At 39.8% G+C, this 101791-nt stretch overlaps 9 protein-coding genes across 33 annotated transcripts; 2 read left to right on the plus strand and 7 right to left on the minus strand.

Moving 5' to 3' along the window:
- Window positions 1-231: 231 nt before the first annotated feature.
- LOC114876543 lies at window positions 232-12418 on the minus strand. 2 transcript variants are annotated; one of them, XM_029188143.2, is made up of 6 exons: window positions 10523-12418; window positions 6197-6305; window positions 2975-3307; window positions 2531-2763; window positions 2104-2418; window positions 232-2004 (listed from the first exon to the last, which is right to left on the minus strand). In XM_029188143.2, exons 1-6 carry the CDS (start codon window positions 10816-10818, stop codon window positions 1764-1766), a joined length of 1527 nt encoding a protein of 508 aa, XP_029043976.1. In that variant the 5' UTR covers window positions 10819-12418; the 3' UTR covers window positions 232-1763. The 2 variants fall into 2 exon arrangements, with proteins under 2 accessions (XP_029043976.1, XP_029043977.1); XM_029188144.2 differs by lacking the exon at window positions 10523-12418 and adding an exon at window positions 6858-7216.
- A 159-nt stretch (window positions 12419-12577) lies between these two features.
- Window positions 12578-13284, plus strand: LOC114876549 (U6 snRNA-associated Sm-like protein LSm5). The gene is made up of 3 exons (XM_029188153.2): window positions 12578-12755; window positions 12836-13032; window positions 13132-13284. The coding sequence occupies exons 1-3, from the start codon at window positions 12710-12712 to the stop codon at window positions 13162-13164; spliced, it is 276 nt and encodes a 91-aa protein (XP_029043986.1). The 5' UTR covers window positions 12578-12709; the 3' UTR covers window positions 13165-13284.
- On the minus strand, window positions 12656-14578 carry LOC114876555 (serine/threonine-protein kinase mos). Of its 10 annotated transcripts, none has more exons than XM_046285695.1 (6): window positions 14359-14578; window positions 14093-14283; window positions 13633-14015; window positions 13501-13576; window positions 13300-13412; window positions 12656-12816 (listed from the first exon to the last, which is right to left on the minus strand). In XM_046285695.1, the coding sequence occupies exons 1-5, from the start codon at window positions 14463-14465 to the stop codon at window positions 13303-13305; spliced, it is 867 nt and encodes a 288-aa protein (XP_046141651.1). In that variant the 5' UTR covers window positions 14466-14578; the 3' UTR covers window positions 12656-12816; window positions 13300-13302. The 10 variants fall into 10 exon arrangements, with proteins under 10 accessions (XP_046141651.1, XP_029044012.1, XP_046141652.1 ...); XM_046285696.1 differs by having other exon boundaries at window positions 12751-12816; window positions 13375-13412; XM_046285697.1 differs by lacking the exon at window positions 12656-12816 and adding an exon at window positions 13103-13138 and having other exon boundaries at window positions 13375-13412.
- An 871-nt stretch (window positions 14579-15449) lies between these two features.
- Window positions 15450-25904, minus strand: LOC114876553 (anion exchange protein 2). 5 transcript variants are annotated; one of them, XM_029188166.2, is made up of 9 exons: window positions 25779-25904; window positions 24050-24230; window positions 23668-23749; window positions 23195-23557; window positions 21358-22042; window positions 20640-20702; window positions 19044-19638; window positions 17853-18960; window positions 15450-17766 (listed from the first exon to the last, which is right to left on the minus strand). In XM_029188166.2, the coding sequence occupies exons 1-9, from the start codon at window positions 25878-25880 to the stop codon at window positions 17094-17096; spliced, it is 3852 nt and encodes a 1283-aa protein (XP_029043999.1). In that variant the 5' UTR covers window positions 25881-25904; the 3' UTR covers window positions 15450-17093. The 5 variants fall into 5 exon arrangements, with proteins under 5 accessions (XP_029043999.1, XP_029043998.1, XP_029044003.1 ...); XM_029188165.2 differs by having other exon boundaries at window positions 21358-22045; XM_029188170.2 differs by lacking the exon at window positions 20640-20702 and having other exon boundaries at window positions 21358-22045; window positions 25779-25903.
- A 5395-nt stretch (window positions 25905-31299) lies between these two features.
- LOC123987778 lies at window positions 31300-37364 on the minus strand. Its single transcript, XM_046285698.1, has 2 exons — window positions 36973-37364; window positions 31300-31445 (listed from the first exon to the last, which is right to left on the minus strand). The coding sequence occupies exons 1-2, from the start codon at window positions 37222-37224 to the stop codon at window positions 31305-31307; spliced, it is 393 nt and encodes a 130-aa protein (XP_046141654.1). The 5' UTR covers window positions 37225-37364; the 3' UTR covers window positions 31300-31304.
- Window positions 37365-44573: 7209 nt separating this feature from the next.
- Window positions 44574-68274, minus strand: LOC114876551 (disco-interacting protein 2 homolog A). 10 transcript variants are annotated; one of them, XM_046285684.1, is made up of 18 exons: window positions 68157-68274; window positions 64768-66934; window positions 63662-64527; window positions 61852-61923; window positions 60214-60435; window positions 57629-57766; window positions 55514-55708; window positions 54864-55356; window positions 54410-54746; window positions 53508-54321; window positions 52990-53420; window positions 52675-52906; window positions 51495-51607; window positions 50953-51333; window positions 50544-50879; window positions 50174-50470; window positions 49555-50108; window positions 44574-49476 (listed from the first exon to the last, which is right to left on the minus strand). In XM_046285684.1, exons 2-18 carry the CDS (start codon window positions 65583-65585, stop codon window positions 49224-49226), a joined length of 6552 nt encoding a protein of 2183 aa, XP_046141640.1. In that variant the 5' UTR covers window positions 65586-66934; window positions 68157-68274; the 3' UTR covers window positions 44574-49223. The 10 variants fall into 10 exon arrangements, with proteins under 10 accessions (XP_046141640.1, XP_029043988.1, XP_046141639.1 ...); XM_029188155.2 differs by having other exon boundaries at window positions 50953-51339; window positions 68157-68273; XM_046285683.1 differs by having other exon boundaries at window positions 51495-51625; window positions 68157-68273.
- A 7292-nt stretch (window positions 68275-75566) lies between these two features.
- Window positions 75567-81898, plus strand: LOC114876541 (ATP-dependent DNA helicase Q4). Of its 2 annotated transcripts, XM_029188131.2 has the most exons (9): window positions 75567-76360; window positions 76552-78783; window positions 78852-78963; window positions 79032-79831; window positions 79904-80191; window positions 80267-80602; window positions 80678-80837; window positions 80907-81226; window positions 81306-81898. In XM_029188131.2, exons 1-9 carry the CDS (start codon window positions 76250-76252, stop codon window positions 81534-81536), a joined length of 4590 nt encoding a protein of 1529 aa, XP_029043964.2. In that variant the 5' UTR covers window positions 75567-76249; the 3' UTR covers window positions 81537-81898. The 2 variants fall into 2 exon arrangements, with proteins under 2 accessions (XP_029043964.2, XP_029043963.2); XM_029188130.2 differs by having other exon boundaries at window positions 80678-81226.
- On the minus strand, window positions 81692-85324 carry LOC114876545. Its single transcript, XM_029188148.2, has 3 exons — window positions 85065-85324; window positions 82713-83070; window positions 81692-82630 (listed from the first exon to the last, which is right to left on the minus strand). The coding sequence occupies exons 2-3, from the start codon at window positions 82878-82880 to the stop codon at window positions 82241-82243; spliced, it is 558 nt and encodes a 185-aa protein (XP_029043981.1). The 5' UTR covers window positions 82881-83070; window positions 85065-85324; the 3' UTR covers window positions 81692-82240.
- A 10662-nt stretch (window positions 85325-95986) lies between these two features.
- Window positions 95987-100130, minus strand: LOC114876888 (tryptophan 5-hydroxylase 1). Its single transcript, XM_029188790.2, has 12 exons — window positions 99867-100130; window positions 99532-99636; window positions 99156-99369; window positions 98698-98801; window positions 98556-98623; window positions 98428-98478; window positions 97752-97850; window positions 97631-97677; window positions 97429-97564; window positions 96955-97081; window positions 96603-96832; window positions 95987-96496 (listed from the first exon to the last, which is right to left on the minus strand). Exons 1-12 carry the CDS (start codon window positions 99963-99965, stop codon window positions 96148-96150), a joined length of 1629 nt encoding a protein of 542 aa, XP_029044623.1. The 5' UTR covers window positions 99966-100130; the 3' UTR covers window positions 95987-96147.
- Window positions 100131-101791: the final 1661 nt, after the last annotated feature.

The following is a 101791-nucleotide window of genomic DNA, read 5'->3' on the forward strand; positions in this document are numbered from 1 at the left end:
AAGTTCACTTTGTAATTAACGTTTTTGTTATCGTTTCAGTATATGTGGAACAATTTTATTTTGATAAAAAGAAATCCGAAAGAAAAGAAGCTCTCTCATTTTTAAATGTAAAAACAGGAAATTAACGTATTACGTAGATAAAAACGCATTGAAGAAATACATTTTTCTGACTTATATGTTAGTGTGTGCTAAAAAATAAAAATTCTAAGTAAACAATACCAATATGTAGAATTTTTTTTCAAATTTGCTTCCGTTTATTTAGTGTATGGCCGTTTTTTTATTTTTGGTTAACAAATTTGATTAATAACGTTTGTTGCTTATAAAAATTAAAACACCATCCAAATCATTTAATTTGTCGATTAATGCAAAAATATTAGGAACTTCTATGGTAAATGATGAATTTCAAAACTGAATGAGATACAAATACCGATTCATTCAACATTTTTATATTCGATGCTGTATTTATCATGAAGCTCCATAATTTGTGCATTAAACTTAACAAATATTCAGGTAATTATCCTTAAAATTTGTTTCATAAATTTATAAAGACTGTTAATCGTAAATCATAAATATAATATAAAAAAATATATACAAAATACGTAATAACTTTTCCGATGGTAATTTATAAAAGGAACCCAGCAAAAATAGCTATCGAAAAAGATATCCGTCGAATTATTAAAACGATCTTGAAGTGGGATTTCTAGGAATAAGGTAATATTAAGTTACGATTACCCTGAACGCAATGTTTTCACATGTTTGATAATCAATTATCAATGATCTCATCTTTGTAAATAGATTTGCAATCAAGAATAGATTAAAAGTAAAATACAATCAATGTCTTCTTTTACATATTTCACTTCCGATCTAATTAAATTAAACTTATTTTGTTTTCTTCATTTAATTACGTATACATTATAGAATAAGTTTTAAGAGAAACTCGTTATCCGAGTTAACGTTGTCTATTTAATTTCGACGTACGCGTATACCGTCGTATACGAGAGAAAAAAAAAAGAAATACATTGGACACTAAAGTGGATTGTAGTTTTCAACACTTGTAATTCTACGATCTATCTAATGAGTCAAAGAGAGCGATCGATCGATCGAAGTGTTCGCTTCTACATAGAGTACTACGTTCTTTGGCTAATAAGACAACAATCACCCTAACAACAACAGTATAAATGACAACAGAAACACGTCGCAAACGATAACGGTTGTTCTACTTATCCAATTGGAAACAAGTCGTTTAAAAAATTTACTATTCAACTCCCAATATTCATTAACACGCTTTCTTTTTTTTTTTTCAAAACTTATATTAACTCGATCGATCGTTTATATTTGTAATAAATGTTTAAACTTCAATTTCTATATAATGTTACGAGTTTGGACGATCGAAAAATCAGGGGTCAATAACTACGAAACACGGGTAAAGTGAACTACAAATATTGATTTTTCGAGGAAAAATTTTTCATGTTTTAGCTCCGAAACTTGTGGTCCTCAACGCGTTCTTTAAATTCGATGTTACCTCATAGAAGAGAATTCTTCATAATTATAATATAATATCAACGTGTTGGCAGTTATAATGTATGATCGAATTGATTTCTATCTCTGAAGGAGTTCCTTTGGAATGTTTTACCGACCGAGCAAAGGATTTCGATAGATCAACGACGCAGCCGAAAAAGGGCGGGAGCACTAAATTTCACGGTGATTTCGCACTACGTGTTTCGTGCACGATGCCTTTCCTTGATATTATGCTCATTCATTTCTCAGTCTTCGTTTCTTCGCGAGGTACGGTCGGGCGTTGATTTGGTTTTCGGTTTTCGCCCTAACAACTTGCGAAACGAGGAGGTCCATCTTGACCGAGTGAATCCTCCTGTACTCTGTTCGTCCGGCTCGCTGCAGCTAAGCGACTCGCTGATCTTTCTGCTCTTACCGCTGCTGCTACTCGTGCTACTACCCCCATTTTCATAGCATCGTGATCTTCGATCTCCAATCTCCGACGAAAAGCTGAAAGAACATATAACATTTTTGTGTCATTTATTGTTGACCGATTCCACTCAATTTTCGCAATGAATTATTTCGAGGTAGCAAAATCTTCAAACGAACCCTGAATCGGAAGAAAATGCTCTAGCTGTTGGCGGAGCGCTTGAATTGGCTGACGAAAGCGAGATTTCAGCCACTGGGGTACTTGGATACGCCTCATCGTCTGAAGCACTATTGCTACTAGTGCTACTGTTGCTCACATTGCTTCCACCAGCGCTACTGTCGACGCTGGAATCGTCGATAAAACTTATTTCTCGATCGGCCAACGGTGAGTTGGTTCTTTGTCCCCGTGATGTTGGTGTTGTCGACGTTGCGTTTGGACGTAACCAGGTGCGTAGGTCCTGTAGCGGCACTTGAAGGCACTTGAAAAGATTGCCGCTGAAAATTTCAAAAACAGATGATACATTAAAGATATCTTGAGAATATGAAGGTTCACGGTTATCAGAAGATAAGAAAATCTGATGGAGAAGGAACGAATGAATTTTCTTACTCGTCGCGATAATCATCGATCTCTGCAAAAGTACGTCTTGCGTACAGACACACGGAACATCGTCGACGACGGCGGCAAGCTGTTGCGTGAAGAGTAGCCGCACGAAGGTGTCTTGCAGCGTGTCTCAACGTGATCGTTTCTCGAGTCAGTGCTGCTACGCCTTCTTCTCGTCTTCGTCTTTCCTCCCCTAATTCTCCTTGTTCTACGCGAAGTTTCTCCTTTAAAACTTCATTCTACAAACAGAGAACATATTCCATGTCGATATCATCATAATACATTACAGCCGCATGCAGTAATGAAAGGAAACGTAGGGGACGACGGTCCCCCATTATTTATCCGACATAAAAGATCACCCCCTTCCCATTTATATTATTATTTTTATGTAGAACTATACTACACGTATTTCATACGCTATTCGTTGAATATTTGCCAATGGATTTTCACCTCTCTCTCAAGAGCATCTCGCTCGGCGCGTATAACAGTAGCCTGTCTGACGACATCCTGCCGTGCTCGTTCAAGCGTTTGCCTTGTAATCTCGTTTTGCGCTAGTTGCATTTGCAGACGTCGCAAAGCTACCTCGCGTTGCCTGTCCAGACGATCACGGGCAGCTAGGCAGCTATCCCGTTCGTTCTTTGCTCTTTCCACTTCTTCCTCCAAACGAAGGCTTCGCTCTAGCTGAAGAAACAATTCGTCTTCCTTGCCACGGAGCTCTGCCTCGCATCCTTCTAATCGTTTCTCCAAGTTTCGCCGGGCCTCCTCCAATTTATCTCTCTCGGCCTTAAACAAACAAAAGAATTTTTATTAGTTAAATTATTTGAAGATAACAAAAGAAAAGAAAAGAAAAGAAATTATGAACCGTACGATAATTACACTAATAATAAATTTAATTGAGCATATAGCACTCTGATAACTGCATTGCGCTCTTTCTTTATAGAAGCTGCCTCAGAAAATGTGTACACAGTTTGCATTTATAATGTTTTCATTTTTCTTTGGAAAGTGTCGGAGTACACTTATCAGTGAAACGGATATTAATCCACAGGCTATCAGCCAGTAGCAGAAACAATAGGTGGCAGAGTTACATTCATGGAGATAATAAACCTAATTAAAAAAGAGGATGGAACAGAATGCCTTCCAGAGTTGCATCTAATTTCATGGCCACTGCATTGGGACGCATCTATTACGTTCGTTCTCTGCGAACGATTCGCCAACTTACTTATAGATTTACAAGCCTTACTTATGCATTTTTATGCACAAAAAAAGAACCGCAAGCGTTATTACTTACAGAATCGGTTTCATGAATTTCTAATTTATTCAACGCGATCTTTTTAATGCTCCTGGCAAGGTGCAAGTATTTAAACACTTGCCATATTTGCATGACTTGAATAACAGTAGTGTTCAGTGAAGATTTCGATTCCTTATCCTCTATTCTACTATCGTCTTCGCGAAGAACTTGTTCAACTGATTGCGTAACCGATTAATCATAAATCATTGTTCGATTCGACGAGTCGAATACTAACGAGTATCGTGTCATTGAGCATTTTAATTCCGCTCGACGAATAGGTGATGGTCATCGACGACCTACGTGTAAAGCCCGATTTATTCAGGGTATAATTCATTCAGACCACATGTTTAACCGTTATACGAACAAGTACAGTTGTAAGTATTATAGTGAAAATTCCGAATCGTTCTAAAGTAGACTCCGAGTGCATCGTCGACACTTTTCGAGAGTAACACGACTCCGCTACGTGCCACACGAACTGTTAATATTCAATCGAAACGTAAGTTAAATACTTGTAAAAGCTATCTATCGTTTGACAAGAAAGCTCATCCATTGTTCCCGTGTTTAGACTCGAGTAGCTATTAAAAAGAACTAGACTTAATGGATTCTAACGCGGTCTAATCGCGATCGTGTGACGTAGTTTGTCGTTGCTCGCCCAACATGCCAGATTGTAGGTCAACTTAGCCATCTAAGCCAGACTCGAGAGGTTGATGAACGCCATTATAGACCAAGCTGAAGCATGTCGAGGCTTCTGTCGCGAAGGAAGAGGTGGAAAGAAACCGAAGAAAGCTGAGAAGAGAAAAAAAAAAGAAGATAAATAACAATGACAGGCAGAGAAAACGAGCAGGAAGATAAGATGCAAAACCGCAGAAGAAAAAGCCGGTGTAACGAAACGTAACCATTTCTGTTGCTCTGCTTTTCGAAGGGATCTCGAGACACGGTTCTGTTTCTGCGGTTTCCTTTCGGTACACGATCACGATCGATCCTGCGGCGAGAAACGGACAAGCAGCAGACATACAAGTGGTCGGGCAGCCAGTGGAAGGCCAAGGGGAAAAGCTGTGTCTATGGCCTATGGGACATGGGAGAAACCAAAGAACGTGGCCTTCCTTCCTAGCCAGCCCCCTCGAAGACCGTCGTTTCCTTTCTTCTCTTTGCTACACCTGCTTTCTTCACAACGCTTCAATCATCCACTCTTCCAGTATTCTCCCTTGCTTTTACTTTCTTCCAAGATTCCAAACAGTTTTACAGGGGTACGTCGACTAATACGGTATAAGGTCTAAGTACAATATTGCTGCTGTCCCTTCTTTTAATTCTTCAACGTGGTTTATGGGGGTGCGTACTAAACTTGGACTAGCGCAGCCTAGGGTATTCTTCTTTCTTTGGTATTACATCCTAATCCGCCCAGCATAGGGCCCAATTGCAATATTTCCACTCTCTTATAATAGAGACGGTTGTTTCTACTGACAGTCAACAGGAAACATTGTCCTTAGCTTTTACACGTTTCTACCAATGGGAAATTATTCACAATGGGAAGTCGCTATAAAATTACCTCCTAAAGAGTGTGTGAAAGCACTAGAAACGGTACGAACACTCGACATGGGAAATCCTAGTTATTAATGTCTACCTTGTCCTGAATTAATGTACCATTCAAGCTGAGTAAGAACGAAACTAGTAGACATACGTAAATATTTTTAAAAAAGAAAGAAATAAAAAAGAGACATGGAATACGAAATGATTTATAAGAGGAATTGGAAGCATCTTTTCTCTCACTGGCAAATTTTCTCTTCGAGTCGACAATGGGAGTGGCATCTTATCGGTATAGGTACATATTTCTTTCTTCTTTTTCAAGCAGTCTCTCGTGGTAGAAGCCTGTTTTCTCTTCCACATTTTTGCGGATAATATTGCGAGACTTGATTTCACTCCGGGAGAAGTAAACTCTTACAAGGCAGATAGCATCAATGAGACTAACAAAATCGCGGAAGGACTTCTCGTATCTCTCTGTTGCGATCGTCTCGAGAATTAATCACGCTGATACATAGTACTTGTATAAGTTAATATTAATTATTTATGACAGTGGTTCTCAACACGGACTTTGCTGATCGTATAAGATTAACGAAGATAATTTCAGCGAATATAAATCCAATTAGAGTCACGTTAAATCTTATTCGAGTTTACGAAATACCGAAGCAAATTACATCACACGCTTTCTTTACGTGATAGTATGCGGGGATATACAGTTCGTCGATTCTTTTACGGCTTCGTCGCGTTTCACCGTTTACAACAGCCCCGTGTTCAACAGTTTACGCTGTCTTACGTATTATTGATTGCTGAAAAGGTAGACGGATACGAGTGGATGTAATTATATCTTATCATACAATTCTACGTACCTTAACCTCGTGATAACGTTCTTCCAAGTAATATGCGACACCCTTAGCTTCCTCGTACTTGGCGGCCAGGGCGACGTACTTGTCGTAGTGGCGTTTGAACAACACGAACCTGAAAATATTTCAAATCAATTAGTTTGAAATCTGGCTTTTATTGTTTTATTACACAAAGTGAATTTCAAAAGTATTCCATGCTTGTTTCATAAAGTGATGGTATAATAAAGTTTCCAAATTTAAGCACAGTGATTAATACTAATAGCAGGCAATAAAATCCCGTAATTTGTGTCCATAAAGTCACCCTATTGTAACCTGCAATTTGAAAATTTTCAATCCAATTAACAGTTTTCTACGAACTTTACAATTTACATTCCAAACATTTTCAACTAATTTCTCTTCGGGCACGTAACAAGGGAGATTAATTAGACGATTCGCACCCTGGCTGTAACAATTCCTGAAACAACGCTCGGCATCTTATCTCATCTAATTCTCACTGTAATCCCATTTGCCTATCAACCTCAACTTTCCCAATCTTTCGTTAGAGATGTATCGCGTTGGAAACCGGAAACCAACTCAACTCCCACGCGGGTCTAACGAACGCGACGAGGACCGGGGACGAGCGAATACGCGCGAGTACATATCGAAATAATGTAACTAGGAAGACGACCTCTCGGTCATGGTGTTGCACCCTAGAGTGGTACTCGTTCCACGTTTCAATCGATTTCTCTTCGGCTCTCTTCTGGATCTTCTTGATTATAATACCGACTCTCCGAAACTTCCTCTGTCTGCCTCTTTTTCTCTTCGACCGAGACTCAATGTTTCACTGATACTCGCACACCACAACCAGATAAACAGACAGCAACTCGTCCATTCTCTTTCGAATACTTTCGCTTTCACGATTCCTCGATACCAGCGTGTTCTCTCCTCGAGATCCAACAATGATCTTCTGTTCGGCTGCACCTTCCGGGTCAGTTTTACCGACTACTCTCCGCCACGATCGTCACACCTTCCTGGACCGAGTCTCCTTTAGGTGACACTAGCGAAACCTGATTAATATTAACTCGATTGGTAATTCTAGATCGCTCGCGAAGGCGACGCGATTGCGACTTGCAATCGATAGCAATGCAACGATGGATCACGTAAATTGATCGAATTCGAAAAAAAAAGAAAAGAAAAAAAAGAATACTTGTTATTTTCATTATTATTACTATTTTAAAAATTGAAGTGTACCGGGGTGCATCGTAAAATCCTCTCGGTTAAGGGTAAGTAAGTGCAAGGGGAGCCTTTTCCCTGTGACCTCCGGAGAATTTCGGGAGAGTCTAAGTTAGGACCCCCATAAAAGATCTGGACAAAGCGGTATAGAAATAATTTTCCTTTCTTACAGAGTCTACTATTACAACGCGTTTCAGATTTGTATCCCGACAATAGTTTTGTGGAGCACATCTGCCTTTAATCGCATGCATCTGATTATTTAACCATACAGATCTATAGGTTATTATACAAATAACTTCCTTCTAATCGTAAACAGAGATCTCGAATAAATCAGGCAGCTAACATTGCATGATTCGAAGGAAGGAACGCGCAATAGCAATTATTTTCCGTCGTTATTCAAGAAGATTTCGAGGCCGTCTCCGTTCCTTTAAACGGGACAATGCATTTTCATGAATGAACCAAACGATAATGGACAATGCTAGCACACATATTATTACACGTGCATCTATAAATAAATCCAATCCTAAATCTGGAGTCTGGGAAATATGGAACAAAGGCTTGCAACAAGAAAAGTGCTTTTTATGGACGAAACTGAATTTGTTGAACATACATAGGGATCACTTTAGACCAGTGGTTTTCAATCATTTAGATTACAAATTTCGGATGACCTATAAGAATTTCTCTTTTCCAGCCAAGACTAAAAATAGGCACCCATATTCTATCGATCTCTGTCGTCTATACCAGGGGTGGGCAATTGTTTTGGCTCGGGGGCCACCTTGTGGAGGCAGAAGTTAGCGGAGGGCCGCACCTTTTAAAATGATTGCATTCATTAGTTAACTTTGCAATTCAGAAAGGTATAAATTGTACCATAAAAATCAATATATTTAAATATGAGACGAATCTTCAAGGAAATCTCGGTTCAAGGCGGATTTTTCTGTCTTGGCGGGCTACAAAAAAACTTTTAGAGGGCCGCTAATTTGCCCACCCCTGGATCTATATAGTAGTCGACAATCAAGGAGGTTCCTGATGCGTGACCACTGTACTTTACTATCGAACCATGCCAGTCCCAGCTAAACTGGTCGGCTATTGTGAAGCAAAGAACATAGCTAAAGATAGCCTCACCCCGATGACCAACCCTTCTTCCTTTTTTCACCCATTCCACCGCCACCGGTTTGACCTCAACCGAAATACAGCGATGGACAAACCGGCCCGATTTTCAGCACCGCTTCCCTTAACCTTTCAGCTCGAAACGAGGAAGCCTCACGGTCGTGTCGCGTGTCTTTATTTAGAACAGCGTGTTTCTCAAATACGCCGACCGCTGTCACATATACGCGAATGATTTTCACCCGAAAGCCTTTCAGACGTCCTTCTCAACAGCGCGAAACAATTTTGTAAAATTAGACTCGACACGCAACAAAAATATCAATTATTCAACATTGTTCGAATGACGTCCAACAAACAAAACCGCCAGCTATCGAGTAGCAATTTGTAAAAAATGAAAGCTTATTTATAGATTATTCGCAACTTGTATTTTTACCAGTTCTACGTGCATTATTCTTAGCGTGTTCGCCTCGCAGAATCTTAACCATCAGACGGGAATAAAATATGAAAATTTTCCAACCGTGGTATCGATTCGTTTTACAAATAACAACGATAACCGTCTCTAATTATAAAAAGAATTACCGGCAGGTTGATTAATTGCATCGATCATATCGCGTTTCGAGTGGCCACGAAGCTGCTGGTAATTTCCTACGAAACCATTTTCATTGAGAACACGGTTCGCGATCCTACGGAAGCCGCTCCTTCTTCATTAAAAAAGAAATGCTCCTCGCTTTCCGTTTTTAAATACACGCGCGCGCTCGCTCGGTTGCATTCGTCAGCCAACTCGAATAGTTTGTCAATGATTCAACGTCACCGACTAAATCGAACTTGTCGCAACAGAGCCAACCCGGAAACGGATTTTCCAATACTCTTTGAATAATCGAGAAACTATAGGCATTTACTTCTAGCTTACGGTTCGAAAGAAGAAGTTTAATAAGAAAACAGGCATGCAAATTTACAGCAATCGGAATAATCGGATTGAAAACATCGAATCATCCTACTGCAATTCGCTTGCCACGTCGAACTACCTTGACGCGTGTCCAATCGTTTATGAAATAATCAAGCATGCATCGTTCGAACCGTGCATACCTGCATGCTCGTCTGCGTTCCAGCTGCAATCGTAAAAACGCGGGAAATCTAGCGAGGCTGTGTTAAACTGAACCTTCCTCTCCTTCGTCTGCCTTTACGATCTCAACATACATATTAGAGTACCGGATCTCCGTAGCACGACTTGCAAATCTATAATATCAGCTTCGAAAGGAGCTCTCGATGTTATAAATTACCGAGAAATGGTACATCTGCGTTTTATTCGTTTCCCTCTACATTACCGTTCATTTCAGCCGCTTTTATTGCGACGTTTACGCTTCAGAGGATTACTTGTACACTGAATATACAGGGTGAGGCGTCTGAAAGGCCTCCAGCCTAAATAGGTATGTAGATTCTTTAGAAAGGTTACATGGTTTTCTTATTAGCGGAGGTGTAAAGGTCAAACGAAAATAAACTTCTTTTTCTCTGAACACCTTGTACATAACTTTTACCTAATACCAATAAGCCTTATCTTGGAGCTGTTTGGACAGCATAAGCGGTCCGATTGCGGAAAAGATAAAAGAGTTGCAAAATGTGGGTCTAATTTCGACTCGAAGCGACTTACCCGAGGAAGGTGCGTTTGCCGTGATAAATATCGATAAGAATCGGTGATCTCATTGGCCGGACGCGTAAATAAAAAGCGCTACGTCAATCGGTAAGGTCGAAAGATCGTTTACGGAAAAACGAGATACTTATTCTAACGCGTGGATGAAGAAAAATCGAGCGATACGAGAAGAATGGCTACCGATGACAAAGGAAATAATCGTTAAATAGAAACTAGAAAACTTTTTGATCGTCTTTGAGAAAGGAAGTAATCTTTCTGTTGATAAAACTTGACACGCACGAAAGCGATTAACTTGTGAGCGTTAAAAATTACGCAAGCGAGTGTAAATACGTGGAAGAAAGAGAAAACTGATAGAATTTCGTACGAACCTGTACAGATCGTTCTCCGTGACGATATCACGGATAGAATCCTCGGGATCGATGCGATCTGCCGGGATACCGGCTGCTCCTGCGACCCTCGAGGATAACAAGGGACAGGCAGGTTTCACGGTGGTGTCAGTGGCCTCGTGAAGGGCGCTGGCCGCGATAAGGTCGTCCTCGGAGGCCGTGCTCGGCAAAGCCACGCTAGGACTCGGAGATCGCGAACCACCGATCACACCGAGGAGATCCTCGCTTTTTGAATGTCTCATCTCCATAGCACCGTATCTACCGGTTGTTGTCGCCATCGTTCGACCGACCACTGCACGCTCGATTTTTCCACGGCCTGGATAGACGGCCGTCCTCTTTTTCCTCCTTCGTTCTCGTTGCCACGACCTCGACAGCCCGAAGGAATCGACAAAGATGATCTACCGCTTCTCGCTACTCCCATGCGGACAAATCTCTTACTACCTCTTCTCATTCGACACTTTGAATTCTTCCGATCCACCGATTCTCATATCGAGATTCACCTCCCTCGAACGTCTACGAAGATTCCTTCTTCTTCTCCGCTTGTCCGCGGCAAACCAGAATTTCTACTCGCCTTCTACGTTCTAGTTCATCGCTCGATGTCTCTGCCTCGATTTCTCTTCTTACGATCGACGATCTTTAGGACAACCGTAATCGCCGCGACGCGTTCGATTAATCGATATCTTTGTTAAGTCGACGCTGCACACTCTCTTGATTTCAAGCGGCAACACGAGCACGTTGACGTCTCACGAAACACCGAAGGTAACGGACCTCTCAACGAACCACCCGTTACGTTCATTCGCGCGTTGATATGCATTCCTAAGCGTATCGCGGATCATGCCAGCCTTTCGGTTTCTCCTCTTTCTTTGATCAGCTTCGACTCGGAATCTTTATTTTTTAACAAAATATCGTAGCGCGATCCGCGAGTAATCGTGCCGGCTTCCACCATTCAACAGAATCAACAGAACGTATCCTTGCCATGGACGAAGCCACGTTTACGCGAGAAGCTAAAGAATCCGTTCAATCTACCGCCACGAAAACGATCGACGAGTTCAATCACCGATCAGATTTAGGCCGCCATTTTCATTCGATTCTTATACGCGAACAATATCTACCTTAAACACTGCACCTCTTCGGAAACACCGGATACAGACTGTGCACGTCGAATAGGCTCGTCTTTGTAATTAAAGTAATTAGGAAAAGCAGGGTGGTTCTTCTCGACGGACCATGCGCGGTGAACACGATTGTACACCACTACCTGGAATCGTCCACTTCGTACGAGAACAGCACACGAGACACTGATCGCCAAAGATGATTTTAATTTAACCGAGATCCTTCCGCGCACGCTTCCACCAGATTTTTCCGCCGTTCCGCCTTTCTTTTGCGAGCCACAACCGAAGTCTGCCGTAACGGGAACCAACGAAGACGCTTTGTCCTGTTGCAAGGAAGGGGCATGCGAGAAAGGATATACCTATACCTGCGCTACTGCGCGTTCGCCGCAGGTATACACATCGACGTTGACCAATGAATGTCCCTTGGATGGAAACAGGTCACAGGTAGATCCTTTAGCCTTCTCCCTTTGATCTTCTTCCGGGAAAATAGTTGCCGTTTTTGAAACCACTGCTTCGAGGAATGACGAGCTGTTCTTCTACCGCCATTGGAATAAACACCGCATCACATCCGACACTTTCAATCCATTCTTTGTTTGAGAAATAACGATATTTTTAACAAAAGAGAGGTTAGTTCTCGTTCAACGAGAGCAAATTACTTTACACCTTTCGATGATACACTGCGACAAACGAATAATTGTAACGAGAATACACTTTTTTTTAAAAAGAATACTCTAGATACACTGTAATGTTACAAATATCTGTAACATCAATTAGAATCATCGAACCGGTACCAAGTTTTGACAAGGTGCAAAATTTTAATCCTGATTTCCCTATATTTCCTAGAACACTGATCATATTGTTGGAATGCCTACCTATTGTATTGCATAGATGGCATAGCAGTCGTGTTTTCAAGCATTATTTGAACTGTAATGATGGTCGTTCCCGCTATTTCTCATTGAAATAGAAATCAATTTAAAATTGTATAAAAGAATAAGTAAATCGCAAAACTGTATTATTATTTTTATTTTTAATTATCTCGTATCTGGCTAGTACCTCCATTATGACGAGTTCTGTCAGTACAAATCCATCGACGCTATTGCCCTTAGGTAAGATCGATTTTATTTACGGCATATTTCTAACCTCACTTCTTTTGAATCCTACATCGTTCTGCAATATTAATTTACAGAATTAGTTGACAAATGTATTGGTTCTCGTATACACATTATTATGAAAAATGATAAAGAAATTGTCGGCACATTGTTGGGTTTTGACGACTTTGTAAATATGCTTCTGGAAGATGTGACAGAAAGCGAAGCAACTCCTGAAGGCCGAAGAGTAACTAAACTTGATCAAATTTTACTCAACGGAAGTAATATTACAATGGTAAGTAGCCGTTTGAGTCGCTTAAACATTTTATTGTTCCAACAAGTTTAATATAACTTGAAAATGTGTATTTCTATCATCAATCGTTTTTTATTGCAGCTTGTACCTGGTGGAGAAATGCCTGATACATAAAATAAAACATTTGCTATGTTTTGTACAATAAAAATATAAGCATTAATTTAAACGTACATACTAAAGATAAGAAACATGGGAGAAAAAGATATTATTTAAATAAACAGTGCTAAGCAATCATTGTATTGATCTTACTTATTATTTCATTAGTTGTGGGTCTGTCACTAGCATTCTGTGACCACATTTTCCTGTATAGTGTTTTATACACACCATTAAATTCATCATCACTGTCATCATCTTTGGGTCGGCTTCCCTTTGCAGAAATATATATAATTGTGTGACTATGTAATCCAGCAAATGGTAGTTTTCTAGATATCATTTGCCAAGCTACAATACCTAAAGAATAAATATCTGCTGCAGGAGTTGGTGTATTTCCTTTTAATACTTCTGGAGCACTATACCCTGGTGTACCCTAGGGTAAAATTTTATGTAATAAGCAATAAATATGTTTAAATCATAGACACATACATGAAATTCTGTAATTTCACTTGGTTCTCCTACTGATACAGAACTACCAAAGTCAGTAAGTTTTGATAAACCATCTGCAGACATTAAGATGTTCTTGGGCTTAACATCTGCATGAACAATGCCAGCATTGTGACAAAATTGTAGTGCACTAGTCACATCTCTTAATATGGAAACTCTTTCAAATTTAGTTAATGCCGTTTCGTCTAAACGATCTTGTAAAGTAGGACCACATAATTCCATTGCAATTAAAGATAAAGAAACACCTTGTTCGACCATCAATACTTTTACTATATTAGAATGTTTTAAAAAAGAGGCATGTTTTTCAGAGCTCAGGGCACTGGAACACTTTTCTGTCTGCATCATTTTAGCTGCTACTTGATCACCTATTAATTCGATATTAAAAATTACTTTAAATAAAATGCTCAGCAGTAATTTACTCGAAAAATTGAATATGTTCTACCTTTGTAAAACGCCTTATACACAGTACCAAACCCACCGCTTCCGAGTACTGTACCACGTTTAGCGGGAAGACCATCTTGTAATATCTTTCTCCTATTAGGGGTATCAAGATTAAAAGGAGATAATTGATCCTTGTTTTCGATATTTCGTTTATAAGTATTTCTAACTGGAGTTGTTGGACTTAAGAATTGTCTATAATGGAAAAATACATAAGACATTTCTGATTTATTGAAATTAAGTTTTATATTTCTTCAAAATTTTCATTACCTTTTTTCCACATTCTTTAGCAAACGGGGTGATATATTATACAATTTAGCTGCTAGCCTTTGTGGTGAAGCCATTTTGCAACTGTATTTGTAACAAGAACAATACATATTTGTCTCATTTCTAGTGGATTAATAGACACCATAATGAAAACAAACATTTTTTGTATGGTGAATGGTATTAAGTAAGAGCCACAATTGTACACAGTTACTAAGCAATAGCAAATAATATACCAATAGCATGAAATTACTGTAGATTATTATATCTTAATGATAATTAAATGTTTTAATTGTAAGGATATAATTTCAGAAGGTTACAAAAATAGAGGGGGAATTAATAAGTTTTATTTCTCTGTTTTCTAATATAAGGCATAAAGTTCGTCTACTAAGTTCCTACTACTAATTATTACTCTGTAATACTGTATGATAACTAGATTATGTACAACTCTTTAATGAACTCATAACAATTGATACTTATTTAGATAATCTCTCAGTAATAAGTAATATCAGTGGTATGTATATAATAACACGTTAATATACTAGATATAATTGTTGTATCTAATAAAATCCTGTGTTAAAAACTTCATGCTAATAGTACATGCACATAAGTACTGCCGATATTTTTTGTAGCAGCCATGAATTTCTATCACAATTATGCAGCAGAATGTTAATTTGTAACTAGTATTGGTATATAAATAAGTAGTAATAAGTAATGTGATTATATATTTTGTTCTTTTGTTTACAATAATAGTAAGATTAAAATTGATAATTATTTGATAAAGTACCTAGCAGATTAGCAAAATATGTTAACCAATTAAAAATAGAATGTCTTTTTTCTTTGTAACAGCATCTAAAATATTCATTCCCTTATTTCTTCTTTTTTTTTTTATTGCACGGATTTAACATACAATGATGTATTATTATTATTACAGCTTGGTCTCATTTAAAGTGTAGAAACTTTACATTTGAAATACCACACTACTATTGTAAAACTAATATAGTTACCGAGGCAAAATACCTACCAATACTGATCACTTCTTACATTGAAAATAAAGTATAAGGTAAGTATTTAAAGGAGTTTTATCACCTGCACAGTTTAGTTTCATTAACTTTAATTTCGCTTATATACTATGTTTAAATAAGTACACGACTGAGTTAAATAAAAACTGCATATAGTAAACGTGACTTAAAGGCGACCCAAGCTTTTTCGGAAGTAGTTCTTTAAATGCTTCAACCTCGAAGCTGTTTTCCTCTGGGTTTAATAATGTTGTCAGGTACTTTTCTAAATGTTTTTGATAGTACCTTTTCTACAAATTGCTGCGGTTGTGCAACAAAACGCGTATTTTTTAAATTAAAAATCAAAAAAGAATATTCATTTCCTGAATATCGTTTGAAATTTTCATTTTCAAAGTTACCGAACCAATAAATGTTCATGTAATATAAACGAACAAATAAAACGTACGTTATTGCATGATGATGAACTGCTTTTCTTATATAATATAGAAAATATATCTATAGCAATTGAATGTTGTAAAAGTATTGCCAAGAAGTTTGTAAAAGAACCATTAATAGAAGATTTTATTTATGAAAATAAATTTCAGCGACAGATGAATTGGTTTGTAATTGGCAGGACAATAAATCTGACCTATCAACTATTTATAGTTGAAACACGGTACAAACTATATCTTTGTTTTTTTCTGTTTTCTTTACATTCTCCTAACATTTAGGTTCATTTCTTAAGTTGTTTATAAAATACCATCTTCATCTAGATATAGTAATTTTAGAGCACATACTCAACGGATATTGCTAAATGATTGTAATCTTTTGCACGCAGTGCTAATGAGTTACGGTCCCAAAGAAATTACAGATATATAATATTCATCGACGAGAACAGTTAATGAGAACTATTCGGATATTTCTTTATAAAAGACTTAGTTTCATTCGCCTATGTTACCTCCGTGTAGACGGACCAGCACCATTTAAGTAATTTACCATCTTTTGATTTGGCACTCTTGTGTTCCGTGTGCCTATGCGCGATAAATTTTCCTGAGCAACGTGTCGTTCATCACCATTCTATTTTTTTATTTTAGAGGCACTCTGAGGCACCTTTTTCCCACCGAATTAAAGAAAGATGAAACGAATCTCAAGCATTCATTACGAATATATTAGATAACGTGTAGGCATTTAATAATTTTTCTGTCTTTTATTATCTGCAAGTGAGCCTTTTATTGATTTTAAGATATTTTTTTATAATCATGTACGATCAACAAGATTTGATAAAGTTTAATGTCAAGTGCCAACACATATCTAAGATACACGTAACAAGAAAGGCATTTGCAACCGTTTCATCTCGCGATATCGTTATCGATTATTTACAAATTTTGTAGTAAAAAATAAATTTTTCGAATTTAACGAGTTAACCCAGCTCTGGGAATTAAAATTCCCCCGCTTATCTATTCCCTTATCTACGTCCCCTTTCTTAATCCTCATCGGTATAGATATTTGCTCTTTCACGAAAATAGACTTTCCGAGAAAATTCTTCACGCTATAGTAATTCAAGTGTCGTTCTACGATACATGATAGGAGTGTGTGTGCACGTGACAGAAAGCACGAACAGACCTGAAAACAATGGAGAATAAAGGATGTGGAAAGGGGAGAAGGAAAACCAATAGAGGTAGAAGGAGGAGGAAGGAGAGGACAGGTGGTGTATAATAAAGGAAAGGTTGAATAAGGCACTATCTAACCAGGTAACGGAGCTTCCTCGTAAAAATCTGGCTCGTCCTCTGTGCTCTCGTGTTCCGATCCCTTGCTGTCGAGTGCCCGTAGCTCGGCCGCGGTAAAAAAGTAGCTCATCTGAGCCCTTAGAGGTATCATAAGAATGAGGAAGAACGGAAACGCCAAGGCCGCCCTGGTGCTCTTCACGATCCACAGTATAGCCAGGCACAGAATCTGTACGAGGGTGAAGATGTGCATCTTATAAGTTTGCACGCGTCGAACGTAATTGGCGGTGCCATGGTGTTTAACCGGCATGAAGAACAGCTTAACGCGGTCGAACAGTTGTACGCCGGTTGTCGAGGATATACCCATGTAGAGAAACACTCCCAATAGGACGGACATTGGTACACGGCGCAACAGTGGCGCCATCAACACGCTCACGCCGACCAATATAGCGACCAATAAAGCGCTCACTCTTTGCTCCTTTACCTCAACAATGTGCGGTTTGTCACCAGGAGCGTGAGTGCGAGACATCACCGTCACCGCCGACACGTGTGTCAGTGATCTGACAGAGGCGGCGCAACACCACGGGGCGCCCATTAAACCACAGCCAACGTTCATCAAGCACACTACCACTATATCCATGTGGTAGCCATTACCCTTACGAAGTTTTCGCTCTTTCTTGTCGATGATTAGCCTGTAAAAGAAAGAAAAATATTACTTTGAATTTCGTAACAACTATGACCTAGACGACATAACAACGAAAAAGTATTTAAATCTTACTCGGAGATCTGAGTTTCCATGAAAACGAGAATGTAAACCAATAATGCTGGCACGATGCAAGCCATGGCCATCCACAGAGGAATGGGTTTCTCCATTCCAACGGGTGAAACGATCCAATCTCTACCAGGTACAGTCGGTGACAGGCCTTCTGGAACCAACAGCTTTTCCGTCTTCACCTTGGCTAAGTAATCTATCAGCACAAATACGATGATGCTGATCGGCACACCAAAGTCACCGAAAGCTCTCCTGGCGCTTCGTCCAAGATAATGACTATTACGGAAAATACGCAGATAGTAAGCACCGAGAAATGTGCCGAGACATAGGATAGTGCACATAAGCGCGGTGTTCGGTTGATTGATCATCAATCCAGCGGCATTATAAGCCGGTATCAGAGTATCAGGTTTTTCTAGTGGAATGACTATCGTGTCACCGGTTTCGGGAGAAACGACCTTCATCTCAGCTACGTTCAGTGGTTCTTGATACGATGTCAGGTTATTTTCAGGAATGAAACTGTACTCGTCGAGAAGTGGATTTTTCACAAAATAATTGTAAAGCTTGATAAAAGTCTCGACGATGTAGAGGATAGAAATTAAACCGGTGAAGATTTCCTCGGTGAAACGGGTGAATAGTCTAACCAAGACGGACCCCTCGACGCAAGCAATGGCCAGGGCTATGATCCCCATCCACGCACCCACGTACACCCTTACGGTTAAGAACTCCAGCTCATTGGCCAGACAGAAGTTGTACAAACTTTCGTCGAACAGTAACAGAGGACCGGTTGTACCGATGATGACCAGAGGTTGAGTCGAGAATAGAGCCATTACTATGCCGGTCCAAGATCCAGAAATCAGGGTCTCCGATATACCGATGATGTTGTGCGTCTTGTCGCTCATCAGACCACCGAAAGTGATGGCTGTACAAAGAGCAGCAAAATACATGAAGATGGCTGCTGCCAGGCAAGACGAGTTCAAGCCGTCGGTAAGGTCGGACAAATAATGGGGGTAACGTCTTTTGATGTCGTTGATCAGGCCACCGAACGGACGTTTGGTTCTGCGTAAGGGATCAAGATCGTCGGGAGGTTTCTTCTCTTCTTCGCCGGCAAGAAGAGCTGTGAAAAAAGAATATTTATTACGTTTCGAAATCGGAGACTTCGATGGGCATCAATCTAACATTTATGACAACGAAACTTACCCTTCTTAACAGCGGCCTCGCTTTGAATTGGTTTGCTCTTTTCCTCGAGCGCTTTAGCTTTTCGTTGCCTGATCGCTTCGCTTTTCGCCTTCAACTCGTTGAACGGCAGCAACGCTTGTCGTTCCCAATCCCCGGGAGGCAAAACGATCGAGTCGTCCAAGAACTCGTTGATCGCGGACAGAAGTTCACGCCTCTCGTTAGCTTTGTAAGCGACTTTATGGAACGACGTATTGGCCATCAGCGTGGCGATCGATCTACCGATTTCGTGATAATCTAGATCAGCGTTCCTTGGCCCCAGCAACGTGAACATGAATCTTACTGGTATCGTGACTTCCGTGATCGATGGCATGAATGCACCCTCGGCCAGTCTCACGAAAGCGATCGTCGGCTGGTCCAGAAAATCAACAGCACCGACCAACACGACAGTCGCCTCGGCACCAGCTGGGATCCTCTTCAGGATGTAATCGTTATGGCTCCTCTTCAAGTCTTCGTTGCTGCTCGTAAACGTCAGCTCTTCCTTCATGTCGACCACCGTGTGATTGGTGTCCAGGGCTAAATTCGACGACAAGATCTTCGGTTTTGTGTCGTTCAAGTTCTAGAGGGGAGCAATATTCAGATGTTAGACGATTTTTTTTTTTTAAACATTCATCGATTTACGCACGTACGCGATACGTATGGATCGCAGGCAAAGAGGTTTTAAAAGATTTACATGTCCCTACGTGGACAAGCGTGAGACCGTTTTTTATAATCAGAGGCGGATGACAAAGCGTTTCTCGGATAATGTTTGATGTTAATTCTAGAGGTAATCGGCTATTCGTTTAATTTATTCAAGAGGGTTACAGAGTTAATCAAACATGATCTCTCTACGAAAAAATCCGCCTCTGCTTTGCGGTTAGCAAAAGTTAAATACCCGTAGCTGAAATACATATATGTACACTGTATGAAATAAAAGTTCAACAAGTGGGGTGCACATAAAGCAGAAATAAAAACGATCAAACGGATCGTTAAACGGGTCTACGTAATACAGTAACGATACAAAAATACGTACACGAATGAATGGCAAGACAGAATATAGAAAAAAATGTAGAAGGGTAAAAAAATAAAATATATCGATTTAAACGGCATAAAATTTCAATGAACGAAAGTGCATTTCTAATTAGGACATAACGATCAAGCTTACACCCTATTTTGGATGCTTAAAACGGCTACTAAATAAAATTTATAAGTGCTGAATATAAAAAAATAAAAATTGCAAGCTATGGACTTACAGGTGTTGTGCTACAATGCAAGTCATAGGGTGTCTATTTTGATAAAAATGATGAAAATATTTAAATTTAGCACACGTGTTCAATGAAAAAATGACCACATAAAATAAAGGTACGATAGTGAACGTGTTAATGTAATGTCTCGATAATGTGTTTGAATTAAAAGGAATAGAAAGAAGGAAGTAATCAAAAATTGGGTAAACACATTCATTCCCCTGTAAGTTCATGCCGAATGATGATCGTTATGATATCGATGATGAGGGAAAAAGCCGTAAACTAGCGATAAGATTGAAAATTCTGCAATTTTTTAGTCGGGAAACGAGAGATTTACATGTTGGGTTACATGGTTCTCAGAGGCTTCCCGCGCAGCTTCTTCTTCCTCCAGACCGACGGACTGTGGAAACAACATTAGGACACACCGTCAGTCACAGGCCTCCCGTCTCTACGGATTTCTATTGATTATTTCACACGATAAACTTTCTCTATAGGATGATACTCGATCAATCAACAACTTTCATACGCAAATTTTCAAGCTGCTACAGTTTTATCAAAGCACACTCATTCAAACGATTCTTTTTTAAATGTCGTTTCTAATCATCTCGTTTCGGTAAGGTTGCGTTTACTTTGATCAGGGAACCAGTGCATCACAGAAATAGAAAACTGTACGATACTCCAGTACCGAACGAGACAACAGCACATTCATTTAGCATACTTCTCTGTTAACAACGATTGTGATCGAGCAGCTCGCACAAATACGGTAAGATCTGTTTTATACTCTGACAAATCGGGATCGAGCGTGGATCTGTAAAGGTTGACAAAATGATAACTAACCGGGATAAGGAATCTTCACCAGTTGTGCAAACTAATTGTGCAAATCTATCGTAAACTTCGTTCCAAAACTAAGGATCAGGTGAATGATCACCGCTACACCTAACGTTCATTCTCGATTCCAGAATCCAGAAACCCGAATCCCGATTCCACGATTAAAAAACAGATCTTACAGCATCGCGTTGAAGAAGCCAGTTTCTTCGCAGACATCGAACATTTACCTGAAGACTGGTGTAACTGGAGTAATTCCGTTTCCCGCCAAACCGGAATCCACGATCGTGATCATGGACGTGTCTGTGCCTAAGAAGAAGAGCCCTCATCACCACCGGTCTGTCCTCCGGTAGTATCAGCTCCTCGATCACCATCTGCTCGACCACTCTGTACGCCAAACCAGGCACATCCTTCTCCTCCAGATCCAGAAGAACCACACCGGTCTCCAAACATCGACGAAGATTCAACAAAGAATGGAAGCTCAAGGAGGCGACGTGGGGCCTGCCCCATCTGTCCGCACCCTCCTCGACATCCTCCTCGTACTTGATCCATCTAGCCGTTTCTCTCCACTCCCGTTCCTCGCCTAAACCGTGCAACTCGTCCAGCTGGACGAACACCTCGTGAGGCGAGTGATCGTACATCTTCTTGAAGGTGTCATGGGGTATGCCACCCTCCTTTTTTCGACCGATCTGCACGGTCAAATGAGCCGCCTTGTGACGCCTCATTCCCCGAGGATCGTCGCTTCTGTGCGACTCTAGATCGTCGATGTCCAGCTCCTGCAAAGTGCTCGCTTCTTCCGGTTGCACGCTGACTCTCCTGGTCAACATGCCCGCGCCATCCGGGAGACCCGCTCCCGATCGCTTTCTCCATTGCGGATCCTCCTGCAACGAATACTTCCTCGACTTGTGGTGATGTCTTCTGTGAACAAAACAAATGCAATATTCTATTATATTATCAATCTGAATATTTCTTGACACGTGGCGGTACTGTTGGCAACAGGCTGTGTTAGGAGTACATTTGTCGTAATCGTTCCGAAGGTTAGCGATTTTGACAGTGGCCCAGACAGACACGGTAGCGAGTCGATTTGACGCGAGGTATTCGACCACGTGCCAGGGAACTGTTTCTGCAATTTCAGTCGAGCTATTTTGTCTGTTCTGTCGTGCAATAAAGTCGGCCGAGCCGTGCTCGTATGAAATTAACGCGTCACGTGTGCTCGCGCTAAGTCGATCGATGAGCATTTCGCGGTGAGCCCAAGAAGTCACGATATTCGTAATGATCGTAAAGATCTTTTGTGATAATAAGAGTCGAAGAGAGAAATTTGTTGAAACGAAAGCAGCAACAGCTATCGTTTGGATACGCACAAGTGACAAAATGTTTCACGTGTCGACACTTGATTTAACACGTTGAATACTGCCGAGGGTGATCGAAAACCGGTATCCCGAGCTCGATAACCGAGAGAAAGAGCAATTTAAAATTATTATTCCATTACTTACGCCAGGTGGAAAGAATAAATTGAGAAATCAAACGATTGTATCCTGAACAATTGCGATTCACAATGTCATTCAACGTATTAACAGAAATAGAAAAGGGAAACACCTTTCGAACCGCCTGAGCCGACCAACGTCCATGGTGTACCGATCCTGACGATAATCACGACCCAGTGGCATGATTGATAAATAATAATGGAAACAATCGTCGCGTTTGTCACACCGGGATCAAACTAATTAGAAGAGCGCGAAGACAGCGGCCTCGTATAACACAGACTGTTTGATGGGCTCCGCAAAGGCAGCGTGAATCTCTGGCCGAAGGCCATGACATTAGACAGCACTTGCGAACTGCTTCGCAATCTCTTCCGCTAAACAATGTGCAATTATTTAATCCATCTCAAACCACCGCACATCAATTATTTTTATTTTATTAATACATTTTTTAACAAATTGCATTAAATGAAACGTGGATCATGAAGAATAGAAGGGGAAGGATATTTAACGCAAAATTGGGAAATTAATGCGATAGAAAAATGTTAAAAAACATATTGTAGAAAAATAAATAAACAGAAGGAATTACTTGTGCTCGTGTTTCTGATGCCTTCGACACTTGCGATCTTCTTCGTGGGTGGTTCCGGGTGCAGCATCGCTCGTTACATCGTCTTTTTGAAAGGGGGGCAGTTCTTCTTCCTTGATGTTCTCGAATTGTACGCGTGGAGTGCCAACAGTGGGACTTTCGTTGAAACCGGAAGCAGCCCTTTCTGAGATCGGTGCCTCGCCCTCGCTGCCGACCACGTTTTCCGTTTCCTCGGCAGTTTCTTCGTCCACGTCGTGTGCCGTACTAGCGGCATCCATAGCGTCTCCTTCCTGTCCACCGCCATTTCCCGTTTGAACTTGACCGTTCTCTTCTTCCTGTCCGATTTCTGCTGTCGTGGACCCTTCCCTGTAAAACGTCACGAAACATCCGCTTTCTTTTACAACTGTTCCGTTCGCGTTCGTCACTCGAACCTGGTGAATTTCAATTGATTTAGGAATTTGTGAAGGCACACTTACGAGGATAGGTGTCGTCGCATAGATCTGGAACGAATGCTTTTCAGGGGCATATGCGGATGAGGGTAACTTCTTTTTCGGTGCTCTGAAATACACAAAGCATAGAGCAATGACAGACTATTAAAACTGTTAAATCGTATTTTGTGGTCGGGGTTAATACTGCAGTATTATATAAAAGAAATAAATAATCTCGTAATAATGTAGAAGGAAAACTGATTTACGTTGATTTACAATTTTCTATGTTCGGAGCAATGAATTATTATCGTCGTAAATTATCCAGAAATGATGTAGCCTGTTAGCAAAGTCTTAGCACGAAACGAAATGCAAATGAGTCTCTGACAGAGGAAACGCGAAACGAGGCAAAAAAATGATTTGTTGGACGTACGATTGAAGTCGCGATCTCCATAACGTGGTGGTGGTCCTCGATCTCGATCTCGATCGGATCCAGCCGATTCGGAAGGCGAGCCAAGTCGGGCTACGTCGAATTTTTCTCCGGTGTCCATCGCGAATACCTTCTCCATCTCCTCGTCGAGTTCCGGTCCCGTTTCCGCGCCATGACCGTCGACCTAATTACAACACACAAGTAACACATTTTAACTACATTTCAATCTTCTCAATTTTTTACTTCTTTTTAATCAATCATCCCCTTTATCCGGGGGTTGGATAGCAATTCGAAACGGAAATTGAATAAAAATGAAGATTAAAATCCTCCCACGCTTTCGTAAAATCGTTTCTTCGTAACATACGTATATTCTGAGAAAGGAGAGCGAAGTTATTGAAATGCCAGCAAGTAAATTCCCTTTCATTAACTAGTGCACTTCATTTACATTTCACTTCGCGTCCCGTCTTCTATTCGTTTGCTATATGCTCGAACCCTTTTACGATAATGGAAGTTAAAACGCGCGTGAAGGTGCATTAACGAGTAACTAATTCCGTCAACGTGGTCACAAATGGATTGTAAAGTAATCATTAATGTTTCATATTTTTTTCCTATTTATAATAAAGTTATCATTACATGACTTTCATTTTTGATCCGGTATCTTTTAGTTTTTCCTGTTAGAAACTAATTACAATGATATTTGAAATTTCCTGAACTTATCGCCTGTCTGTTCGCTATCAAGGGTAAAAATAGAAATTTCTGAGGTAAATACAAGCTTGAATGCTTCTTCGAAGATACTGAATCACGTGTATGCCATAAGTACAATCATCGTACGTTCCAATAGGGAGTGATAGATTTCTAATTACTTCCAAGTGTTTTGAATATAGTTTCTAGTATACATTGATCCAAGATAAACTGTTTCACTTTCGGTATTACTTTCCTTGATCATTTCGTTGGAAACGTATATGTACGACATGATATTGAATTAGTGTGAAGCCACAATAGGAGACAGACTTTCCAAGAGAAGTTCCAAATAAATAGCAAATAAATTCTTACCCAAGCTTTAACAATCGATTTATAATTATTACACAACACACGAGCAAAGGAATTAATGCCATTAAGCTTTTCAGAGTTTTCGAAGAATTTCAAAAATTTTCAACTTTAATTCAAAATGCTCGTCAATTGTTTAATTGTATTAAATTTGAGACGTTAAACGTCGATCACACAATCAAAGCAAATAGAAGCTCAAACAATCAAATCACGGTATCAAGAAACACACACACACCAATTTATCGAACACCCTCTTTGATTGCTTCAGAAGAATAAACGCGCAAATTCCAACAGCTCGAAAGAATCAATTACACCAATATAGAACCTGTCTATTTTATTCTATAAATTCCACGAATTCGAAAGAACCAGTGTACCAACATAGAATCTCTATTTATTCAATAAATCTTAAGAATCCAAATAATCAGCACACCAGCACAGGATTTCTCAAGGAAGAACCATGTACCTAATGCGCGAACTTCAAAGGTTCCAAAAGGATCACCTGTACCAAGGCATAATCTATATTTATCATATAAAATTTGCCAAATTCAAAAGAAGCAATTACACCAATTTAGAGCTTATAAAATTCATGTATCCAAACAGCATAGAATACCGAATTAAACTAAGGATGATTAACACCAGTGGAGAACTAGTTTATAGCAACAAAGTAGAAGAGACACTGTGTCACCTGGTGATTCGTTCGTAAGGAACGACGTAACCAGCGTAGAACCTTGCCCGACGCCCGTTGAAGGAACGACTTCCCGGAGGAATTTGCGGCGGCCTCGGGCATGGCATCCCGGGCCGAAGTGACAACCCGGACCGGTCGGTTGGCTCGTGCTAGCTGCTCGAAAACCCAAACTGATGGAGAGGGTTGCGCTGCCACCGCTCGACGGACAGAGAGGTAGAGATCCCTAGTGGAAGGGGTGGCTCTGACGTAGGGGTTGGAGGGTGAAGCGAAGCTTCAACCGGTCGATATCAACCCCATACGTCGCCAACAGACGGATCCTTCGAAAGGTTACCCTCTTTCAACTAGCTGATCTTCTGATTCAACCGGGATAATCAGTTCCTGCTGGAATTTTTCTAACCCATTAACCTGACAACATCGACGCATTGGAAATCTCGGAATATTTTACAGTTACACGCGGAGTTTAATAAAAAGTTTATAAATAGGTCAATAGGGAACCGACGAGTATTTCTCATTGTCAGCCGCATAACGGTACAACTACATACAATTTTACCCATTGCTGTAAAGTAGATCATGTTATGCGTACGATGAGGTAGGAAAGGGAGTATATATCGAGAACTCTGTTCATCCAATCAAATCATCTTAATGGAGGTTGCGTTACGGAAGAGGTATGGAGAAAAAGAAGGGAGGAAGGAAGAGTATTACGTGTTGGTCTGTCTGGCGCACTCATCGACAAGGGTAACTAAAAATGGTCCATGTCCTATAGTTAGACACAGGGTACACCCTGCGTATAGAAATGGGTTACTGGGTGAGGACTTGCGAGAAAATAAATATAGGTACTGCGGATGTCCATCTGGTGGTGGTCACAGGTAATATCTTCATTCGAATCAACCGGACCATACAAACCCTCGCGAGTCTGGGAACATAAGCGAAGCTACGTTCGATCGATTAACAATACACATTGTGTTACGCGTACTTGGATTTCCAAGCCAATAAACTAATCTTAGATCTTTTTATACGGTCACTGTTCCATCGACCCAACCTTACATCGCAAAATAGAAGCGAGAATGAGTACGTCAGTATGATAAATAACGTCACGGGAATGTATACACTTGACAGAGCGTAGAAATCCTACCATTTTTTATTCTCTTACACGTGCAAAGTATTTCAAATTTCTCTTTTTATAAATGATATTATGACAATGCAAATGAACGAAGATCAATTCACGCCACAATCTGACGTTTCGCAGTGGGGTAAAAAAAATATATATATAGTTAACTCCCGGCAGTTCCCGAAATAACAAATTCTGTATCAAAGAATAGCTGTCCGTTGGTCGATGATGTGGATGCAACAAGTGTCAGTCGGCCGTGAAATCTTGGTTCGTGGTAGGGGCTCTCTAGGGCGCTCTACGGATGGAAGTAGACGAGAAGGCGAAAGTCGCGAGGGGGATGAAGAGATAAAAAAAGAAGGTGTCGCGGGGCTTTCACCGAGGAGGCTAAGAAATAGCTATTCTCAATCGACCACCAATGACGAAACTGGTAACAAGTATTCGGAATGGTTTAATCAAAATCACCGGATGCATTATTAATCGATCGCATCGAGCGCGTACAGCTGTTGGCTGATGAATTATGAAATCGATAGGCATCACGATATGAATTATAACTTATCGAAGCTCCGCCCAAAAGGTTAACTTTATTTTCGGACGTTATCGAATGACAATAATATCGACGATCACGGAAACGATTGAATAATAAATCAAAAGGTATTTGAATTTAAATCGCGTAGCGTATCTCGCGTCCTTGATGCTGAGAATTAACTTACGGAAATATTTATTTCATAAATAAATCATTCTTTCATTTCCATCCATAAATTATATTTATTTCTTTCGTGTCTGTAAAGCATAATTTCATTAATTTCTTCTTCGGTAAGCTATCGATGCACTTGAACATGAACACCTCTTGTTATCCCTTTTTAATGTAGTAGCTTAAGGTGCGACGAAGCCGTAGCAAAATTCAAAGTACATACTATAACAAGCGGGATTTTAACCACTTACACGATATTGAAACAAGTATTGGCTGTCTTGGAAAAAAATATATAAAGGACAACGAGAATTAAAATCCCTTATCAACCCTTATCAAACGCATATTAAATTCTTTTGAAAATTCATACTTAATGTGACAAATTGTTAAAGAGGAAACTGAAATCTCTTTTCATCCCTTGATCCTAGAATAAGCAACGGAGGGAGAGAGAGAGAAAGAGAGGAGAGTAGGTGCCGCGAAAGGGGTGGTAAGCAATCGAGGTGGCGCTGCACCATCATCGTTGTAGAACGGAAGAGGAAGACCAATAAGAGGGATGAAGAGAGAGCTTTTGCACCATCGACCGGGTTTGTAGAACGGCAATGTATACGTTTACACGTATATGTGCCTCGCTTCCTGCTGCCACGACCTTGAACCTGAACCACAGAGAACCCCTCTGCTAACCCTGCCACCCCCTTCCCCCGTCTCGTCCATCCCCGCAATGAAAAGCTGGATGAAAATCGATGCTGTGTTTTGTTATTTCTTGCCCGAAGAAAGGCACGGGCGTTCTTCTATTTTTAAGCAGATGAACCGGATCAAAGGGGTATATTAAGATTCATCCCTCTTTTGCGGTGGTATTTGAAAATTACATAAATCACTGACACGACGTCTACTCAAAAATAAAATACTACCAAATTTTTCAAAATTTATACATTGTAACTAATAGAAAAAAAAAGAATTGCTCACTTCTATGGTCGTTTTATGACATTACTTTCGCATCGAACGAGTTAAACATGGAGGTTCGGTAAATCGCTTAGCCGTTCAGAACCGAGAAGTATGGAGGAGGAAAGAAGAAAGGGATAAAATAAACTAGGAAGACAAGCGAAGAGAAAAGAATAATCACCTTCGCGGATGCAGGCTTTGTTATCATGGAATGAATCCTCCTCCGGCACACTGATACACAGCAGCATACTCCCATAAAGTGGCTAGCCCCACCTTCTTTTTCGAGGAATGTTGTCGCGTAATCAACTTTTATGATACTGCTGGCCACGATTGACACCGGTCTCTTGTAATCGAATTTAAGGCTTCCGGCCTTGCGTAAGTGTTCCACGGCATCGATGCATTGTCCAGCAATGTGCGAGCGGCTCGATTTAACACGTTACAAACCACCGATGCACCCGGTGCATCCCATCGTTCTTTTTTGAAACGAAAAAATCCAGATGACCTAACACGATCCAGGTAATGAAAGTTCTCTGCGAGGCTATAATCAACTCTCGATCCAATTCTGAGCTTCCATCGAAAACGACTTCCGAAGTTATTACGGCGATTCGAGGGAATCGTAAAAAAAAAAAGAGATAGGCATCGTTTCATTCTCTTTCACGTTAATCCCTTTCGATGGCATATCTATTTTCAATCATTGCCAATCCAATAGAGAGCTGCTTTCGTTAACAAATCATTCTGAACAATTGAAATTTTCATCAGTCACTGAAAACTTACTGTTAATTCGATTGTTAATAATTGAAGGAACGATCGATACGGTTCGAATCGGTGTTATCGAGTGTCAAACGCCTGCTGGCACGAGTCTCACAGGTTCGCAAGTATCGATTGTCGTTCGATGGAATTCTGCCAGAAATTCCAAAGTCAACGCGTCGTGTGTCAACACGTAAACAGAGGCGACAATGGATCATCTTTTAGCGGCTCGCTTTACAACAAGGCGAATGCAAAGCACCTTCCTCGAATATTCAAACAGAAACAGCCCCGATACTTTGAAACAGAAAGGTAGTACATCGCGTAAAATTATAGCTAACGTTTCAAATCTCACGGCCAGTGTCAAAGCTCCGCTCATTACCTGGGTGATGCTACAAGTTTGAAAAACCAAAGCCAACATTTTATTTATACTCAAAATATTCGACAGATGGCGCCATTATATCCAATAACTATTACACGCCGCGTATCTCAAAACTTTCAGCGTGACTTTCTTTCTTCGAAAGAAAAGCACGATATCAGGTCAAAGATTAATAACGAATATCATTTACGACCCATGAGAACACGAAGAAATGTTAATAAGAGAAATTGAGAAATATGGAAGTATTTTGCAAGCAATTTGACATAAAAGAGCAAGGACGGTAAGTTCGTTCGCCAGTAATTCAAGCAATTCTCTTCCAATTTCCTGCAATTTCAAACACTTATCGACACGAAACGACGCTTATTCCCTACCGAATTGTATCGTTGATTTTTGTAAAAGCAAAACACGCGAGGGTAGCAGGGATTATCATTCCAACCAGGGTGCGGTACGCTTAACTCTAACATGGATTCGAAAAGCGGGACAAGCTTAGGATTGGTTTGATTGCCGACGGTCGTAGGTCAATAAACCATTTAACATGAAACGTAGAGCAACGAGCAACACCTAACAAGATACACAGACTGATAACTCTAGTGTAGCATAATATGTTAACTCGAAAGACTTTTCTTCCTTGAAAATAAGGCGATCATTCTACCGTTAAGCATCGTTACAGTTAAAGTTACATTACTGGTGAAAGAAGGTAATATTCGTCCTTATTCGAGTAAATACATAGTAGAAACGTCCGAGTCAACAAACGATTGTGGTGAACAAACAAAATCCAAATGAAATGTGAGAAAACATTTGCCAGTTGTAATCGCTTTGTGGTTTCACATTACCAACAGCACAGCTCGCAATCAGCTTCTCGCGATCCTACGCGGTCATTGTGCGTGGGGAATTAATTAAACGAGTCACACGTGAATGCTCGATCATTGTCGCTCAGACATCTTTCAGCCGATTGTCCTTCCTAACCACGTGCTTTTAATCATCGTATTCGAGTTTATCAGCTGCTTTCAATATGACACTGAAATTTCTAAAATTAGACCTCTTTGTATACAGCGATTTGAAGCAATGTCATCAAATAAAATATCGCAACGAACCTAACAGGTTTGACAAACGATCGGCATCCACCGAATTCTACGATAAATAGCGCGATAAATGGTAACACGAAAAGCAAGCGAATATTACGTAAAAAAGAAGCTAATCGGGCGTGACACTTTGACGTCATCGAATTTCAGTTTATTTCAATGAAATCGAAGGAACCAAACGATGTTAAGTGATGAAATCGTGAGGTAGGAGGTTTTTTCTAGAACTCTAAACTTGTCCTCGTAATTAAATCCCGCTCGATCAACCGGCCGTGTATTTTAATTCATTGATGTCAACGATCAACACGGCCACCAATCGATTAATTTAACTTCCAATAAACACTTGCCATAAGAACGTTCGTGCATCGACGATGTCTGAGAAACTCGAAGAAAGAAAATGCGTGTATTCGTTGAATAAATTTTCCTATCCCATACACGATTTCGATATAAAAAATGTAGCAATTTGTAATAAAATCTACTTTACAGATTTTGTAAATCTGCATGCTTAAAAAAAAATATCGAGCAGACTTACCGATACCCTTTTACCAAAGCCAAGGAAGGACAGCTTCCTCCTGGTGTTCTCCATTGTTCACCAGTCGCGGTAGCTGCAGGAGGAGCAGCTATCTGCTTTAAGGTGTCGTCTTTTTCCTGGGTGCCCGGCCGATCCTGAGTCGGGACGGCGATGTCCACATGTGGAGGAGTCGCTGAGATGGCAGCTCCGTTCTGCTAGCTGTACAACAATCATTTTTCTCATTTACCTTCATGCTAATTTCTCTTCCTTTTTTTGTTTTTTAATTTATAGACTATAAATCTAAGTTGACAACTCGATGGCCCTAGGGCAGTTATTTTATTGCCCACGGGCAGCTAAACCACGCCTTAGATAATAACAGTCGCATAGTAGAGCAAGGCAACAATTATCTAACGTCTTACGTTAGAAAAAAAAAGGAACATTTAAAGGGTTAAAGGAATAAGCAGAAGAAATGCAGACTTTTAAATGAAACGACGGAGGTTAACGTCACGGCCACCAAGATAAGGATCGCGAACTATTCTTGGGAACACTTGTTCGCAAACTAAGGAAGATCTTTCGAAGAACGATACGTCGAGAAAGAGAGGCGACTCGACGACAGTGACCGACCGACTGACTTCATTCGTAGCTACCAATGTTACTAACAACGCGACTTCCATCCAACTGGGACTCATTCTAATAGAAGTTGATAAAAAGCCATGCCATAACGTTCCGGGCATAAATAACGAAATAAACTGACACACGACTACCGTCGATTGTTCGCAGTCACGTATTTCTCGACGTTTTCGATGCTTCTTTTTCAAATTATTACTTCCGCGAAAAAGAATATCTATTAATTTTCTGTAGTAATTACTTTGCGATTAGATAAATACAATTTCCTTTTTCCTACTGATAGATTCGTGTCTGACTATAGGTGGTCCTTTCTCCTTAGAAAGTGCAAGCACAGTTACGAAGAATAATTAAACAGGTAAAGAATTTTAATCGAATACTTCTACGAACACTTGAGGTATCGTATAGTTGAAACACGAGGATTATCATGGCTGGTCTTCTCACTCATCTCTAATTACCTGTTCGGATCAAATAGAATGACGTAATGAAATACCTTGCGATTTTCTGTCGTCTATTCGATTCTTTGCACCACCCTTGGACTCAAGACATTTATTAAAGTATGTATCCACCGAAGAATCAAAGAGCAACATTTTTCTTCCTGTTTGTTCTCTAAATCAATTTAAATTTATTTCGAACACGGGGACGATAAAATACTGGCTTACCTACAAACACTCCCTAATGAAGATTCGATTCTACTATTCTTCTTCTACGGGTATTCTAATTTGTACAATTTATTACTCTAGAACAGATAAATCTCGCCACAGGGCAATAAAGGCTTGGAAATGTAGTGAATGGGAAACAGCAGCTTTAGAGAGCATTTTTTCTTGTCGATTGTCTAATTTGAAGTTACACCGATCGAACGCCAGTCGCCTTTAAATCAAAGTAATAAATCGAGGGTTTGATTTTACAATGAAATTCGTAGTGTGAACGAAGCCTAATAGCACAGCCTTTCGAGAGAAAGGGTTACGATAACGTAATCGACCGTAGAATCGTAAAATTTTCGCTTGCCAACGATCGTGTAGCCTGGAAAATGAATCATTCGAGTCCATTCACGATATCTGACCGAGGCATTCAGAGAGAAGCCAATGAAAAGTAAAATTATATTCGAGTAATTCAACTGTGCGAAGAACCTGCACGGAGAAGTGTATTTAGAAATGACAGTAATTACATGAAATATTATAATAATCTCGCAGCGTACCTCAAATGAAACTCTCAAACATAGTCCTATCAGAAAGGTGCTATTGGATGTACGATTTCCAGGAAATATGTAGCCATCGGAGTGTTAACACGCGAGTTAAAACTGGTTCCGAAAAACAAACTACCCAGGCTCATTTCACAAGGAACGCGAGTTTAGGAATGACTGTCACCTGAGAAATAGGTATTCGGTAGGTGACGTAACGACAACACCTTTTGTCATTATACCATCTGTTTAAGTTACGTCAAATTGCCTTCGTTTTGTTTCTTTTCCCTACTCACTCCATTGTCACGATATCAATAGTTCGAATATAGCTCCTTGTGCGTTACGGTTTGATAAGGTTCTCATTGGAGGTTCCTCCGACTGTTTCTCATCGATCATTGTTATCACACTTCCAACTCGATACCCTTGAAACAACTAAGAAACGTTTTTTGAATTGTTCTCTTTTGCATTGTCTTCTGCTATTTTTCTTTTTAATTCTAAGTTGAGATGAGTATGTAATAGTAAACATGTTGTCACTAAAATCGATGTTTCAAGGCAATTACCTTCAATTTATTCCATATTCAATAATCCATTGTTGGTACAAGGTGTTTTGTACATTTCGAACTATTAGCTCAAGATTTCTAAAAATTATTCACTTCAAACGAGGATAGAAACGATTCACTATTCTACCACGATTAAACTGCTCGAAAATTTGCAAAAGAAAGAGTATCGAAGCATTCGAAGAGTTTGTTCTGAGACGTTTGCATATTTCAAAGGGAGGTTGAACCATAAAACCTGTCAGTCGCTACTTGATACGCACTTATTTATTCATTAGCCTTTTACTGGGTCATATTCGTACTGTATTATACATGCCGTGAATCATTTAGGAATACTACGTTACTATTCCACGCGTGTGTATATTCAGCTATCGGTACATTTCATAGGGTGCCATTTGTAAAACCACTTGCAAACCTTCTTTGATTCAGTTCACTCGTTAGTAGGTACGGTAAAACATATAAAAATGCTAAGAAATATAAAAATTAAAAAAAAAAAAACATTAAAATTGTTCAGAACACGTAAGATATGCGAATCAAACGAATGTATTTCGCGGTTAGCGCCACCCTATATAATAGCACCCTTCTGTACTCGAATGGAAATTAAGCTCCTCGTCATGTTTAGCATATACACGACATCATTTCACCTGGCATTACCATCACGAATGCCTTTCCTTTCGTGCATTATTTCGAAGGATTACTTTTTTGCTCCCTATAATCGTTACACTGGTTACACGCAAATCTATCTTTATAATGAATTAACCCTTCCGTTGCCATTGGTTTCGCAAACAAATTCGTGATGGATACCTAATCAGCGATCAAAGATAATCGTGTATCGTTCATCTTGCATGTAACTCTATTATAAGAAAAATGAAAGAGAACACATTTTGACAGGACCGACCCTAAGATTTCGGGGGTCCGAGGCGAGCTCCGAAAAAGGGCCCCTTCGCATAAAAGTACCTCAAATAAAATTTATAAAATTAACATTAAAGCTTGTACATCGATTAATATTCAAGTAAACGTTACCGGTCTTATGGGGGGGCCCTATCTCGCGATGGTACTTTCTATGGAAAATTTCAGCGTGACTGGAACCGAGTGTCCAGAAATTCGTTTCTCTTTTTACGTGGATCTACATACATACAGGGAAGAGAAGGAGAATAAGAAAGAATGAAAATATCGTCCGAAGCGTCGAAGAGCACGTGTGGCGAAGAAGAAAGGACGTAGGCAGAGATATCGAAGATTTATAAAATCAGGACGAAAACCTCGGGGTCTCCCTGCTTGCATAACCTTGTGCTACAAAAGACACACGCTAGAGGAGAAACCGGAGTGTGCTCCTTTCTCTCCAGTCAGCTTGGAAATCGTTTTGTTTCGACGATTTATTCGCTCGAATCCTCTTGCGAAATCCAATCAGAAATTGGATATGTATTAGCTAAATCGAAGAACCAATCATTTGGAATATAAAAATTTTTACGTTCGGTAACTAAACCCTTAGACACGATAGAATTAAAATGAAATATTTAATTGGTATAATTTGTTGTTATTGAAATATATTCTTATGGCTGATCTCCGCCACAACGAAAGGGTTAATTGGTCCAATTAGCTCTGCCCGACATGGGCGTGATCAGCACCGTTATTAAACCGAATGAACGCGTATATTAACGTCCGCGTGAAACATCCACCACGTGATGCGTCTTTCCCGCTTTTTCCACCCTCAATTACCGTGACCAAGCTATCTCCGTCGTTAATCCTTTGTCGCCAATGCCGTTTAATTCGTGTCATGTGACGCGTTCTCGTGATCCACGATCGAGGACAAGCGCGATTCATCCGGTAAACATTTTCTTAGACATTGTAACAAGTTGTTTCTCGAAATTTCTGGTTCTTCCGACAAGCGAGATCTTAACAGCTGACTCAGGGGGGCCTTGAGAGGCCGTCAAACATAATTACTTACGTGGAAATGAGCGAGAAAAGTATAATTTTGCTGTTAATTTAAACTTTAAATTATACGTTAGCTCGGCAAAGATTTACCTTCGTCTGAGGGTGAATGCATAAACGTTTGAAATCGATACTTCATGCGTGCATATTCCACCGTTACTCTGTTACTTCTTACTTTTGCTTTTTTTTTTCACTCGCAATTAAATCACGACATATCTTGAAAGAATAATTTCGAGTTATACTCGTAGTAGAAGTTGGCGTAAAAAGATAAGATAGCGATAAAAATGTCAAGAAACGTGGGCGATACAAAAATAATGAAATAAGGGATACATATGGTGACAAAAATATAACGACGAGCTGGCTGGGTCAGGGTTAATCGGTTGATCGTGCACGCTTCCGCTGCGAACTAAACAAATGGCTAAGGCTATCATCGATCGAACGATGTGCGAACACCCTTATTCCCACCTGTCGCTGTTCAACAACCCCTATTTCTTTCCTTCCATATCTATCTCTGAATTTTACGTATGATAAATGTTTCTTTCTCTGAAAGAGCAACTTCAACATCGTCTTGATAAAGCAGCGATACTGATCTTCTCACCTGGTGCTTGCCATATATTTAAACTACCCGTGAACTCCTATCATGGATCACTGATTATCAGACTTTTTTTCTCGATTCTTTTACAAATATCTTTTTCCAGGTAAACCCGGCCAGTTTCGATACAAAAGAGAAGGTAAACCGTGAAAGGTTACTCTTTTTTTGCAACGCTTCAAGATAGTAATAATATTACATCAACGTGCAAGCTCGCGAAATTTTCAACGTGGCAAGAATGTATTTCCAATCATCGACCAGTCTGACGCAACCGATTTAACTGATTAAACCAAACGAATGAGAAAGCCTGTTACTTTTTTATAAAATTAAGCACCCCTTGCCTTCGAATCTATTTTTCGCTTTAACAATTAAAATAGCTTCGCGAAAGATGCGATGGAGCCAGCTGTACAATCGCGTGCAATGATGCCTTTCATTGATAAGGGGTGGCACAGAGAAAGGCGGTCCCCCACCATTCGTGGGAGACGAATGGTAGGAGACTGTGTGACCCTAGGTAGCAGCTCCCTTTCCCTACAGAATGCATCGTTGTACACGACCGTACGATACAATTGTACGATGCAACCGGTTACGTATGTGTATTATCGAAGCCTACAAAGGAATCCTACGTAAAGAAACTTAGCCGCCATAGTGTGCAGCAGTGCTCGAAGAGAAGAGTCGAATAAATATAACCAAACGTTCTTCCTAAAAATTTCAAGGACTTATCGTCGTATACTAACACATTTTATTCCAAGCCCAGCATATAAAAGGAGCAAGGATTAATAATAAATCCTAAGATTCCAAGCTGTAGAGAATCCAGAAATTCAAAGGAGACACGTCTCGGTGTAACTCGAAGGCAATCCTCTGGTTACGTACCTGAAGAGACGCGCGACTACCTTTGCTCTTCTTTTCTCTTTCCCCCAGTGGTGGTTCCGTTTCGGCCAACCTGCGCACCACCGAACTAACTCTACAAAGCTGATTGTATCGAGTCCAGTGTTCAACTTCCTTGCAGATATCACATAGTCGACCGACTGACACGAATGACAGCGACGACCACGACGAAATGTGAGCTTGATTCGCGAACAGGGAGCAACATCTCCCCCCTCCCCCGATAGAGTACTCTGCCATACGCACAAGCCATTCTACTTGGTCGGTGGGTGAATCGACTACCTGTGACCAGTAGAATGTCGATTACCGGCTCGAGAACGAGCATCGAACACTCTTGATGATGTGCACCTCTGCAAGCTTATGCACAGACCACCCACTGATGCCTACCTCTCGCCAGTGGTTCTCTTAATCGTTTGCTTCACAATTCATTCCAGGGCTTTAAATATACGATTCTTAACACTTTTATGGCTATGATTTACTGTAGCTATTGTTTACTCAGACTTCTAGATAGGTACAGATTGCACACAATAGGACGTCGGCATAAGGCGATAAAAAAAAATTGTGGAAACTTGCAGGTGCGACAGGTGAAGTGGGTGACTCCGAAATAGAAATTATTGGAAGTTAGTTCAATCGAAACTAGATCTGGACATGCGAATAGTTGAAAGCGAGTGGACGGCTGGCAGTTATATCTTTTAACAGCTTTCGAAAATAAACAGAGTTTTGGCAAAGATTCCTGCATTACGTTTTTCCTGTTCCCAGAAACTTCTGTATAGACTAGCGCAACTTTCTTTCAGGGATATTATTAACGATTCTGACAAGCTGTTACCTTCTTGTTTCAATATATTGAAGTATCAAAGTTGAGGTAGAACTTGAACGAGGATACGTTTCAAAATGCTCTCGTTCAGACCGTGACCTCCTCTTGGCTATTTCCAAGACCAAATATGGTGAAAGAATCTAGCAGACACAGTCGTCATCGTCGAACTGCAAATTGATATAAAACAGCAAAATCTACGGAACGTAATGATTGGATAATTTAAATAAATATGTTTTGTTTTTCTTTCAAGAAAACATTAAAGAAAAGTATCAATTTATCGTAAAAATGGTAATTAGGGGAATGTAAATAGCGGGAAAGTCGGTGCCAGTCGCTGGATACATTGAGCAGCGAGTTTATCGCGATCGTACAAGCGTGAAAACGTTTTCCTGATTACCATGAAATTTGTGTACACACTGTGTGTTATGACAAGACTGAATGTAACATATCTCCCGGTGTAATAAATCTGCCGTTATCACGTTCGATACATGTTATTATTAAACGCATGAAAGATCATACAACAGCACTATCAATCAATTGTATAATTTCTTTCTATTCATTCGTCTTTATTATGCCATTAAATCAATGTAGCTAATAAATAAAATACAGTGGTACCACTGTATACGTCTGCTTTGGAATGCGTTCTGTTTGGACGTGACAAATTTTGCTCGGTATACGATAAATTTTTTGTGTGAATTTTACGTTATTTTTAAATAATTATCTCGGAGGAAATTTTTTTTTTTAAATGTATTAATTTACAATCTGTTGTAAAGCGAGAATAAGTAAATTTGTTAAATTATTACAATATCATGTGAGTACTTCCCCAGTGGTTAATACTCTTACATACAAAAGGGATGCTCTTGAATAAAAGAGAAAAAATTAATGTAGGTATAATATCAATATGAGAACGGATTAATAAGGTCGTATGCCGAGGTACCACTGTATACGAAAGCTGACACGAGTAGAAATGCTTCGAAACTTGTCCAAGAAAATTAGCAAACTTTGTTTTAATCGTGTCATATTTATAGAAAGTATGTCGCGCGAGAATAAATCATTAGAATGATCGAGCACATTTGACGTCGATGGAAGAAAATCTTGTTGAATCGATACATGATTCTGAAACGCTCGATAGAATGATTCACAGAGACGGATTGTCGCGTGCTAAAGCACTCAATTAAGCTCATTGAAAGCGACTATCGTCGTGACTGTTGGCTACGCAAACATATCAAACCCGAATCAAACGAATTACTGCCGATAATCGTACCCTTTGCGCGAACGATCGACTCGTGCCTGATGTATCGATGAGACGACTACTTGAAACCGACTATTCCAGGTATTTCATACGTTTATCGCAAACGACATACCGTTTCCTCGGTGCATCGAATAGTTGCATGTTCCAAAATGTTCTATATCCCTTAATCGCTTCACATATCTCTCATGTGAGTTTAAGATAATGCCTTAACCCAGACTTAATTCTTCCCAGACGAAACTTTGGAACTTCCTGACATTGAATAACTAAAAAGATATAACCAATAAATCATTATTGTTTACAGTGATAAAAATATTGGAGTCACGTACGCATGGTAAAGCCTATCGTAACCACATACGGTAAAAAAAACTTTATTTCAATCTCTAAAATTCCATGCATAATTAACATATTTATCAGTCGAATTTGCGCGTGCATTTATCTGTCGCACAAAAAGTTGCTATCTTCAGCCGTTCAAAAGTCATGGTCCACACGTGGACCACACTTTTTTCCCCTAACAATATATTTAACTGATACTTCGATAAAACGACGATACCGACGGTCATCGACTACTTTGATTACAACATTTATTCAAACTTATCAAAAACATAGACAGTCAGGACATTGCTGAACAATCAACCTACGTAAGGAGAAAGAAATATTGTTTTAATCACCTGAAGCGTCACCGTTGCGACGGTTGGAATTCATTGACAGCATTTATTGCGATCGACTAGATAGCTTTTGATATCGCAGTTGGGTTTAAACGCCGCCGCAGATGTTAATTATTAATCAAACGAGACGCTTTTATCGCTACGAAATACGGCTTAATCCGGCCGTTTAATCGACGCTGATTACGACATCGGCATTGCGCAACGTTCACTATTTGAAATGTTTTCCATCAAGATTGAAAGAATGACAAAGTAATTGACCGTCCAATGGAAACGAACCATTAAACAGAGACTAAATTAGACGCGAGTAACGAGCCCAATTTTCTTTGTTCTCGGAACTTTTCAGAATTTCAATTGAGAAATGTTTAATCCCTCCGCTAAACGCTCTGTCTACCGAGGAAAAATTCTCTTTTTACACAGATTAACGAATTACACCATTAACTGTAATTAATAAAAATTGTCGTAATTACAGATAATTAGCTGGTCGATTCTTTCGAATTGTTTGACAGGGTTCCGGAGCTAATATGAAGAGGCATTAATCTCGTGTGAAGAAATGAGTCACACTTACAATGAGAGTGAATGAGTCTTACAGTTTGCTCAGTTTGTACAAGTCAAAGGGATCTAGCAGAATAAATTTGAACTGCGCACCACAAAATATTGAACGCATTCTTTGTTAATTACGTCAAGAATCTTTCAAGCTAACGGTTCTACTGCGAAATACTGATAGGGAAAAGGGAGAAAGCACTTGGCCCCCTGGGTCTTCTAATGGACTATCGCTCAGGAAAGCTACCTAACAAGTTAGATAGTTACAAGTTACTTAGCCTAGTTTACACTGTTATAAAGGGATGGTAAGATTGATGGAACTCAAGGTAACGTCAGGTGACCCATCCTCTATACAGGAATAGATAGCAAAGAGAGGACCTGCGAGAAAGTATACGTATATGGTATCGATGTTCCTCTGGTGGCAAAGGAAAAGAATATACAGTTTCGAGTTTCTGGGTTTATTGTTGAAGACAGGTATACCTTGGAATAAAAGCCGGTCGAGGTAAAGGTTTCGTGGTTAAATTAGCCACCAAGACGTTTCTAATGGCTTCGCCAGGCCACGTGTAAACCTTTGTTTACACTGACGCGACGGAAGTACCTGTCGACCAATGTGTACGACTTCTTGTTTTTTCTATAAACAAACGAGAAAATCGTCCCGACTATTTGTGGTAGTCGCTTCCTTTGAATCAATCGTTATTTGTCGCTGTAAATATTTCATCTTGCGATTCATCTTTCGTTCGCGAATAAATATATTTATGATAATTAACCATTTTGTTCTTCTTTTTTTCTTTTTGCTTTTCGAAGGTGAATAGCCACGTGGCCAATTTCACTGGGACGAAACTTTAAAGCGCCTTCAAGGAATACCGAATGATTTGTCGCAATCGATTCGATACGCGTGTATCGAATAAGTGTGCCATTTATTACTGGCCCGTTGCTCGTGTCATGGAATGAAAAAGGATATTTCATGGGACACGTCGGAGATACACAGATTAGCTAGCGATGGCTTCGAACGATCAAGCTCTTGTACATTTTAAAGTTCATTCTGAATTTAGTAAATATCAATTTCGGCAATACTTTTAAATACTTTCGATAATACTTTTTATCGATGCTTAGTGGATTTTCAAATATCCGAGTTTAGCGAAATTATTTTCAATTTGACAGAATTTGAACAATTCTTAAAGCACTTAATGTTCCCAAGCAATTAACGCTTCGAGACTTTTCAAATATTTGAAGTTTATTCAAATTATTCTGAGGTTAAACGGTAGTGAATTCTAAATGGTTCTTAAGTAGTTGAGCAGACTTCTTAAATACTCAGGTTTATTTAAATGATTTTTGGAGGGACCGGCTGGTCGAGTTTCCGAAATATTATTTTTAAACCACGTAGCGTTTCAAAGTCTTTGAATACGAATTAGTTAAAAAACTCGTGATAGACTCGAACGCCTACTGTGAATAAAAACGTATCGCGATAACCGATGGTTACCCGGTTACTTCGATAAGGGAATAACTTCCAAACATTTGCAAACGCCCCGTGATAGATCAGCGAAAGAATTCCTTCAAGTCTCACGTTCGAGCCAGATAATATAATAACGTGTACGTTCACGATTTACCAAAAACCTTGCACAGTTGAGAAAGGTTAATATACGAAGCAAACATACCCTCGATGCAAACAATCCGAAGGTTAGATTACAAAAAAGAAAATGTTTTTATACGGTTCGTGCATTTTATCGTAATACCTGTATTACGTGTAATCAATGAGAAACACAATTACAAAAATATGAAAGAACCATAGCACATCGAGTGATGAGTTATCGATCGTGAGAGACGTACCGATTTCAATTAAAGACCTCTTTTCAAATATTTCCCTCGAGCGAACATTTAACGCATTCATAGCTACTGAAATAACTGTGCCCATAAGCTGCTGACGTACTTATACGTATTCCAATATTTTCGCTTTGAATTAATGAAACTAAACTTGAATAGAGATTAAATTAGTTTCAATTTCTGATTAAATTCATAGCGGGAAAGCTTCTTTGAAATTGAAACAAATTTTGAAACAATCATTTAGCAACAAGCTAAACGAGTATAATAAAACTCATGGAGAGTGGAATTTTTTAATATTCCAAGATTATCTGTCGTTAACAAAATTGCGATTTAATTTTTAACGAATCGCATGCACGGAAAGGTTGGCGAGTAATTTTCTTACGGAATTTAGATAAAAAAAGGAACATTCTTCCGCGCGGAAATGTGTCATCGTTATATATATGTATTATTCCACGTATGGATCTGAGTGTACATTTCGTTTAACATAACCACCATCGTAACGAGTTAGCCTATCATGGCGTAGGCCATTTTATGGTAACTAACTGTTTGAAATTACATATGTATATACATATTTGCAAATCGACAAATTCGTAAGACTCGGATAACAAACGACCCTCCCAACGGACCAAGTCAAAAATAGATTCACGTAAGCTGTTGTCACTGACAAGTCATACGTTAAGTCAACGATTTTGCTATATTTATTTCCAGGTATAACATATTACTATATGTACGATGTATCATTCCTAATATAGAAGAATGTTCTGCTGTTCCATTGAAATTCTTTTGCATCTGAAATTCCATGCACGCTGTTAGCTATGAATTTCAGGGAAACGTGAGAAAAGCGTAATACAGGTCCTATCTATAGCCTCGCACACGTGCATACGTGAAGTACGTGTATATATCAACGACGGTTGTTTGAACGTCGGCGCATGTCAAACGCCTGAAAGTTTAAAAAATAAGCGAAACACCGTCACGTCGTTTTTTGGGCCGCAGTCTTTTCGCAGAAAACATATTTCGTAACGGAGGTAATCACCATGGCACGGCAATAATCGCTCTCTCTTTCTTGTAAAAAATATCATGCCCGATTACGCACGAGATTTTCGCAGTAAGATCGACCTGACCGATGAAAAAGAACGAATCGATCGTGCTTGAAATTGCAACCTCGGATACAATAGATTCAAACAATAAACGGCGTGCTTTTAAAGGCACAGAGTATCGATTAACAACGCACGTCAAGCTTGAGTGGTAAAACGTTTCTCGTAGACTGATGTCAACGGCGCGACCTGCGGTCGAAAACCGTTAACGATAATTATCAACGCTACATAAAGTACAATGACCATGCGATCAATCATCCATGCGTAATCGTTCATGATAAATCGATAAATTTGAACGGAATGCGAGAAAAGGAAGTTATAAGTTACACGTGGGATGCCAAACGGTCGGAGACGAATCTTCCAGACTGGTGTGAAGGAACTTTTACCATAAGACTAAACTATCGACCGATGAAAGAAAAATCATACTGTTTACATACCCTTCTCGAAGTTTGATTCAAGTCGAGCCGTTCCTCGAGTTAGCGTGGCCGTTTGGCCTCGATCGACAAAAGAGATGCGATTCGAATAGTTTGCCGGTGGATTTCTTCGTTGCTTCTAACCAGTCGTCGAACGTACAGTCATTGTTTTCGGGCGACACCGCGTTGCCAGGAGAGTCGGTTAGAGTCTGTGTGTAACAACTCTTGTTTTTCAACCGGCACGCACACACGCGTACACAGGTCGAACGCACGGGAACCGTGTTCGCGAAAGCACCGTCACTGACAGACTGTTCGAAACTGTACGAGCTGGCTCTGGACGCCGTTTACGACTTCCCTGGGGAAACGTTTATTCGATCTTCCTTTCTTTCTTTAACCGCGGCGACCGGTGCACGCGGCTGAAGACGAACGACAGGGACGAACAAAGATGGTGGCAAAGGAGAGAACGAAACAGAATCAAATTTCTACGCCAGCCAATCGCGGCGCTCCGTTCATTCTCGCGCGAAAACCCCGAACTGACTGGCGTGACGCATAATTATTACGCACTACCGTTTCCTTTGAATTCGTACTGTACTTCTGGGCGGGACAATTCCTACAATTGAATATGGTTACGCAATTATTCAAAACATGGACAGTAAATTCTATTATTAATATAGGATAATTGTCGACATTTGTTTTTTTTATAACTTCTAACCTGTTAAGCGACGTCGCTTCCCGAAAAGCGCGCCAAAAGTGCGGAATATGAACTAAGTTGTAATGTAAAAAGACAGAAGCTGGAAAATGATAAAGTATGCAATAATTTGTAAATCTTTTGCGTATTAATTGACATCAGTGTATCATCAGTGATCACTGATTGCTAAAATTCATTTGACGCCATAGTGGTGTTAACAATTAAGAAAAGATAAGTTTACAATTTCAAAATAAACGACTCGTAAAGAAAGGAGGGACAGAAACATGGTTGTTAAACAAGTCACGCTCGTTGCAAAAAAATGTACATTACGTTTATTGATGGTAGCTCGCGAAGCTCCTCGTGAATATCGAGTGGATTACAAAGAGGCGCTTGGGTTCGAAGTTGTCGGATTAATTCACTTTAGCAACATTTATTTAGCGAAACGACGGAACTCGATCGAGTGTCGACGTCGTTCATCCTGTGTTTCTTTCATATTCTTCCTCTCTTTACTTTGACAAAAACGAAAACGAAAAAAAGTCCGCTACGGACTATACAGGATGTTCGACTAAGGGTGGTTTGAGAAGGTGGTAGCTATGGTAATTCTGAATAATTTTATTATTAATTAAAAAAGACATCAAGCGATCAGAGCGCGCGAGCTCAGCCACGGGAGTGTCGGCTACGAACTGAGCTCGCGAACAAACTACTCGGTGTACGTCGGTTCGTACCCGACACTCCCGTGGTTGCGCCTGCGCGCTGTGCACACTCCTTGCTTGAGTGTTTTTCATTAATAATTCAAAAACTAAGCCTTGACGAGCATTTTGGTAAAGGAAAAAATTGTTCAGAATCACTCCAGTTATCATCCTCCCAAAGTTCATCCCCAGCTGAACACCCTATATAATAAAAATTGCTACGACGTTCCTTCTCTATCGTCCGTTTCTTCTTCTCTTTTTTCTTATTTCGATTTCGCCAAGTTTACCCTCTTCTTATCCATCCCTCTCGCAGTGTCTCGAACGAAGAGACGAGGAGGGGCAAGGATGAAGGAAGAGGGATTTTTGGTAACCGGAAAAAAGGGGGATGTTATACACGAAACATTAATAATTCTCGTTTCGATTGATACAGGCAAAATGCTACGGGCTTGTTAAGGACTGTGACCGTTTACATTTATAATAATTCCGTGGTAATATTTATATATATATATATATATATACTTTAACGTACAAACTATATCGTACCTTAGTAACTTCTAACGCAAGGGTACAAGGGGATGAGAGGGGGCGTAATATATTTACACAGCCTAGGACCATTTTCAGAAGGTCCAGGGTTATACACGCGACAGGGTTTTCTTAAAGAATTGTTTCACTGGACTCCGAAGAAATGAACTTCTTCATCTTCGCGATCGTAAAACGATGAGACAAGTGTTCCTCACACATTCCTATCAACTAATTATCAACATTTATACATAATACAACCAAGTTCCTCGCACACGCACTCTCATCAGTCTCACTCGTTGGGTCGGATGTCGACGTTCTTTTTCTCGCCCATTTTCATTCGATTATCCGATGATTACATCGTACGATTCTATTTAGCAAAACCTGTCCGATAATTTTCGCTCGTACAGCGATACGAAATGGGTATACGTATATCACTGCTAATTCAAACGAAACCCTTTCACTTGCTCTCAGTCTATAGAATTAGCTCGATAAAAAAAAAAAAAAACCAGCAGAAATACGTAAGAAATTGTTAAATAGACGTTACACGTGGGTAAACGAACGAGTCGAGTGAGGGGAATACGATTTCGATTTGTACTTGAGAAATCATAACGGAACCGAGCTGTGCTAATGTAAACAATTCTATCGATGAGACCTGACGTGACGATATTTACTTCTACGCAATAAATAACAAAACGGGCTTCTCTTTATTGCAAATTCCATAAAAAATAAGAAAACCCTTAATGCTGCACATTGATACGATTTCGTTTCCACGCACGCACGAACCCTTTTTATTTTTCTCTCTTTGTTGGAAAGAAAAGTGTTCAAGCGCAAAAGAACGCAAGGTGACATGGCACGATAGCTTAATTATTAAAAAAGAAAAAGTAGAGGAAACGGATACGGTACTTACAACCCTTTGCACTTGAAACGTTTTACATGTTATCTTCCTGTCGTGGACATTCGTCGACGATTCGTTGGATACTGAAGGTTCTAGTGTAACGTTATAAACGAACGACAGCATTGTATTTGTTGACATACAAGTACAACAGGTTCTCAAGACTGTAAGACGCGTCGCAAAAGTAAAGGAATCCTAATTAATTCGCCAGTTTTCATACGTATTTACAAGACGCCTGTAAATGGACATCTGGGATGTAATTAACACACTCGTGACCGTTTTTTTATTTTAAAACTTTACAAATTTATCATTTCATTTCATTTATAGTTTCAATGGTAACTGGAAAATAGATTTGCCAATTTTATTTTCCTATCTTTCATTGAAAAGTTTTACTACTCTCAGATTAATGATCGCATCAGATTGATCGGTCACGAAAGTGTTAATTGTTAATTGTTACAATTCGCGTATCACGCGTATCGCAAAACCTGTCTCGTCATAAATCGCAACACGATTCGCGCGATAAGTCTTTCTGGGCGTAGTGTATCTGAAACACTACACTAGCTGCAATTCTCTGTCGTTATATTAAAATAAGAATATATAAAATTATAAAACTATCAACAAATGTACACGTCGACAGACAATGTCTCGAAAATGATAAAACTTGTCAAGGGAACGAGGGAATGCATCGTCGACTTTCGGATCTGGATAACATTTGGTACAACAGGTGTGCCAAAAATCTTTTTCAAAATATAGGCCAACGATAAATTATAAATTATTAACGTTTCTTGTTCTCGTTGTTAGATTAGATCGCTTCTTAATTACTTATTTCGATGCTCTTGTTAAACTGAAAATACAACCGATGGGTAAAATAAAAAGAAGTTGATTTAAATAAATTCCATCCGAAAGTCGACGATTGCGGCAACACAATACATGTACGTAAGATTGAGCTTTGGTCGAAGTGACCAGTTTTGTGCAATGAAAATGTGAAGAACAAAAGGAGAAAAATTGTGTAAATTTTTCGCGCATGTAATTCATCGATTTCTTCTTGATTATCGAGGGTAACTTTTTCGTACTGACTAAACTAAGAATCTTTATGAGTGAACTCAACCATCCACTAGCTATCTGTACTTTCTGTATTTTTTTTTAACCCTTCCACTAGAGACCACTGAAATTTGATGAATAGTACATTGATGCGTATATACGTCGTCTGCAGCGAAAGGGTTAAACGTAGTGTCCAAAAGGGGATTGTTCTAAATAGTTTTTTCTTTTTTTTTTTTTCTGTTTCTTCTTTATATCAATGTTTAGTTAAAAACGATCTAGAACCCTGAGATACGAATTCGAAAACCTTAATACGGTTAAGCTATTACTATCAGAAAATTGGCCAAGTGATAAGTTTTCTAATGGTTTCCAAAGTGTACCCTCTCAGCACGCAATAAATTGTCAATAGTGACTCAAAACGAGCCATTCTCCTTCAAAGGATTAAACACCTGTGTAAACTGAATGGATTAACGAATAAAGTATACGTTTTCAATGTATACAGACGCTGTGTTTATCGCGTGCCGCAGAATATAAATATGAATATTCGAGGTATAAAAGTGCGGTGTTGTGCGCGACGCAGCTAAACGATAGGAAATATTTTTTATCGATTTGAAAACACAATAAGATTCCAAATTGATATATACTTGAAAATATCGTTGTACGATACCAAGAACAGAAAAATTGACCCGGAACGGAGTTCCATAAAATTCTTAGTCAGAGCGATAGCGAACCGTGTACAGGGTATTTCATAATTAAATAATAAAATTTTGTTAGAAAACGTAGCAAGAAAGTTTGATCCTTTAAATTTAAAACATCCTGCACGTGAAAATTTCGGCGTCAAATACGTTAGAAAATACCTGTGTCGACAGTTAAAACCGTTTACGTTTCATTACATTAGTATGATTACGTTCAGCTAATCGTTACCTTTATGTAGTAAAAAATCGTTAAGCTACACCAGTCTACGATAAAGTGCGTATCAAATTCTCTTCTCGTTTCTTTTAACTTCTTCTAACAGACGTCTGTATTCTCCACTTTCAACAGAGTATAATCCTTTTATGAAATTCACCTCTGTCTACGTTTCATGTATATTATTTCATTCATAAAAAAGCTCACTACCGTTCTGAGGTCGTTGATGATGAATGATACTGTTCGTCGGTTTAACATTCAGGTAAATACAATGTATAAAATCACGATTCCAACTCGATTCTGAGCTGTATATCAATCGTGACAGTCTGAATAGTTTTGCGCGTTAAATCCTTCGTTGGTAAAATACGTATAATTACGTAAAATCATCTCAACACCTATGAGCATCGACGATGCTCTGTGCGTATCGTTTCTAAATCATTTTACATACAGAATTTTCTCTGCTAGACGTCGATTCTATCGGAGGTTCACGTACGAAACGGGTCTATTAATATCGTGTCCCAGTTTGTCATACGCGATGCTTGTTCGCACGAAATTGCTTCGAATATCATGACAAAGAGAAATATCATGTATCCTCCAGGATGATGGACGATTCCGAATTTCCAAGTGCAAACAAGCTGCATTCGTTACATTATTAACGTGGGAATAAAAGATTCGAATATGCTCGTTAATACAGATTGTTTAGGGACGACGTTTGTTTTAAAAATACGTAGAGTCCTAGTAATATACTCCAAGTTCGTCTCTTCCGAAGAGAACGTCTTCCTCGAGGAAAGACTATTTGAAATACAGCTTGTGACTACGAGTCGAGAGTACTTCCGAGTACTGGAGAATACAACACCAGTCTCGCGTGGTTCAGCACGCAATAAGTTTGCCACGTCTTTTGACATCGTTCACATGTTGTACGCCACATAGATAGGATCCAACTGATCCGCCAGGAAACCGTCCCGCAGGTGCATTCGTTGCTTCTCACCACGGGAATTAATCGGGACCACTCCGGGATCCACGACCACCACCACACCGACTACCAGATGATGCTCTTCGAGAACGGCACTGGTGACCAATGCCACCAGATCTAATGCTTCGCTTTCGCTTCCGTCAAGCTCTACCACCACCACCAGCAAGTTGGTCCATGTGAATACGGCACTGCGAATTATAAAAATTACATTTTTCTTACCTTTTCTTACCGAATGACCTCAGTATCCGTCTCGTATTTTTACTTACCATTCTGCTATTTTCTTGTGACACCTCATCACGCTATTCTCAATATCGATCGGATGATACCGCATTCCTCTGAGAAGAATAGCCTCGTCGAGAGCGCCAACGACGAACACGGCGTCGTGTAATTCAGCATCGCCGGGAACGAGATCCGCTTCCGCGGCGGAAGTGTCACCGGGAACGTCACTGATAACCGACTGCTGAACGCTCTCGGTACGTCTCAAGAAACCGAGATAACCAGTTCTAGCGTACACCTCGTTCGTGTTTCCTGTTACCAAACGGGCGTTGAAATGATCCGCGTAATCGCTCTCGTCACCGTATATCGTGAAATAACCACTGGCGTTATGAGCCGACTGGACCCAGATTTCACCCAAATGAGAATCACCGCATTGTCCTTTCGTTTCTGGATTGGCGATGATTACTTTCACTCCGGGGAGTAGTTTTCCTGATTCCATCAAACACAGAGAATGAGGGCTACCTCTTTCGACCAAAGATACTCGATCATTGCGTAACGCGCGAAGATCTACGTATACAGTTGAAGGTTCCGGACTCGACGCACCCTGTTTTAATAATAACATGTAGTGTAAGAGATATTGCACAAGAATTATAGTCATCAAGTAATTACCTGTAGGCAAATAGCCGTGTTTACCCTACACCCGAAGGAAGTGGACACGGCACGCGGACTAAGTCCCAAAGCTGAGAAAAGTTTACTAAAGCTCGTGGTCAAAGCGATTCGTGGCCTCTCTTCGGCAACGACTACGCACGTTCTAACACAGGCTAAACTGACGCCTCTAGCTTTCAGAGCGTGAACAGAGGAACCCAGCCCCTTTGTGCACAGTTCCATTACACCGTAAGAGCAAAACGTGTCTCTTACTCGGGACTGGCTAACTGCCGATAGCCACAACGCTGGGTTGGCTTCCACCTACGAGACATGAAATTATAAAAATATGTTTCTTTCGCTCTAAAGTTCTCAGAATGTATTTGTAAATACGGACCTCCGACGGAGGTATAAGTATGGAATGATGACCGCTATATATACTGCTCAAACACCATAGAGCGAATCCTAATCCAGAATAAGGATCCAAACACAGAGCGATGTGCCTAGATGGGTACAATTCGCAGGCTAGTTTCATGGCACGGCACAAAGACGTCACTGCTGCGTGAGACATTTTTATTCCTGCAAGCATGCCTGTAGTCGAGACGCTGAAGTCTAGGTAAGCCAACATCTCCGCCGTAGGTGCTCGATACATAACAGGTAGCTTCTTCTTTGGCATGTCATCCATATCGAGAATCGTCGGCCAGCTCTTTATGTCAACGACATTGTTCGCCTCCTGCGTTGCGTCGTCAAATAGAATCATTAACATCAAAGTGTTTTAGATAAGAATTACAGAAATATCGATGTACCTTTGTTTTCAACAGTTTCAAGATATTTTGATTCGTCAGCACGAGCACAGACTTACTGACGTCTACGATCATGCGAACGGTTGGCAGAGTGGTTTGAAGGTTTTGCGGATGAGGTGGCCTGATCGTAACTGGCACGGCTCCAACGTATAGACAACCATAAAATGCGCATATCAAGTCTGTACCAGGCGGAAATATTAACGCAACGTGATCTCCTGTATTGATTCTTCCGCGATCCAACAAAAGATTCCCGATTCGTTCGGCTTTCTTGTGTAATTGCGAGCAAGATAAAGATGTTGCTACTGCTCCTTTCGCGTTCAGCGACGTGAAGATTACATGGTCGGAGGTACTGACAGCACGCCATCGAAGAATCTCCGAGATGAACTGATACTGAAATTCAGTATACGATAGGTAAACCACGAAATGGAGAGGAAAGAATTTTCAAAGGAGAACGATGAATCTGAAGGCATTTCGAACGGCTTGGAAGTCTTATTCAGATTTCATCGTTCTCCTTTTTTTTTTTAAAGATCGTCGCAGACACAAACCTTTTTCGCGTTATCACTATCCTCGTCCAATACACCCATGTCGCGTCCTTGAGCAGAAGCCAATCTATTACCCTGAACAATGTTGCCCACCATCACACTGGCCGGACCAACGTCTGCAACAGAATCCCCCGCTACACGCCCCCGCACCATTCCGTTAGTAAACCAACACAAACACTCAACCCAATAATGAGTAGCTCACACACTCTCCCCTGACTGAGGCCGGAAAATCAAAGCTAAGTGTACAAGTGAATCGGTTTTCATTATTGCAGAAAGCTGATTAACGCACGTCCTTTTACAGAGGCGTGCTTCGAGCATTCCATCAACTGTACATACTCAATTAAAAAGAAATTGAAAAAAAAAAATAATTAAATTTAGTGCTTTTTTTGAAAGTATACGTTGAAACAGCGATGTGAAATTAATCGAAAGCAGTCGCGTAAGAAACGGTACAAGGTCCAATTACAGTCGTTAATGTTTCGAATCGATTGTACGGTATTACTTCTATAAAGTGGGTCTCCCCCTCATTAATAGAGGCATTACTGTACAAATAAGTGAAACGAGATCTCACATCGCCAAAAGTAATTCGTTTAGAGGCTTGGACCACTACAGGGTATTCGGAACTCAGCCAAAAGAAAGAAGGGCGAAAATAATAGAAATAACATGCTAAGCATTAAGTGTTTTTAGTGTAGGGCAGATTAACGATACATGATATGTAGCAAGAGACAGTTGTATATATACTTTGTACAATCTGTGCTAAGTTACTAAAGCCTACCCGATGACTTTTGTAAGACAAGCGCAAGTGTTACGTTCCCTTCTCGTTAATCAGTATTTTCAAACCAGAGCGAGATCCGTGATTGTAAATTATATTCCAAAGAAATTCTTCTCATTCATTCTCCCATAATCATTCTTCATATCAAAGCGAAATGATCCAAACAATTGATCCATCCCTTTAACCTCGTCAGTTAATCGTTTCGAACCAATGAAATTTCGTACCAATTCTTTGGATCTTCGCTTGTACATTATAATACGTAAAGAAATAAACGAAGAAATGTTACAATATATAAAATAGAACGTATATATGTCTTTGTACTTGCTGACATTCATGTAATTTATTGAAAGTCCATTATTTCTATCGGACACCCTGGGATAGAGATACTCGCGGCTGAATGCGCGAACCGCTTACCTGAATGGACTTCGCGTGGTTTTGGTAGATTGGTAACGCAAGTGTGCGGACAAAGTAGAACGTTAGCCGGGTGTAGGGTACCCTCTAGGAAGCGTCGTTTTGTTTCCGACAGATGAATACCACCTAATGGTGTTTTGGGGAGGTGGTTCGGCGGTACCAACGCTAGACAGTATATTCCAACCGCGTGAATCGAATCTACCGCTTGAAGGACCCGCGACATCCATTGGAAACTCTGGAAAAAATAAAGATCAGAGTTGAATTTGTTAAAAGTAACGCAAAGCTATTATACTTGGGTAGTATAAGGATAAAACGTACTTCTTCTTCGCTGCAATCGGGTCGTTGTTCCGCAACGACGCATATTCTTTCGTCTCTCAAGACTCGTACACTGAAAACGGCTATTCTACCACGGTAAATGAACTTCATCGGTTCGACGGCCAGTACCGTAGCTATGATGTCGTCAGCGTTGTGCTTCCTTCCGGTGACGGTCATGAGACCATCGCGAGATCCACAAACGAACACTAGGCCACCAGGACCCAAGAAACCCAACAGACCAGAACGAGTGTACTCCACGTCACCAAGAGGAGTTCCATCAGCTTGCAGAGGAGACACTTTAAACGTGTTGTTCGTCAATCCTTGCAATCCCCAGTATTGGTTACCAGTCGCTGAACTGTGGACACAGATTTCGCCTACTTCGTCGGTTTTACAGATGAACGGTTGACCTTCCATCTTGATCACGACCACGATACCTGACGATCAAACATAAATTCAACTCGTTAACATCTTTGATCGTCTGACGAGTCCATTAAGAACGCGCAAACATTTAAGATACAAACTTCCAGGCATGACTTGTCCGCAGTCTTGAAGCGTCAAAGAAGTAAGCGAGTTCTCCTGATCCACCCTGACAACTCCGTAACTCAGTCCAGACATGGACAACACACCACGCCCAGTAGCGTTCACTCCAGCTCGTCCCGGTCTTCTCACAGAAACGGTGAGCGCTTCGCTGGAGGAAGCGCAAGGACACACAGCATCCGGTCTCAAGCCTTTAGATTGAAATACCGAGAGAAACTGATCGCAAGACGAAAGGGACCATGGATTAGCACCGTCAGCGACCAACAGCAGCCTCAACGATGACAAAGAGATATCTTTGTGATCCTTGGTCGCCAGTAGACCCCAGTGAAGATCCCGTGACTTCACCACAGCCACGCTGGCGCGATGTTTCGTGATCATTTGCATCCAGCTTGCTGGATTCACTTTCATCAGGGCATACGGGATAAAGATCACGTGCATCCCGTTCAGAACGCTGGTCAGGGTGCTGTGCCAGAGACCAACCTCTCGTTTGAAGTCCAATACGCATACCGCGTTCTCTCCCTCCGTGTAACCACATGCTTGGGTCAGAGCTCGACAATGGGCCAGCATGGCTGACCTGGTCACCGTCACTCCCATCACCGAGCCATCTTTGTCAGTCGTGTACTCGATGTACGCTGGTGTGTCGTCGGTTAATCGAGGCGGCGGTAGCCAGTCTTTCGGTGTCTTACCCAAATGTTCGGTTACAAACCAATGGAGCTTTGGCCAGCCTTTGAAAGCCACCACTTCGCCAGCCGCGGTCTTCGGGAGGCCTTTTAGACAAGCCTCGCTGGTCAACGCCACCTGCGATAGATTTTCAAATTCGGGGTTTTACTATGGCGAAGGGAACCAGGGACACTGGGAATCGAATAGCGGAGAGTATCGAAGCTACCTGAATTCCACAGCTTCCCAGAAGAAAACCAATCTGCTGGGAACCCGCATCTCGACGGGTAAGCGGGACCTCGATCGGGACAGGTACAATGCCAGCCTGGAGGCAACCGTAAAAGGCGCACATGAAACTAATCGGGTCGTTGTTTGGATAAACCAACGCGATCCGATCTCCTGGTTTCAGACAGCAATCGCCGCCACGACTTAGAGCCTTGTTTAGCAGCGTATAGGCTATTTTATGAGAACGACTGAGAAGTTTTCCATAGGTCAGCGTTACGCAAAGTTTGCCGTTCGGATCTAGAACGGTTGCCACTGGTGCTTTGTACGATGCTGAACCGTACCTACGAATAAACGAGAAACTTATTGCTATCTGTATAAACTGTTACCATTTCACAAGAGGAAGCTAAAATGCTGTCTTAGACGAAACTATATTATTTGAAAAATATAAATCCCCTCACCTTTGTATAGCAGCCTCGAGAGATCTAGGTAAACCCGCAGCCACGGACAATGGTTCACCAACCGCGGAGGTCATAGAACCACCCTCCGGTTTAGGGGCATTAGGATCCTTCGGATTAGCTGCAATCTCCAATTCTATATCATCGTCTTCGTAGAACTCTGGCAACGGTCGCCGCTTCGGTCGTTTCAGAGTGTTGAGCAACTGTTGAATCTTCGCGGATACCTTCCAACGACCGGTAGTCCCTGTATTGTTCTGATCCTCTACCACGTGGTAACGATTGACCCGATCGGCGCCGGGTCGCCTGGTTGACTGCTGGGCAGACGGTGTGTTGCTGGTGTGCGTTACGTCCGGAGGCTGGATATTGCAGTAAGCGTGGGGAGCGTATTCAGCGATGTCCGTGATGTCCGCACCAGGAGGTCTCCTAGCCGGTGGTCGCGGAGGCGGAGGCGTGTCTCGTGCTGAACCGGTGCTGCTGGTATCCGACAATCCTGTGCCTGCAATTCCGACATGGCTCTCACTCGAGACGACTAACATCCGCTATTAACTAATTTTTTAATAGTCCAGGTACCGAAGAAATTCTCGCGTTTCGAAGATAGCTCATCATCATCGTATCCTACGGGAAGTTACATAATTATTAAACGAATAGTATACCTGTTGGACCACCAGCACCGGGACTCTCTTCGGTGACGACGCTGTCCTCGTCGCTGCTCGATTCTCCACTGTCGCGACGTTCACGATCCGGACTCCTGGCCATCACGGAGGTTCTCTTCGACGGCATAGGCAACGATGGCTTTGGACGACCCTGCATCGCCGCCAAAGCTTGCTGCACCGCCTCCTGGCGCACCTCTGCGTGCATTCAGAGTGAAACCGTCAAACGAGTTCTCATCAACGTTAACTGCTCTGTTACATCATTTTTTTTTTTTTCTAACGATCGCACAAGAAAATCCTGAAATACTCGATGTTCGATCGAAAGTTTTCGTGTAAAACAACGCGTTAAACGCGGGTATCGCGTGCCGTTTAAATTCTTGATAATTTCTTAAGCCGAGCACAGAAACTTCATTTATCTTTTCCTAACCCTTTTTAAAATTCTCCGTTTCGTTTCACGGTTAAAGAATCCTGGAAATTCCGTCTGCTTTTGAAGGAGTAATTTATCCGGAATATTTGCAGAGGAGCAGCGGCGCATCGAATCGTCCTCATTTCCATCGCTACACGCGTGTGCACTCTCACGTGCTAATCGCACGAGTGCTCCTGATGTTGCCACGATGTCGTAATAACGATACAAATATACCGCGAGCGGAAATGCAGCGACTCGCTGACCGAATCCGCTCCGCTCGTCTCTATTATATCTCGTTCCCTGTTCTGATCGACGGCGTTACACGCCACGGAAAAACATTTTCTCCTCAAATTTTCCCTCTAATTTACAGCTACGATACAAATAAACTAATACAATAAATTATACATTATATATTATACGAAGGAAATAATTCTGAGAATCGTTTGAATATTCAATGGTACGTGTGAACTCGTTGAATCGAGGATCGAATACTCTTAGAGAGCATATTTGCGTGTAACCGCGGGCGTACGTTCCTTGGCCATCCACTTATCTATCTCCTGCTCGTCCTCTTCGAGCGGTAACGGTGCACCAGGTGCGAGCCCGGCCATACTCTCGAGCGGACTTTGCCTCTAGATAAATGAAGTTTCTATGCGGGCTTTATGCAGAAAGAACCGTTCGTTCGGTTTTCGTTCCGTTTCGACGAGCACCAAGCAGCATGCCAGCTTCTAACCTGAGGAAAAAGCTTCTTTTTCGAGCACGTCGACTGACGCATCGATGGCCAGTCAACGGTGTTATCAAAATAGTTTATCGGTATCGATTGGTATTTATTGTCAGCGTTTAAAGACGAACCAGCAGGAAATCGAAAGGATTCTGAAATGCACTATCCGACGAATCGGTGTACCTTTTATGATACGCTTAAAATTAGTGGTGGTACCGAGGCAGGAAACGCTTTATCAAAGAGCTGAGACCGGTCGCACCGAAAGCGCATTCCTTGCACTCGCGAAGCATGTTTCCGTGTACAAAGCTTAATCGAGCTTAATGTGCAGCGCAATTATTCAGACGCGTAGAATCTAGCGAAATCTGCTTTATTTATCGGATGTCGTTTACGTATAATTATCGTGCGACTTACTCTCGATCAATCGTTCAAGTCTTCGTTTTAAACGTCGACTGTATGCATATAGGACTTTATTGATCGAGAGTCTGTCGCGTCTCTAGTTTCTACAGTTGCTGGATTAACCCTTGGACAACGACCTCCTTGTTAATTCTCCCATAAAATGTAAGTGTCTTCAAGCGGTTGCCTCGACAAGGCTTCAACCAGTTGAATTCCACCGTAGTGATATTTAAGCCTAAGTATTTCATACACTATTTCAATTCTTCTCCTCGAAGCTGTAACAAAGCTGAACGCACACTATCGCACCAACGACAAAAGGGAAACTCTTACAAAGCACGTTCGCCTCTCGCAGAAGAGTTTAACGATCGAAGGGAAAAGGGCCAAGGTGAAAAATAAAAAGCAGAAAATAAAGTCCGAATGAACAAAAGGATAACGCATGGATGAAATCGTCGTCCAAAGGGTTGACACGTTCGCTGTTCCTCACTCGATATCGCGTGCACGATCGGCAACGATTTCGGCGCACAGCGAACGCGTTAAGTTAAGGAGTCGTTAACAGGCTTCTTCTGGTCGTTTGAAAATGGTCCAGCTTTGATGTACTCACCGGAATGATAGCGGCTCTCATTGCGCGTCAGTCTGCGATTGCCGCGTCTCGCAGCCGCCGAGTTCGAGTTCCCGGTGTTTCCGGTGGAGCCGCCAGATCCCGGGGGACTGGCAATCCCGCCAGGTACTAGCCGGCCTCCTGCATGCAACACAACAACAACAACGCCACATAGACAAAGAAAGGAGATCTACCAGGATCGGCAAGGAGCTACGATCTTTTCTTCTATCAGCTACGGCTGACTCTATCGTTTTAATATGTACAAAGAAACGATACACTTTGGAACCGTGTTGTTATGCTTCTTTTATAAGGTTAACGCACTAGCAGGATAAACTTGCTAATTGAACAAATGGATTCCAGAGATTGCAATTAAAAAGATGACAAAAATCTATGATGCTTGCAAAATTACACCCACAACCTTTGTTCATTAACATTAACAGTGTAGATACTAGTGCAAGGGGCATTGCTATTCTGTGAACGAATCAGCTCTAATCACAAAAATGAACGTAATTACAGTCGAGTGATTTTAAGGGAGTACAAAGGGAATCGTTTCTTTCGGACAGGCTTTTGTACAGGGCGCCGTATACGATCGGTCGTTCCACCTTCGGAAACTGCGACGAACGATTTCACTTTTATCGATTGTTCGCAGGTCTGCAGTAGCGCAGGGAGGTCGGAAGAGGAGGTAGGCTGTGAGGCGACTTAATCTCGGCAAAGGGACTACCTTCGCGTAACCAGAAGAATTCTACACCAGCTCTTAACCCTTCTATTAACCCTTTGCGATCTATGTTTCTTTTCTTAGGCGATCAATCAAAAAGTCTTGATTATATTTCATTAATAGACGCGTTAATCCTTTGCAGTGCTGTGGCGAGTCGGATTCGACGTCGCTTAACCCTAGCGAACCCTGAATGAGTCGGTGCATTTTTCAGACTGGTTATCAGAAATAAATGAGAAGAAAAAATAATAGAAAAAAAATACAGAATATCTCGTGAGCCATCTTTAATGAGTCAAAAATAACTTTAGATGGCAATGTTTTATAATTTAATCATTTATAGGGTGTTTCAAAAACGTTGTATATCGTGCAATCTCTTTTGAGACACCCTGTATATGGGATTTTCGACGTTCGCGGGGGCGTATCGTTGAATCGGCAATGTTCCAGCCGATTGACAATCAATATGTAAAAAAAAATCAAGGCATTTGTAGATAGAATGCCTCGAGGAATGGCTGCTTGCGTTCTCGAGTCACCCGAAGGTGGAACAACCGGTCCCGGCTAAATCAAATTACAAAGGTATCTAAAGGTATAAAAGCGTCTCTGCTCGAATCGGTATACACGCACGAGGGATTACAAAAGCAAGCGAGCTACATCAAGGTAAAAGACAATGACGACTAATCATTGATGAATCGTGAAACGTGAAATGATGATGGCTTGAGTTATGATTCGATCGTGTGTCCCTCTGCGAAAATTTCATCAATTTTTCAGAGGGAACGTGAAAAATGATTAACTTAATTGAAACTAAAGAAGTGAATTGACTAAATTTTAATTTTATTTACACTATTACTCGTAAGTATCTGGATACTCGATAAAAACCAATCTTTTCCCAATGCGTGCAATAAAAATATCCAGATAATTAAGAACAATAATGCAGGTGCGTTTATAAAAATCTAAACCGTGCACAATTTACAACGGGCGATCAATTTACTAAAACGATCGTACACGCTATTTACACGATACTAATTTCACTAATTGAATAATAATATACAATTTTCTATGAGAAATCTGATTTCCAGTAGTAATTCAACTTGATTCAAAGATCAACAAGCATTTATCATGAGAAGGGTTGTCGTTTGATTGGATTCGCGAAAAAAGGAAAAAGGAAAAAATTTCGCCAACGAGCAGTCGAAGCAGATGCAGTGTTCGTGAAGTGCGAACCCCGAGGGTTCCGTCGCTTAATTAAGAGACGAGGACCAACGGCATCGCAATTATCCAACGAGTACTCGACAGCTTGTCAGCTATTCACGGATCCCAGTCTGCTGCTTGCATTTCTCATAAATTTCTCTTCTTTCGCGTGTAAAAACAATCCTTCAATAAATATCTTCGAGAACATTTACGAATCGTTTACACCTTTCCTCCCGAATTGATCCTTATTTCATCAAGCTTACTCCAAATAAGCCACGACCCGTTGATCGAAATAAAGTTTACAAAATAATACACCGGAAATCAGATTTCCTATTCTCCTTTTTGGTCACACGAAACACAGGGCTAAACGACAAAGAAAAACGAACAAAGGGTAAGAAAAAAAAACCATCTGATCGTTAAAAAACAAACACTGAAAACAAGATTCTACACAGATCGAAATAAAAATGAAAATAGATGGAAAACAGTCCAAAATGCACACTGCTCGATGAACGTACCAACATTTGTAGTCTAACGAAATATATTTCTACTAGCGAAGTAGCTAAGTAGATCCTGTTTTCATCCGCAGCTAAAAATTCTAATTCTCTAGGCGTGTTACGAATAAACAATGAAAGGTAAAATAAAATGGAGGAATGAAAAAATGAATATGTTTGAATCGTGCAATGGGTCGCGCTACCTGAATGATAGCGCTTCTCGTTGTGCGTGACACGGCGTTGCGTGCGACGTGCACGTGGCTGCGGTCGGCCACCGACGCCGACGCCGACGCCGATACCCCCAACGACACCACCACCACCACCTCCACCACCTCCACCGCTTCCATAACCCGTTCTCTCCACCCCAGTGATACCGAGGACGCAGACACCTCCTCCTCCACCTCCTCCTCCATCGTTTTCAGCCCCTGTGTGTCACACACGCGTGCATATGCAGAAAAAAATGCCACCCTCCTTTTTCCAGACTCTTCTCGTTCCGATTCTCAGGGCAAGGGGAAACATGCTACGTTTTCCATTCGGTGTTCATTTTCATCGGTATACCGTAGATTTAAAATATCGCAAAATAATATGTATATACATATTAACAAAATTATAGAGTCACTATTTATAAACGGAGAATAGAAGAAAGCAGCGAGTTTTGATGCCAAAGGAAACGTTTAGAAAATCGCGAATGGAGCGTGACTTGGAGTAACTGGAAAACTGTCTTTACTCCGTGTCGCGCACACGACAATAGCAGATGTACATCGCGTATAACGAGCGGATAACGCGGAAGTGGCTCTTCCGCATGCAGGTACAGTTAAACAGTATGTATATGCTAGAACCGATTGCCAGTTCGACCGATTGCAGCTGCGGCCAAAGGTGCGATCCTGCTACTCGTCTTTCTACGAACGCTATTTCCTCTTTGCTTTTCAGGAGAAACGTGGAAATAGGATGATTCTAATACACTTTCAGAAGGAAATTACGATGAAGACATTTTCTTAAAGCAACGCGAATGAAAAGTATTCATAGCGCGTTACAGACTCGTTGGCTAATTGCAAAATTGCACATAGAAGTGTCAGGAGAGCGACACGGTCGTTAAATCGTTGGAAAAATCTGTGGTATACGGTCGCGCAGCGGCTACGAAGGCCTTCTTGTCTGTACAATGATAAGAAGATATTGCGTAAGAGAGAAGAAAAACCGGTGGTAGGTGACGGATGGAAAACGTTGTTTGAAACGATGAAGAATACACGCGCGTTCGCGTGTCCTCTTCTTCGTTTCTTTTTTTATTCCCATTACACGATTGCATCTGGCTAGCATTGTGCGGAGAATGCGTCAGGCTCTGTTGTCTCTTGAGAATCGGAACGCGATTAATATTACAAGAATGAGAGAGAGACCGGTTGTGCGTCTGGATACGTGGCGCAATAAGCGAGATTATCGCGCGTGTAACACGGTCCACGAGGACGAGAAGCTTTACGCGACAATTTTTTTTTTTTCTTCATATTTCCGGAAAAAAGTGCCTTATCAGAGTCGACCTTACGTAAATAACGATAACGGTGACATAATTTTCATAAACGCTTCATTACACTGGACGTCTATCATCACCCGACACGCGTTTCTTTTATTAAACACGGATTCTGTTTTCCTGTAATCAGAAAGTTAGAAACTGGCCGTTGGTAAAAGTAAAACGTTCCAGTACGCAAAATAGGAAACGATATTAAGATGAAATAAAAAAGAAAAAAATTGCATCGTCGCAAGCTTCTCATCCGGATGGTAAGAATGAAATGATGATGAGCATGACTGGTTCGCTACAATTTCTTGCGAGCAAAAGAAAAAGTTTCACTCACCCAGCTGCTTCGAGGCATATTGCTGAAGTAGACGTGTCCGTTTCTTTTCGTAGCCCTTCTGTGTAATGTCCCCTGAAACAAGAAATCGACACGAATAAACTAACAGTATGGAATTTGCATAGATTGTAATATGCATAGTCCAAGGATCGTTAAAGAAGAAAAATCATAAGGCAAGAGGCTAAAGGATCGCTATAACACTTTACCATCATCGAGTAATTAAATTACAAGGATTTTAACGATACTCGTTAGGATATTGGGAATTGTTTTCCTCGATAAATTTCATTTGTCACGTTTGGCGAGCTCGCGTTCAGCCAGGTGTTTAAAACACCGAGTAGTTTCTAGTAGTACGAACAGCTGGACGCGTTCACCGATCGTCCTCGAAATTCCTTCGGCTTTCGTGCAACCAAGAAATTATCCGAAACGAGATCGATCGCAAACAGGGAGCTATCGAAAGACGTCCTTTTTCAGCCTCGATGGAAATCGGTTCAATGGAAATGATCGTTGAGAAATTGAACTCTCTTATTTAGCTATTGCTCGGAGGCCAGGCTAATTCGATCTTCGCTAACTCTTTTATTATCTATTTTTTTTTTTAACTCTCCGAGAACACGCGATCAATGATTGCAGGATATCGAACGATACGCACGGTGGAGGATGGAAAGCAAGATAAATTTTAGCGAATCGATACGTTTATTAGGGGGAGGATCATAAGGGTAGAAGAAGAAACAATTTGAATTGGTAATTTTTCGTCTGGTAAATTCTTCGAATGGTATGCGCTGTAAATGTTCAGGGAGCAACAAGCTTGCCCACGTGTCCCGAGCGATGCGAAACGAGTTGGCATGCTGTCGTCACGCCTCGTAACCCGAGAAAATGCCTGGAATCGATCGGCTAACGGCCGAGACACGATTTTTCCAGGTTCGAGCACCGGCACCGAACGAAACTAGGTCATACAGCAATATCGCTGAATTTATTTAAACGATACCCGGACCAATTTTCTCTACGTCGAAAGTCGTTTGTATCATGAAAACGCAAAGTATATTTGTGATTTTCCTTGCGTATCGACTTCGTAAAGTATGCAACCGCTTAAGGGGTTAATAGTCGCAAGAGTGGTTGCACAAGCATCCCCGACTCGAGAGAGAGATTCTTCGAATGCTCGCGCAGGAGCATAACTCGAGCGTGCAATAATTTCCATTGGACGTGTTCGCGTTCGTAGGTCCGCGAGAGGGCAACGTGCACTTTGCCCGAAGGACCAGTCGATCCGCGTACCGATAATTTTAACTAGCGGTTAGATAGCCCGAAGAGATACACGTTCGCTTCGCGATCACCGTCTTCTAACTCGCGTGAAACGCTTCGCTAGCACGGTGAATGCGAGTACCCTTCTTCGAGAAGTAATTGAACTTCCTCGTTCTTCTCAACACGGACACTGCTTTACCGTGAATTATCAAATTTTCACCCCTCCAGCTACTTCTATTCTTTCTACTCGTTTAACAGACAGAAATGTCTAAAAGCAGAAGATTCTTGAAGAATCCACGATGCAAATGAGACGTGCAACGTTTACGGATAAAGACCGATCGGAGATAGAGGTAGCCTATATAAAGAGACGAACGAGAGACATTGATTAGTCGGAGGTACGTGCACGGATTCGAATCGAGTTCAGTCTAGGTAAAAAACCGCAATGAAACCAAATCGGGCGAACGTGTTACGTAATTAACATCCATCACGTGGAACCAACAGACGAAACGGAGACAAGCGTGGATCTATCGATCTAGAAACTTGGCTAATTTCCTAATCTAAAAATTTTCTGTAATCTTACTAGGTCTTTTCCTCAAGGAGGAGCACTTCCTGACAAGAAACACCGGTTGTCCAGAGGAAGCCTTTCGAAGCTGGGATTTTCTTCTGAGAGGTCTTCTTCGAAGTCCCGACCTCTGTCTCTTTAATTGTTGCTGCCTATGAGTAACGTGCGAATTTTTCCTCCGTTCACCGTCAAACTTATTCGACTCGTCTTCGGTCTCGCTGTCGCTGGACGATAAACACCTATAATACATCAACGAATCCGGCCTCGTCTTATCTTTCCCGTGAACAAGGTTGCTCGAGCCTTTCGACAGGAAACTGAGGAACTGATTGCTCGCGAAATAATTGGAAGTGATAGGTCTCCATGTTGTTCTTCGCGCGAGAACACCGTTGTTTCTCAATTCTTCCGAGAATAGTTTGTCCTCGTTGAAGTCGCTGATCTTTGGTGGTCTGCAAGCGGACGACGACGAAGAAGTGGCGGAGAACGAGCCCAAAGAGGACGAGACCGGAGAGTTCGATCCACCTTCCGGTCTGTCGTTGAAATCACCGGAAAGTAGCAATTTAGCGTCGTCGAATTGATCGTCCGATAAATTCGACGACCATTCGTCGATTTTCTCCACTACGGGTAGCACAGTTTCGGGAAAGTATCTGATCTCTCGCCACACTCGTCGTTGACGTCTCGAACGACGTCTTTCCGGTGGAACGAACCACACCGGGCTGTTCGATCTCGGTGGACGAGATGACTTCTTCGTCTTCTGCGAGGCGCGTTTTCCGTGTCGTCGAGAACTGGATCGTCTCGAAGCGTTGCTTCGCTTGAAGTAACCCTCGCCGCTCATGCTCGGAGATGGTTTGGACTTTCTTCGGTTAAAGAAACCATTTCTCGTACCCCTGAAGTCATGTTACCGAGTTCAGGTTCGTGTCAGGCAAAGGTACGAACGATGAAATTGACGAAAATATAATATATTGACTCCCATAAGGCAATTTTTCTAAAAACAAAAGGAACTTTCGCAATTTCATCGTCGACGAGAGCTAACACCTTATCGCCGGAAGTCGTACTCTGCGTTAATCCCAAAACCCAGCACGTTCGTTCCGTCGATAAGGTGTTAAAAAAACGATCTAGATAATAACCCTGCTCGAAAATCAGCCAGCCTGGCGATCCTAAGCGAAAAGCCAAACGCGGACGATGCATCCTTTCCAATGACGCTCTTCTCCGGAGCGGACACCGTTCTCGCCACTGTAGGCTGAGGTTTCCTCTCCTTCAAAGCACTGTCCAGAGAATGGTGAACCGATGGTCCAGACGGCGAAGGAAACGGTACCGGTACCGCGTCCCTCCAAATTCTACCCAAACTTATGCTAACACTAGGAGGTCCTTCCACGGAAGGCTCCTGAATCTGCAGAATATCCTGCTGACTACCGCTTTTCTCCTGAACAGTTTCACTCGAAATTTTAAACGATTTCGCGTGCAACACCGGCGATCCATTCAGCTCGAGAACTTTCAAATCTTCAGCCACGTGATCGGCATCGTTCTGCTTTTGAAACTTGCTGCTAGTTTTACTCTTCGCCACGCCATGTTGCCTGTTTTGCTTGTTCTGCTGTTGCTCCCGATGCACCTGGTCGAGTTTCTCCCGCGAGGACGAACTGACACCTTGCAACCATTCGTCGTAACTGATGGACTCGCGAGTCAACGTGTCATCCTGAAGTTTCTTCGCTTTCTGATCCTTAATGACACTCTTCTCGATCGGTTTCTCGTTCGAATTTGTATCGATGGTAGGAGGAACGGTCGGTTCCAAGCTTTTCTGAAGCTTGTTACGACGTTTGCCCCGGTCTAGATAACTTTTCCTTATCGATATCCTTTTGAAGGACTCGCTGCGCTTGAAGGACGGCTCGTTGCGGTCCTTCTTGCGACCCACGAGCCTCCTCAAGTTCTCGAAGGACAACGGTCTCATCGTTCAAACCGTCGACTCGTCAGCTGGCATTTTATCCTTTCGCCGTTTCGTCTTCGCGATTTTTTCTTCCAGTATCTCCATATGTATAGGATCTTGTTTCTTGATTAGTCTACACACCGATCAAGCTGTTCGAATAATTTGCAATATGAATTTTACGACTAAGCAGATTACGACCTCGAGTTTCATTTTCCTTCGACGAGAATGGAAATCTCAATTCCGTTCCCTTCAACCTCGACTTGGTTTTCGCAAGTTATCGCGCAATTCGAAGCAAATATCCTTTCGAAGGAGCCAGCGAAGAATCGAAGGGCTGGTTTGGTCCTCCGCGAGTCCTTCCAGCCAGCCGAAGAGCAACAGAGAACACCTGAACCCACACTGGTTCTACTACCAGTCTCCTTTTCTCTCTTTCGTTGGTATCTTCCTTCCTTTCCTCGCACGCTCGAGCGTTTCTGCGATCTTAAGGTGCAACACCGAGGTCTTCCAGTCGCGAATCAGCGTGGCTTTCCTTTTTCGACGCTGTGGCTGCCTCGTTCCTCCTCCTCCTCCTCCTTTTCCTCCTTCTTCTTCGTCTTCTTCTTCTTCTTCTTCATCGACCTTCTACTCTTCCCTTTTCGCCCTTCGTCCACAGATTCACGATCCCTTGACAAAAACCGTTTCGACGGACAACAATCGCATGGAAAATAACTTAAGCTGGCAAAGACCAGGACGAGGATGAGAAGGACGGATTTTAAACTCGACTCGTCACGCGTTTCAAGCGTTGTTCAAAGCGCGCGAAATCATCCTCGCCGCGTTCTGCCTCGAGGAAACTCGTAGCTGCTGGTTGCTCCTCGATAGCGGTAAAATCGCGATTAATATCACGGAATCAAAAAGCAGCTGGTTGCCGAAGAAACGTTAGCTCGTTAAAATGTTACACGATGTGAATTTTTCCTCCTTTTTTTTTCTTCTTCTTCTTCTTCTTTCCATGCAAAATCAGAACGATTTTTCTTTTCTTCGTTTGATACACAACGTGGACTCATCTAGAGAGCATCTGGAATCGTTGAAAACATCTCGAACGATACTTTCTCCGCCCCTCGAACGATTACGACACACTTGATTTCACCCTTTACTCCGCCGCTCTACACCGCTCTCGTGTACTTTTATTATTTCTCTGCGCGGCGCGTTGGGAAACACGTATCCTCCTTCGATGGAACCCGATAAAGAAATAGGAATTATGATTTTCCAAGATACTTCTTTCACTGGCTTTTCAACGTTCACTGTGCACTCGACGAACAGAACCAAGGAAACACGGTTTTGCACACGTTTGCACATTGAAACACGCAAGACAGTTCGAATTTCGCGCTACGCGTATTACGCTGAAACGATATTATTACGTGTAAAAAACGACTGCTATCGTTTTTGCAGATTAGAAAAGCATTAGTGTATACAGTGCTTAGTTTGTGGATCAAGGCCGATACATAAGAGGAGAAAGGGAAAATTTTGGTCATAGCTCGATGAATTCCGCTGCATGCGTATTAGACTTTTTCCTTCGATTTCTTTGCTAACACTGTCAATGCATGACCTAACTTTTTCTTTTTACTAATTCTCGTTAATTCGCGTTCTCCAATCACGAGCTCGTCTATAACACGGTACGACGATGAAATTACGCGCCGGTAAAAAAGAAATTACACGAGAGAATGAGAGGGGAAAGACAGTTTCGAGACTGCGCGAAGAAACCTCGACACGCCAACGCGTTAGATCTCGATCGATCCAAAGGTCCGCTATCTCTGGCGATTTCTAAATGAAACGTTGGATTTTCAAAAGCAATGCGCTTGAAATTTATGCCTCGCGATGATACCGGTTTCTCGGTGCAGAGCTTGCAACGTTCAATTTCAACAACCTGCTAAATCTTGATTCATAATTTATTTATTTATTACTAATCTCGTCAGCCGTTTGCGATACGCATTTTGCAATTAACAACCGATTTCCCATTACGTATATACATATATGGACGTCGTCCATAGTAAAAGGGTTAAGGGAATAATGTAGTCGTATTCTTCGCCCACGTGAAGCTATTTCACAAGCTTTACTTCTCTCGATCGAATTCCTGCGACACTTTGTCGACACTGAGGCCTACTCTTCCCTTCTGATAAACAATGCATTCTTAACCCTCGGAGTCGAAGCACCGCCATTCGAGGGTTAACATAGGGCACGTATATACCTTCTTTAATCAAATACCGATAAACTAATAATAATCCATAGTATCGTAACACGAGCACCGAGTCCTTGATATTTTCACGGGAAAATTATCCATTGTACGTAAACACCGTCGTAGTTATGGCAAAATAAAGACAAAGGCATATGCTATAGACAAAGAGAGAGAGAGAGAGAGGGGGGCGCAGATTACAACAGAAACATTCATAGTAGTAACAGTATACTATTTACAATAATATTACTATTATGCAAAGGATGAATAAGAAGTAGATGCGGTAATACTAGCGGCACTAGTAGTATAAGCAAGGAAGAGAGTAATGAGCGCGGCCGGGCCGAGGGAAAAGCAAGGACGATAGCAGCGTAGGGTAGGGTCGTATAGCGTACTCGCGACGCGGGTCCACCCTTATCGCGTATCGTAGGGCAGAGGTACGAACATCGATGAATCCACGGTTCCCCTCGTCTAGCGAGGAGAGAAAAACTGTCGGGTAGTGCGCGTAGTCGAAGTCGCGTCGAATCACTGGCATTTCGCGAGCTCTCGACGCTGCACCTCTCCCTGACTCACGGAGAACCACCGCGGACCAGAGAGACGGAACAAGACGAGAAATCTAAAGAGGAAGCGAGATGGTAACAGGCCGAGAAGCGGGGCCCCGTGAATAAAAGTCACGCTGCTAGAAGGAGAGGGAGAGAGCTAGGAGAGACGAGAGGGGTAAAGAGAGGATAGTGGTGGTATGCCGTCCGTCCACTCTCGCCTTGCACACCACAACTCTGTTCTCTTGCTTCTCTTGCAGCATCCCACTCTCTTTCTTTCCTTCTCTTTGTCTCTCTTTACCTCCTCTAGCCTCTTTCATTCCTTTCTTTCTTTCTTACTCTCACGCCCACCTTCCACGGACAATCTCCTCTTCTTCTATCTTGCACGCTTACCTCGCGGCTTCCAACCCCCCCCCCTCTCCCATTCTACCCTTCGATTTTCTATCTTATTTTCATGTTACACGGTTGGTACCACTCTCTGTCCCACTCGCGGGCTTTTCTAACCTCCACCCATACGAGAGTTTTCTTAAAGGCGGACTCGCAAAGATCGTGAATCGGATAGGGAATCCTCCAGCGATGCGAATGATGCCCTCGCGAGACCAGCATCAAGAGGGGATTTTTACAGCGAATGGTACGTTTCCCGTACACTAGTACCTGCGCACGAACGTGCCGGGATTCGATGCGTTCGATTGGTGAACGATACACACCCGTATCGCGTAGTAAAAGTTTTACTATTATTGCTTGGAGGCTCGTGAAACGTGGGCACGTTGTTACCAATGTGAAACAACTATCTATTTCTACATATCAGGTTCCCCTAGTGACGAGTAATATTCGTCTTCGGAAAATGACCCGTCCAATAGCCACGCAACGATTGTACAGTTGCGTGAAAAAATGAACGAGCACGGGACGCAGCCTCCCACCATTCGTCTAACTCACTAGCGCCTCGTTTCGGCAGAGTTCGGTTCGCGTCGGCAATTCGGTTACCCCTTCCACCGCGCTAAAGAACGAATCAGGCGAATAGCGGTGGCAAGAGGCTCCTCCCTCTATCAGGGATACCCATCTTTGCCCGCGAGTGTATCAATCTAATGAATGGCATTAGGAACAGAAATAAAACAGAAATCAATTTGGAATTTATTATAACACGCTTTAAGTTGAAATTCACCTTCTAAGGGTACACTCATAATATTCAGCGTAGAATATAAAGCTTGACGAGAATGAAGGTGAAAAATTAGCAAGGAGTTAAGGTTTAATGGTTAGACACGATCATTACGTTCTTACGCGAGCATCGTACAGACGTAAGAAGGACTTGTTCGTTGTTCTTCAACTACGCCCGACGTCGTAAAGTCTGTTCTTTAACGGAGTGCTTTACGAGTACCTTAACCTTTGTAGCGAATAATTAGAGCCAGACGAAATATAAAATTACTTTTATTTCGCATAGTATCCCGACACAAAAATGTAATAAATCAAATGACTTAATCATTTTTGAATCGAGAATCATAAAAAACTAGGGTCGATGAAGATTCTCAATTAAGAAAACGTTTAATTCCCTCGAGAACTTTTTCCATCCGATTGAAAAAATGGAAGCAACGACCGTAATAGAGAGGGTAAAGGATCGACGTTCGTTTTACGAGGGAAAAAGCTTTAAATTGACGGCTTGATTGCTCGATGCTCTTCGACCTCCCACTCCCCTGCTTTAACAGAGGCCCTTAACCATCAGAGATCCAAGAGCATCTCGTGCACGCGTTCTTACTTTCCACGAATACGAGCCGAAACGCTCGCCCGCCCACGTTCGATCCATACCGTGCAAATCGACCACTTCCAGTAGAAAGTATAAGAAAAAAATCAGCGACATCCAGTAGAAAGTATGGAAATCCTAAAATAAAACTTTGTCGCGATCCGACCGTAGGGTTAATCCTGACCGGGAGGCGTGACGAGAAAAAAAGAAAAGGACAAAAATTTTTGAATGCCTCGACGTTTGTTTCTGTCTCTGAAAAAGAAGCGTTTCGAGACTTGAATGAAAGACCATTAATTTTCAACTCCAAAAAGTGTCTAAAACTGACCTCTCCAAATGAGAATAAAAAAAAGGAGAGTAGGTCAAAAAATTCATTACAAACAGACTGATACATGGGATTAAAATTGTTACAACTGGAAAGAGTTAAAGTTTATCAAGACCTTTTCTTTTTTTTTGAATGCCCTGAATATATTATAGAAAGATCAAGTGAACGAGATGACAAGCTGGTCAAACACTCGACCGAAATTACAGGCACATCCTTATCGGTCCGACTACCAACCGCTTATCACCTTGATAACGAACCCTCCAATATCGCTGTTAGAATCCAATTTTTCGGAATATTACTCTTCCCCTTTATCTGCCCGCGATTGATTTCGACTATACTTTGAAATTTATTTTCGTACAGGGCTGATAAAGCAAAGCGGGGTATTATCGCTTAACCTTCGACTGAAATCATCGAGGAACCTTCCACTGTTCCGCGCCGAATTTAAGCTAGCGTTAATTAGGAAGGGATACACGGTATCGCCTCTGTAAATGGCAAGACGAGGGATTAAATTGATATCACCACTTGGAAAGGTATTGTTACGCTTCCCTCCCTATGTGACACTAACTCGAGGTTCTTTGGCCTTTTCTGACACGCCTCTGAATTCTTAGGAAACAAGAATAAATAATACAAGTATCACTACCTTTACAGAACGATAAGGATGATTTACCATTTGGAGGAGCAGAAATATCACCACCTAAACTGGGAAAACAAATCGCCTAACGTTTCGTTACATCGAACATAGGCTCATTTTTCGTATAGCAGAGCGTTCGTTTATCGTGGATATCGATGTATCAGTAGAAGGTGCGGAGGAGGGACATAATAGCCGATAAACGTGCTCTCGTCGACGCGTGTATGCAACGAGGCGGTGCAACGTGCAACTCCAAGGCGACTGGAGGACGTTTACCCACGAAACCGGCGGCCTTGATCTTACAAACGGTCCACGAACGAGCTGCGACAGCAGCTGCACCGACACCGACGGATGCATTCCATCGGAGTGCAACTGCACCTGCTGCACCCAACTATACCGCCCTCCTCTCATCCCGAACAATTTTCAATTTTGGCTTCGCTCTCCGGCTTTTATACCCGTCAATTCCGTTTCACCAGTCACGATTAACTTCACGATTAACTTATCAACACTGGACAATACGCTTCCTCTTTACGAGTTTATCTTTTTGATGAAAGATGACTAGTCATTCACCGTGCTCTTCAAGATTTGCATCTTTGTATCATCATCGGTTCCAGTCGCTATCAAATAGGAAAGCATTAACCCTTTAACCGCGATACAGTCAATCGCGACTCAAATTGTTCATTTTATTCCATACGGTGAAAAAGACTTGAACGGTATGAAAAAGTTGACCGTCATCAGGAACCTTGTCATTAGCAGCTAAAGGCAGACTTAATTGCGAAACCCTCAGAGGTGTGAAAAAGGTATCGAGGGGATCGTTCGAAAGAAAAAGTAGCCGGGTCAAATATCGAACGGAAATATGCTGACCTAGAGGAACTAAAAATAAAGGTCGAAAGGTGAAGCTTGACCGACAACGTAAATCGTCGTAACACCGATGTAATCGAGACGTGACGTCAACGAACCGGTCGATTCGCAGTTTGTCGCTTCGATGAACTTCTGATAATGTGTCAACTGGTTGTAATCAAGAATACAAACATTCACCGATGCAACTAACGTGAAATTAGATAACGCGCACTTGATATAGTAATAATGGTAATAATTTCAAGGAAAATTAAACAACTGGAGAAGCAAAAAAGAAGTTTGATAACGGGTTTACAATCGTTGATATCAGTCAAAAGGTTAATGTATTTTTCGAGTCGTTCCATTTCCATTTTAGCAGGTTGACTGACTTCGTGAGGACGGTAAAAGAAATTTAAAATAGCTCTTCTCCGAGTAGAGACGGCTTCTACTGATTTTAGGGTCACCTTCGCTTTCTTAAGTGGAACTACGACTTTTCAAGCACCTACGACCGCGGTCCTTCCCCTTCTCGACCGGTTCAATACCCTCTGACTCAAGGTCAGCCAAGGTCAAAGTTCGAAGAAATCGTACAACCTTTGAAGAACGACATTTGTCGAACAAAACGCCTTATTTTACCTGCATATATATATGTAAAAGTTAAACATCAAAGTGATATTATCTGTAACCCAAGGTACACAACCGATAATGATAACGCGAGAAAGCAAAACAGATTAGACCGTGTAAATATGTACCATCTATGACAATCGCGTGAGTTTAGAAAGATTTATAAAAAGATACAAATTGCGTAGAGATTAAAATAAAATTAAGTATGACGAGAGGGAAGATGACCAAATTGGTAGATCGCAGGAATCAAAAGAGTGAATCACTAAAGACTGGATAATCGATGAAAAAAGGAAAAATCAGCAAAGAAGGCTTCGTTTCCTCGGACACTCCTTCGTAACCAATTATACACGAACAGCTGATTAATTCCCTCGTTTTAAAAAAGCAATTACTTTGATTAATTGCGAAGAAGATAAGGAGAATGCAATTGGTCGTTTATTACGAAAACAGCCAGGCAATTCGCGTTTAAAAGGGGACGTTTTTCTTTTGTATCCGTCCCTTTTGGTATTTCCTGATGTTTCCACTCTCAGAAGGAAGCGTTAACTGCAGAAACATTGAGCAACCCGGAGAGTAACGATCCATGCTCGCATGGAAATCGCAGATAAAAGATCCACCTTGCCTTTAATTATAGCCGTCTAATAATACGGTGATTATACCTAGTATGGGTCAAGATTGAGTTTTACTTTTCATCTCTGACATTTGTCCCTTTTAACTCATTCATTAAAGCAGGAATCTACCAAAAAGTGAGACTACATAAACGTTTCGCTAATGTTGATAAGACAAAATAGCTGGTCCTTCGTTGAAACTAATAATATGCCAACATAAAACGGTTTAATGACTCATATTCGAATCGTATCGTAGAATAAATGAGCCGACGTCTCCTCGTTACGTTGCGATGATTCTATTAACGGCATCGATTAACGCCTCGATTAATTTCCCTCGTCGAAACGAACCGTGAATCGATTTAACGGAGGATCTATCTAATTGACCTACGTTCCAAGAACGAGCGGAAGAAGTAATGATAATCCTATGATTTTCAAAATTTCCTCGAATCATATTTTTTTTCTAAGCGGTTCGTCGCGTGTAGAATTTCTTTCAAGACAGTCGTGTAGAGTCGGTTTCAATTGAAATACGCACGAACGGGTAATCTGCACAATTACCTCACATGCAAATAAAGCCTTCGCGAAGATGAACGGTGACCCACGTCCAGTTGACGTCACGTCACTACGCGAGGATACCGTCGCAGAAATGACATTAAAATGTCCCTTGTAGCTTTACGTCTACCGAGTCTCGTAAAAACGGGAACAGAGCCAGAGGCCATTTCTCATTGAAAACGTATCGATCAACGGGTTTTCTATATTTAGCTTATCGCCGTCTTTCAATTCCGAATTTACTCTCTGCACGATGCTGTGTCGAATCGTGAATTAACTCCGTTCGAGTTTTAAACATCCAACGAGTTTAAGCAACGCGATAAATTACGCTAAAAGCCATGCTCCCGAGTCACGTGCGCATTTGCATCCCGTATTTTTCCACGCGTCAAACGGTCAACCATGCAGAAAGCGAACGGCCATGAAACCTAGGATCCCTTTAAATCGCCAGGAACGATGTATATATACCACGGGATACGGGTTGCCGGAAAAACCGGTCGACTCACGACCTCTAACGATTCCCTCTAACTGTCGAATGCAAATAAGCGGGATCGTCGCGGCTAGTTCGAGTTCAGAGGCCGCGAGAGTGGCCAAGTTCAGAGGAAACTTCACACCTGTAACGCTGACTCGCGCCGCCACGGCACACGAGACACCGCTGAGAACTACGATTATCTCCTTGACAGACTTGCTCGTTCAGCATCCGAGATATTTTCAGGAATCACTTTGCTTCGCTACGTTTCGAAACCTTCTATCCTACCGACGCGAGTCGAATTCTAGCTGACTAGATTAGAAATCCGTTCGTACGTCGTTAATTTCAACGGTCCGCGGGATTGATAGGACACGTTAGCTCGTAAACGATAGCTAACCAGCCACTGTATATACCTACTAAGCTAATTTCGACCTAACGGCGAAAGTCGAATAGGAAATTTGCGTAACACGGTTTGAGTGACGTTTCTTGGTTCTTTTTCCGTATCGCGTGGAAACACGCTGAAAGAAGTAATACGGCTTATTAAACGGCGAATACTTGACAGATAGGGGAATGTCAAGTATTCGGGGATGACACGAGAAACCGGTCGATAGCTTGTTACGAAAGACGGAACTCTACGAATACAAATAAACTTGTAGGATAGCGTGTGCATTATTGCCGGCGAATGAAGTTGCAAAAAAGTATGCACACTGCATTCCTTTTGTTTTCGGTAGAGACGTTTCATTGAAAAAAAGTCAATCGCTCGAGACATTTCGAGACATCTACAATTTCACTGCGTACGCCATGCAAAATGTCAGTTACGTGTTCCTCGAATTTCCTCCAAGACTTTTCTTCGAACTAATCTCTCGACGCTCTTTCGAGTTATATCGAACGATTATACGTTTCTTGTTTCGTGAAAAAATATGTTAATAACGTTGAATCTTGTTCTATCCTGGAAACTGTACCCGATAAACTAGACACATTTTCAACAGTGTACAAACAGGTTTACGCGAGATATATTCGAAGATACAATGATACAGGACCACAAATCGGAAATTTGTAATATATTTAAAAAAAAAAGAGGATAGTAATGGTCATTGGTTATCCAAAAAGAAAAGTAAAGAACGATGAACAGAGAGGCGCGGTCGATAGGGACTCAAGTGTCTTGTCGAGAGAACAGACCCGATCGAAGAAATTACGGATCTCTGGTGTAATTAATATTTGACAGGAAACGAGAAAAAGCCTCGCTTGAGGATGAAAAGGTGTTTCGGAAGCTACTGTACGTAGTTACGGGGGAGTGAAACGGCAACAGCGAAGGTATTATCGATTTTATCAACGGGGGCTAGGGGATTCTTTCTCACGTATGCACGGGGTGAGTCAGAAAGGGTTTGCATAGCGGCGCATCGAGAAAAGCTGTCCACTAACCTTCGGATAACTCGAGATCCAGCTCAGCAAGTTTTTCCCGCACGTCCTCCGGGAGTTTGCCGATGTCGATGTTGAACTCGGCCATCACTAGGCCATCCGCGCTGCGCCGAGATCACCAATTCTCCAGCCGTACATACCACGACCCGTCACCACTGCTCGGCCATCTTGCCTTACACTGATACGAGGGACTGCCATTAGCTGGCGACACTGTTCGTTTAGACATCTACCGGCTAAACAGTTGATCCGCAATCGGCGATTACATACATTCACTGATAACGTGTATAAATCCTATTCATGAAAGAAAAATAATAAATTGAATATCAATTCTATACTTTTATAAATTGTTAAAAACCTCTATCGTTCCCGCTACTTTCCTTATTTGTTACATACAATCTCTTTTACGATATTTCTTTCAATAATACCTAATAATTATGTTATAAACATTGGCATAACTATATAGGATCCCTGTCCGGAGTTGGCCCTAGCTTTATTAAACACGATAAGTGTTGCTTGATCCTAATTTCATGTAATAAAAATATTTAATTGCACAGTATATTGCATTTCGTCCCAAATGAATATTCGAACGCATTCAAACTAGTCACGAGAATGACATCTGTTATGCGACTTTATCTTTCAAGTAGCATTCCTTTCACGTGGAACTGAACTGTAATTTTTATAGTGATCACGCGGGCTAACCTCCTAGTATCTGATAGTTTAATGAAATATATAAATTTATAAATGATCATAGTTTTGTTATTTTCTGTGAGAATATGGAAATACTAGAAGATCCAACGTTTAAGACACAGTACCAAAAATATAAAAATCGTGTTAAGTTATGGGAAAGCCGTTTTACAGAAAAACATGGACGTAAGCCGAATAAAGTATGTATAAAAATAATTTATTATATTCAGGATTTAAATTTGATTTGATTAAAGGCGCCACAGAATTTTTATGTTCTAATGACAATATTTTTATTTAATTTCACTACTTAGCGCCAGTAGTCAGTTATTTTCAGTCATATTTTATCAGAAATATGGGTAGTTTAAATCTTCCTTGTATTTTATATTTGCAGAATGACATTAAGGAGGCTGATATAAAAATTAAGGAATCCTACAAAATGTATTGGAAATTGAAAACACGTGCCTTAGAAGAAACTCTTATAGATATTACATTTTCTGAAGAAGTACAAGATAATGTTTTGGATAAAACTTTGACGCAAACATCAGTTGAAGAAACTAAAGAAGATAATAAACCTTTATCAGATGACAATAAACAAAATTTAGAAAATGTATCTCAGAAAGTTACAGAAAATACAGACATAAACATTATACAAAGCACAGACAATAAAGATATTGAAAATGTAGATCCACACTGTCAGAATCAGGCTGCTGCTGCTACTACTACTTCATTGGTAGTTAAAAATGAATGTACAAATATGAAAGGTGTGTGGGGTGATCATCTAAGTAAAAGCAATGAAATACATAAGAAGAAAGAAACATTACTTGTTGGTAGATCATCTTCCTTTCAGCTATCACAAAATAAATTTACAAGTTCTATGTTTGTGAAAAGAAATCCCAGGAAATCTTTATCAGCATCAAAAATCAAAAGTAAATTTGAGAAAAGTATGAATATTCAGACAAATGTATCTGAAGAATCTACAAATACAGAAACGCATAATGAAGATGGCATTGATGTTAATAAAAAATTAACATCTGTATTTAATAACCCAGTGAAAGTTACTTACACAGAGTCTACGTCTGGTTCACAGTCCATTAACACAATACAGCAAGTGATTGCAGGTCACACTGTTAATAGGAACTTGAATCCAGCATGGCTAGATAGATGTGCTAAGCAAAATAATGTGGAATATTCAGCATTCGATTCACAGAGGCTTTCTGGTACAAGTGATTCTGGAATTGAATCAATGGAATCCAGTATTTATTCACCTAAAGAAAATACTCAAATGTCTGAAACATCTAAACATCCTTTAATATCAGATGAAGAAGATTTTGTTTGTAATAGCGATTCAGAGGAAACATGGAGAAATAAACGCATTAGAAACTTTAAGAAAAACTTTAGTGATCAAGAGATTCACTGCCCTAAAAGACCATGTCTGGATAATAATATAAATGTTCCTACTATGCAGCAGCTACCAACTAACATGAATGTACATGCTGTGCAGTCTCTTAAAGTGTCTAATGAAGAAGTAAAATACAAAGATTTTAGCACAACTAATGTAACTGCAGATAAAGATAATGATAGGAGTGACAACACAACTATTGTGACAAATGAGGCAAATGACAATGACAAATGCATCGATGAAAACAGCGATACAGAGACAACTAATAAAAATTCGACGAATCGTCGTAAGGTGCGCAGAAGAATTAAGCATATTTCTTCCGATGATTCTGATCCCGATTTTAATGAAAATGATAAAGTGGAAGGAAAGAAGAAAGAGAAAAGCTCAAAGACGAAACGAAGAAGTTCAACGAGAAAGAATAAATCTACGAAAGAACCAACTTCAAAACAAGAGAAAAACAGTACAGTTAAAACCAAAAGAACTTCTAGAAAGAAAAAGTATGTACAAAGCGATGATGATAACTTTTTAGAAAATGGTACTACAGACCTAGAAACAACTGATAAGGGCTCTGAAATATATGGAGTAGAAACGTTACAAGCTGTTCCACGATTTTCAATAAATATGTCTAATCAAGGGGATCTGATCGAACAGTGTACCAAATCTGTTTCTTCAACAGCTACTAATTCGACTAAGTCTGTTGCACTTCCTAAATCGAAAGGAAAATTAACAGACAAAGAAAAATTAGAAAAAAAGATAGCGGATGGGAATGTAAACGAGAACTTTGTTAGAATTAATTTGAAAAAGAAAATATTTGTACGTGGCCATAAACATTTCAACTTTTCGAAATACAAGAAAAATCAGTGGAAACAAAGAAAAAAAGATCTTCAGTCTAGTGAAAATAGCTTAGTGGTAGCTGACTATCTTGAGAAGAAAGGCGTTTCGAATTGCTTTAAATGCGGAGAAGTGGGTCATTTTTCCCGAAACTGTCCAAATAGCAATACCGACGATTTGATACCATTAGGAGAAATAGACGATGGTTCTGAATTCCTAACTTTGGAAGAAGCACAAGAAATGGCTAGTCAAAATGCAGTTATTGCGCATGCTAATAGAATTGACCGTTTACCAGAGAAACCGTCTTATTCTTCTAAAGCAGAAGCTGAACATGAAGGAAAGGAAATAGAAAAGTCGGACAATGATGATTTATGGGAACCTATTGAAAACGAAGTAAGCCAATATACATCGACATTCTTCTAATTACACATTTGTTATTCTCTATTTACTTAAATTTTTAGGAACTTCTATGTGGACATAAAATACCTGATGAATTGGTAACAAAATTATTGCCTCCAATAATTGGCACAGTACAGCCATTGTACAAGCTTAAAGAAGATCAATCGTGTATAGGTAAGAAACTTAACATTAAGATATATTTATCACTTAATTGATACATCAACGGTATATTGTAATTACAGAAACGCCAGCAGATGTTTTTGAAACACTAGAGAAATTCGGACATAAAAGTTTTAAACCTGGACAAGAAAAAGCAATAATGAGAATACTTTCCGGTCAATCGACTTTAGTGACTTTATCCACTGGCTCTGGAAAATCTTTATGTTATCAGTTACCTGCGTATCTTTATTCGAAATATTCTAATTGTATTACTTTAGTAATATCACCGTTGGTGTCTTTGATGGATGATCAAGTAACAGGCGTACCGTCCTTCTTATCTGCAGCATGTCTGCATACAAATCAAACAGAGAAAGTAAGAAATAACGTTATGCAAATGGTGAAGCAAGGAAAATTGAACATTTTACTAATCTCTCCAGAAGCCGTAGTCGCTGGAGAAAAGTCGACAGGTTTTGGTGCCCTGTTAAGGCAACTTCCACCAATTGCTTTCGCGTGTATAGACGAAGCTCATTGTATTTCACAGTGGTCTCATAATTTCCGTCCGTCATATCTTATGGTTTGTAGAGTTCTTAAAGAAAAAATGGGTGTTAAAACAGTATTAGCTCTCACTGCAACTGCAACAAAAACTACTACAGAGAGCATAGTAAATCATCTAGGGCTACACGATGGAATGGCAGGTGTTATATCTGATATTCCAATGCCGAGAAATCTAATGTTAACTGTTTCCCGAGATGAACACAGAGATCGTGCTTTAATTGAACTGTTACAAAGCGAAAGATTCAAACAATGTAATTCGATTATCGTTTACTGTACTCGACGGGAAGAATGTGTGAGAATTGCTGGGCTCCTAAGGGTTTCTTTACAGGTATTATTTTGTCATTAGACATAAATTAGCATTATTATTATTATTTTATTATGATCGTTTACTTTTTAATAGGACGCGAATAATTTTACCAAGCCTAACAGCAAGTTGTCTCCCATTGCTGAAGCATACCATGCTGGTTTACCAGCTTCCCGTAGAAAGACGGTGCAAAAAGCTTTTATGAATGGACAAATTAGAATTGTTGTAGCTACTGTTGCTTTTGGTATGGGTATTAACAAATCGGATATTCGTGCTATTATTCATTATAATATGCCTGGAACCTTTGAAAACTACGTTCAAGAAGTTGGAAGAGCTGGCCGGGATGGACAAATAGCACATTGTCATATGTTTTTACATCCAAAGGTACTTTCAAATTTATTTTCCATACATATGTATTAAAAATCTAATTTGTATTTAATACATTATTTTTCATTGCAGGAGGATGGTGATAAATGGGAATTACGCCGACATATTTATGCAAATGGAGTAGACAGGCATTCGATTAGACGTTTACTTCAAAAAGTTTTTGTCCCGTGTTCGTGTGCAAAGATACAAGCGAAAGATAGAAATTATAGGTGTCCGGGTCACGAGGTTGCTATACCCGTCGATGAAACGGTTATTGCTCTTGATATTTCGGCGGAAATAATTTCAACGCTATTATGTTATCTCGAATTACATCCTAAACGATTTATTACCGTTCTATCATCCGTCTACGTCAGAGCTAGGGTTTCAAGCTACGGTGGTCCTCAAGCGTTAAAACAAGCTGCACAATCTGTGAGCATCTGTAACACGTGTTTCTAAATGTAAATTACTTTGATGACATAAAAAAGAAATTGATTCATTTTTCAGTCACCACCACTGGCAATGGCAATAGCACTCGACTTACAAAAAGGCGTTTCTCATGATAATAGTAGCGTTATTGAGTTTCCCGTTGTAGACGTAGCGTCTGCTATCGGATGGGATAGCGGTGTAGTAAAAAGTCATCTGAAAAATTTAGAATGGAAAACAGGTTTGTTCGAGGGAACAAGATTTCTAAAGATACCCTTCGTAATATTAAAATATCTCGCTTTTCTTTCAGTTAATGGAGCTTCAAAGCGGTCTAATATATCGGTACGGTATGATACACTTGGCTTAAGGGTAAAAGCTCCGGGAGATCTAACAGATGAAGAGCTAGATGAAGCACTTGAGACATTAGTTGATCGTGCTCGTTTCCAAGAAACTGCAGCTTTACAACAGCTTGAAACAATTAGCGCAACGCTTCATAAACTTAGCATGCCATCGGTCAAAAAGTGTCTAGAATTGAACGATGAAATAACCAATAAATCTAACGAGTTAAAAGACATTATTCGAAATTACTTTGAGGGAAAAATTCTAGTGGATATCGATTCCGTTCAACAAGTATATATTATGATTTCAAATATTGGTACATATCAATTCTATAAGCGTGTGTTATACAGTCTTTGTATTTTTGTTTCAGACTAAAGTAGAAAATGATGCACAAATAGTCTCGGACGTACGGAACTTAATTGTAAGTTATCGAGACAATAACTTTACTGGACGTGCAATTGCTCGCATTTTTCACGGTATACAAAGTCCGAATTATCCTGCCTATGCTTGGAATAAGTGCCGCTTTTGGAGAGCTCATCTTTCATGCAATTTCAATGCTTTGTGCCAAATTGCAACGAAAGAAATTTTAGCTCTGCGTTAAGGTAGGTATTTTTAATATTTAAAAAAAAAAGTTTTTGTGAACTTCAGTTTGTTATAACAACATATTTTAAACGTCACAAATACGCGAATACTATGTGATGCTTTTTGTTTTAAATACTTTAACTGAAACGTAGGGTTCTAATAATACTGGACAAATGTTTATCGAATCATTTTATTTTAAAAAGCATAAAAAATGTAAGATCGGGTAACACTTTATTGCTTCGACAACAAGTGCCTGAGTTCACTTAGTTATAATATGTAAAATATTTAACCGCGTATATCAAAATAGAGTAACTTATTTTTTTACATTTATAAAATAAATTGTAATACAAATACTTCAATAAAGTTGATGCCATAATTATTTCCTTCCGTCATTATGCTAATTTTCACGCGTAACAATTATGAAATTTATATCGTTACATTATTATTGTTAGTAATACACATTCCCCGATATAAAAATTTTTTCCTGCACCATTGCTACTCTTAATTTGTTCCATTTACGTTAGTAAATTGGATTAGGCGTAGAATAATAAAATCTAAACGAATAGAAGTCACAAATATCTTTTGTTACTTCCATAATACTAAAATACATTTAATACGATATGTTCTCTTTGAAGCAGCGTTAAACGCTGCTCGATCTGTGACACGTGTTTCCATGGTGTTTAGAATAAAAAAATAATATACATACTTTCAATGGCAAGGTTTTCACGTTACAGCCCTCTTCATATAATTACACTGTCGCAAAAATTTGTGCATACGTATTTGTTGCATTTTCCCAACGCGGTCCATGCACGTTTCATTCTGGCACAGGGCGCAAAATTCCGATGATATCGCATGAAATGGTGAACGAAAGTAAACGCTAGCATTTTTCAATGCCTTATTTTTACGGTGAGCCCATACGTGCAACGATACTTCGAATATCATTAACACGGGCAAAAACCATCGGAAACATAAAACGGCGAGGAAAAACAGGCAAACTGGATTTATTTGTCCAAAAGAGGCTCCAACGGGGACAGGTTCTAGTTCCATTAGATTTTCGCTTTTCTTTAGAGAACCGTCCTTGGTTGATAAAGTTTCCTTCACCTCTTTAGGGATCTAAAGAATTCTTATTTATCACGTATTCGATTACATACATATTAATATTGGAATTTCATAAATAATATATAGAAATTACTACCTGAAAGCGTATCTTTCGATTCTTAGTCATTTCAAATCCTATCACGTTGATCTCTGGCTCTCCCGTTTCAGCATTGTTTACCGAACTAAGAAGCCGCTGTATCTCACAGTCGGAAGCTGGAACATTAATACTCTCTCCAGTTTCCTCGTCGACGAAAGTTCGGTCCATTTCTTCGTCAATATTTCAGTATAAAAAAATACGTGCAGACACGTATTTCCCGTGGTCTCGTATTTGGAAAGGAAAACAGAGTTTAATGTATTCGAACGTATGGCCGGGTCCTTGGGGTCACTTCCCGGATACTCTGGCTGTGCACGCGGCTTTTATTATAACGATTAGAAACCTTGTTCAACAGGATTTTCTGGAACAGGGTAAACGATCATCTATTATTATCCGTCTAATCAACTGCTTTTATTTTACTTTCAATCGATCCACTAATATTTCACTTTCATTACGATCAAGGCGAACAAAGAGGAAATAAAACAGCGAGGTTCACTTTTGCATCAAATTAATTACTGACCGTGAATCAGACATTAAAAAACAAAACGATAATACACGGTTGCAATAGAAATTTTTAAAAGCACTATACCCATTGAAATTTTAAATGTACCATTGTGTTCCTGGATATTAACTATTAAGTAGATGCTAAATGGTCAAAAGAGTTATACATGGATGTCGGAGTGACCGTTTGATCCATATTAATTTCAAAATTATTTTTTCTTAGATCCTCCGGATTCGATCAGGTGAATACGATTGATCGCGTGCATTTGTATTCTTCATTTCCCATCGCGCTTGATGACTTAATACGAATAAATACCGAACATAAGTCACTTAGGTAATAAAGGTTAAAAGAGAAACCACGTCACATTGCACGCGTGAAATTTTGAACATCGCAAAGTATCAACGATGATTTTCGATAGATTAATCCTTTATAAGGCGGGAGGTGAACGGTTGAATTTAAATTACAATAGCGGTAAACTACAATTGAAATTTCAGGAAACTAACCAAATTATAGAAATACATTTAACTTAATTATGAGTCTAAACTGTCGCAACTATTATCATATGTAACATCTTCGAAACTGTCGCAACTATTATTATAGGTAACATCTTGGAAACAGTCACACCATGTGCAACATCTCCTACAAGCTTGGGCGATAACTGTACAAATGTATTCGAGTGCACAGCACATGATATAATATACGTTTTCAAGCAGCTATTTTTATTTAATCGATTGAAGTTTTATTATAACAAATTTTGTTTTCTTTTATACATACAGTGGATGGAAAAAGGTATTAAGACTAAAGAACGCCTCATGCCTCTCACAGCTTCACGTTTTTCCCCCAAGGACTAATTATCAAATATGATCTTATGCAATCGCGAAAAAAAATTAGACATCATTCTCGAGGCAGGATTATAACGCTTACGAGTTAAGTTTTTCGCAAGATTCGAATCGAGTCCTTAATTTCGTTTAATGGCGCCGCTGCGAATTCTGTCTAATTAACCGGTAACGAGAAATATAATTGCTCACGCCTTGGCGGAAAAATGGAATTCAAATTTACGCGTCACATTTTAAAGAGCACTTAATAAAATAATTAATTGTAAGAAAAATTGTTAGCGAAATGAAAGTGTTTTAATAATATAACTGAATAAAAATATTGAATGCTTTCGCTAAGAATATTCCAGATATTAAATAAAGAATGGATGTCCGACTCCCATCGCTAGGTTATAATTACGTCAAGATTGACTCGCTACGTAATCGAAGCTTACAAGCGATTTGTACACGAACTCTTACAACAGTTTTACAAAACAATGTTGTATTGATGTAGGAAAAGAGCCTGATTGTATATAATATTATGGAAATTGAAAGTCATTACCATAATTTGTACGGTTCCGCTATATATTATTAAGTTGTACGTAAAATAAGTTTCGGAATAGCAATACTATCAAATTATTGTCACAACAATTATTAAAACATATAGAAGTTAAAATAAATAATCAATTAAAAAAATGATAAGAAACATAATTAAGAAGGAAATCTATATAAATATGTGTTGCATTTATTGACAAAAATTGATTGAAGGATAATAATACTAATTATGTTTATAATCCTCACAGAATAGGAAGAAATTTTATAAGATTAATTACAAAATTAATTTTTGATGATGTAACATTTAATTTCCCAGTAGTTTAGTCAGAAAATACAAATTTAAAATTGTCAATCGTTCACCTCGTAGATTGTTCTTATACGTACATTAAAATAAAGATTCGATTTATAGGTTAATATTCTATAGTATATGGTAACAATGAAATGATAATTCGTGTGTAAAAATAAAATTTAATAGCATGTACTTACGCATGTTGAAAGGAGTGTAAATACGTTCGCTGATAAAAACGTAATTAACTTGCTTGTATTAAGATTCGAGTTACACACTGGGAATATCACGTCTTTGCGTTAAGTGGATTCACATCTGAACAGAATATCAGATTAAAAATTGCGTGGAAAACACTGTATTGGCCATAAAATATAACATATTGCAACGATCAGGCCGAGAACGACCACACAACTCTTCCCGCAACTGTGTTTGGACTGAGGTGTGTCGAATGAGTACGAACACATCTATATAGAACGTACTACAATTATTTTTTTCATAGAAACTGTTCTTAAGGTGATGCGAGCGTCGAGGCCGAACTTCGAATTCCCCGTCGGTAAAACAGTCAACGTTTCATCGAAAATTAGGCCGAACAGAATCTGATTTAAGCGCCATCTCAATTATCGCATGCTATACTACGTCACCTTCCGCATACACCTACATAAATGACACATATGTATATGCTACGATAGCTATATGTATAAGTACATAATTAAACAATACTGACCATCCATTCATTATTATTAATTTTCGTTCCGTAAAATTGTAGTTGCAATGTGATACACTTCAGAATCTGAAAGGCATAGTTCCTGAAAAATATGTAACAGAGATTAAATAGAAAAAAAAGCATAAATTTCGCAATCAATTCACTTGTATTATTTGCTGTATAATTAATAAATATATCATAGAAATAATGATACAGTTATTAATTAGTCATCAAATAATAACGATTGCCCAGTTCTCACCACAAGGAGGTTGCTGTGGTATGGAGACCCGCCCTACCTCATCCCATCCATCCTCCATTTATGCAAATTTTTACTTTCATTCAATAATGAATTCCTCTCGAAAATTGTTATAAGAAAAATATTTGTTAGTCAACGTAGCGAATTTCTATCAAATGAAAAGCAGAAATTATGTGTTCTGTGGACAAGAGCGAAATCTGGCGTCTGACCAGAGTCATGGATAAAGTCATGGCCTTTCCAATGTATAACGTCTCTGCTTGAAATATCTTCGCCAGGGTTGATTTCTTTCTACCATTGCGTATCAAACAACTTCGTTCTTTCTAAATTCCATATTTTATGATTTTCTTTTTATTTTATTTTTAACCGACTTCGAAAAGAAGGAGGTAATTAGTCATTTGTAATTAGTCAAAAATCATACAAGTTTCTTTTTCAGGAACTATAAAATTACTATAGTTATACGTTCTATATGGTAATATTGCAATCCCGAGAATACTTTTCTGAATTTAAACTATTGTTTCCCAATTAAAAAATATATAAATGTTTTTATCGTAGCTCTTAGCTTGATATCGCTTTCTAAAAGTCATCTTTAGAAAACGATATCAATTACCAGGTCACACCACATGGAGGTGGCTACGTTAGTGACCCACCCTAAAATCATAAGAACGTGAAACCATTCAAAACATACAACATAAAATAAAAATTTAAACAATACAATCTTGAAATAGAAAATAAAATTAAAATCCTAATATCAGAAACAATTGAGAAAATAATAATAATTTAACAATAAAATGCTGAAATAGAAAATATAATTAACATCATAATTTCAGCACCAATTAACAAAATAACAATTGAACAACAAAATGCTGTAATAGAAAAGATGATTATTATATACATGAGGAGAATAATTTCCTGAAATAAAATAGTGACCTCCCTAAAATCACAAAACCCCTCAAAACAAACAACATAAAACTTTCAACAATAAAATGCTGAAATAGAAAATATAATCAACATCATAATTTCAGTAACAATTAACAAAATAACAATTAAACAACAAAATGCTGTAATAGAAAAGATGATTATTATATACATGAGGAGAATAATTTCCTGAAATAAAATAGTGACCTCCCTGAAATCACAAAACCCCTCAAAACAAACAACATAAAACTTTCAACAATAAAATGCTGAAATAGAAAATATAATTAACATCATAATTTCAGTAACAATTAACAAAATAACAATTGAACAACAAAATGCTGTAATAGAAAAGATGATTATTATATACATGAGGAGAATAATTTCCTGAAATAAAATAGTGACCTCCCTGAAATCACAAAACCCCTCAAAACAAACAACATAAAACTTTCAACAATAAAATGCTGAAATAGAAAATATAATTAACATCATAATTTCAGTAACAATTAACAAAATAACAATTGAACAACAAAATGCTGTAATAGAAAAGATGATTATTATATACATGAGGAGAATAATTTCCTGAAATAAAATAGTGACCTCCCTAAAATTACAAAAACCCCCAAAACAAACAAAATAACAATTCAACAATGAAATGCTGAAATAGAAAATATAATTAACATCATAATTTCAGTAACAATTAACAAAATAAAAATTCAACAATAAAATGCTGAAATAGAAAATATAATTAACATCATAACTTCGATTACAATTGAAATGAAAAATGCAGAGAACAGAAAATATAATTACCATTACAATCTCAGAGATATTTAATAAAATGAGAACTCACCCAGGCTATGTTTTAAATAAATTGAACCTATTTAAAATGAGAACATGAAATATAATAGATGGGCAAATCAATAAGAAAAGAATAATTTATTTCAATAAAGTAATAAAGAAAAAAGAAATAGAGGAAATAAAATCGCGAGTTGACCATTCAACGAGCTGGCTATTGAACTCATAAAATTTCGAGTTCAATATGTTCTCGACGATATGTGCAAAAGGATCATACAAAAAAAAACTAAAAAATGAAAAAACAAATTAGCGAGCATAGTGACAGAATGACTGTCCATCCAAAGATGGAGAGCCATTAGTAGTTCCCCTCTTCTGGGCAAATTTTGCCGGGGCTCTTCAGCGTATAGCCTCTTCTTTCTTCGGCAATAGCCTCACAAAAATCACTCGCGAAAATTTTACGTTTGCTCAGACATTTGTAAAAACGTAACACGTAAACGAGCAACGATCCCTTGAATCGCTATCCGCATACCTGCACAATTTTTGCAAATGTCCAAGCACAAACCACTTTTTAATTTCACTTCACTTCACTGCACTTTCACTTTTATACTTCATTTTTGTAATCGGGTCTAGTACCACGACTACGACTTACAAACTAATAAGGCTTGGCCTTGAAAAAATCAAGAGAGAATGCTAAATTAATTAATTGATAAATTAATTAAATTGCATTTTCATCTTTTCTCTTGATTTTTGGTTTCCCAACCCCAGATACAAGCTTCTCACGTATTAGAGGAGAATACGAAGAGAAACATGAAAGCTTGCTCTGGCCCTGCCTACTTATAAACTAAACTCAATCACACCAGAAGTAAACTACCTGCCTGCCTATCGCTATATTTAAAAAAGGGCAAAAATCATTCTCACAAAAATTCACTCCACGGTTCTCATACAACCACCCGGGTGCAAAAATGCCTACACCTAGGGAGAACGTCCCGGGACGCCTCCGACACCCGAGTTCAATTCAACTTTCACACTCTAATAAAATCATACCTTTTTGCTGAAATCGACTGACAAATAATAGTGAACATTATGCTAAAGTAATACATTTCATTTTCGTATTCTATTGAATTATCTAATGTAAAAATTTTTCAATTTATTCTTGATAAGTATTTTGTAATGTGATAGTAAGTTAAGATTGTTAATAAACGGTACAAATCCCACATCCTAACCACACACACACATGTGGAACTTGTATCGTGGTTCACTATTGGTTCACTACTTTTGTCAGTCGCCAAAATGTATTACACTTAAAACTAAACCTTATCCACCGCCCTCCACCCACGCGAGTACATCTAAGTACCCGAATGAGCTTTGGGCATAAAATGAACAAGGCCAAAGGTATTTTCACCTACCAGTTTTCTTCATGTGTGCTGAAATGCCTAAGCTAAAACGTATAATTAGCAAAAACTAAAGATGATATTCTCACTTTATTAACAGTAAGAATATCGGCGAAATTTCACGGCTTCGATTTAGTATATGGGCTGGCCCCCCCCATGGGGGTGGAGTATATAGTCGGATAGCTTGGAGGATGACCGCGAAAGAAAGACAGTTTCACGGTCTTATGCCGCGGAATCCTTGTAACTAATTTCATTAAATAAATAATATATTGGATTGAGTTTAAAAACCAAAAGGATTCCCACCGAATACTAGTCAGTGCATTGTCATATTTACTCTCGCGTTGGACATTTTTCGCAACACTAATTAAAATAGAAAATCCTGATCTAAAAACATGACTAGTACATAAACATCTAACGGACTAATATTGCACTATACTGGGGTATGCGGGTGGATAAATGATTATGTGATAGAGTTCGTAAGGATGAAGTGTGAATGATAAGTGTTTAGGATCGAGAACCGTGAACGTGACAGAATGAAATTGAAGTATGAACGAAGAGCTTTCTACAATGCTTGAAGAGCAAATACTGAAAAGCAAAATAGAGCAAGCATGACGCTAACATGGTGCACTTCTAATATAGGGCTGGCAAGGGAGGTTCTTAGGCCCCCTGAACTTGCGTTCGACGCTACCACCACCCACCCCGCCTAGGATAGGATGCACCCCTTCGCTAAGAGCGCTACCCGCCCGTCCAACACGTTGCATCCAACGTGTCAGATTGACGGACGCCCATAGTATAGACAAAAGGCTGCAGTTTACAATATGTAACATATGGTCGTGCGCCACATTCTAAAGCTGCGCCTGCAAAGGCCTAGTAATGCATGGTTTTATCTCCCATGAAATGGTTTCACGGTCTTATGCCGCGGAATCCTTGTAACTAATTTGATTAACTAAATGCATTGACTTTCAAAACCAAAAGGATTCCCACCCTATACTCGTAAGTGCATCGTCATATTTACTCTCGCGTTATCTTTCGCAACACTAATTAAAATAGAAAATACTGATCTAGCAACATGACTAAAGGGGAGCTTTAAATTATGCTTGAAGAGCAAATATTGAAAAAAAAAATTAAGCAAATATGACTCCACATGCGTCCACTGCTAATATCAGCTGGCAACGAAGGTTCTTAGGCCCCCTAGTTCATACGCCAGACGCTACATACCACCCATCCCGCCTGTTTAAGGCACCTGGCCGCAATGGCACCTGGCCATTAAGGCAGGATGCACCCCTTCGCTAATAGCGCTACCCACCCATCGAACACGTTGCATCCAACGTGTCCGAGTGGTGGACGCTAATAGTATAGGCAAAAGGACTTTAAGACAGCTTAGCGTATGGAGTGCGACATACTTAAATGTCCCGTACTCTATGGCTGTGCCTGCAAAGGCCTAGTAATGCATGGTTTTATCTCCCATGAGGTGGTGTTCACGGTCTTATGCCGCGGAATCCTTGTAACTAATTTTATCACATAAAAACCAAAAGGATTCCCACCGAATACTAGTCAGTGTATAGTCATATTTACTCTCGCGTTGGAAATTTTTCGCAACACTAATTAAAATAGAAAATCCTAATCTAGAAACATGTCTGGTACATTAATATCTAACGGGGTAATATTTCACTACACAAAGGTATGCAGGTGGATAAATGGTTATGAGACAGAGTTCGTGAGGTCGAGAACCGTGAACGTGACAGAATGAATTTCAAATTCGAAAAGGGAACTTTATACAATGCTTGAAGAGCAAATACTGAAAAGCAAAATTGAGGAACTATGACACTAACATGGTGCACTGCTAATATCAGCTGGCAACGGAGGTTCTTAGGCCCCCTGAACTTGCGCTCGACGCTACATACCACCCACCCCGCCTGGACGTCGTAACGCCAGGACAGGATGCACCCCTTCGCTAAGAGCGCTACCCGCCCGTCCAACACGTTGCATCCAACGGTGTCAGATTGACGGACGCCCATAGTATAGACAAAAGGACTACAGTTTAGAATATGGTAACATATTTGCATATGTCCCGTATTCTAAAGCTGCGCCTGCAAAGGCCTAGTAATGCATGGGTTTGTCTCCCATGAGATGGTGTTTCACGGTCTTATGCCGCGGAATCCTTGTAACTAATTTGATTAAATAAATAAAATATTGGATTGAGTTTAAAAACCAAAAGGATTCCCACCGAATACTAGTCAGTGCATTGTCATATTTACTCTCGCGTTTGAAATTTTTCGCAACACTAATTAAAATAGAAAATCTAACGGGCTAATATTTCACTATACTGGGGTATGCGGGTGAATAAATGATTATGTGATAGAGTTCGTGAGGCTGAAGTGTGAATGATGAGTGTTTAGGGTCGAGAACCATGAACGTGACAGAATGAATTTCAAGTACGAAAGAAGAGCTAATACTGAAAAGCAAAATAGAGCGACTATGACGCATGGTGCACTTCTAATACCAGCTGGCAACGGAGGTTCTTAGGCCCCCTGAACTTACGCTCGACGCTACATACCACCCACCCCGCCTAGAACAGGGTGCACCCCTTCGCTAAGAGCGCTACCCGCCCGTCCAACACGTTGCATCCAACGTGTCAGATTGACGGACGCCCATAGTATAGACAAAAGGCAGCAGTTTATCAAATGGAAGATTTGGTACTCCGCCACATTCTAAATCTGCGCCTGCAAAGGCCTAGTAATGCATGGTTTTATCTCCCATGAGATGGTGTTCACGGTCTTATGCCGCGGAATCCTTGTAACTAATTTGATTAATTAAATAAAACATTGAGTTTAAAAAGTAAAAGGATTCCCACCGAATACTAGTAAGTGCATCGTCATAGTTACTCTCGCGCTGGAAATTTTTCGCAACACTAATTAAAATAGAAAATCCTGATCTAGCAACATGACTAAAGGGGAGCTTTAAATTATGCTTGAAGAGCAAATATTGAAAAGCAAAATTGAACAAATATGACTCAAACATGCGTCCACTGCTAATATCAGCTGGCAACGGAGGTTCTTAGGCCCCCTGAACTTGCGCTCGACGCTACATACCACCCACCCCGCCTGGACGTCGTAACGCCAGGACAGGATGCACCCCTTCGCTAAGAGCGCTACCCGCCCGTCCAACACGTTGCATCCAACGGTGTCAGATTGACGGACGCCCATAGTATAGACAAAAGGACTACAGTTTAGAATATGGTAACATATTTTCATATGTTCCATATTCTAAAGCTGCGCCTGCAAAGGCCTAGTAATGCATGGGTTTATCTCCCATGAGATGGTGTTTCACGGTCTTATGCCGCGGAATCCTTGTAACTAATTTGATTAAATAAATAATACATTGGATTGAGTTTAAAAACCAAAAGGATTCCCACCGAATACTAGTCAGTGCATTGTCATATTTACTCTCGCGTTTGAAATTTTTCGCAACACTAATTAAAATAGAAACTCCTGATCTAGAGACATGACTGGTACATTAATATCTAACGGGGTAATATTTCACTACACAAAGGTATGCAGGTGGATAAATGATTATGTGATAGAGTTCGTGAGGCTGAAGTGCGAATGATGAGTATTTAGGGTCGAGAATCGTAAACGTGACAAAATGAATATCAAGTACGAAAGGGGAGCTTTAAACTATGCTTGAAGAGCAAATACTAAAAAGCAAAATTGGGTAACTATGACGTAAAACATGGTGCACTGCTAATATCAGCTGGCAACGAAGGTTCTTAGGCCCCCTAGTTCATACGCCAGACGCTACATACCACCCACCCCGCCTGGACGTCGTAACGCCAGGACAGGATGCACCCCTTCGCTAAGAGCGCTACCCGCCCGTCCAACACGTTGCATCCAACGGTGTCAGATTGACGGACGCCCATAGTATAGACAAAAGGACTACAGTTTAGAATATGGTAACATATTTGCATATGTTCCGTATTCTAAAGCTGCGCCTGCAAAGGCCTAGTAATGCATGGGTTTGTCTCCCATGAGATGGTGTTTCACGGTCTTATGCCGCGGAATCCTTGTAACTAATTTTATTAAATAAATAATACATTGGATTGAATTTAAAAACCAAAAGGATTCCCACCGAATACTAGTCAGTGCATTGTCATAGTTACCCTCGCGCTGTAAATTTTTCGCAACACTAATAAATCTGAAAATCCCACCCCCCAGTGGGGGCCAGCCCATATACTATCCTGATGCCAATTTCACGAATAAAATCGGAAAATCCGTTCAATTTCAAGAGCGATTTCCTTATCAAAGTAAGTAGTTGGAGTAATTAAAACTATTCATGCTTATTACTTTGATATTGAAATCTGCTCATCGCGAAATAAATTCTTGTACATATAAAAAAGAAAGTGTATTGTGAAATCGGAGGGTCATCCGACTTCTCTACATTTTTAAACTCGAAATCTATATGTATATATAAATATGTACAAGAAAACCCTATCCTGAGCTAAGGCATAAAATACACAAAAAAACAATTTGCACGATTATCATTGTATAAAATGATACAGTGATATTCGTGGGTCACTATGCTCGCTCAAAAAATAAAAATTACAACCAATTCCCGTGTCGCTACGGACCATTCGTCCTACGACATGATGGGAACCGGAGGAACTTTAAAGCATGCGACTCACCGATCGTTGACTTGCACCACTGCACTCGCCACGCATCTTAGATTGATCCATGATTGATCCATAGCTCGTCTGAAAGCATAAAAATCACGATTCTTGAACGATATATGTTTTCTCTCAATTTGATGTAGTTAATATGCTAATACATAGGATAATTCAAAAATATGCATGCAAAACTATATGGGAATAACTACACTATAAAACATGGTAAAACACATGCAAATACATCCCAAAACACATGAAGATCAAAACCATAGAATACCATAAAATAGTTGCAAAATTATAGTAAAACAGATAGGGTACCACTACATAAAACCTACTAATAAATCCGTATAAATATGCCAAAACACATAGGGTACTACTCCATAAAACCCACTAATAAATCCGTATAAATATGCCAAAACACATAGGGTACCACTCCATAAAACCCACTAATAAATCCGTAAATATATGCCAAAGCACATAGGAAACCACACCATAAAACACAATAAAGTACATGCAGGTACATGGGGTACCACACCACACAGCACACTAATGCACTTGTATAAAAATGTCAAAACACATGGGTGACCACACCATAAAACGCACTAATATATCCGTATAAATATTCCAAAATACATGGGAAACACTATAGGAAACACCATAGGCACACACAATAACACTTGTGGTAACACACTGATAAATCCATGCACGAATATCCATTATGTCAACCCATACCGGTATATGTTTGACAGCTCGATCCGTATCCTTCGACGGTCGCGATAAGACTGATTAGATTTGACCTCCCTCTAGGTCGCGCTTGTACCGGTGCTGCGCGCGCACCGGTGCTGCGCGCGCACCGGTTCCGCGGCCGGCTACATTTAACTATTTCCATCTGATATTTGTTAATATTTTTTTAATTATTATTTTATATTTTACGATTGTTTATTAATCTAATTATTGTTAAATCTGTTTAAATTGTTTATTTCTTTATATTTCCGTGTGGGTATATTGCAAAATTTTATTTAATTATTCTATTAAAAATTATTTAATTATTATTTTTAATTTTACGATTGTTTATTAATCTAATTATTGTTAAATCTGTTTAAATTGTTTATTTCTTTAATTTTCGCGGGGGTATATTGCAAAATTTTGTTTAATTATTCTATTAAAAATTATTTAATTATTATTTTTAATTTTATAATTGTTTATTAATCAAACGAACGAACTGCGCCCTACAGAAAAAACGAGGAACTAAATTTGTGGTCTGTTTTACTTTTTTGACGTCTTTCGCGAGTGAAAAATCAACGAAATCGTAGTTTTCAAATTACTTCTACCTGGAAACTTGTACATCATCCCTTGGGTCCTCGTTTTATTCTATCCGACCCAAAGAATATCAGTCTGGTCCCTATTTGGACAAACTATTGGCAGAAATGTTTATATTACGAATAAATCAATGCAGGTGAGTCCGATCCGCCATTTTCTTAATAATTAAATAATTTTTAATAGAATAATTAAAGGCTGAACTTTACCTCAGGGGCCCAAAAATTATGGCCTTCTTTTTTACCTTCTTGAAGTATTTTACTAGTAGAATCTAAAAATCCTAGTTTTAAGGCGCGGAATCCATCGGTTCAGAAGTTATACGTGTGTAAAAGTTAGCGTTTTTAGCGTATTTCACGGGTTATTTCGACGCCATATTGACTTGTAGCCTGTTGCCGTCCAATCACGTCCAATGAGTGGAGTCGCCGTCGGTAAAACAGAATTTGTAGGTAAATTAGTCTAAACTTGGCTTTCATTCGATTTCTATTATAATTGGCATTTTTTACTATTGCTAGGGTTAGGGTTAAGGTTAGGGTTAGGGTTAGGGTTAGGGTTAGGGTTAGGGTTATGGTTATGGTCAGGGTAAGGGTTAGCATCGGAGTACAGCACACCCGGTATACGCTAAAAACGCTCACTTTTACACACGTATAACTTCTGAACCAATGAATTCCGCGCCTTAAAACTAGGATTTTTAGATTCTACTAGTGGAACGGCCCGTGCTATGCACGGGGAATTAATGAGGTAAAATTTGGCGCTAATCAAGTGGTCATCATTCAACAAACGTCTTAAAGTTAACGCAAATAATCTTTACTTTGCATTTTTAATTCAAGTTCAGCGTCACTCACAGACATGTTTCCGCATTATTAAAAGGAAGGATACGTAAAATACTTCAAGAAGGTAAAAAAAAAGGCCATAATTTTTGGGCCCCTGAGGTAAAGTTTACCCCATATAAGAGTCATGATGCCGAAGGAACGAGAGAATGTATGGAAATTTTTCAAACTAAAATAAAGCAAGGGATATATTACTCGCGCGATTATTATGCCTTCTATAACTTCTTATTTATTCCTTTTTTACATAATATAATATCATTATCATTTGTTTAATAATTCTCTAATTAAATGCAATTTTCTACAAACATAAATTACTCTAAGCATACATTTAATGAACTATTTAATGAATTACGTTCTCAGCTAGTACTAATTTCTAGCACGCATAACGATCTAATCGCCTATAATAGAGAAAGCATTATTTAATCTAGCGCACTGATCATGTTACCATCAGAAGAATATTCTTTATTCTGTCCTTCTACCGGGTTCTGAGGATCCTCGACATTAGGACTTTTGTCGATATCGCTATCAGAGGATGAAGTATCTTGAGGCAACTCGATACCTTGTGTTAAAAGACTCGTTATCCTTTCAACGTCCACCGTATCATCCTGCTCGTGTATCTTTCTCAGGGCATTCGAAACGATACAAAGATCACCCCTGAGTTCACTGACCACTGCTGTAATCTTCTGAGCGTCTGTAAGAACTTCTACCGACTGTGTGTAAGGATTGTAACGTAACCCGAATGGACGTTGTATTTGATTGGCAAACGATCTGGAAATATGAAATATGAAATTGTGAGGATCACAGTAGGCTCCGCAAGAGAAAATTCCATCGCTACATGTCGCTATGACTTTGGAACAAAGAATCGTTTATATACCGCATTTTCTCCTTCGCTTCCTCGAAACAATCCGTATAGTAATAAGCGTTTTGGAACGCAGTGATAATGCATTCTTGTTTGCAAGTTACATCCGGTTCGAATCGAAACGTTTTCTCAGGGGCTGAAACGGCATGTTTTAATTCCGCGACAGAGGACAATAGCCCTGCCCCATAAACACGAAGCACGCCATCCTGTTTGCATAATCCAAATTCCACGGTGAAGAAATACAGCTAGAGGAGAAAAATATATCTGTCACGAATGGAACATCCTTCTTTGTTAAAGTAACCTTCCGATAAATTTTTCTAAACTTTTGATGAGACTGAGGAATGTGCCTCGTGCACGGTACACTTACAGTTGCCAATTTATTGATGTCCTCGTCCGAAGCTCCAAGGGAGGCGAGTCCAAGTTCTTGCGAGAATTGAGCGAAACTTGGATTCGCTAGAAGCGGCATGTGTCCTAACAATTCGTGACAGCAGTCCCTGTAAATTATTCAAGAAACTTAGAAACAGAAAACAATGAACAAAATGTACAATGTCCTATGTAAATATTATCAGGAAGCTTGAAGGTTTTTCTTCGATTTTATAAGAAATTATTTCAGATTAAAAATGTGCCTACTGTATTATGGATATTATTCTTTAAAATTCTAAATTTCTTCTATCTCCGAATTATAAATGAGAACAAAAGTGAAAAAAAAAGAAAAATGTTTAAAGTTATACCACAGGAAGAGATGGTCAGAATTTTATCCGAAGGATACATTTTTAAAATGAAAAAAATGGGATCAAATCTTATGGCGATAATTAATTATTAAAATTCAAATATCACTCACGGTTCAGGCGTGTAAAATGGATCCGACGAGTGTCGAATATATTGCGTACAATGGAATACACGAAAAGCAAGACCAGCTAAAAAATCTCTCGGTGAGAGATAACCAGCCACGGGTCGAAGTTGAAATCCAGTTGTCCCTGACAATAAAATTTTCAATCATACTTTCAATCTTTATCAATTTATCGACAAAATTCTACACTCACGTTTCAGAAATGCATTTACATCTTGCAGTTGTGGTATATTATCCTCCCTGTTGTTAAAATATAAAACCCATCAATTAAGTCCTCGTTTCACTTAATTTAATTTAAAATAAAAACAATTTACCTATAGCCGCAGTATTTCACAAGTTTCGGCCAATTTTCTAAATATTCCTTGCAAGCGTGTTTCTGATAGAGTTGATGTAATTCACGGAAAACAGTTCCCCTGAATTGTATAAATACGAAAGAAAAATTAATTAAGAGAATCAAGTTTCATTTCTGTTTAAAGTTCTTTCTAATACAAAGATAAGTCTTGGAGATTTCCTTAAATAGATTATTTATCCGCATTTCCGTTGCACACATCCGGCAGGAATTGGATTAGAGAAGTCACTCGAAGATCGTGAGGATAAATCGAATAAGGACAATTAAGGGGTGCATTCAACGTGAGCCAACCTCCGCTTGTTCACACGTCATGAAGGAGGAAGATGGAAGGAAAACTCTTCGTTTTGTATTGGCAAGGTTCTGAAAACTGTTTCGTAATCGAAGGAAGAACTTGCGAAGATAGAAGAAGAATCGTCTCCTTATTCGTTATAGATTGCCTTCGCATTCTTCAAAGCACGTACGGAGATTTCTTGTAACGAGCGAAGAGAATCAAGAATTTCTTGCAATGATTCTAATTATTTTTATTAAATTTGTAATCGAAGAGTTTCGATTGCTGCATTTTATAATTTGGAAACTACAAAATGACTAATTATCAAATTTTAATTAGTAGAAACATTCTAAATAAAAATAAAATTACAAACCATGTTCTGATTTCTTCTGAAGTATACTGAACGCGAGGAATCGGTTGACCACTGAAAAAAAGAAATAATAATTTGATCTTTGGGTAGTAATTAATTACTATGCAAGAAATTGTTCATTTCTTACGTACTATTTATAATTGTTCGCAATATCGGCGAATTGTACACGGCGTTTGCGATAAATGGGATCTTTGAAGCCCTAAAAATGTCGAAGATCAAACTTGTTAAACATAGGTCTTTCTATAATTAATATATGATATAAGAAAAACGTACAGGATGATCTGCGTCTAATTCAGATCCATACATGAGCACTTTTTGGGCTTGATCGAGATCCGATATTTTTCGTGGGAACCATGGCATATCTACTTCACTGAAATCTGTTAACATTCAGGAGTAATTAAACATATAGGAACTTATTAAATTTAGGGTTCAAAAGGGTTGATTTCTAAATTTAGAGTTTCTACGGGTTACTTTTTAAATCTACATTTCCAAAGGGTTAATTTATAAATTTAGAGTTCCAAAGAGTTAATTTATAAATTGAAGGTTCCAAAGGGTTAATTACTAAAAGGGTTCCAAACTATTACTCTTCATTGTTAATATAACAGTGATGCTATTTTCCTCTTTTCCTCTGTTAATTAGTAAATCATTTAAGATCACTGGTTCAACTTGTCACCAAAATGAATAACTATTATTTCACAGAAGAAATTTATCAAAGATGACGGAAAACTTACCGAAGCTTGCAGCGGCGGAAAGCATTGGACCATGAGGAATATTTCCCGTTTGTTCATACTGTGCCAAATTAATAGCAGCGACTTCGCGACTCAACATTCTCGTCAATTGTTCCATCCTTTTGGAATCGCATTCTACATCAACGAGAATTTCGAATTCGGAACCACGACGCATTGATCTTCGCGATTCGATATGAACCACGTTTACGCCCAGATCCTTGGTGCAAAATTTTAATTAAATTATAGAGTAAATATTGGAATTCTTGTTAAATAACGAAAGCAATTATGTAAAAATATACGACAAAATAGTGTAATAAAAATATTGAAAATAAAGAGCAAGAAAATGATTAATTATTTTCCGTTCAATTAAATATTATACCTGAAACACTTGCAGTGCCCTTGCCAAACCACCGACTTGATTTTTTAATGAAAAAACCATGGAATTTTTGCTATCGTTGTTCGGTTGCCGTTCGACCATGGGGATCTGAACGAAGGAAAGAACATATCCATGCGTTACATTCAACTTACGCGATGCATACTGATTCTTTCTTAATTATTGCAACCAAATATTAAAAAAAAAACTGATTAAAAAATTTACAAATTTACAAGTTCGAAGCTTCAGTCTACATGAAACTGAAATCTTTTTCTCGATGGATCTATTGTTCGAGGATAAAAAAAAAGTTTACACTTTGCACTAATTTTAAATGAACGCACGTCGCTTGATTTGTGAATCGGACTTCCTTCCTTGATGGCCCAGTGTTCACCCCTTTTGTACAGCCACACCCCGAGGAGACCTTTTCCCGATCCACTCATGATGATCTTGATAAATCTTCTCGATTCGACACTATATTAATCTTATAATTTCTGCAATAATTTTTGCAGGACAACGGCTGGATATACTTCAAGGATCACGAGCAACAGTGTCCCGGTACCGGTGCTGTCCGGCTCTTCTTAAGACCTCGGTCCCCTCCGCGTACGGATTCTTCTCAATGACAATCTGTTCGCGATTGGTCGGCGCACAGTAGTACGAGGTTTCCCCATTGGTCGGATAAGACTTTTCATGGGGTTGAAGAGGAGTGTTGGCTCACCCCATTTAACTGTAACTGTGCGCCGCTTGCTGAATGTATATTCTGCGTGACGTCACTGGAACCTACAAAACGTGGGAGGTGCAAGAGTCGAAGACGATGTACGAGAGAAGAGATTGCAAGATCCCATGAAAGAGGCTTTTTTTTTTCTTGTCACCAGTCCCTTCCTTCGATTCGCACATGGATCGGGAAAGTTCTCCCTGTAGGTTTCTGGGCCAAGTGAAATTGGTTGACCAGGAAAAAGACACGCATTCCTGCGTTGTCTTAGTTGTTTCCTTTTTTTCTAATACTTTCATTTTAGCGAATTTTGAATTTGCAAATTTACTTCCATAAATGGTTTCCTGAGGCGATTTAAAAACTTGATAATGATATAAATTTTCAAATATTAATTAAGCTGACCAAGGTACAATGACATTGATGTTTTGATATTTTTAATTAAGAACATTATTGAAAATTTACATTCTTTCCAATTTCTAATATTTTTCTTTTCTCGCTTGTAAAATCAAAGGAAATCAAATAGTGTCTCGATAAATGTCAAACGCGTCTTTGGACGAGGAAGTGTTTCCGAAAAGTGTAGTCTTCTTTAGAGAATTGAATTTTTTTTTCAACAAGACAATCGTTCTCCCTTTGTATTTCTTTCCTCGGAACAAAGGGTGGTGTTTAATAAAAGCTCGAGAAGAAGCTACTTCTCGATTCTTGGCAAAGCAGATGCAGCACATTACCAATGTCCATCACTTACCGCTATCAGCTACCATCCAGCTTTACCCTCGCTAAATTATACCGAGCGTTCCTTGTGGCATTAAGAGAATTGAAAGTATCGTTCGATCTGCGAAATGGATCTTTCGTTTATCGTCATGTTTGTCAGCCATTAAATCGTTTCTGACGATGAGTCTTTTCAGATGTTTTTAACCCTAGTCCAGTTTATACAGGTTAACATTGACCCATGTATTAAGGTACTTGGGTCGATAATGCATTTTGAGGAAGAGACTTAGGCTTTTCCAGTTTCAAAAAATTTTTTTTGGAATTTTATAGTTTCCTTGGCATCATTTGCTGCGTATTGTTATTCTCTATAAATAATTATTAAGGTACTTGGGTTGAAAATTGATTAGTTCAAAAGATATCTTAGGGAGAGACAGGGAGAACCTAGTGGTCTCTCCCTAAGATATCTTTTGAACTAATCAATTTTCAACCCAAGTACCTTAATAATTATTTATAGAGAATAACAATACGCAGCAAATGATGCCAAGGAAACTATAAAATTCCAAAAAAAATTTTTCAAATTGGAAAAGTCCAAGTCTCTCCCTAAGATAATTTTTAAATCAATTAATTTTCGAACCAAGTACCTTAATACTTTGTTGTAGAGAATAAAAAAACGTTTCAATTGATATATAACAAAGTATATAATAATATTTAAAAAAGTAATGGTGACCTTGAACTCTTTGAAATCTTTGAAACGCCCCCACGTTTAGAACCAACAGGTGCATCAGCTGATGCTCTCTTTGACACCATTTAATTTTTCTTAATGACATTTCTTTCTAGAGATACAACAGCCCA

This window comes from Osmia bicornis, chromosome 5 (assembly GCF_907164935.1).
Source record: "Osmia bicornis bicornis chromosome 5, iOsmBic2.1, whole genome shotgun sequence".
NCBI lineage: Eukaryota > Metazoa > Arthropoda > Insecta > Hymenoptera > Megachilidae > Osmia > Osmia bicornis.

What these genes read in the sequence shown, in the direction of transcription:
- LOC114876543 (XM_029188143.2), bottom strand. Translation starts at nt 10,818, where the DNA reads ATGGCGACAACAACCGGTAGATACGGTGCTATGGAGATGAGACATTCA. An exon ending in AACGTTATCACGAGGTTAAG is followed by an intron (nt 3,308 to 6,196) that starts GTACGTAGAATT and finishes TGTTTGTTTAAG; the next exon opens with GCCGAGAGAGATAAATTGGA. An exon ending in ATCGATGATTATCGCGACGA is followed by an intron (nt 2,419 to 2,530) that starts GTAAGAAAATTC and finishes TGAAATTTTCAG; the next exon opens with CGGCAATCTTTTCAAGTGCC.
- LOC114876549 (XM_029188153.2), top strand. Translation starts at nt 12,710, where the DNA reads ATGACGAGTTCTGTCAGTACAAATCCATCGACGCTATTGCCCTTAG. An exon ending in ATCGACGCTATTGCCCTTAG is followed by an intron (nt 12,756 to 12,835) that starts GTAAGATCGATT and finishes ATTAATTTACAG; the next exon opens with AATTAGTTGACAAATGTATT. An exon ending in ACGGAAGTAATATTACAATG is followed by an intron (nt 13,033 to 13,131) that starts GTAAGTAGCCGT and finishes TTTTTATTGCAG; the next exon opens with CTTGTACCTGGTGGAGAAAT.
- LOC114876555 (XM_029188177.2), bottom strand. Translation starts at nt 14,465, where the DNA reads ATGTATTGTTCTTGTTACAAATACAGTTGCAAAATGGCTTCACCACAA. An exon ending in GTATAAGGCGTTTTACAAAG is followed by an intron (nt 14,016 to 14,092) that starts GTAGAACATATT and finishes TCGAATTAATAG; the next exon opens with GTGATCAAGTAGCAGCTAAA. An exon ending in CACAACTAATGAAATAATAA is followed by an intron (nt 13,139 to 13,299) that starts GTAAGATCAATA and finishes TTTCTCCACCAG; the next exon opens with GTACAAGCTGCAATAAAAAA.
- LOC114876553 (XM_029188165.2), bottom strand. Translation starts at nt 25,880, where the DNA reads ATGCCCGAGGCCGCCGCAAATTCCTCCGGGAAGTCGTTCCTTCAACGG. An exon ending in CATCAGAAACACGAGCACAA is followed by an intron (nt 22,046 to 23,194) that starts GTAATTCCTTCT and finishes TTTTGTTCACAG; the next exon opens with AAGACATCACCACAAGTCGA. An exon ending in CGAGGCCGCTGTTAAGAAGG is followed by an intron (nt 18,961 to 19,043) that starts GTAAGTTTCGTT and finishes CTTTTTTCACAG; the next exon opens with CTCTTCTTGCCGGCGAAGAA.
- LOC123987778 (XM_046285698.1), bottom strand. Translation starts at nt 37,224, where the DNA reads ATGGCAGAGTACTCTATCGGGGGAGGGGGGAGATGTTGCTCCCTGTTC. An exon ending in GTAGTCGCGCGTCTCTTCAG is followed by an intron (nt 31,446 to 36,972) that starts GTACGTAACCAG and finishes ATTGTTGTACAG; the next exon opens with CTAGCAGAACGGAGCTGCCA.
- LOC114876551 (XM_029188154.2), bottom strand. Translation starts at nt 65,585, where the DNA reads ATGAGACCGTTGTCCTTCGAGAACTTGAGGAGGCTCGTGGGTCGCAAG. An exon ending in CGGTGCTGGTGGTCCAACAG is followed by an intron (nt 55,357 to 55,513) that starts GTATACTATTCG and finishes TCGGAATTGCAG; the next exon opens with GCACAGGATTGTCGGATACC. An exon ending in CTCGAGGCTGCTATACAAAG is followed by an intron (nt 54,747 to 54,863) that starts GTGAGGGGATTT and finishes GTTTATTCGTAG; the next exon opens with GTACGGTTCAGCATCGTACA.
- LOC114876541 (XM_029188130.2), top strand. Translation starts at nt 76,250, where the DNA reads ATGGAAATACTAGAAGATCCAACGTTTAAGACACAGTACCAAAAATAT. An exon ending in AGAAGATCAATCGTGTATAG is followed by an intron (nt 78,964 to 79,031) that starts GTAAGAAACTTA and finishes TTGTAATTACAG; the next exon opens with AAACGCCAGCAGATGTTTTT. An exon ending in ATATGTTTTTACATCCAAAG is followed by an intron (nt 80,192 to 80,266) that starts GTACTTTCAAAT and finishes TTTTCATTGCAG; the next exon opens with GAGGATGGTGATAAATGGGA.
- LOC114876545 (XM_029188148.2), bottom strand. Translation starts at nt 82,880, where the DNA reads ATGGACCGAACTTTCGTCGACGAGGAAACTGGAGAGAGTATTAATGTT. An exon ending in ATCGAAAGATACGCTTTCAG is followed by an intron (nt 82,631 to 82,712) that starts GTAGTAATTTCT and finishes AGAATTCTTTAG; the next exon opens with ATCCCTAAAGAGGTGAAGGA.
- LOC114876888 (XM_029188790.2), bottom strand. Translation starts at nt 99,965, where the DNA reads ATGAGTGGATCGGGAAAAGGTCTCCTCGGGGTGTGGCTGTACAAAAGG. An exon ending in GGGCACTGCAAGTGTTTCAG is followed by an intron (nt 99,370 to 99,531) that starts GTATAATATTTA and finishes TTTTGCACCAAG; the next exon opens with GATCTGGGCGTAAACGTGGT. An exon ending in GAAGCGAAGGAGAAAATGCG is followed by an intron (nt 96,497 to 96,602) that starts GTATATAAACGA and finishes TCATATTTCCAG; the next exon opens with ATCGTTTGCCAATCAAATAC.